Source organism: Acanthochromis polyacanthus, chromosome 5, assembly GCF_021347895.1.
Source record: "Acanthochromis polyacanthus isolate Apoly-LR-REF ecotype Palm Island chromosome 5, KAUST_Apoly_ChrSc, whole genome shotgun sequence".
Taxonomy (NCBI): domain Eukaryota; kingdom Metazoa; phylum Chordata; class Actinopteri; family Pomacentridae; genus Acanthochromis; species Acanthochromis polyacanthus.
Window position 1 is genome coordinate 19,909,670 of NC_067117.1, and position 143,607 is coordinate 20,053,276.

The following is a 143,607-nucleotide window of genomic DNA, read 5'->3' on the forward strand; positions in this document are numbered from 1 at the left end:
TTCACCCTATTGTCGATGGCAAAGTGGCTGTAACTTTTATTTCATTGTAACTTTAACATTGCTTATAGAGTGCTCATGGAACTTTTTACTTAAATTAACCACATTTTTGAACAATAAGCAACACACTTAATGGACAAAGAGCCTGAGAATTAGCTGAAAAGCTGTATTCTTGTCTCCCAGCCTTATAAACTGTGACAAGATCATGTACCAGTCTGCATACATGTTTAAACTGTGATTCAATGTCCTATCTTAAAGAAACAGTGGAATAAATATAGCATTTTCAAGTTCGAGTTCTGTAGTTTCTGGGTTAATTGTTAAGTTACATTGTGGTATCTGCCAAATTCATATATATATATATATATATATATATATATATATCGAACCCGACCATCATGTAAACAAGCACTTTATAGCTGGTTTATATTTCTGTCTCCAATGTCTTTGAAATGGCATTGATTCATTACATGAAGCAGCTTGTCATCAAGGATAATACAAGAAATGTCATGTGCACGGTTGCCTAAATGATTGACATTAGATTGATGGTTTTTTTTAATCAGCAACACTGATTGGTGTAGTGTCAAAATATTTGTCATTTTTACTCATGTGAAGGAGATGGTACAAAAGAGAAATTTACAAAGTTACACCATCACAACCCAGCAGTCTTTACCATTGGGTGGTTGATTAGGATGTCACGTTTTTGTTATTACTCGTGATTTCTTAATTTCTCATTTGTTCTCTGGCAGACAGCGTTAGGCAGCCATGAAGGCTCTCCTTCTATCCCTCTGTGTCTGTGTGTTGGTCTTTGTCACTCCGCTCAACCTTGGACAGCATCCCGAGGCATCAGGGAGACTTGGCCCAGGTTAAAATTCCTTTTGCAGATTCCCACTGTCCCAGCAGCATATGGACACTGCTTACACTCCACCTCTGCTATCATCCCTCATCCCACCCCATCCTCAATCAAACCTCACACCCCTCCCAGCTCCCCCATCTGACTCTTGAGGAAAGCTTAAAGCATGACTGTAATTACAATCAAGCACACAGCCTTTCCTCCTTTGCCACACACCGCCCTGCAGCCTGAGCACCAAAGTCCCTGCACACCGGCATCTCCATTCAATCTCTGGCTGCACTAGATTGATCTCCTCCTGCAGCATATTAAAGACTCTATGACACGCTCACATCAACCCATGCTTGATTCAACTTTCATTTAGCGGGCCGCCAGGATGGAGCGGCAGTGTGCGGTGTAAGGCAGCTGGAGATGCCAGAGAGGGAGGTTGGTGACTCAGGATGGCTGAATGGGTTGTCCCAGTATTAATTAAACTGGAGCAGGTTCTGTAATCTGTGGACATTAGCTAACACTGATGCTGCTGCAAGCTGCTGCTGGCTATGGTTAGTGTACATGAGCAGCTGATGTCTGTAGGGTGCTGGCTGTGCAGGGCTGCAGGATGTGGATATAACTGGCAGTATGAAATACAGTACTGAATGTGGAGCTCTGGCAGTTATCCACAACACAAATGTGAATGAATGTGATTAGATTTATGCTGAAAATTTGAACAACTTGATAAATTGATGGTAAATTGATGGCAGGCTAATGCCTCACTCCCTAAGCTCAGGCATAAATCAGATGTCATTTGGATTTCTAATGCTGCCAGATGGTATGTATTTAAGTTACTGCGTTTTGCCATCTGATGAGTTACCAGCTTATTTTACTGCGCATGTGTAATGTAAGTCTGTGTGTGTGTTTATATGCGTGTGTGTGTGTCTTCTTTAAATTGGCTGCAAGAGAGAAAGTGACAAGTACAGTAAGTTTCACATTAACAGTCTCTACAATGTATCGTGCATCTGCATGCAGCTTGGAGAGCATGCTGCAAGAATTTTAACACATCTCCAAAGATCCAGTCATCTTAAAATTCTCAAAATATTCAGGCTTCGTATCTTAGTCTTTATCTTTTCTGTATATCTAAAGTAGAAACTACAGAAACTTGGCACAGTGTGGCTTTCTGATGTACAGCAGGCTATGAAAACACAAGGCAGCAGTATACACAGTACATAAATCCAATCTAGCACAGACTCCACTGCTCCATCCAGCAGTGGAGCCATTCAGTACTGTACACAGACCTCTGTTTTTGTACAAGGGGAAGAAAAACGCTTTGGTTTATGCTGACCCAGGTCTGATCAGAAATGATGTATAGCAGGCACAACTAGCAGAGAACTATAATCGCCTGCCCGGGGCTTTTAATACTGTTTCTCCCTTTCAATTCGGAGGTCAATTACCGGCAGGTTAAAGACATCATTAAACTGGTGTTTCCTGAAGTGCCTCTTGCTCCCTGTCAAAATAACTTATGATGCATTGACAGGATTGATTTTAAATGGAGACCAACAGCGTGCCCAGAATGCCTCGGCACGAGCATCTATTTTCATTATGCATCACATTGCGTCTCCAACAAATCTTTCTCTCTCCCTGGACCTAACATTGGTGATTTGTCATTGTGGCTTTTTTCCCTGTTTTCTTTCATACATTTTTCACAATCCCGAGGCTCATTGGTGGACTAGGCTGGAATTCAGCTGGCACACAATTTTTGATTTAGATGAAGGTTTCCTGCCCAATTATCTGTTGGTTGTACGTGCACTTGAAATTGTCTCTCCGTGTGTCTTTCTCTGTTTGTGTTTTTATCTGTGCCTGTGTGTAAAAATTAGCCAAGCCACTGTAGCCCCATCTATATGTGGACCCCACCGTGCAGCAGTGACAACAGATTACACTGACAGACTGACCTATGATCTGTCCATCCATGATGAGCTGGTTGTAAAAATCGTCTTTATAAAAGGTAGTTTGTGCGGGTGTCATATTCTCGTCTCTGCACCGCTATTTCAATTTTCTGTCTTCCGGATATAAACTCGACTGAGCTGCAACCCCTTCTGCCTCCACATATCCCTCTAATTAGCTGATTTTTAAGAGGCATAGGGTTGCATTTTAACTTCCTATTAGTTGGAGGTCTTTTTTTTTTTTCTTATGCTTGGTTAAGTCGTGATGTGCCAGACCCCCTCTAGCTCTTTCCAGACAAAGGTCTGTTTTGGCCTCCCTAACATGAAAAAAACATATCAGATACACCTTGAGCTATCTGATTCGAATTTAGGTTGGAATAAAGGTGCAACCACGGGCAAGAAAAACCAGGGAACCCAAAGCAGATATTTACTGATAATAAGTGCTTGTTTTTGGTATTTAATTGAATGTATCACACCTCTCCAAGCTGTTTTTAATGAAAATAGAGTTTTCTTTTTCTTTGTGTAGGAGAGATGGAATCAGGCTTGATTAAAAATGGCCATGCATGGAAGTGCATGCTCTGAGCTTTTCTGATGGCAACAATTGATCATTGACATTGGTGATATTAAATAAAGCTTAATGAATTTTGCAGCACAAAGTGCTTGAGATTAGAGACTAAAGAAGACACGCATAGGAACAGTAAGTGAGAGGAAAAAATTAGAGCTAGGAGAGATGGAACGAGTCAGGAAGGTTTAGGGGAGCACAGAGGTTGGGGCTATTCGAGTGAAGGATGACATGGTATTGTTCCTCTTTTCCTTCTGGGAGTTTTTGTGCCTTTGTGAAGCTACGCCAGATCGCTGAGCCCAAACCTTAGACGGTCTACAGCCCAAACAGTGTGATATATACACACACACCCACTCACCCCCATAGCACACTGTATATACACACACACACAAACTCACTGTGTGTATATGTATGTGGAATACTAGCAAGACACAAAATCTATGCTAAAATGTGAGATGCAGACATTTTTGAGGGAGAATAATTCCTCTTTGTGTGTGTGTCAGAGGACAACCTTAATTATAATTGCATAGCAGCTCAAAGCAGGGATTCGAGCCAAACCAAAGCCAAGTCATGCTGAACTAGACTAAACCAAGCTTGGACCTCCTCTGCTCAACATGCTTTGCGCTTTAAGCCCTGGCTAATTGGGCCAAAGGCAAGCAAAAGCCCCTTCCCAGCTGTGACGGGCACTGGACTGGGAAAAGAGAGGGATGGAGAAAAGAGGAAGAGAGCAAGAGGGAGACAGAGAGAAATTAGTTTTGTTCCTGCATCAATTTAAATGAGCCCCACTGGATCAATACCATTTCGTATTCTTCCCACTTTTTGAGATTCTCTCTATTCTGTATGCACAACCTTTTTTTTTTTTTTTAATTTATTGGCTCAACTGGTGGGGAACCCCAGATGTTGCATTTGCTCAGTTGCTCTCTCAGAGCTAAAAGTGATGTCAAGAGACTATCAACAACCAGGCAATCTGGCCAACTAAATGGGAGGGCCATGTGGAGAGGCCTTCACTGGTTATTGCAGCATGTATGTCTGCCAGTCTGTCAATTTAAAGATAGGGATTGGATGACTCAAGTCCACCTACCAGCTGTTTTTAGCAGCAGCCCCCCCGACCTCCCCTTAGCCTTGCCACAAGGATAGCAGAATATCGGATGCAAAATAATTGCATGTTTGCCCGGCAGTAACATGGATTTCATCATCCTGTTGGCTGCTCGTGGCTCTGCTTCTCATCTTCCTTTTTGACCCTGATTTGTGATCTTTGTGTTTCTGCTATAGAGAGACTCTCATATATTATGTAGTGATACCATATGCAATACTTACTGTCAAGTGAGGTCGGTGTCTATTGGGCAAAAATTTGTTGCATCATAGAGTGGTGTCTGTTGCGAACTCCAACATTTTGGAAATAAACCGGAGAAACGGTCCATGGAGGCTAGTGTTGTTGCAGCCGATTACACGAGCTATGTGCATATTTGTGAGCGTATATGCATGTATGTGTGGCTGCGGGGTAGGGGGTTGCGCCCTCCAGGCTAATCTTCAGCATGCAGACGGATAGCCCGACAAACACACACCAGACATACGCACACGCACATATGTATTCACCGCAGGCCCCCTGCTTCTCACTGGCTGAGTGACAGCATGACTACTGCATGCAGTCTCTCCATTATTCAACAGCATTAGAGGGAAAGAGGAGAGAACACAGATGAGAAGCAACAGAAAACGAGAGAGAGAGAGAGAAGAGGAAAAGAATAGGGTGTTTGTGCTCACACATGGCGTTCGATGCCAGAATCTGTTTTCTAATAAAGGAAGAATCTGTCTATGTGGGCTGAAGATGCCATTTGCTCTTCAAAAAAATGAGACAAATGAGAAAGGGAGCATTGCATTACAAGCGAGAGCAGACAAGGATAAAGAGGAAAACAGACAGAACAAAGCAATTTACAAAGAGGAGCACTATCAGTCACAAATTACAAAGCATACAGATATTAGGGTCAGGAAGGACTGGTATGAATTAAAAAGAAGCGGCATCGGTGGAACATGTGCGTCTAACTGAATTTGCAACAAAGCAACATTCTCCCGTTATTAATCTTCATGTGTCTCTGCAGAGTTGGAGTTATCTCTGACCTCAACTCAGGATATATTTCAGACAGGAAAAGAGACCTGGAGACATTGTGTATGACGAGAAAAGGCACTATATCAGCATCATCTGATATCCTGTCTTAAATGAAAGATAAGCTGCGGTGATATCCTCCTCTGTTGTTGATCTGGGTGATTAAAAGGTTGTCTTTAATGAGTTGCCTCCAGATAAACCTTTGCATTTCTACCTTGGGGGGCAACATTGTCTCTGTGTTTTTTCGAGCCATTGCCCTGATCTTGTTTTTTTTGCTTGGATCTCAGAAACAAGGAAAGATGGAAACATTTGGCACTTTAGAATGAAGTGTCATTCGAGCCATTGTTAGAGCTGCTGCTTGGAAACCTGTACCACTATATTTACCATCATGAACACATCCTCTGTCTGCTTGTTAAGTGTTGTGCTCTTTTGCTTCTCAAGTGCTGGAACTGATCGGCACATGGGTACAAAAACAGAGAATACTTGTAAGACTGATTATCCCTTTGAGTGTATGTTGAGTTTTATCTAACCGTGCAAGACCACAATGCTGGGCTCCCCTCCAGTGTTCAGGATGGGGAATGTTTTGGCAGGCTGGTTGGCGCTCTGTGCGTAACCTGGGACTCACCTGGGCTGCAGCTCACATAGAACCAGACACTACTTTGATGGTGTGGAAACTAGATAAGGACTTCAAACACACGTTATCAGCGCAATGCTGCATCTGTTGGTTGTCGATCAGAGGATTTGAAAACAGATTGGTGAGGTTACAGTGCGGAATGGAAGCATTAAAATGTCTTAAAGGATTACTGAATTGTTGTGCTTTTACTCTCAAGATTGTCAGACTCATAAATATGAGTTGCACACTGGTTAAAGTTTCACGCTTAGTATATGGAATAATGTGTGTAAAACTATGAGCGTGGTCCTTTCAGAACATTTGCAGTGTCATGCTTACTAATACCTTGATTGCTTGCAGGGATGTGCACTTTCTTAATAAGAATTCTTACTTTCTAAGAGTGCTAAAATGCAATGTTTACCAAACTTGTGATAAGTTTTCTTGTAACATGACTTTCTATTTTTTCCCTTGTTTATCTTTTCTCCCTCATCATTCACTGTATTCTTATCATTATTCCCCTATTTAGCTCTATAAAACAACCACAAACCATTTATGCTGAACACTGTTAGCCTGAAATAGGCTTTTGTGTCTCTGAAAGGCCAGTCTGTAATTGTGTATAATTGAGAACACTGTACACAATACATTTGTGTGATTTCATATTAGCCCCCTTGAATACACAAAGCTCCAAGTGTGAGTGGTTTAGATTGGATCGCAACAATAAGCCCTACTCTACAGTGCTGTAATTATGCAAATGCAATGCATGTTTCAATCAAATCGTGTACATAAAGCACACTCATGATGATTTGAATTAATCACAAGGCATTTAGAAAACTTACCACAAATGATTGAGTGCAGTGAAGAACGGTTTGGGTGTTGTTATGAGGAATAGTTTAGCTAGTATAATCAAAGAAGCAAAACAATGTAGCAAGATTAGTTAACAAGCAATAAATCTATCTCATCTGCCTGATTGCACTTTATCTTCTCATCTAATGAAAACTCCTGCATTAGAATATAAGTGGTCAAACTTTGTTACTGCTGTGACACACTGATAACTCCCTGCTTTGACTTCTGTTCATTAAAAGGAACACGAAATATCAAGCTTCAGATCCTCAAAGTATTTTAAGTCTTTGTTGATGGTAGCTTGCTTTTCATCAAAAGTCTTTAGCAAAGGTGGCAACATACACAATAAAACCTACATCTATGAAGTGTCGAAGACAGCCACGCACAAGCTGTTCTGCCAAGACTTGCAAGCTGTTGTCACATTTCATACAGAGAAGACCGTTTTCTCAGAGGGAAGTGTTATTCACCTGAAACTGCAAGGAGAAGTCGTGGTTCAGAGGCCCAGTGTGTGTGTTGCTCAAACTAATAGGGCTGCCCACTGGGACCTTAGCAACAAAACGAATGCTAATGGATATCTATTAATATTCATTTATGTTTATGCCGTTATTTATGTCTGTGTTAATGGTGGAGAATGCCAACTGTTCGGTTCAGCAGGACATGATGTGGATGGTGTAATTGGATAAAATACAGATGAGTGAACCTGCACCGGGTTTTCAAGGTTCAGCTTCATGGTCACTGAGTGTGTGTGTGTGTGTGTGTGTGCACTTCATTTGACAGCCAACATATAAAATATAAACATTAATGAGATAAATGAGCAATAACTAGATTGTTTTATCTGCCTAGTAAATATAAATCCAATGTACACAATCTTTCTGTTTTGCTTTTCACTTTCTCCTTAGGAAAATATCTGGCTCTTGACTTGCTCAGTGCTACATATGTTGACCAACTAGCCGCTAACTTTATAATAATAACGATAATAATAATACATTTTATTTGCATAGCACTTTTTAAAACCCTCAGACACTTCACATATGACCCTCGGTGTCATGCCATGTCTCCATACAGTCGTGGTGAGAGTGTGTGTGTGTGTGTGTGTGTGCATGCATGCGTGTGTCTGTTGATATATATATATATATATATATATATATATATATATATATACACACACACGTGGACAAAATTGTTGGTACCCCTCAGTTAAAGAAGGAAAAACCCACAATTCTCACTGAAATCACTTGAAACTCACAAAAGTAACAATAAATAAAAATTTATTGAAAATTAAATGATCAAAATCAGCCATTACTTTTGAATTGTTGATTAACATAATTATTAAAAAAAACAAACTAATGAAACAGGCCTGGACAAAAATGATGGTACCTCTATAAAAGATTGAAAACTATTTGACCAGAGTGACATGATTAACTCAGGTGTGTCATTTAATTGACATCACAGGTGTTTCCAAACTCATAATCAGTCAGTCTGCCTATTTAAAGGGAGACAAGTAGTCACCCTGCTGTTTGGTGAAAAGGTGTGTACCACACTGAACATGGACAACAGAAAGCGAAGGAGAGAATTGTCCCAGGACATCCGAAAAAAAATTATAGACAAACATCTTAAAGGTAAAGGCTATAAGACCATCTCTAAACAGCTTGAAGTTCCTGTGACAACAGTGGCTCATATTATTCAGAAGTTCAAGACCCACGGGACAGTAGCCAACCTCCCTGGACGTGGCCGCAAGAGGAAAATTGATGACAAATTGAAGAGACGGATCGTTGGAATTGTATCCAAAGAGCCCAGAGCAACCTCCAAAGAAATTAAAGGTGAACTCCAAGGCCAAGGTACATCAGTGTCAGATCGCACCATTCGTCGTTGTTTGAGCCAAAGTGGACTTCATGGGAGACGACCAAGGAGGACACCACTGCTGAAAAAAACTCATAAAAAAGTGAGACTGGAATTTGCAAAAATGCATGTTGACAAGCCACAAAGCTTCTGGGAGAATGTCCTTTGGACAGATGAGACCAAACTGGAGCTTTTTGGTAAGGCACATCAACTCTATGTTCATAGACTCAAAAACCAAGCATACGAAGAAAAGAACACTGTCCCTACGGTGAAACATGGAGGAGGCTCAGTAATGTTTTGGGGCTGCTTTGCTGCATCTGGCACAGGGTGTCTTGAAAGTGTGCAAGGTACGATGAAATCTGAAGACTATCAAGGCATTCTGGAGAGAAATGTGCCGCCTAGTGTCAGAAAGCTTGGTCTCAGTCGCAGGTCATGGGTCTTCCAACAGGACAACGATCCAAAACACACAGCCAAAAACACCCAAGAATGGCTGAGAGAAAAGCGTTGGACTATTCTAAAGTGGCCTTCTATGAGCCCAGATCTGAATCCCATTGAACATATGTGGAAGGAGCTGAAACATGCCATTTGGAGAAGACACCCATCAAACCTGAGACAACTGGAGCTGTTTGCTCATGAGGAGTGGGCCAAAATACCTGTTGACAGCTGCAGAACGCTCATTGACAAATACAGAAATCGTTTAATTGCAGTGATTGCCTCAAAAGGTTGTGCAACAAAATATTAAGTTATGGGTACCATCATTTTTGTCCAGCCCTATTTCATTAGTTTGTTTTTTTAAATAATTATGTTAATCAACAATTCAAAAGTGATGGCTGATTTTGATTATTTAATTTTCAATAAATTTTTATTTATTGTTACTTTTGTGAGTTTCAAGTGATTTCAGTGAGAATTGTGGGTTTTTCCTTCTTTAACTGAGGGGTACCAACAATTTTGTCCACGTGTGTATGTACATACCCAGGGTGGTAGGGTACGATTTACTTGTTTTTATTTCAATGTTTTAATGTTGTGAAGCACTTTGTGGTGTGATTTCATCGGATGAAAAGTGCTATACAAATAAAGATTGATTGATATGAAATCAACAAGCATTAAAGCTGCTGTCCGGAGTTTGAATCGCAGCGTCTCCCAAAACACTGGTGGTCCCACCCTCCCTCCCTCTGATTTCGCCCCTTTATTTGTGCATGCGCGCAGTACATGAGAGGAGTGGCCGGAGTGCTGCAGCATCTTGCCTGTTTTGCTGTTTTCCCCTCTTCTACATTTAGTAAATAATAAAGGAATTACGTTAGAATGCTGTAATTGAGTCTAACTTGTCCTAATACCAAAATAACATGAATCTGCTAGGACGAACGAGTAAAGTTTCAATATGTGATTACACTCGTGTATCCCTCTCGATGACGTTGTTTATCAAACTTTGTGCATTTACGCGTGTATATGTGTTACATTGTTTATTTATTTCTATCTAGAGTTCAGAATTGCATGACTCCTCTGACGAAGAGTATGTCCCAGACGCCCCAACATCTTCCTCCAGAGGTCGGGCATCTAAACGAAGCAGTCAGGCGGGCTATGGAGGCCGTGGTAGGGGAGCGACGCGAGCACCCTGAGCCAAAAAACGTCCTGCAGTCTCTTGGCCTGACAAGCCGTGGGATTGGTAACTTTTCTGGAAGTTGCTGAGCCCTGATGCTCTCTCCTCCACAAGCAAAACAAATGTGCGCCCGGTTGCGTAGTGCGTAGCTCGCCCACCTCTGCATGGGGTTGCTTGCTGTGCGCGTAACCGTTGATTGACAGCATGACAAAGCTGAAGCTCGAACTTGATTGGTCGGCAGCAACCGGCGCTTTTTGGAATAACATGGGGGTCTATGAGAGGAAGGCGGAGCTCAGGAATAAATTTTCATATCGCGTTATACTAACTTTATATTATAGTATCGAACTAGACTAACACATTTAAGCTTTGTTAAAAAATGATACATAAATTGAAAACAAACGGAAACTCCGGACAGCAGCTTTAAATTACAAGAGCATCATAAAAACTACTTTGTCATTTGGTGCTAGGCCTTACAGTAGATTTTTTTTTTTAGAACATTTCTCTCTGAAAATAACTGCTTACTTTATCTGGAAAGACACCGTTGCAACAGAACACTAAAATCCTGGGCCATAAAGTCAGAAAAGTGAGCTAAGAGACACAGTGGCAACACCTCTCACATACGGATTTGGTCCAGTGTTGGCATAGAAATACAGATTGTAGCTGCTTAACTAAAGTAAATTTCTAAAAACACAAAATGAATAATACTAGACAAAGGTAGTTGTTAAGTGTCTGTTGTGTTTCTGCTACTTAGCTTTGCATTGAGACTGCAGCTTCTCTTTTTGTCAGGGTTTGTCATATCTTCATGATTTTCTGAGAACCATCCATCACCAAATAATCTTACAGGAGGCTGGAGTCTATCCCAGCTGAAATTGTGCATGAGGAGGTATACACCCCGGACAGGCCGAGGTTAAAGGCATTATGGAGGATGTTTTTTTTTGTTTAATTTGTCTGATTCACATAAAATGAATATACTGACCTTTAGTGGACTTGTACGTATGGTTTCTAAAAAAATTAAAAATTAAATAAATAACTGTGGACATGGCAGGACCTGAAAAACATCAGCCAATCAATGCGCTCGGACCGAGGTGTTTGGTTTGCTCCCTTTCCTGTCAATCGAAAATGTTCCGGCTCAGGTCTAGTTACATAGATTACGTACGCCTTGGACTTATGTGTTTTCTGTATGTGTTGCTTTGGTATAGCTTCGTAGTTAGCTGGCGACTTGTTTTGCTCATCTTTTTTTGACATAATGGCAGATAAAGATCCAGGGGGACCCAGCCGTAAAAGACAACTTCACGAGTGCTACGCAAGTTTCTGGAGGGGGTCGTTTCTTCGTAAATGTTAAGAGGGGGCAGGTTAGAGGGGGGGTGAGGGAGAGGTTGTATGTGCGCATGCTACGTTCAAAGTCGTAGGAAATTAAATCTTCTCTAATGCCTTTAACACAGAAAGGCAGACAACCAGTCACCCCCCTCCCTACACTCATTTTAGAATCACACATTAACCTATCATGCATTTCGTTGGACTGTAGGAGCAAGCTGGTGTACCCCGAGAAAACCCACCCATGAGTTTTGAAGGAATATATTAAATAGTTTTGTTTTTTCAACCTGTGCATTGATCTACCAAAATCTATCAGAATTTAACCCATAAATTTGGTTTTTGCACAGGATTTAAATGTGGGAAAACCTCCTCTGAACAGTGAGTGGCTGAGAGTTGGTCTAATCAGAGAAGTTCAGGGAGTAGAAGATGATGACTTCACTCAACACTTCTCAAACCTCCTCAACCACCTGATCACTATTTATAGTAAATGTGCAGATTTAAAATTAAGCCCGATTCTGCCACTGTGCTGCAATTTCAAAATCACCAAATAAGTAATCCAATGACAGTTTGGATGGACAGCTTTAGGAGAGGGTTGACAAGCACTGTCAGTCATGTGTCGCACAGCCTGCTTGAAATGATGTCTTTCCCAAGCCAAATGCCCAATAGTGAGCTTTTGCAAGGCTGCCACACTTCTGCATCTAGGGAAGAGGTGATTTGAGTTCTGGATTTGTGTGAGCTGCTCCCTTATAAAAATCAAACTTATAACACGGCTGACAAAACGTGTGTGTTTTTAATTGTGACAAAGCCTCTTCGAAATTACAGCCGGGCTTTTTCTATGTTGGTTAGACGAGATCGACTGAGATTCCGGTGTCAAAATATCAGAGGAAGAGCAAACATTTCAACAACCTGAACCTCAGGGAGAACTTAAAGGTGTAAATCCCATATACCCTCCTCGCTTATCTCCCACGTTTGCACTCTAACTAGATCTGGTATCACCACAAATCCAATATTGTATATCATTGCAACAGATATCACATAAATGCTGATTTCTGATAGTGTAAAGGCAGCTTTGGTTCACTATAATCATTTTATCTAGTGCTGTGGCATAACATGATTTCTTCCGAGGGCACTGAAGTTCCATTTGTCAGCTTTTAAAAATGCTCCACTTTGTACAGTTATCATCAGATATCTATCTTTTAAATTCTCCCCCAGTTTTCATGATATTAAAAACACAAAGTGAAAAGTCAAATCTCATGGAGGTTTGTCTTGCCTAACCAGCTCCTGAAAGAATTACGTCATGAAAATATTTCCTAATGAAAACATGCCAACTCCTGCTTAGCGCCGAATGATGTAAGATTAAAAATGCAATAATGAGTTTTGTGATAACCAATCGCTCTGTCTTCACAGAATTCATGCCTGTGACACTTTTTCTAATGGAAAGTACAGCAAAGTCATTTCAAACAGGACCCGTCCTTAGCTGAAATCCTGGGGTGCTACGATTGGGTGACACACGAAGCTGGTGTCTAAACCCCTGATGTGTAATTTATGGAAAAAGCAGAAATCCTTTATGCACTCAGGTGTCTAGCTGTGTGTACTAATCAAAAGATGTGCGGTGACAGAATGGAGCAGGACGAGGTGCTTGATGTTTTGTCAGTTGGAGTGGCACTGGGAGACGCTGGAATGCTGTACGATTCATCATTTAGGTGCTTTTATCAAAGAGAAAATACTGGTGCTCCAGAGAGGGGAGCAACAGACACCCAGAAATACAGCAAGTGTGTCTGTGTGTGTGTTACGTAAGCACCATTTCTGAAACATCCAGAGGGAGTCAAAGTTAGGGAAGTTTTTTTCTTGCAGGGTAACGCAGCGATGGATAGGTTATTGGGTGATTTTTACCAGCACTTTATTGAATTCTGCTATCTGCGATGGCCAGACATAGTTGTGCTCATCATTGCCCTTATGAGTCAGTCACCACAACAAAAGGCAATGATGATTCATTGATTTTCTCCAGGACATCAATCCAGGATTTTCAACAGGGATGTATTGCTTTTAATTAAGACTCAGATAGTGTTTCCTGTCACAAAGGGAGAATATGGAAAATGAGATGAGCGAGTGATGTCTGCCTCAGACTACAGGATTTTTGAAATCCAAAAGGATTTTGAAATTGGGTTGTCACAAACATTAGGAGAAATGTTACAAATTTTCTTCTCTTTAATCTCAGATATGCTCATACTACAAGATTTGAAAAGAACAGTGCCTTACACTCTTTAGGTTATTACCATTGTGCCTGAGGGAACAGTCGGGGAGCAGTGCACATCCTCTTGTGAGCTCACAAGGAAACGGATATCAGCAGAAAGAAGACTGGTGTACACAGTTTTTCTGTCATTCAGCAAGAACTAGAAGTAAGATTTTAACTGCCAGTTTTAAAATTGCTCTTGTCATTGATTTAACACCTAGAAAAATCCCTGTGTATCGAAGTTACATATTTACATACATTTTTTCATGTGGACATATTCCCTTCCTGCCTTCAAATAACTGAGACATAACTGATCAACATGGATATAGCCTATCTTTCCTCTTTACTCACAGCAGCTGGTTTCACTTTTACCTACAGCTCTGGTCGAACGTTGTACAACTTGTCTGCTCTACACAATGGCGAGCTGTAATATTGGATTAATTCCACTGTACATGTTCAAGCCAGAATCTGAAAAAGAATGATAGAAATTTAACTCTGCAAGTTAAAAATGTGTGCAGTGGCCAAAAACTGATAAGAAGCATTGCCCATTTTCCCACAACAGAAGTCAAAAGTAGGCACAGTTCGAAACAACCAGTCAGCATTTCAGTGGCAGTAGTCTGACACCGAAGGAGCACAGCAACAAGCTTGAACTTTAATGGAACATTTGTTGAACTTAAAGCAACATTCATTGATTTTTAGCCACTAGGGGGCAGCATAAATCAAAGATTAGCGTCTGATAAAGTTGTGTGTAGTATCTAGTAGATGTGAAGCAACATCATCACTAATTTGGAGTCATGTTTGTCTGAACCTGACAAATCAAGGTTCAGTATTCAGGTAACATCAATAAAAATAGTTTTTAATTGCAAGTCATAAAACCAAGGCAATTAATTGAGGTGCTCCACAAAGCCAGAGGAGATGGCAGACAAATTTTATAAATTAATTTCTGTCTTCTGGTTTGTCATTTGACCCACAGTTGTAATTTGCAGGTTTAACTGGGATGCAATTTAATATTAATACAGCACATTCATTCACATGTATCAAGCTATGAGAGTGTGGGGAAGATGTCTTTAAGTTTTGGACAGCATCAGCTCCATTGAATTGGAGTCAAGACCCTCACCTCAATTTGATAGCATCTGCCTCACTTCATCAAAGGCACCAGACTCATGGGATGAAGTGAATAAGTTCTGGACAACAAAGCTCAGCTCCTCTACTTTCCTCATGGTACCACAATTTTGAAATTTCCCAAAAGAGCTTCTAAATGACAACTGCATTACTTCACCGTCCCGGTTTAAATGATTGCACTGTTATTAGAGACATACCTGGGGGACAGTATTGACTGGAGTTTGACTTAAACCTACTAAAGGATACAATATTTACCCTTGCAGACACAAATAGATGAACTCATACTAAGTATTTCATTAGAAACGTGGATGTGAATCTGTCAGTTTGACCAAGTATTTGCAATACCAGCTGCTCTGGAATCAATGTGCTTAATAAATAGCAGCTTACAGAGCCTGACCTCAAGATCCAAGCTGATGAGTGCATTTGTCTGAGTGAGGAAGCACACAACAGAAAAAGCTAATCTCCCTATCATCATCGGCGCATTGAATCAGATAGAGAAAACGAGAGAGACAGAGGAAATGAAGAAAGAAGACCATGGGTATTTAGGTCATTATTTACACCAACTCCAAATAGAGCGATGAATGCTGACATGGTAGAGTGACCATGGAGAATACATTTTCTTTGCACGCTCTGTCATGTCAGACGCAATACATTCCAAAGACATTGGTTTTCATTGTGAACATAATGAAATCAACACAGTATATCCTTAGTAAATGTTCAAATGAAAATTGGCTGTATCTCCAGTCTCTCTTTAAGGCTCTCTGAGGTAACATCAGCGTAATTTGTTTGAAGATGGGCCAAAAATCTGATTCAGCCAAAAGCAGCAGAGTGTCTCTAATGTAAGTGAATCATTTCCCTGAAGGAGCATTCTAACGTCATAAAGTTTGGAGTTGAACACTCTCCTTCTGCTCATTTGTCACTCTTTAGTACGATTTGTGTTAACTAACTTTACACATACCAAACTCCAAATGAGTGGTTTTCTCCAGATGTTTTTTCATATTCAAAGTGTTGTTTTGAGAATTCTTGACAACTTGGAAGAAGCACATAAAAATACAGCCAGATTTCAGTCTAAATTTCTGTAGAGACAATGATTTCAAGTCTGGTGGGAGATGACAGAGTCATTTCTATTTTGTGGAGAGGGGTGAAAACAAGACAAGTCTCATCTAACTCATCAAGTTGAGATTACACAGCCTGGGTAACAAGCCTCACTTTGTTCACTTGATAGCTCTTATTGAGAGAACTGTAATATCCTTTGTCGCCTCTCATTCCCTGGTCTATTATGAAACAGAAAAAGCTTGCCCAATTAGGTTTTGGAAGAAAAGGGTATGTAGAAAAAGCAAAATGTAATGCAAATGTTGTAAATGAAAAAAATCCATCTGTTAATAGCTTTCTTTCAGTTGTATCTCCATTTATGTGAACCAAATGGCACATAGGATATTTTACCATGATGTTAGTGGTTCCAGAGTGCTATGTCCTTCTCTATAAACGATTTTTTTCCTTTCAGATTTGGTAGTAAGGACTTCATTAAAACAATTTTCTCTTAATTAATCCTTTGCTGGAGAAATAAAGTAAGCATTTGTCAGAATGTGGCTTTTGATTCTGACATTACCACGTTCAGCAGTTTTAATGGTTGGATCCGACTCCAAAGACTGCAAAGGGCAGGTTCCTGATGGTGGTTGAAAGACAAATAAGCAGTCTCGCACCGAATTTTGTCAATAGCTATATTGAGCCACATGATTAGGATTTTTTGGGGGGGCATTTCTGTTCTATTGACCTTCTAATAACACCTACAAAGTGTAAGCATTTCTCCTTTTTAGAGCCTTTTTTTGTGAAGATATTGCATTTAACACTGAAGAACAGTGTAGCTATTGCATTTTTTGGGGTGAGACTGGGCCATATGAACTGTTACACACTGGTGACGGACATGTTTCTGAAATTTCAAACAGTAATCTATCAGTTGGGAACATTCATACAAAACCATTCTATTAGATTCAACTGTTTGTTGTCTTTATTACAAATTCCTCTGGCAGAAGTTTGCAGCACTGTCTGACATTTGGTTTAAGATGTGGCTTAGAGCATAGCAGGCAGCTTAGAAATGATGTCTGTTTAAGAATTAGTACAATAAAAAATAAAAATGAACACATATTGCTCCTAGTGTTAAATATTTCGCAAAAATCCAAGGGATCTGTTTTAATAACTAACTGGCACATAAATTATTGATTTGTGCATCAGAATCATTTGCACAGCTGCAGGGAAGAAAGTAGGCGATATGAAGAGGGGGAAACTATTGAGCTACTCTGTTACGTGCAAACACTGATTTATTTCAGAACAAGAAGCTAATTTCTCTCATCTAGATTTAGGGTTGTGTCCATTTTATTCTGGTGCCAGCGATGCAACTGAAAGCGTGCATTAGGTTATGGAGACAGCGCACGTCCCAGTTACGTTATTAATTTTTGCCAACAGTTTGGCAGAACTCCAAAAGACAAAACTACATTCAGCAGAGCATTTTTCAATATTTATGGCTCATCATGTTAAGTCTTCTCAGCTTCTCTTCTCTTCCAGTTCTCAAATCAGTATTCAGGCTTTCAAGTGTCAAGTAAGTCAGGTCTTTTCGTTAAGGACTTGCAAGTCCTGTGTCAAGTCGCAAGTGCTCATTTTACAGCTCTTGTTCAACGTTAAGGGCAAGTCTCACCTAAACAGTTCTGGTAAGAAGTCAACTTACTTGCCACTTAATGGTGCATTAAATGAATAATAAAAAAAACAAAACAGCGTCATTGTCCTTGAATGGAAAGTTTATGGCAGCCCTTACATATTTTTATTGTGACATGAAAAGAATTAAATACTGGCATCAGACACTAACAAACAGATCCTTAAAAATGAGCCTTTTCTTAAATGGTAATGTTTATATAATGAACTTGAGAAGATAGAGGAAAAGGTCTGAAGTGACTCGTCGTAAGAGCCGTCCAGATTTGTGATTAGGAGTCATTAGGTGATGACAATTCAGCCCCTGACAAATTGTCTGACTCTTCAAACCTTGTGGAAACACTAAGCAACCCTCAGCTTCTCTAAGCAACCGAGTGAGGGTCTAAAAATTAAACTGATTGATGTTGTAAAGCAAAGGAAGGCCATACAAATCAAAGCATTTCCAGTTTGCAGTTTCCTCTGTCCAAAAGGTCATCAGGCTGTTTAAAAAAAACCATATGACTGCAAAGGAGCTGCACGAAGAGTTCACTGAGACGGGTGTGGTGGAAACTGTTCCACTGTGTAGTGCTTCAGCACAAATATCCTGTCTCTACACTCAATGCATGTTCCCTTTCCAATCATTGAATATTTTCTCCAACACCTGTCAGCTTACATCCCCAGCCACCAGTGCAGCCTTCTTCTTATTATATCAGCCTTTAGAAATGCCCTACATCTGCCCTCAGGTACTTCTTACACTCAGCCACCCTTCTAGCTCCTCTGAGGCTCATTCATCTGTGTGAGTAATCAAGTGTTTGCACAGGAATGAATTTTGTGATTGGGATGAATTCTGAAAGATAAATCAATTTTCAAAGTTTAATATTTAAGAGAAGAGAGGGCACGGTGCATTGTTGAATAATGCATTTGGTTATTTAGAGTCGGAGACATGGGGAGCGTCTGGACTGGCTGTAAGCCAGAGGATATGAGAGCTCCAAAATAGTCTGCTAATGAAAAGGAGACATATTCCTCTGCCCTCTCGTTTAAATTTCATAACACATAAACACAGCTTGTTCCTCTTAGCACGAGCATTCTCTCCCTTCTTCTTCGCAAATACACACACACATGCATTTGCCTATAAGCCAAATTCCTATTTTCATCACAGCTGACTCTTTCTCATTGTAAGTTTTGCTTCTCTTGGGAAAGAAATTTCAGTAAATAAATTATGTTCCAATTAGACTTTATAGTGTCATTTATAGCTCAGTTTCAAACCAGCTCTCATCTGTGATGTAAATTGCTTCTTTTAATACTGTGTACTACAAAAAATATGAGTTACCATGAAGGAAACCAGACTTTTGTTGGAACTTTCTATGATTCTTCCTTTCTTTATATTGGAAATTCTGAGCTCCTGATTGTCATTTAATGCTTTATTACAAAATGCAGAGATTAGACTCTATAGACTGGAATTTGCATTCAGATTTCAATGTATTTTTTTAGGTCAAGGCAACAAATGGGTTTATATAATTGCCAATAACATGAAGGTGCTGAAGTCACTTTAGACTTCATTCATATTTACCAGTGAACACAATCTTTTTCTAAGTTGAACCAAGCTGAATTGCCTAAACATAACCATAAACTATTGTGTTGTAAGAGTGGATGTTGTAGGAAAACTGCTAAAATGTGTTGTCACCAAACATTTGTGAGGCCATAACATGTTGCGAATTGTTTCCTTATTTTTTGCTCAAACCTATGATTCATGTGTCCTTTAAAATGCATATCTTGTAATTTGACCATCCATCCATCATCTATATACTGCATAATCCTCATTAGGGTCGTGGAGGGACTGGAGCCTATCCCAGCTGGCTCAGGACGAAGGCCAGTCTATCACAGTGCTACACATAAAGACAAACAAGCACTCTCACATTCACACCTACAGGCAATTTAAAATGACCAATTAACCTGAGCGTGTTTTTGAACTGTGGGAGGAAGCCAGAGTAGCCGAAGAAAACCCACGTATGCAAACTTCATGCAGAAAGATCCCAGGCTGGCACACGAACCGGAGATCTTCTAGTTGACCCACTGTGCAGCCCTGTAATGTAACCAAATCACTTGTATTTAATTGTGACTTCTATGAGACTGTGTTGGCTTCTTACTGATCATCTAGTCTCAACCTCACCATCCAGTCCGCCCTAGCTTACCTCTGTTCAGCTATATCCTTTAGTGATTTCTCTATCAAAATTACAACCTAAATTGGTTCCAGTCACCAAGTAAGTCACTTGATCTTGTAACTGCTCCTATAATCAGTAAGTATTAATTACTTGTCAAACGACAATTGAGCTGTAAATGGAATACAACTGAATAATAAAAAAACTGTACAAAATACGTGCGCTCACAATATCTCGCAGCAGGCTGTATGGTGCACCAAATGGAACAGAGAATATCATGGTGTAATTGTCGCATCTGCAAAGCTCCCCATTTCTCTGTAGAGGATGTTGTCATGTGAATAGAGCTCAGTTTTGTTTCTCAGCATGTATCTCCCCTCTAATTTCTGTCCTTTCACTTTATCTCTCACTGCTGATCCCACTGTGCAATCAGATATGCAATTGTTACTGTTTCTTTAGACAAAAACATGTTTTCAGTGGAGGCGGCGGCGGCTGCTGAAGAGGAGTCCCCTGAAAATTAAGCAATTGTGTTTTAATTGCTTCTCTTCTGCTCCAGCACCTACGGTATGCTGCTCCTCTCCTTTTAATTCACCTACCACTCCCGGTTAATACAGAGGAAGAATAGAGGCAAAGAAAAATTGAAAGTGCTGTCCTTTGACCCTCTTTCCTCTGTCCTTTCCGCACTGCAACTAATGCAGTTTAATAGGTTTGATTCACCGTGACATTATAGGCTCAGTCTGCATGTGTATGTGCTCGTGGCTATGGTGCAATTTGTATAGCCAAGATAAATCCACGGTGTCTTGTTAGCTCCGTTTCTGTGGGATCATCCATTTTGAACTTTATGTCCTGTTGGGCTCTTTGTATTGTCCAGTGGGCCTGGTTAAGCTATAGCCTGTGGAAAATCAATACACGCCTTCGGAACCCTGCAGGGAAAATGTTGCAGTCTTGGGATAGAAAGAGTGAAGAATTGGGTAGAAATAGTAGAAATCATTTGACAGGAAGGTGTTTCTGCACAAAACTTATTGTATTGCATCTAAACTACCTGACTAGAAATCTGAAAAGATTATAGTCTAGATTAAAATGGACCCTTTCACATCTGCAACAAGCTTGTCCTCCATTTACTAGGTTATCAGGGTGATGAGTCCTGTCCAGTCCAAAAGGAGCGAAAAACTGTGGTGGTACCTTCAAGTGTCACATAATGTAGTGAAGAAGAACATGCTGTACCTGCCTCTAAAATGTGGTAAAGTAGCTTAAGAATAAAACACTCCAGTAAGCCTCAAGTGCCTCGGAGATAGAGCTCAACTGCTAGCGGATCTGTTTTTAAGGCTGATGCCTCGATTTTTCTATTTTTATATGCCATAATGTATGCTAGTTAAAATGAAAAGGCAAAAGTAATTCATTTTCCAGTAACTTTAAGTAAAGACGCCACTTGACTCCACAGCACCTGTTGCTCAGCTGTGATGTGTGCTCTGCAAACAGGGCTGACAGAGTGGTAAACAATGGAGTTGGAGCCTCTAGCTACATGTTGGATAACACATACACTGATACCAATAGATAACTGGTTGATGCTACTGCTACTCCATAAATTGTTGCTTTCAGCCACTGTTTTCTGGTTTAATTCAGCCTATAAACCAGGGATCGACCAAATACAGGGTTTCCGAGGCTAATGATGATCAGGTGAGGCTGATAACTGATATTTGGTATTAAAGGCATTAGAGGAGATTTAATTTCCTACGACTTTGAACGTAGCATGTGCATGCGCACATACAACCTCTCCCTCACCTCCCTCTAACCTCCCCCCTCTTAACATTTACGAAGAAACGCCCCCCTCCAGAAACTTGCGTAGCACTCATGAAGTTGTCTTTTACGGCTGGGTCCCCCTGGATCTTTATCTGCCATTATGTAAATAAAGATGAGCAAAACAAGTCGCCAGCTAACTACGAAGCTATACCAAAGCAACACATACAGAAAACACGTAAGTTCAAGGCGTACGTAATCTACGTAACTTGGCCTGAGCTGGAAGATTTTTGATTGACAGGAAAGGGAGCAAACCAAACGCCTCGGTCCGAGCACTTTGATTGGCTGTTTTTCAGGTCCTCCAATGTCCACAGTTATTTTTTTATTATTATTATTCTTTTAGAGACCATACATACAAGTCCACTAAAGGTCAGTATATTCATTTTATGTGAATCAGACAAATTAAACAAAAAAAACATCCTCCATAATGCCTTTAATTTACATTAAATGTAATGTTTTAACAGCGTGTTAGAGCACAAAACCTTTCATTCACAACTAGGCTTCTTCATTAATAAGGGTAACCATAACTGCATATGTAAATTGTTGTGAGATAAACTGAGATTGATCAATTTGTCTCTTGCAGTTCTGTCTGCTGTTATCTTCTGTTTTCTTAATCTTTCAGTGTTCGGTCTCTTTTATTGCCCACATAAGTCCGTGTTATTAAATACTGTTTTCCAGACTCTGTTTCTGGGTATTTTGTCGCTGTCTTCTAACTTGGCAAATAGCCGTTACCATCGCCTTAGCCACTTTGAGAGCAGCTAATTTCCTCATTTGTGGCAGCAGCTTGTGTTTCTTGTTTGCTTTTTGTAGTTTCTACTTGAGAGACATTTCTGAGAAAACAGAGTGACATAGACGGAGAGAGGTTGCATCAGTGAAGTTGCTCATTTAATTTATCAATAGTCGCTCAATAGAAATACAGACACTGATAATTGGAAAAATGTCAGCCGTGACAATTAGTCAGTCCGATAATCGGTCTCTCCCAACTGTAAACTTTCGTATCTCCTCACCATCTCACCCAGCTGTAAAATATGTGTGTTGTTTTATCCTCCCTGGTCATCAGCATGTTCATCTGGTACCAAATACACATCACCCACTTGTGAAAAATATCTGACAGACAGGCATCCATCTTGTGACATTGTCTTCCTCTGTGCTTGTGCGTCTCACATGTCTCTCTGTGTAGCAGGTGACTGAAGATCGCAGACAGTGAAAGCACATAGAGATTGCTCTGCTCACAGCTCGACTGATCAGAAAGTCCCTGGTGGGTGCCGCTAGATAAAGTGAAGAGGAGGATATAAAGGAGTGGGAGTGAGGCTGGCTGCAGATGGATTAGCAGCCGTGTTTACATAGTGGCTGATTTAGTCTGCTGGAGCTGCCCAAGAATGTTCTATTGATACTGAGCAAAAAAGATCTGATGAAATTAGAAAGTGTGACGTAGAGGATATAAAGAGCGGGAAGGGAGAGTCAGGTGTATTAATCCGCGAGAGGCATAAGGAGAGATATATAAATACTTCTCGTTGTGCATAAATACCCAAGAAGACCATTTGTTGATCCTCTGCAGCAGGAGACATAGCAGCCCTAGAGGAGGTGAGTAGGAGAAGACAACCCAGATCTGTCATAAATACACACCATTACCCATCATTCAGTGCGCCTTTCAGGGTGAACGGAGCAAGAGAGGGATGATGGGGGAGGATGAATGGAGCTAAAGAAAGTTCATATACGTCTCAGGGCCTCATCCTGCCATTCTGACGACTGACCTTATTGTGTGGAGCTGGGGACAGGCTTTTAAAGCATGTCAGAGAACCTGAGACAAGTGGTTGGTGCGACACAGGCTACAATTGAAGAAATGTGGAGCGCAACAAAAGTCTGTGTTGTGGACCCATAAGTGCAAACATCACAAAAGTGTATTCACGTTCACCTCTTGCACTAACATGACGCACCAAAATTAAAACGGCTGTAGCTTCTTCACCACTCTGACTGTAGGTCTTGCCAGAAGGAAAACTCCCTGAAGTTCCTCGGAAAAGTGTCAGCAGACCTGGAGGAAATCAATGAAAGGGTTCTGTTCACTGAAAATCAAATATTGTATATGTCACTTGCAATGCTGTACCTTTTGCCATGAAAATAGACCAAAAAGAAAATCAGTACTATCTGTGCAAAGACTTTCTGAATCTTGCAATACCAAACAGATCCATCTTAATTGGTCTCCTGTTTATGTCATGGGCAAATCCTAAGATAGGACTGAACCGCTGAATATAGGTGTCTTAGGGAGGTTTGTGGGGTTAGAAATGGCTTGAAAATTATAATATGCTATCATTCTGGCTTTTTATGTCATGAAAGTATGAACCCCTCTAACAGTAGAACCAGTAGCTATGGGGCCACTAAACAGACTCTGTAAGTTGAACTGCAGTCTCTAAGTTCCTAACATCAGCTACCAAATGGAACTTACCAATGTATTGTTGCTGGAGTGGGAAAGCAGCTCATGCAATTCAGAATATCTTATTTTGTACTTAAATATGTTTCACCAAAGAATAAATATTCGCTGTTTTTCTAATAGATTCAGAATTTTAATAAGTCCCCATTCAGTATTTTAAAGAGACAAGATTCTCTTAATAGAAAACAGGACTGCACATTTATAATCAAATTTTAGACTGCCTTCGAATTTTCCAACAGGTGCTTTTTTTTCCTTCATTAATGTTACAATGCCAATCAGCCCCTTCATTTAAGAAAACAACAGCATTAAGGTGGTTGTGCGGCACAAAAAGTGAGTAATAAATGATAGGGGGAAAGAATGACAGATAATCAGACGGGGATCATGTAATTATGTAGCTGGTATTTATTTCTCTTAAGATGACACAAAGTTGTTTTTTTGTCGCCTACTGATGCAGCTTCATTTCAGCTCTATGGAGCCAAACACAGACAGCACCTGCTTTTATTAGCTTCACCCTCAAAAGACCTTTTTGCACGGGGCTAATATTACCTGGGCACCTTGTGTATTATGCAAAATTGGAGAGGTTGTTTGTGATCTTAAGCCTGCGCAAGTCAGCAATGTCTGTATTTTGCAGTGTAAAAATTCCCCTGTAAATTACGCACCAAATCTCGCCACACAAAGATATCCAGTGAAAGTATTGGTCCTCTGCAAATCAGCATATTTGTGAATTAGGGTCATTTTGAATGTCTTTGCCAGATTTTTTTGTATTCTCCACACCTTTCTTCTACCCATTTCCTGCTTGACAATTATGGAGGCTGCACTGACAATTGCAAGGAAAGTTTGAACCATTTTTGTGCGCAGATTTAAGAAGCTCACGTAGCTACAGTACGGAGACCCGTTCACAGTAAGCTCAAATCCATCAGAGCAAAATCTCAAAGGATGATTGGATGGATGACCTGTAAGGCAGCGTGCAGGAAGGAACATTTTGCTGTCTTTCAATGGGCTCAACAGTTAATATATGGCAGCTTAATAATATCAAATCTGCAGATATTGTCAGTAAAGTCAGGTGAAATACAGACCTTATCCTGCGCAAATGTGCCACATGAAACACGCACATGAAATGGTAATAGCTGCATCACATGAAGCCCTCAGGTAATTCTAGTTCCGTACGGTCAAGAGTTTCCTCCTTTGAGGTTTGTAGTTTCTGTTTTTTCTATCTAACACTATTTTCCCCACTCTCTCTCTCTCTCTCTCTCTCTCTCTCTCTCTCTCTCTCCTATTTGTGGCCATCCTCTGGACAGATGATGGTGTGTACAAGGAAAGGCTGATTAAGGATGGTTTTAAGCCGGAGCTTTTCTGCATTAACACCACCTGATTTAAAATAAATGCAGGCTCGAGGTACACACACACACACACACACACACACACACACACACACACACACACACACACACACACACACACACACACACACACACACACACACACACACACACACACACACACCATTCTCAGTGGGGATCTCTTTATTATTAAAATGTCTGCCGGTGCCCTCTAGGCACTTCTCCATCACATCACCTGGCAGCCGGCACTCTCATATCCCTGATGCTATGACTAGTGCTCATTAGTTGGACTAATATCTCTCTCTCTCTCTCTCTCGCTCGCACATGATTAGCCTATTTTTGTGTAATTATTTTTTACAGCTGCAAGGTTTCCTTCACAATAAGCCCTTCTCGTTATGACGCATTTAAATGTTGAAATTACTATAAACTTCCTTACGGATTGAAATTTATGTAATACACAGTGGAGGTTTGAGGTTTGACATATTAGAAATCAGAAATCGACTGAGGAACAGTCAGAGGTTCTGTATGTTTAATTTTCTTTTTAGGATTTAATGGTAAAGTTGGGTTCCACTCAGCGACGCTGGACTGAAGAATGTAAAAGACTTCACTGTCACATCCCTGTTGGTAAATATCAACTTTTTTGTGTTAGAGATTTTGTCAAATCAAACTACCACAAATTCTAGTCGTAGTTCCTTATATTTTGCACAGATGTTACATCTGTGTGTTTGTTGGGGGTGTGTTAGCACACCTTAGCGCAGAGCCTGAAACAAGAAGGAAACACCTAGTTTGAACACTAGCAACCTTGTTACAAAAAAGAGACTTCTGACAGCTTCATGAATCCTAAATATTTACTATATCGCATGTAAAAACTGCAGTTTCAGAAGCATTTCGATTGAAACTTTGTGCCACTGTTGAGTGCACACCCTAGTGAAACTCACTGACCTCGAACACAAACACTGTTTGAACTGTCTGCTGCTGGTTTTGTGTGCAATGATAAAAGCATCTCTTTCAGTCTTATAATAGAGTTTACAGGAAATAAATCATTCCTATAAAACACAAATGCACATGTCATGTTCACTGTAACAGCTCATTTCAAAAACACACAGCTTTACTCCCATTTATCATCTTCAGCAGCACCTGGGGCATTTAGATGTTGTTGAGCATTTCAGCTGGCTGCAGTGCAAGCCTCCGTCTCACACCCCTTTTAGCAAATTAGACCGTTTAATTAGGAAAAGCTCATTTGTATCAAATCATTTACATGGTGCAGCCAGCCTTTGCCAGGATATTCTAATTGATTATTGTTGCCTGAGGTGCTCTTGCCGTGTGCGGATGAGCCTGTGTGTATTTTTGTAAATGAGGAAATGACTTTGTGTTAATGATGTAAAGAAAGAAACTTTATCACTGTGGTGATTGCTGTGATCATATAACCATGTGCCTACAGGTGGGTTAAACCAGTATTTTCAATCGTGGCAAATGTTTGAACTTGTAAAATAATTTTTTGCTGTTTTTTTTTTTTTTTTTTTTTTTTTTTTGCTTTTGTTTGCACAGATCTGTTTTCGTTCCTCTTAGCGCACTCTTGTGGTAACTTAAGATATTTATTCACTTCTGCAGGAACCCTTCACCAATAGGAAACAAAGTTCCTTGATTCCATAGCTCTGTCTCTTAAAGGTTCATTTAGAAATAAAACCCTTTCCATAGTCCCTCCAAAATGCTTCTGTTGAACCGAGCCCCATTAAGGAAAAGAGCAAGCCCACTTCCCCATTGAGACTCACAAATGACCCTTTGATGAGGCTGCTCTTTGACCCTTTTTACAAAGCTTTGTGAACAAGGGAGAGCCGAGTGCATGGGGCTTTGAAGGATACAGGATAAAGAACAGAGAAAAAGAGACAGCAGATTATTAGAATTCATCCAGCGGCGCAATGAGCAGCCTTTCAGCGGCGAGTTCCTATTTCTATTCAGCAGCTACACAACAAAGAGACATTAAATTATAACTAAATTGTTACCATGGTACCCAGCGTGAGTAAATGCTTCAAATCTCTCTTTGCATCGCGGTTGCTTTTTATGGACATTCTAATAACTGCAGCAAGAGAAAACTAGAAAAGTTTCCATTGATAGGAAAGGCATAGCAGGCAGTAGTAACTTAAATATATCACAAGCAGGTATTTGGACATTTTAAACAAAACTGGGCATTATACGCTAATGTTTCAGTATTATGCAATTATTTAAATTCGAGTGATTAGCCCAGTTTTGTAGAAATAGAAACAGCAACAAGCAGCTAGCCTGACTCTCTACAAAGCTAAAAAAAATGCCTAGCAGCACTTCTGAAGCTCCCTAATTACCCAGTTGTGGCTCATTTGTTATCCACAAACAGACATGTAGAAATAACAAGCTGCCATTTGCGGAGTTCCAGTAGATACAGAAATCATTAAGACCACTTAGTAACCTATAATGACTCAAATGAAAACAAGGTTTCGAAATTTTTGCTAATTTTCATGTTGTCACTGTGAGGAATTGATTGAGTGTAGATTAATGGACAAACATAGTTTTACCTTTAAGGCAAAATTTACAACACAAATGCGAAGTTCAAAATTCTGAAAATTTGACTCCAATGTGGATCCTTACAATATCTATAGTATGATGCTGTATTTCAATTATTAGAAATACAGCAGGATTTATTATGTCCTAATATGTAGTATGCCAGAAAATACCAGGATGTCCTGTTACATTCAGTCAGATTTTGCAGGTTGCAATTCTGCACTCCTTTCCCGCCATTCTGGCCCACAATAGCATGAAAGGAGTTGTCATTTCGCACTACAGACTATCGCTGTCAAAGTGATCAAAGTTTAAGGTACAATTTCATGATGAATTGGTATGTACCAATTGTATGCATAGTGCCTGAAATAGCAAGGCAATATATAGTAAGGTACTGCTGTACTACAGCTGTAGTACAAACTCAAAGGTGAAAAGAAAAAGTATGCGATTTGGATTGCAGTTAATGTTTTGTAAAACTGCAGCTTGTCATTTACTGTTCTATTTGCATATGAAATATACAAATATGGTGTAAAATGGTAGTCGCAAAGTTTTAAGTTGTCATTTGGAACCTTTTTTTCTGGACTCTTTGCGCTCATTTTACAACAACTTAAACCATACTGGCCAGAAATATAACAAAATCCCAAGTTGTGAAATATCTGAATTCCCCTGTAATGTGTGCCTCAGTACTGTGAAACACAGTAGACAGATATGAAGGCATTCTGCTTTACATTTGGCTGTTGTGTGTTTAGGCCACGTGATTGGAGCCTGTGCCAGGGGACAAGGAATAATTCTACAACTCTCCCAGCAAATCAGGGAAATGACAACATAACCAATTTCACTCTGCCTCTGGACACTCGGATTTACATGCTGCAACAAACAGAAAATACTTGAAAATATGTGAATATTATTGGCTGGAAAATGCACAGTTTAGAGAACTGTGGTGTTACATGAGGCCAAAATGGGATTCAAGAGAACAGAGAGACGGTGAAAGAGAAAGACGGTATTTGTTCTGCTCTCGCTCCTTTTTACACCTGAAAACTGCCTCCAACAAATGTGTGTGTGTTGGTGATACCAGAGACCTAAAAGAGATGCCTTATCACATCACATGGATATGCTATGATTTACTAGGGTTGGGAAAAAAATCCATCACCAAACAGCCGGGTGGTGTTTTCAGAGAAAGAATGGTAAAAGACAGAGAGCAAGGGTTAGGGTTAGGGCTATAATTTAAAAAAAAAAATCAACAGACAGAAATGATTTGAGGAAGTGCACAAATTGAGAGTTTAAAATTAAACATGAAAGAAAATGGGACTGAAAAAAATAAGTGTGACTTCTAGGGCTTTGAATACACTTTTTCGTTTGTGACTGCATTTTTGGGGGGGCAGATTTTTCGTATGCACACTCGTAGCCCAAAAGCTCTTTGCTTCCAGAAACCCTGCTGTGAATCAAATTTAGCTCATCTATGACAGAACCAACAGGCTCCTTCTCTGTTGTGCACTTTTGATCAGATTATTCGGACCAGAGACAAATGGAACAAAGCACTTCTTCCTGTCTCTGATGTATCTTTGTCTCTTGTTGTCTCAAAATGCCAGAGCCAGTGTGTCAACAAATCCAGTTTTTTTCCCCTGTGTGATCCAACCCAGATACATCTGTAGTCTGATCAGTGGGAGGGGGGCCGCGGGTAGAGCGAAGGGGTGCTTGAGGTTCCTCTCCCTTCTGGTAATGGATTGGGTGAAGATGAAGGGAATGTGGACAGAGATAACAGCACTGTTGTTAAGGTTTTATGAAGACAGATGTGAGAAAATGCTGGGTTCAAATAGTCAAACATCAGTCATGAAAGCATGTTGACTCATGGTGTAAATACATAGTTTATTAGACTCTGTATCAAAGGCAAGGCAAGCTTCCAGATTAATACTTCCTCACTAATTGAATTCTGATGCAGTGTGGTAAGCTTGCAAAATAATGAGAACATAACCCAGAGACAAAATAGATAAATTAAATACATCATCACTCTTTGCAATTTTGCATTTTTGGGGGGTATAAATATGGATAAACTGCTGTATATACGTATCTATTGTGTATCATAGAGCGATAATAATCTGAAAGTGAATTAATAATGGTTGGTGAAATGCTGATATTGACCTGAGGTTGACAAATTTTGACGATCAACTGAAAGACAATATCAGTCACAAAATATTTATATTGTATTTATCATGGCCAACAGCAAACCTATTAAACCTGCAAGAAATCAGTGAAAGTCAATCCAATCTGATAAACTTATTTAAATTCAGTGAACTGGTAAAACCTGTCTGTGTGCCCACTGGCAACTGACGGGTTGAGGAAGTGCCCCGCACACTGGCAGTCCTCTGTTACCATGGATACGGCCCCAAAACCGTTGCTCTAAACCCTTTCAACATAACACTACAAAAGTAACAAAGCAACACTTCTGTGTCTAAAAATAAATTCGAAACTGTGAATGCAAAACAGTTATCACCTAGCTTGTTAATTAGCACCTTGGTTTTGGTGACAGTAAAATACCATAATAACAGTAATAAACTCTATTTAAAACAAAGATACGAAGGACTCTACTATACAAACATAGAGCCTTAAATCTGTTTTAGCATTTTTCTTTTGGCCAAATGGGGCAATGCAACAAACTGTACATTATAACACTGACGTACGATCATCTTATAGAACTGTGGTGGCAGACATGGGCAAGCACCGACTTTTTATTTACACTTTCAGGAGGTATGGTGCAGCCCCAGACTGTACAAAAGATGCCCCAGCCGCTGGGTCTGAAAAGTAAAGCAAATGCTGAAGTGCCTTAAACCTGCATTCTTTCTGATGGCTAGCAGGAGGCAGATAGAAGTCAGATTGGACAGAAGTCTATGAGGAAATGACCCAACTTTTCACTTTCAGTGAACATTGTCCTTCTGAATTTCATGGTCTCATTTCCTAATTGAAAGACTTTTTGAATGTTAACTTTGTGAATTGTGGTCTCATTTAGAGTAAACAGCTGATAAAGTGGGTATTTTTTAGGCGGGTGTCCTTGTGACTGACAACTACTACTACTACATGAGAATGCATGGCAATGGGCAAATTCCAAACTTGAGGCTTCAAAACAATAGTCCATAATCAAGTGGTTGATGACATGGTTGCTACAACTATCTTTTATATACAGTCTATGGGTGCAACATTGGCATTTATTTGATCGGTTTGTGTCCTCCTGTGGTTTACTAGTGTTAGCTGCGTTTTGTTCTCTGCTACCTTTGCTGAATGCTCTACTATATTCACCAGCTAGCTGATAGCTTTGTGTGTATGAGTGTTTTTTCCCTAAACATCTCTATGCTATGACTTGTCGGTAATTCTCTGCAGGTTTGTCACAACAGCAGGTGTGTCCTTTTTTATGTAGTTTTATATATACTAAAAGAAATAACCAGTTTTAACACAATGCTAATAAAGCCAGCTCTGCAAGTTGCATGGCTATCATCTGTGGCCTGTGGTCATTCTGAAGTTCATAAATAACTGGCAGTGACTTAGAAACATTAAAAAATAAGCTTGCAGTCTTTAAGGCCGTGTGCGCAGGCAGAAATGCACTAAACTGAAGCATTAGTTTAGTGCAGATAGAGCAAAGCAGGTTTCACCCATCTGCATCTCATTCCTATACACTTAAACAGGAAACTCTTATTTTTCTGGGAGGTTGGAGAACAGTTTAATGTGTGTCATGTAAGGACAATCTAGAAAAATCTGAGAATACCAAGCAGCTAGTAACTGCTGTAGCTTTAGTCATCAAATTTCCTGCAACTTTGACGATCAATTTTTTTGCCATTGTGAAGGCCACAGTAGTACAGCAGCGCACAGTTAGGAAACTATTCTTCCAAAACAACCTGCTGCCATCTAAACACATAGCAGAGGAAGTTCCAATAGTAGCTGTTAGAAGATCTTGTGCTGTCAGTGGTGAGTGGAGAGATGAGAGGAGCTAACTGACCAGATAATGAGGACTAAGTTTTGCGTATTTTCCCTCGATCACTGATGGTCTTTGGAGCTCAGTGGAGCAGACAGTGTGAGCTCACAGGTGGAAAGGAGAAGGTAAAGTCAATACCTCTGACTGGCCTGAGCTCCTCAAAGAAGAGACCAGGAAACAAAACAAAAACAGAGGCAGGGATATTAAGAAATCTACAGATGAATACACAGATCTGCACTGAAAAATATAACTAATCGATCAGTCACTCGCTAGAATTTTTATCATTTAACTATTCATACTTGTCAAAAACATCAATTACACATCCAATGTCTCCTTAAACTGCTTTCAGACAGTCTTAGATCCTGTGTGGTTTGAAGAAAAACTAAATAGCACTCAACCGTTTCTGTTCTGTCCTTGTGTCTCGCCACTGTTGCTTTATCTTTCTTTACCGTGTATTCCAGGTACTGTCTTTGATTCCTTTTTGAGAAACTGACAATGGCCGATGCACAGAGAGGCATAAAGAAAAATCCATAAGCCTCCTCTTTGTCTCTGATCCTCATTCTCAACAAGGCATTATTTTCAAGAAGCGCCGGCATCAAGCGCCTCCTGAGCCTCAGTGGTTTCAAACGTGCAACAGGTGTGCTTCCTCCTCCACTCCCTCCCTGACTTTCTCCTGCACTGACAGCGGTACAGGTGATTCTCTCCTCATTGTCATTCGCCAGTCAGCCGAGTATGAAGGTCAACACTTTGAAGGAGGGCATGAGAGGAGCAAGCCAATCAGAGGAGAGAGATGAGACGAAAGTGTGATTGACTGGCTTTGGGGGTGGGTTGGGGTGGGTGAGGGGTTGGGGTGTGTGTGTGTGTGTGTGTTGGGGGATACCAAACAGAATATGCATACCCAATGAGGAATCAGGAGATGAAAGGTCCTTGTTGCTATGGAAACACACCTGCTGTGGTGGAATATCGGTGTGGCTTCATTGATATGAGGGCTACGGGGTTTAAGGCCATGGGGGTTTGAGTTGGGGGGGATTGTTTTTGGGGGGGAGAGCTCAAGTGTGTGTGTGTGTGTGTGTGTGTGTGTGTGTGTGTGTGTGTGTGTGTGTGTGTGTTGATTTGCGTACTGGCACATGTGTGCAAACAACCTGCCATGTACTGACTTGAAATGCACCTGTGAAAATACCTGCATCTATTAGTTTTGCTCCTGATAATATGAACCAAACTGCAGAGCCTCACAAGACATTTAGAAACGGTTTACCTTTAATGCTTGTATCTAACAGTAACACACACACACACACACACACACACACACACAGACACACAGACAACATATTTATTGGTACAGTGTCATGAATGTCATGATAAGATCTACAGTTTACAAAAACATCATAAGACGTGACAGATGATCATCATTTTCAGAAGTCTGCTTTATCAGACCATCTCCAGATACTGGCCCGAGGGCTGAACAGATCGTCTTCTCACTGTCTTGAGTCTGCTAAATAATTGGTCAGATTATTTGAATTGAGTTGTCATTTCCTTGTTGCTTTAAGGGTTGTAGACATTTAGCAGATTTACAAACACAGACGCCACCAATCAAGGACATATAATGCGACTTATTTTACTGTAAATGTAGCGTTGTTTACTGCTGATAAGGACATGATATATGTGTCTGGCTTTTTAACATGTTCATTTTTCAATTTGCTGGTACAACAGTAACGTGTGTACTGTACGAAAGATAAAATCACCCATAATGGAAATGTATTATACTGAATGTATAGTATGAGATGACCTTGTTCCGCATATGATGCAGAAAACAGATGTTTGATGCAGACAGATTTCCATTTCTTGAGCCATTTTCAGGTTTCAGCATCTAATCTTGTCAAAAGTGTCAATAGAAAGACAACTGATAGCCTGGTCACCTCCGATACAGATGGATGAATGACTGGTAAGAGGAGGGGAAGACTTTTGACTGCCATGTGACAGAAATGCAGAGATATTAGAAAAATACACGTTATCCTCCCCGTGAGGCCGTATGGAGAAAAGGCCTCATCGTTGTCGTCCTCCTCCTCCACGTCTCTTCTACTCTCTCCCTCTCTCATTTATTTCAATTTGTCATGCTTTACTTTTCCCTTAAGAGAGCACGCTTGCTGGTGAGCGGCCCCATATAGGCCGCGAAATTGTGTCTGCGCCTTGGCTGTAATGAAACATTTAGATGCAGGGAGAGTGATGGTTGTGCATTAATACAAGTGGTGGTGTTGCCAGAGCAAGCCTTGGCTCTGAACAGGCCGCCGGCTCAGCTCGGCACTCCAAGCAGCGTGGTGGTGAGAGATGTCTCATCACTTAAGTTCATGTAGGTTTTTTTGTTATTTATATTTTTCTTATCTATGGAATGATTAAGGGATTTGAAATGGTGCACATGGGTGAAGAGCACCAGTGAAGTGATAATGGTGTGAACTGACATGAAGCACATGTCAAAGATGCTGATATGAGGTGATAGAGATGATTGATTTCATTGAACTGTTTTGTGCAAACTGGATATGTGTGTGAAAGTCTATTTTTATAGGTAGCTTTGTATAGTGTAAGAGCATGTCTCTCTGTGGTAGTTATAGTTATGTTCTCATGTAAGTACTGAATTCCACTTACAGTGACTCTTATAGATTCTGCCATTTGTGTTCATGTCCACAACCTGTTTTTATCTTATAGAAGCATCCGCTTATGAAGATAGTCAGAAGTAGCAATGCTGCCATAGAAAAATCTTCCACTGAAGGTAAAAGTACAGCATTGAGAATGATAAACTTACAAAGTACATAGATAATGCTATTAACATACACTCTAGTTATAATTTTTTTTAAATACCTGTGATTTTTTTCTTAAACAAGATTATTAATGATGTCTTAAGCAAGACTAGGTCTCTAACTAGCAATGAAAAGCTTAGTGAAACTAGTAACTGTAGTCAGATATATGTAGTGGTGGTGCTTCAGCAAATCATAAGCGTTCCTCTATACATTTTTATTAATCCGTCAGGTAGCATTCTTGTTCATGCAGTCATTATGGCAGCTGCAGATGAAATACAAAACGCACTATCAGAAACAGATGTGTCGCTCTTCTATTTTTAACCGCTGTGAGGAAGATGAAAATAAATGTGTCACAAAGTGAATGGTGCTCACTGGAGCTTAATTAACCTCTGCTAGCCCCAGCTGTGTAAAATCCATCCTCCAACCACGGAGCTCCACAGTCGACATTCCAGCACATGTTGCTGCGTACCGTATGTTGTTAGCTTTGTAGGTGTTAAAATTTTAAAGTAATGCATAATTTCACTTCAAACGCATTAGCATTCATCTGCATGCCTAAGCCTACTAAGGGGCTAACCCTTGCCTTAGGTTGCAAACTAAAAGAAAAGCAACAGACACAGCTTTCACTTACTTATGTATGAGTGCTGTACACAGATTTTGCCTTATGCAAATAGCTCCTCTCATCTCTCCACGCAGATCAACTGGAACGGCACTGTTGATAAGTGAATATGAAAATGTTTAACATGTATATCGTATTATGACGTATCTATTATTTATAACACTTTTGTTGACATAATGCGGCTTAATTTTTCTGTTCTTTGTGAACAATTTCAAAGCAAGCAAATACATATCCCTTAATGCACCTTTTATTTATTTCTTTATGGTGCACAAGGCATGCAGCTGCAAACATAACCATCAAAATTTACCTTCTTCACATTCTGATGCATTTGTCCATGCATGCAACATTTCCTTTGATATAAAGCCAGAGTTTTCACATTGCTGGTCTTCATTCAACATTTCTGAAATACATAAAACCAACAGAATACCCAGTGAAGTTGACAGTTTCTTTTTTTAATTCAGTGTTGGCTGTGGCTTCAGGCACACTCTCTCTTCATTACATGCATAGCTCCAATGAGACCCTGTGCATTTTCAGAAGACAGATCTTTTGTGTGTGTGTGTGTGTGTGTGTGTGTGTGTGTGTGTGTGTGTGTGTGTGTGTGTGTGTGTGTGTGTGTTTCAGAACCTGGTTAAGGGCCTGACATTGTAAGACGGGGAGAATACACTTCTGTTATTGAGAGATCAAAGGGAGGCAAGTCATTGTGAATTCTTACATCTCTTTGCTGTTGGACTCAAGCTATGGTCTCTTGAGCACCACTTTGAGCTTTGCAAGAAACTGTGTGAGGAAAACACGCTCAAAGATGGAGGAATCACCAGCAGCATCCTCCAAAGAGCAGGGTTATATTCGTTGCCAAGTTCTATATGGTCACCGTCTGGTTCACAAAAATGACTCTTGCCAAAACAGTACTAGCTAGGTTATTTAAACCAAACTGTAAATCACTGTCAGGTTTAAATGGGGGAAAAATGCTGGACATGAAATGCAAGTGTTGGTTGCTACCCAGACATTACAAACAGTAGTGAATGGCTGATCCAAACTGACTTGACAAATAAATCAAAGCCTATTAACTTTATTTAGCTTTAAACAAGGACCAAAGGCCCAGTGCTACCTACACAAACGCAAAGAAGTAGGTCTTGGATACACAGACCGTGTGGGCCAATTTAACATAAATGCTGTTTTGATTTGTGTGTTACGGTATACGAGGTAGAGCTCAGGTGCAGGGAATGAACAGACTTCACGTGAATGCAACACCAACTTTATTCACAAACCAAATTAAAGAACGTACAGATCGGGCTATGAATAAAAACGGAAAGTAAAGCGAAAACCAACGGCTTGAAAAACTATAGCGTTATAAAATAACAAAACTTGGAACCTCTGTAATTCTCCGCGGCACGGTTGCCGCACTTAGCAGACAAATTAGACACAGCTGTTCCCTACTGAGCAATACTACTAGTCACTTTGATTCTACGGCGGTCTCTAGTAGACCAAACTAACAAACGGCTGCTCTTACGTGAGCAATGCTACGGTTCTCTACGGTTGCGGTCTCAACCAACAATACTACGATTCGACAATACTAGTCTTTGCAGGGGATGCTCGGGAGGGGTCACAGCTGAACTGGAAACCGGTGGGAACGGCGTGCCGGGTGGAAGATGGCGCAATGACTGCCAGGTGGGTGGTCGCCCGACCAGATAGTCCAATCGAGCACTGATTACGATCCAGCAAAGGAGGGTGGGTGGTGTCTCCCTTTATGCAGCCACGGTTGCAGGTGCGCCACCTGTCACGGATCCCGCTGATGAAAGAGATGGTGATCACCTGTCACCCAGCCACAGGAAACACCTAAAAAGGGCATGAGGGAAGGGCACTATCTAGACCTGGCAACAGCCACCCTGACATTGTGCCCCACAAAGTGGTCAAGATTTAGCTGAAGTTTGAGTTTGTTTCGATGAAGAATTTCACTCTTAGCCAGTCGCTTCTTTGTCTGATTACTCCAAAAACAGCCCTGCCAATCACAGTGATGCATGACAATAGACTGTAAATGGAAGGAAGCTTCCTCGGGAAATGTATCAACCCGGTCTCACAAGGATTCGTGAAACTGTCACGTAAATTAATCTATGGTTTCGTGCCCACCAACATGATTTTCTCTTGTTTTTCGTGGTGCACACAACGAAATTCAAACCAATGTATTTCAAGCGGAGGATATTTCGTGCCACTCAGAACGTATTTAAAACTACTGCAACTACGGGTTTGATTTTATTTTCATATCTGAATCTTAATCACACCTGAATAGAACTTTTAATTAATCAAATATTCCTCGTGTGTCATATTTCTCCTCTGTCAGATTTAAGCGAGTTAGGGCATTTTGAATGGGCATATTGTATTTTTAATATAAAAGCGTTGCGAATCCAACGCTATATTTTGCATTACATTGTCCCAAATTTATAATGTAATGCAGGGGTCGGCAATTAGATGTGGCTTCGGGCCAAAATTTGTGTAAACAATCCAGGGGCAGATTGAACATTATGTCATTCAGTCGTTTGACCAAAGGGCTGGTCCACATGTGGGCCGGTGCGCTGGTATTTATTAAATAATTTTGTTTACTGGGTACCTGATGCCCGTATAGCTCAGTGGGTTAAGCAGGTGAGTCCTGTACAGGAGCTGGTCCCCGACGCAGCGGCCCAGGTTTGATTCCGGTCTGCGGCCCTTTGCTGCATGTCTTCCCTCTATTTTTCTCCCCTTTTCCTGTCACTCTTCACTGCGACTATCACAATAAAAAGGCAAAAAATAAATAAATTTTTGTTTATTTGTCCATATGCAGCCGAATGGGATGAGCGTCCAACCATTCATCAGTCCTGTACAGGTACGCAGGCCCAGATGCATGCCTGCGTTTCAAGATGCATTTCAAATGTCAACACATAGTCCACCACATAGTGGGTGGAAAGAAGCATATGAATGACATAATGTTCAATCCGCCCCTGGATTGTTTACACAAATTTTGGCCCGAAGCCACATCTAATTGCCGACCCCTGCATTACATTATAAATATGGGACAATGTAATGCAAAATATAGCGTTGGATTCGCAACGCTTTTACATTAAAAATATAATATACCCATTCAAAATGCCCTAACTTGCTTAAATCTGACAGAGGAGAAACATGACACACGAGGAATATTTGATTAATTAAGCGTTCTATTCAGGTGTGATTAAGATTCAGATATGAAAATAAAATCAAACCCATAGTTGCAGTAGTTTTAAATACGTTCTGAATGGCACGAAATATCCTCCGCTTGAAATACATTGGTTTGAATTTCGTTGTGTGCACCACGAAAAACATGAGAAAATCGTGTTGGTGCGCACGAAACCATAGATTAATTTACGTGACAGTTTCACGAATTCTTGTGAGACCGGGTTGAATATATACTTATCTGGTGCAAAGCACAACCTGAACACCTACCACCTAAAAATCTGCAGCCAGTGGTAGGTGTTGCAGATTTTAATTTAACTTGTCTCACATACTACATGGCAACATTATACTTTCAAAAGTGACACGAAAAAGGAGACAGTAATGCACACGTTTCATATACCTCATAAACAACAGAATCCCGAGTCATAACGAGTTAGTCTGATATGTGTAGTATTGACTGGAGTGACTTTATAGCAGCCTGATGTCATTTACATGTGAATTTAATAAATGTAAACAAATTCAAATCTCAGACCCAGTAGATTTATCAAAGTCCAGTATTTGTGCTGCTGCTGTTTTCTAAGGGCTGCAAGGATTTAATTACGAGAAGGAGAATCTTTTCTTGCTGTTTAAAACAGCTGTTGAGAACTGATATGCTCAGAATCACTTCTACTAATTTATAGATTAATACAGACTTTACCAACAACCTGCTTCAAACGCATCACATCATGAAAATTTTTCTTGTGGAGGACTTGAGCCCTATATCTAAATTCATTGTGATCCATGCCATAATAAGAGAGACATTTCACTAAAAAACAGAAACGCCAACATCATTTTAGCTTGGAAGAAAAGTCATGGAATCGCAGATTCAGGAAGATTCATCTAGAGATCATGACTGTACAAAGTTTCATTCATAGTTGGTCAACATTGCCATTCTTACAGTCATGTTGCTAGTGCTAAACTAAAAGCACATATGAAATGAAACGAGAGAAAATAGTGTGCAATGTGTTTGGGGTCTGCATTCTTAGATGCAGAACACATTTCACTCCTAGAAATGGAGGCTATAGCAACTGAGGACAAGGCCAAGCTCACAAAAGAGAATATTTTAATGTAAGTATGGCAAAAATGAGGGAGAGACAGAGGGTGAATTAGAATTTGATAAAATACACCAGAAATGAGCTTGCGAGACATTAATTTGCTCACATAACTAATGCCCTCATAGTGGGTCCAGTCTGTATGATCATCACTTGTGTCTGAGCCGTAACCTCGAGTCATAGCATAAGTTATGCTCTTGAGGCTTATACATTTGCCTTATAGGTTCCCAGAACCAATTTAAAAATGGCTCAGATCTTCCCGACTGAATCCATTCATTTGCACTATGCAAGCAGCACGACAGACTTATGGCATAACCATCATGGCTAATGTAATTAGTCTATAGTTATAAAAAGAATGGTGGTAATGAATTGCTTAATTCTGGAGCGAGAGTAATCCGTTTTCCTGCTAAGTTCTAATATCTCACTGTAACACATCCTCTGTGAGAGGAGATGTTCGACTTACTTGTTGAGCATTGTAAGTGTTTGTAGCACACATTGTGACGGACAAATCCTGCATTAACACATGAAAGCACAGTGGTAATAACAGTCACAGAATAATGCACACACACACATACACTAGCCGCATCATAACTCTCACATCCTGTTTGCCCTGTCAGTCTGATCTTCCCCTCAGTTGAGGAGGGGGGCAGAGGTGGAAGGACTCTGGGCAGGAGTGCCTCAGGTCTTTTACCGAGGGGCCCATATAGACTCTCCTGTCCGCTGGAGGGTGAAATGAGCCCAGGTAGAGCATACTGAGCAGTGGCTGGTGTAGCGAGACTAGATAGGAGGTTCTTCCACCTTTAGCCCTCCTGCATGTTTTCCAGCTGATAAATTGCATATCTGGTCTGGGTGTGTGCAGCGGGGATGGTCCGTCAGTTTTTTGAGTTGAGAGGCACTCAGCTGGTGTGTAGGATGATGGTGATGCTGTTGGTGGAGGTTGAGGAAGTGTCAGCTGAAAATTCACAGATTCACTTGCAATGGATGTTTGCTTGGCCGGCCTCGAGTGGCACAGAACCAATCAATCAATAAACCTCAGTACAATATGATTAATAAAACACAAATAGCTTTTATATGACTATTGGTGAACAGATATTGTATATATATATACTGTATGTTGTTGCTACACACCATGGCTAATCATTGAATTGGGCATTTTGCTTGTAAATATAATGTGAAGGTAAATATAGCTCTTATAGAAATGTGGCGTATTCATTTTAAGGCTACTTTAAACAGCACAATAAACTGTAAAACCTCACACTGTTTAACAACCCAGTGCATCACCTCTCCCCGAGAGCAAAAACCAACAACTTTCATCAGATTGATTTAGATGCAAATGGTGTACTCACACATGGTAGAAAATGACACTTGTTTCCTATTTTCTTATTTTCTCCCCCCTGTGCGCTGCTTTGCAAATTAAGTGGAGTGTTTGTGACAGCTTGATGCTGGCGGAAGCAACAGCAAGCAGAGCTTTGGATTGCAAATGTTCCCTGAGGGGGCCGGCCCTGGTTTGATATACTTAATAAACTTCAAATCCGACAGGCTGGCAGAGGCAGCATGCTGCTGCTTATTTCTCTCCCTTCCCACAGTGAGATATGGGGCCCTGTGGAAATGGGAATGGGGAAAGTTTAGACACTTTCTGAGAAAGGATCAGCAAAGAAAGGTAGGTGTGTGTGTGTGTGTGACCTGTATGTGCTTATTATGGAAAACTGAACGATGCACTGTAGAAGTATGGGAGTGAGTATATGTACATCACTTGCATTGTCTGCCTTTCACAAGGGGGTGGACATAATAATGTGAAAGTCTTTATAATATATTTCAGCCCAGTACAATGCCTTGTAAAAAGCTTTCCCTCAAAAAGCTTATATTGCGATATTTAATACTTGTTGAGTTTTGAGCTTCGAGAGATGCTGATTCAACTTTTTTTTTAGATATATTGTATGTGATGCTGTTTCTGCATTAAACCACTTGTTTGTTTGTGCAAGTGTTTATGCAGTCTGTCTGTCTGTCATAAATTGAGAGTGTATTTTCACATTTGATAGCTGTACAAATGGTGATACCAATTATTTGAAACTTACTTGACTTATTATTTGACTAAGACTCTGCATCCACGATGGTGGCTCTGTGAGGCTGTGTTCTATCACAGTTGCGTCTTTAGCTAAACGCTTGTCAGCATGTTAACATGCTATGGCAAGTCGTTTTAGGATTTAATAGTTAGACTGAAAATTTACTGTTTTTTTTCAAAGAGCACATTTTAGATATCCACGGTGATATTCTTATGTGGACAAATGAGATCACATTTCTCCATGTTTATTGGGTTTCTTGGGGTTACAGCTGAGGTTTGAACATTTTTCAGGTATTTGACATTTATTTATTTATGACATTATTATATGTTCATAGTTTCACTTTCAAAATTAAAGCCAGAGATGCCACCATTATGGTAATGTCAGAGGTAAAGTCTAAAAATCACCAAGGTGGTGTTGGGCACCATCGGGACCTGTATCAAATTTAATGGTGATCCATGTGATAAGATCTTTCTGCAGTGGATCACCAGCATCAGTAAGATTTATTCTCAGGGAAACACAAAATTTCATGGGCAGACACACAACCGATAGATCATTATTGTTATAATACAGCCATGCAGCTAGCATGTCTAAAAAGGAAATTGCATGCACAGATAGCAGTTTTGTGTGGCATTTAGCAACAAAACATTGTGCATTATCCATTTGCTATGGCATGATTTTACTTATGTGTTCAATTTTACATTCATCTTTTGTAGAACCATTTTGGTCCAAAACAAGACATATCTAATGGTCACAATATTTGGAGTTTTCTTGGTCTTGAGGTGATAAATCACAGTTTTAGTGACCTTCTCTGATGTCCTCTTGCATTATACTTCAGCAAAAATGACAATTTTTAAATGAGAAATACCTAAATCTAAATAAATTTCAAGAAAATTGTCATGCACTACAAAGGAAGGAGTCTTGTCACGTTCTAGCCTCTATCAGCCTTTATCTTGCAAACTACTGGGTCACAATGAAACACTGCATAGTATGATAGTATGTAGAGACTAAATGACCAGCTGGTCTTTTCTGCCGCGTGTTTCATGTTTCCCTGTACTCTTGGCATTAGAAATGGAATTGATCCATTACAACACTGTCAGCACTGTCAGCAGCACATGTAGCAGAGTGTGTATCAGAGCTGAGCGTACAGTGGTGTGGAGTCAAGAAGTGTCTTTACAATAAATTGCTGAAAGTATTTAAATTTTGTCATTACCTAAAATCAGCACTGTCATCTGTCCCAAAAATCCAGTATCAGTTAGTGTCAAATAATATGATTGTAACATGTTACAAAGCAACTTTACTTTGACAATGCATGAATATGAAATTATCTTTGGAATATAACATGCAGATTTTCAATAAAACTTTAATAAAACTCTGTTTTTAAAAGCAAATTTACTTTCTCTAGGTCCATGTCAAGCTTGATAGCTGTACACAAACAGTTACTGCATTTTCTGTATCGCACCATCCTTCCCAAGTCTCCTCTACACCTTCCTCCAGCTGAAAGCGCTATCTGCATGCCCCATTCCAGAGTAAAAACTTACCAGCAGGAAAGTGCCATAACATAATCCTGCAACATCTCTCAGGAGTTCCTTTTAATCCCCCCCTAGTAAATTAAAGTGAGAAATTGAATTAGAAGCTTTTCTTGTCCAATAATACAGATTTAGAACAAAGTATCTGATAGAGAGCAAATACGTAGTCTCCTCTATTCTGACATATCCTCAGAAGTCTAATCTCTCACGTACATGCAGTGTTTGATGTCCAATTAACCAGAATGCACACAACCGAATATCCCATTTAAACCCCATTATCTAGACAGGGGAAATGCTCACAGCTACCTCAGAGTTTCCTGTCAGAATGCCCATGATCTGCATTTCCAATGATGCCAGCTATTTCCCGACTTAAAGAAGAGATAAGGGAGGAAATAATGCTGGCAGTTATAGATTTACATGAAGAATACCAATCAAGGCAGACTGAATTTAGGCTTTACAGGTCTTATTCCATATTCTGAAAAGGCAATGACCATCAGCAATGGAGATGACAGTGATTTTTTGTTTTGATTTTGCATAGGGAGAAGGGAAAGTTGAAGCACGTGAGGAGTATTTGTCATGTAGTTTATGTGCATAAAGGTTAATTGTTCCATAGGCTGTACATGAAGAGGATGCAGAGCAGTGACTGAACTGATGGATGAGATGTGCAGCAGAACTTCTGATGAGGTTAGTGAAAAAAATCTATGGACGCTGTCTTCTGATAACAATTGAAAAGTGGGCATGTGGTGGATTGGACAGTTACCCCTGTCACAGCTCTTTCCTGTTCACTGTAGTAGTTTGTGCACTATGAAATTATACACTGTAGTTGGTAGTGTTGAGTTTGATGCCAAATTGGCAGAGAGAGTAATCAGACCTAAGTCAGATTTAGCCAGATATCATGATCATGTGTTGGTTCAAATCCCTTACTTATATAGTACATCATAAATAAGACTTTGCACTTGAGAGAGGCCAGATTATGAGTAAATGTCATTTTTCTTAAAGCTTGTTGAGCTATGGTACACGCTATAATCTTGACACTAGATTTCATACAGTGCCATACCAGAGCTTTAGAACAAAGTTTGTGACCACCTATGTATAATTAATTCTACAATTTCATTTAGCAGACGCTTTTGTCCAAAGCGATGTACAACACAAGCAAGAATTCCGACATAAGAAAAAACCTTTAGTAAGTGCAAAAAGTGCTTCAAGTGCGATTGGTCAAAGGTGTTGCCATCAAGTTGCAGAAGAAGTGCCAACCCCCCTTTTTTTTCAGCTTTGTCAGTGCTAAATAAGTGCTGGGTTTTGGACCACCTGACTTATTCTACCCCTAAGGTGGAGTCGGATTAAGTGCCTAATCCTAAATTAAGGAACAGTTTGGATCCAATTTTTGTTTTTGTCTTAATGCATCACAGAGCAAACACTAAATTGATTTTAATCGGATCTCTGAGAAAAAAAGAACTTGATCAGGACATCCTTAGTTTTAATATGTTGAAGTATTAACCCACTGCAGTTTGTCGTTACTTTTATGCACCCTTATGGGCTTTTTTATGGGATCTTTGTTGCATGTTATCCCACTAGTCTGCCCTCACTCATGTCAGTCCCTTCCTGTCAATCTTTACTGTTAAAAAATGACAAATACTCTCTCACAATCAGTTCCATAACTCATTTCCTTTGTCAGTCATGACAGACATCTACGGATTTTGCCATCAGTTTGACTCCAGGCTAACAAGACTCTGACAAATTGCTCTCTTTTCATAGGCCCTTATATAGTCATGTGGCAGTCACAAATGTGGATTACACTATGTTCTTTAGGATTAGAATCTTTGAAAACAGAATTTCAAACATGCCAGTGACCTTTTTGCTCAATGCAGCAGAGCCACTGCAGTGAGATTGTGTCTGAAGTCTGGGTGATGTGAGCTTGGTAATTGTGAACCTATCTGCCGTTTCTCCGCTGGCTGTTGTTAGGGGAAGCAGCGAGCGTGTGCTGAGGTTGTGAGAAGCCCTACCATTCCCTCTAATAAGCCCCTGTGGGACCTACACAAGCACAGCTGCAAGTACATGCAAGCCGTCTGCAAAGCGAGAACACTAGCTACTTTTAGGGGGACTCTTAGCGAGGCAAGTGTGAACATTCACTGTTATAGAATAATGACCTAATATCGCTCTCCGCTCTGTGACAGGTTATTGCCAAACGCAGTGGGGTTACAATAAGATGTCAGATTCAATGATACTTCAGCACTCAGTGCAGCATAAAATGGTTCCTTACACGAGAGGTGGACTGGTGAGATTCTGATGCATGTGATGGAGTGATATTGGTCAAAATGCTGGTCCAGTACACAACTTCCTTCAGTTGCTGATGTTTCTAGGGAAGTGTCATTTTATTTCCAGTGAGCTTGACAGAGCGAAGCAGTCCACTTTCTCAGAGTTTTCATCAATGCCTGACTCACCTTAGTTTGCTCTGGAACAGCAGAGTGGTACATACTGTATGTATGCCCTGTGTATTGGTGAGGGTACCATAAACATAATAAATATATTATCAGTTAAAAAATATTTTTTAAAAAAGAGTTTGTTTGTGTCAAGCTCACATAGAAAGATGGAATAAGGTGATGCCACGAACCTGGACACCCTCCAGAGATCTGAAGGAGGCAAACTCCAAATCCAAAGTTTTCTCTAAGTGTTGATTTAATCCCTTAAACTCGTCCTTGTCTACAAGTTACATATTTAGAAGTGAAAACATTCTCTTCCTACTTTAAAATGGCACCATGTCTGTACCTAGCAGTCCTTTCCCCTGTCTTTCCCAACCCTTCCTAACTCACCGCAGCTCAAACACACCAGCTCACTTACAACTCTACTCACACATCATAAAAATACTCAACACAATGACAAATGATAATATTAGAGTAAATCAGACATATGTTTTTAAGCGGGAAACCATTTCCAACAAACAAAAATATACAAAGCCTCACTTTGCAAGTTGATTGGTTCATTAGATTTGTGACATATGAATTTCTTGAAATCTGAATCCACATTTTTGAGACGTACACTGCAGATACATGGTAGAACTCTTCAGAAATGGAGTTGACTAATTTCACTCATTATGTGTCTGCCAGCATTAAAAAAACACCAGAGAGCTCTTTAAACTCACTTTCTATGATTTGGCTTTGTCTTAGCTGATGGTAATTGTTACAACTATTTTATATTGTTGCATCTTAAGGTCTTTTTATATACTTAAATGTTTTTAGTTTAAAGCACATTGTAACTTTGTTTTTGAACGGTGCTTAATAAAGAAAGTTAATTATTGTTACTGTAAGAGACCCTCAGGTAGATGCAACTTACTTGCATGTTCACATGAATTCCTGACAGCTTGCTTGCACCACAGGGACATTTCTAGCCAACCCTGCCTGTTGACACACAAACCTCTCCAACCAAGGCACTTGATGAGGGTGAGCAGAATGCCACCAGGTGCAGAGTATGGCTGCATGGGGGCACTGGTATAATTAATTTTCTGGGAGCTTTCGCCCCAGAGCTTCAGAGCCTCTTCCTTTCATTTTCTATCAGGTCCAAGGATCTCCCCTCTCGCTGCTCGTGGTTCTGCTGCAGGGGTCTCCAGCCTTATCGGTAGCCCTGTCTTATCTCCAGCTTGTCCCTGCAACCTGACTGTGGGAAGATTAGCTCTGCACCTCTTGTCAGCTCCTGATTTTTCCTTCAGTGAAGACAGAAAAGAGCCCAACATAAGCCAAGATTAAGCTGATACTGTGGGTGCGCTAACTGTGTTTTTCTGCGGGTCTTCTCGAGCTGTGGTGGCTATTGTAAAGGGCAAACCTGTTTAGTTTGAGCCCTCGCCTTTTCAGAGTAATTACATGGAGAAGAATAGCAAGAAAGATACGGTTCTTCCTTAGAGGCCATGAATATCTATTTATAACTGCTTTGTCTACGGTTGAAGCTTACACCGTCCTTAATGTATATTTCGCTGGGATTTCTCATGTCAGGCTGTAATAAAAATACTAGACAAGGAAATGTGTTCTGTTTAAAGCTCAGCTGTGACCAGTGCTACAGTGCTGTAGATGTGGGTCAGTTGCTGGCTCTGAGCTGTCACAAGGAGAGGGCTAAAAGCAGGAAGTTGAAGGCTCTTATGACGAGACCTTGTGGGAGAGATCTCAAGCTCAGCCAATTAGCAGCTGAAAGGCCGGAGTTGAACTGTGACCCCGACTGCTGTAATTTTTTCCTACAGAGACATCTCATTTTGTTCATTAAGCCCGGTGTGGTATATTCTCTGCCGTCTACAGCTTACAATTACACACGCATCAGAGGCAGGGCAGAGCCATGAATGGTCCAATTAGAATCTGACTTTCAGCTTTTTGACATAAAAGAAGAGAGGTTTTACAAAAGAAAAATATGATTGTATGTTCTGTTAGAGATTTAAAAAAAAGAGCCCAGTCCAATCTCTCAGACCCTCTTCTAAACTTTTACCTCTGTGCTCATCTTCATTTCATTTCTATTATTATATTCAATGTAGTGGATTGTGCTATAGATGTTTATATAGAATATAAAGTTTTTTTAGTATCTGATTTGGAAATAATTCGTCAAGGCTTTAACAAAACTTTTACTCCAAAGACACAAACACTCTGCCCCCATTTATAATTAAGCCTTGACAGAATTCAGCTGTTCCTGTTCCCTGCGCCTGCTTTCTTTTACATTTTCGGGATATAATTGTGCGTATGTGTCAATTAAGTGAAACTGAAAACCCAAAGCTGTCTGCCTCCTCATCTCCTACCAAGAAAGCATTACATCCCATCATAAATAACTGCTGGAGTTTAGTCAATAAACATACGAAGGCAAATTCTACTACATTATACTGCCGTTTGGATTTTTTATTATCACCATCGCCCATAATGCAGCTTGAGAATCTCAATTCTCTCACTATTGAGTTCTGTCTGTGGAAAACAGCCTGTTACACAAGCTTTTGTATGAAATCCCTTTCCCGTATTCGCCTGAGATGTAGTTTAAATGTAGAGATGTATTAACTGTGGACATGTGTAACCTGTGTTTATTATGTGAGAGGTTATTCGTAGTATTGTTTTATTATAGAATAGATTTCTTTAGGAACACATTCATGTGACATTTAAAGCAATATTTTTTGCCATTTTTCTGTTGGTCAGAAATCAATCTGCCTTTAATCGGAACATTTGTGCTGCTTCCTGCACAAATATGCAAAATGCTGTCGAACCAGAATAGCATTTCATAAAATGTTATGCTGTGACTGTGGGAGTTCCAGGTGAATTTTCAGAGGCAGCAGGTGTGTGGTCATACCAGAGCTGTCAGAGCGGTTACCAGGTCAGGAGGAGGGACATTCTCTACTTAGTAGGCAGATTTTATGGAACTCATGCTCCTTATGCCACTTCCCCCCGTACCAGTGTTCACCACACCACAACAGTGTCGAGGAATTAAAACTAAAATAAACATTGTGAAAAGAATCTGTTGACTGAAAATAATATTTGACTGAAAAAGACTGGCGGTAGAAATGAAAGAAAGACTACTGAAGAAAAGGGAACAAATGTGGCATTAATCGGTATTTACTGAAAATGCTTAGCTTTGCCTTTTTTGTAAATTGTCAGCAACTCAATTTTCAATACCTATACAAGCTTTTCAGTTGTTTTCAATGGCAAATTCTGTCATCAGTGCCAAAATCTAGGTCTAAGTCACTGTCATGATCTCCTTAGTCACTGTTTTCAACTTCAGGTCTCAAACAGGGTCAGATTTATCACTTGGCAGTATTACTTTCCTTCAATTTCTTGCAGACTTCTCATTTCTAGCCAACTACTCTGGATTTTGTCATCAAGAATCAAAAGCGAAGACAATTTGTAGCTTTTTTGTAGATATTTTTGTAGGATGATCTCAGTATGGTGCTAAAACTTAATGAGTTGGTTGAGAAGTCTCCATTAAGTAATAGGCTTTAATTAACCATCAAAGCCAGCAGTACAATATCAGCTTTAGAATTACATATAGTTTTTGTACTTACTTAGCCTAGCCACGCTATACCCATGTTTCTGACGGCACAAGGGTCTCGGGAAGCTCGACAGGGAGGGAGGCGGGCTAAAAGGTTGTCTATCAAATCCCTCTGCAGCAATTGGGTAGGTATGCAACCAATCAACGCAACGAATAGGCTGACGTAGTTCCGAGAGCACCAGCGGATTGTGGCTAAGTCCCATTAGCTTCCCAACCAGCGGAGCCGTGGAGCCAACTGGTATATTAAGGATTTGCCATATCCCGTCGGCATAAGTCCAAATACGTCTTTCTTCTCAATGAAACACTTAAGTGCCATCTTTTGTTTATCTTTCAAGTTGAATTTTAGCTTCAAATCTTTAAAGGCTGTGGCCAAAGCCGAGTCGAAAGATAACTGTTTATTGTGCGCCGGTTGTTTCTGTCAGAATCGTCACGCCTCTGTCGTCACTTAGTTACACCCGCCTTCTGACTCTACACTTCATGGTGATTGGTCCGGCCAGTTTTAGGAGAATCCAGCCTCGAGCCTTATGAAGGGTAACTAGACCCACCCTGGCAGAGAATTAAATTCGTTGCCGTGGGTTGTCTAGCGCGGCTAGGCTAGTACTTACTCTGATTTTGTCTGAACATAGCTATCTTGTTTGAATAAACTTCACTGGAATTGTCATTGTACAAACCAAGACGGTGTTGCTGCTTCGTTTCAGTGTGAGTGTTTGATTGACCTGACAAGTCATTGATCTGGTTGATTGGGCGGATTGAAGCTAGACTGGATTAGAGATGCTCTGGAGGGACACTGTGCTGTGATTGGTTGTTACATTTTAGGCAACTGCTGATGCTTCAGAAGGAACAACAAATTAGCAACACAAACTAAATTAGCACCTTAGCTGTTGTGGTTCAGGCAGTAGTTTGGATCGTCCACTATTTTCAAGGTTGACACTGACCATTTAGAGTTGAGTTCTTAAAACCTATCAAGCCAGCAGAGCACACAAAGAGTCAGTTAAGGTTTGAGGCAGGCCTTAAATTGGGCCAGAAGCCACCAGAATTGACCTCTACCTCCTGATATCCAAATTGCAGCCTGCCAGAGCTCCATCCCCTTCAGTGGGCTGTCACAGTATCGCCAACATGCATGCAAATCATGAAATGCGCCATCTGAACATAGAATGTCACCTTCCTTTCTTTGACTTCATCAAACAGCTTTAGTATCACACAGCACCAGAATCCACAAACAGAGAGGGCCTGTGTTCAATGTGACACATCAGTTGGGGCAATTTTTTAAATTTTCAACAAAACTTCAAATGTAAAGTCACAATATTTTTTTGGGCATGTCCAGTATTTATTACACAACTATTCAGTTTTTCTACTTGAATGCAAAATATATATGCAGTGGTGACATTACTGCACATATGGACCTGATCTAACCATTTAGGTATGTAGAAAGGGGGGAAAAGCACCAGGTAGTCGACTTAATAATGAAAAAAGACTTTATTATACTCAGTTTATAAGGTACAGGAGATGTTTTAGTTGGATCTTAATGCAAATAATGATGTCTTAAAAATATATATGCAGTATACTACTGCAATGCATTTGGATTTAGGCCTGTTTATTGGTTATTTAATTTATTTATTGGACTTTGTAGAGCTTCAGTGAGATCATGTTTTGTTTTTGTTTATTTACAATGTTGCCTTACCCAAATTACGAGAAATTTACAAGAAATTACAGAAAGCAAAATATTACAATATTAGAAAATGAGTATCTTAGACGTAAAATTGAAATTCTACCAGCACAATGAATGTGACCAGAATTTAGTTTTTCTTTTTTTTAAGTTTCAAAAAATGTCACTTCCAAATTTCAGATGCAGCATCTCTTTGCAGAAACTCTCTCATTCATTCACACTCTGGACAAGCCACATCCACAGAAAACAGCATGTACAGATTTCCAGAAACTACTTTCTACTGAAGAAATACTTTCTATGTCTACTTTCTGCAGTCTGATCTGAACCTCGACCTCAGTGGACAAGGGCTTCACCTCATCACAAATTCCAATTTAACCCCTGGTGAGGGGTCATAGTTCAGGTTAGTAATATTTAGGGAAGCAGCTTGCTTTTGCCTGTTGGCTGTTCTTCACATGACCCAAAGCTACTGACCAAAAAAAATGTATCAATTCGAATCTTTTTACAGTTTGTCGGAGAAAAAAATGTGTTTTCAAATCTCAGTTGGTCAGATGTGGCTGGAGCATCAGCAGAGTCCCTCACACTGATCCACTAAGTTATAGATTCTGGTCATGCCGGAAGGGTGATTCAAATATGCAGCGTGGACATGCTATGTTCATCAACATTAATTAAAAATCACTCGTCTGCCCAGCTTTCAAAACTGAGGCTTTACACAATAAATTGCAAATGTGCAGGCAGATGTAGCCTGACTTTAACTGTTGGGATCATACTGAACTAAGGAACATCCCAAACCAGACGTCATGTACCAAATAGTTCTGAATGAACACATGTACTGTCACATCCCTACACATGATATGATGCTAAAAGACTGACACTAAATCTCTACATCACAGGCAAAAAAAGCAGTAGATTGTCCATCAAAGCATAGAAATAAGTGTGTCTCCTCATTTTAATATTGAAGAACAGACCTTGTATTATCCTATTGCAGTCAAGTTATTGGTTTAATTGTAATTAAAATGTTATTGGTTGTGAAAGGCTTGAATTGAAAGTTGTTATTTTGTTTTTTACAATAAGCTTGTAGTTGTACTCTTTGACTGCAGAATGTCCCTCTGATTTAAGCCCCCAAAACACCATTTTGCAGATGGAGAAATCCAAAGCTTAACATATCGGCTGATCCATGTATGTTTGTTACTCTATGATGGACAATCGCTCTTTGAGGGCAGGGTTCAGCTAACAGTAAATTACATCCGTGTCAGTCAGTTATGACATTATGCTATCATGTAAAGATAACTGACATGGAAGTGTTATCATCAGGCATCCTTTACTTTTTCATTAGCTAGTCTGTAATGATAACTGCGTTTCCCCTTCTGCACCTTATCTTCACCACATATAGCTGCACTGTGTGTTTGATTTGGCATTTTACATCTCAGATATGCAGCACAGCCTCACTTGTTTGTACAGCACATGTGTGGCTCTGTGTTTGCATGTGCTGAGCACACAAGGATATTCACAATCCTGTCATCAGTATGTAAATTAGGAATATCTTGCATCATTTCAAAATACTTGACCATCTGCGGGCGTTTCTCCGCCCTCAGAGGGACTTGAACAACATGGTGGTGGCTATGAGTTGGCCCGCTCTGTTTACACAGGGAAACAGTCTGAAATCTGTTGGGGTCTTTGTGTATACCAAGGAACTGTGGTCGCATCTCAACCTACTTATGAGTGTGGGTCTGCTACTTCCATGTGGAGGCCTCATTAAACTATAATTAATGTTTATGTAGCATCACAGTCCTTCAACAAGTGAAATCACTTGAGATTATAAGAAAGCCACCAGGCCAAAATAATGATCAAAATAATGGACTATCATCTGTCCAACTCTGCTTCTTTACTGTAAAACTACATGTTGAGTAACTTGGGAAGGATTTTCTCGCAGCCACATTAGTGAAGGTGAATCAGGTGTTTACTGGACCAGAACAACTGCTGTGTGAACAGGTGGTACAGCTACCGAACCTCACACCACACTGTGCCCAGTTTTGCCCTCACTTCAAATCTAGGAAGCAAACAGAAACAGTTCAAGCACGAAAGAAGCTCTCAAAAGTAATGAATCATTTTAAATTCTACAGTGCATATAGAAAATTATTAACAGCCTTATAGAAAGTGACTTCTTTGGTAGGTGACATTTGCAAAATCACATACACCCCCTGCCAAAAGTTTAAGGACACTGTCTCATCCAAATAAAATAGAACCTGTCCTACAACTTTTGACAGGGGGTGTATTTCATCATATGGATGTGATCAGGGCAGGACTCTGATCATACATGTAAAGTTTCAGGCAGATTGGAGCATGTTCAGGGCATTTACACAGCATTTGAAATTTCATGGCGAAGGATCAAAATTCCAGAGGACGCCACGGACACGCCCTTTGACTTTGGAAAATGATTTTAATAACTTTGGATCATTAAGGCCTCCTGTATGTACTGGCCGAATTTGAGGTGAATTGGAGTTTCCCCCTAGGAGGAGTTTGCTCTAGAAAAAAATGAAAAATGGGCAAAATCTGACATTCAACGCAAAATAGCTCACTGCTGGGTTTGGAATGTGGCTGTCACTGACTTTTTTGTTCAGCCTGATGTGCTGCATATGTGTACCAAATTTGGTAGATACACCCCCTGTCAAAAGTTGTAGGACAGGTTTTACTTTATTTGAATGAGAAAGTGTCCTAAAACTTTTGACAGAGGGTGTATGTATGTTTTAGTGTTGTTGTTTTTTTAAAAAGCATGCATGTGATAGTTGATACAGTGAATTACACTGTTTTTTATCAAGTAGACAAATTCTTGGTATGCATTTAAAAATCTGTTAGATATCTCAATTTTATAATATAGTTTAGGTGATGGGGACAAAAGCTGACACATGACCAGCTAATTTGTTGTTTGACTTAATGAAGTGTAAGCTTTCCCAATACACCAACTTCACAAAAGCCCATAAACCCAACTTGTCATTGCTTCCATGGAAATTCCCTCTGCACTTTCTGTGCCAGATCTAAGACAGACAATTTGAATATTTTTTGATACTAATGATTAATTGAATGTTTTGATTATTGTATAATTGAATTGCAGATTTCCATAGGTAGTCAAAAAAAGAAGAAAACCGCTGCAAGTGCAAAAGGAAATTAAGCATACAGTATATCCTTCACTACCACTTAACGCCACCAAATAGCCCATATAGCAGTTTCACACGTGGTTCTGTTTTGAGAGACAGAGACAAGAGATAACTTTGGGATGACTGACAAGCAACAGCTGGGAAGGAGGATAACACGAGCCTCGCATACAGTGTCACAGGAACTCTGGTGTCTGTCACAACGGCTAATTAAAACAAAGCCAGCCGTGTTAATGAGAAATGATTAGTAAATGAGCTGCAGCTCTCATTTCTGTCAGTTTACCTTTTGACAAACTTATCACTAAAAAAAGGCCGAGTGATCTCAAGAAAGTTTGTAGACGAAAGAGAATTAATTGACTCATAAAAGCAGCGTCCTCCTTCTTATGCAGAGTGATGTTGGATTAGTATGAAGTAAAACCACATTTCACGGCTATACACTGTCCAATTTGCAACATGAATTCCTGTTTTTGCTTTTCATGCTCATTTATATGCATGTACAACGCAACAAAGAAAATGCTGAATGACTCTTAGAAGAATTCTGTTTTGGCATGAAAGCTTCTCTGCACTCCACTCACTGAGTGCCATCTCCCATGCGATGCAGGTTGCCTTTGATATACGAAGAGAGCCCCAAAACCTCATTTTAGAATTCAAATTAAGCAATTAAAGTTAGCTCAATAACAACCTTTGTGGCTTTTGTGAATGTGGGTGCTCTTATGGGAAGTGTATGGTCTATACAGATTATCATGGGTCACACCCCCTCGTTTAATTTACCGCATTGAGAGGGATCAGAGGAGGCAAATCACATGCAGAACTTAATGAGATTTTTTTACTTGCATTGTACTTTTTTGATCATAACACTGTCTCTGTTGTGGGACTTACACGGTGAAACTGATCAGACAACAGCTGACCAGTAACTCATAAGAGGATGTGAGTAAACCAAAATACCAAATAACATGCCTTAGCCAACTTCTTTCACTTCTCTTAGCTGCAGCAAAGAATGATGCGTCAAGACATCTGTCCAGCCAAGTTACACAACCCTTTTAGGCTGAATTGAAAGTACGAAATTCTGGATAATCTTTAGTAGATAAAAACATCCTGTTAGGAAAAGGATTATCTTTTATTTTGGCAAGTCATACAGAAATAAAAATACTGAACAGCATTTTAAATATTTTCATAAAGAGATTTAAATATATGTAATTTTGAGGTTTGCTGCATTATTACACTTCATACTGATATGTTCACCTGCATTCATTGTTTTTAGTTTTTTAAAGATAAGATAAACTTTATTGATCCCACAGTGGGGAAAGTTCAAATTACAAGAGCTCAAAAGACAAGGGTGTAATGGCAGTTTAAGATTACATTATATACACTTTTTTTTTAAATTACAAAAGATGAGATTGCAACACATTAGTACATGTAAGTTACAGTAGCAGTACAGTACAAACAAAAAATACAATTTGGTAATTGTGGTTGGAATCTGTTGCTTCTTTTTGGTTGCCTTGAATGTAAAATATAGGAATTTATATGTTTGTGTCCACCTGATGAATGCAAATCCAATATTCTCTGTCCTTTTTAGCTCAGGTATTGTCTCTGCCAATTCCTTAGGGAAATATGTGGCCTTCTAGTTGCACCGCTTTGTTCACCATTTACTACCCAGTTTGTTTTTTCCCTCATACTTTGCTGATAGATTCAGATTTTCGCTTGCCTGCCTCACTGTGGCCAAAAACTTCACTGATGTGAGTCAGTGAGGATATTTTAATATCCAGTACCAACATTTTAATATACAGTATTTAAATGTGTTTTTACAGACTGAAGTTCACACAAACTGTACAATAAATATATGAATGTAAATAAATGTAGCGGAAATAGCCTCACACGTAGAAATATAGTCATATGTAGCAAAAATGTGTAGCCTAATGTGGCCACACCACATAATTGTAGAAACTGCTCTTTATGATTAAAATTGCACTCATTTGTCAGGGACACATCTTAGGTTTTGTTGATCAAGGCCACCTAAGAGACCTTTATCAAGAATATGTCAGGTTCAACAATCATTAATTAATCATATCTACTTATATTGATCAGTCTCATAAACAAATGTCGGAAACTCTGCTTCCATTGACTTCTAGTTCCCCAATCAAAGACATACAGAACTGACAATAATTATACACAAACATTTATTAACTAATGAACACATGATAAACAAAAATTATGTAATAACAGACAATGAATAAATGAATGAATAAACAAACTAATTAGCGGTGATTGTCTCTGGAAGTAGTGGGTAACAAATGTGATGACTTTAGAATTACTCTGGAATTGGAAAACCATTTGTAATTTGTCATTTTAACTGATCGCTGTTGTTCTCCTATGTATGAAAACCAAAAATATAGCATCTCATCTAAATAGAGAGTCTATTGGTCTCCTGAGGTTCCACAGTGTGAAAACAGCCCACAAGATGATGGCACTTGGCAAATAAGGTCACTGATAGCATACTGTCCTCTTTAAGCTGGCCACATGATAAACAGATGAACCCAGCAGTGGATAATTTGCTGCTGAATGCTTGAAGCTGAATACTGTTGTTTCCATGCATCCATGTGGCTTGCACTGTTGTTCAACTGTAGTTATCCTCTAGGAAACCAGAACCAGATCCAGAGCCTTGGAAATCGGCACCCTCAATAGTTGTTTTGCTCAGTTCACTGAGGTTGTCCAGTAAAAAGTCTCTTTCTGTTTTGAGGTTCTGATATTCCCTCAGTAGCTTTCTCAGCAGGTCGTTGCAGCAACAACATAACTCGGTTGAATTCTGTTGAGACTGCTCCATCTGACATAAGTCTGCTATCACAGAGACGTTGAAAGAGAACTGATCAACGTCCTCTTTTGAATAAACTGGAAGAAAACAGAAACTTTTATTAGAACATTTTTCATTGAGGAAACAGATAACAGTATTGATTGCCAATGTGGTATCTGACATTTTGCACGGAGAAGTAATTTTGTACACAACTTACAGGCAGCTCGTAGGGAGATATTAAGAGTGGCTTGTATGATACACAACACTCCTAAAGTTAAAATCCCTATTCTGAGGAGTCTTCTTTCTGTAAACACAAACACAGTATAGTCAGTCCCTCTGGAATTCATGATTATGACACTATCTCATCAAAAAAAAATCAAAATCACATTTCTATACGTAATGTTTCTTGTTAAATATTTATGATTTGAACTTCTTGTTGTGTGACAATCTCAGCAGTGAATGTGATCATTGTCGTGTTGCCTAATCATGCTGATACTGATTAATGAAGCCTCATTCAGAAGTGCAATAAATCTGTTAGTATCTGAATGTGTCAGCTTCATGTTTGAATGGAAACTTTGGTCACTTTCCTATAGAAATTGTCAAGGCAATGTTACAAGGTAGTAGGTCACTATTAGTATTTATGTGTCACATCCAACATAGCTCGAACATGAGCAGCATGCAGTAGTATGATGTTATGGTTTTTAGAAGAACGATAAGAAAAATAGCCCAGGTGACTTTCTGTGGCAGCGTTACTGACTCTATTAAAATGAACACTGTAGAGTGCTCACTGAGTAGTAAACTTGTTGCTAATTTTAAACTATTAGCAGTTATTTGGCCAGTTTGATAAGCTTGCTTTTAGCTTAGGTTAAGTGTTTTGTTTATTAAGTGTGCCTTGAACCTTGACTGTAATATCTAGCACGTACATGCCATGACTCTCCATCATTGCCATGTCTGAGTGAGACTGTGACTAACATTAACATAGAAATGACCCATGTCTGAGTGACAGACAAAGATTGATGAAGCCAGCAATTATGCATATTCCCTGTCTGAGAAAGGCTTTGAGATGCAGGAAAAAATCATAGATGTAATACTCAAAATTCAAAAATATCTTGCACTAAGACATCTATTAATATACTTTCTCTTCAGTCAGCATTAACTCGTGCTGTTACCTGATTGTTCAGTTTTCCTGCTGGTGGTTTTTTGTGCCGTGTTGAACCCCCCAAGCTCATGTATGGTGGCGTAGTCCGAAAGGCCCAACTCTTCTGCCATGGTGGTCAACTTACTGTGAAAAAGTTGAGGCTGAAATTCTACACTGACTGATGTGTTGCTCCTCTGAGGGTTTTCTTCATGTGTCAAAGTAAGGAAGTTGGTAATAGATTTGAGGAAATACCCAGACTAGAATTAGATCTTGAGTCGGCTTCTGAGAAGACTGCATTTAGATATCAAAAATTTTCCATTTCATCATTCATCTTCTATAGTATGTAAAGCTTAATTATTGGGTCTATTTGATTTATATCTCATTCGAAGAAATATCAAGAGGCTTATCAAACCCACCTTTTAAGGGCTTAAAGTCTTTATGTGGTTCAGAATTATTACAAACTGAACAGAGAACCAATTTATTAAGGTCTTGAACCAGGTTGGTCAAATTTGTCGTAAATTGATCTGCAACACCGAGCATTTAAGTTTTTTCTGCGGCTTCTGTCAATGTTGTGATCCGACAGTCCTCAGAGTATGGTTAAACAACTTAAATTGTTGTGTAATTCTATGTTCATAGTATTATATTGGCATGCAGGTCATATCACTTACATGGAGTCAGTGCTGACATTTCAGACTCCTTTTTTAACACCATTGGCAGGTTAAAATGCAGCATAGTTAGCAGCCATTTGGTTAGCATGTCTGTCTGGAGTTGTCCTAAATCAAGATTGTGTTTAAAAAAAGAAGCATAGGCTGGCATGGTTATCTATGGTCCACAGAGGATGGTTCTTTGACTTCTCATCAAATGCCTATAAATGGTATTCACGCTCTCCTGGAAATTTTCTGTTCTTTTGGCTTTTCAACATTGATACATGATCAATTTAATTTACCTTTTTTGACATGAAAAGTAATTTGTGTTAAAGTGAAAACATGTTTCTACAAAATGTCAGGTAATCTGTAAGTTAATTTCTTACACACGTGGACAAAATTGTTGGTACCCCTCAGTTAAAGAAGGAAAAACCCACAATTCTCACTGAAATCACTTGAAACTCACAAAAGTAACAATAAATAAAAATTTATTGAAAATTAAATAATCAAAAACAGCCATTACTTTTGAATTGTTGATTAACATAATTATTTAAAAAAACAAACTAATGAAACAGGCCTGGACAAAAATGATGGTACCTCTATAAAAGATTGAAAACTATTTGACCAGAGTGACATGATTAACTCAGGTGTGTCATTTAATTGACATCACAGGTGTTTCCAAACTCATAATCAGTCAGTCTGCCTATTTAAAGGGAGACAAGTAGTCACCCTGCTGTTTGGTGAAAAGGTGTGTACCACACTGAACATGGACAACAGAAAGCGAAGGAGAGAATTGTCCCAGGACATCCGAAAAAAAATTATAGACAAACATCTTAAAGGTAAAGGCTATAAGACCATCTCTAAACAGCTTGAAGTTCCTGTGACAACAGTGGCTCATATTATTCAGAAGTTCAAGACCCACGGGACAGTAGCCAACCTCCCTGGACGTGGCCGCAAGAGGAAAATTGATGACAAATTGAAGAGACGGATCGTTGGAATTGTATCCAAAGAGCCCAGAGCAACCTCCAAAGAAATTAAAGGTGAACTCCAAGGCCAAGGTACATCAGTGTCAGATCGCACCATTCGTCGTTGTTTGAGCCAAAGTGGACTTCATGGGAGACGACCAAGGACGACACCACTGCTGAAAAAAACTCATAAAAAAGCCAGACTGGAATTTGCAAAAATGCATGTTGACAAGCCACAAAGCTTCTGGGAGAATGTCCTTTGGACAGATGAGACCAAACTGGAGCTTTTTGGTAAGGCACATCAACTCTATGTTCATAGACTCAAAAACCAAGCATACGAAGAAAAGAACACTGTCCCTACGGTGAAACATGGAGGAGGCTCAGTAATGTTTTGGGGCTGCTTTGCTGCATCTGGCACAGGGTGTCTTGAAAGTGTGCAAGGTACGATGAAATCTGAAGACTATCAAGGCATTCTGGAGAGAAATGTGCTGCCTAGTGTCAGAAAGCTTGGTCTCAGTCGCAGGTCATGGGTCTTCCAACAGGACAACGATCCAAAACACACAGCCAAAAACACCCAAGAATGGCTGAGAGAAAAGCGTTGGACTATTCTAAAGTGGCCTTCTATGAGCCCAGATCTGAATCCCATTGAACATATGTGGAAGGAGCTGAAACATGCCATTTGGAGAAGACACCCATCAAACCTGAGACAACTGGAGCTGTTTGCTCATGAGGAGTGGGCCAAAATACCTGTTGACAGCTGCAGAACGCTCATTGACAAATACAGAAATCGTTTAATTGCAGTGATTGCCTCAAAAGGTTGTGCAACAAAATATTAAGTTATGGGTACCATCATTTTTGTCCAGGCCTGTTTCATTAGTTTGTTTTTTTAAATAATTATGTTAATCAACAATTCAAAAGTGATGGCTGTTTTTGATTATTTAATTTTCAATAAATTTTTATTTATTGTTACTTTTGTGAGTTTCAAGTGATTTCAGTGAGAATTGTGGGTTTTTCCTTCTTTAACTGAGGGGTACCAACAATTTTGTCCACGTGTGTAAGTGTTAACCTTCTTTAAGTCAGTATTTAGTATAATTCATCTTTACCTGTAATTTCAGCATTAATGCTGTGTGGACAGATTTCAGTTGGCTTTGCACATCTGGATACTGTAATTTTAGCCCTTTTTTTTTTTTGCACAACTGCTGTCAGGTCGCACAGGGAACATGAGTGAACAGAGCCTTTTCAAGTCCAATGACAAATTCCACAAAAGGAATTGAGATCTGGGTTCTTACTTTGCCACTCCAAGGCGAGAAGCATGCCCAGACCATTACAGTAATGATTCCAGTAATGATGCTGCCACCACCATGCTTCCCCATGGAGATGTGTTTGTGATGATGTGCCGTGTTTGGTGTCCTGAAAACATAGTTTCTAGTCTGATAGCCAAGAGCTCAATTTTAGTTGCATCAGAGCATAGAACTTTCTTCCAGTTGACTTAAAGTCTCTCACATGCCTTCAGCTGAATTTAATATTAACTTTTCTTTACAACTTCTGAATGTTGTGAATACCTTTCATTGGCACTGTAATGCCACACTCAGCAAAACATGGGCACATTAACAAAATAATTATGTAACAATTAAATAACAGACTAGTTTCCTGAGCACATTCTTGCGTCCCAGAGCATGAACCCTTTCTTTGAGTATTCCAATTGTTCCATCCAGTTCCACCTTCAAGCCAGTTTTCATTTTCAGTACTACGGACAGAGCAGTCTTAAGATATGTTCTAGGATATATATTTTTGTTTGTTCCAACGTTTTTGTCCATAATATCGGATGCAGTTAAAATTGGAGCTTTAAGAGAGATTTGTACTTTTGGTCATAATACAGTTTTAATCAATTGCTTACATACATTTTTCAAAAGTAAGGTTCCTTTTCTCCGTATTAATACTTAAATCGAGACGAACTTCAGACCCTTCATTCAAAATAAGCAATGGATTTTCATTTAAAGATAGAATATAGTAACCAGAACAGCAGTACAACAAATGTAAAGAGACAAGAACTAAGATTTGCTTCTTCAATAATGTAATATGTTAAAGGTATGTAATAAAAAAGATAATACAGCAGGTCTATGCACTGTACAAAAAACAGAGAGAAAGAGAGAAACAAGGCTCTAGTTTACATGCTCTTTTTGTCTATCCAGAGGGCCTCACAACGTCGTTTTTGACCAGACAGCAGGAAAAGTATTGCCTGGCACGATGAGTCCAGCCTTGATAGCTTTCATCAGCTGTATCACTACGTGCTTTCTCTGTGGCATGTATAAACGTGGTCCAGGCGACAACAAAAACTTAACCGACTATTTAATTCCTGAAGCCTTGATTGCTAATTGAAAAGCAACATGTAAGAAATCAATCTATTGCCGAAACCAAGCATCTGAAGGGGAGCAATAACCTTTTGTACTGTTTTTGTTTTTGTTTTGTTTTTTTGCATAATTTCTTGTGATCATTCGGCATCATTGGAACCAGTAGAGTCAATATAATTGTCTTTGGGGCCAAGTGTAGATGTTTGAGTGTTATATGTACAGTATTTTGAGAACTTAAGAGTTCTAGTGACCTTTCAACGAGAGTGTAATATGGTGAAAAAATATGGGTCATTATCCACCCAAAATATTTGGTTGTCGGCTCCATAAAGCTGATATCTTATAGAAATCTTGTGTTTTTATTTAAATTCAGGAAATTAATTTACAGAAAATAATCAAAAATCTACCAATGTCTATGCATGATACATCTTGACAGTAATAGAAATTAGGCCAAACATGTTAAAGCAGAGTTTTTCTTGCATTGTCGGCATTCCTTTAAGATGTTTTGGCCAACAAAGAAAAATTCTTGAAATTGAGAATAAAAAATAGCCATTGTGTTTTTTTTAACCTGTTTTCTTGTTGGGGATTTAATTTGCTCAAGCATAATAGAATTTTTTGTTTACCAATGAACCAGAAACTAAACAGATTTCTGGCAAATGAGGTAATACATACTCAATGTCTTCTACCTACAACCCTTAGTAATCCATAGTCAACCCCAACGTCCCATTGTGAGCCTGGAAAAGCCTTGAAGTGGTAAATAAATCAAGATACAAAACAATTATTAGCACCAAAAGTTTTGTAAGTTAATCGAGCAGCAGCAAGGCGTCTCTCCAAAGTCCGCAGGCAGCAAGAATCAGGAGTACGGTAATATCCACAGGCTGATGAGCTAACAGGCTAACATACACTGAGTCCACTGTCCGTCTCTGGTACATGAAGCCCTGAAGCTCCAAAGCAGTTTGTTTGGTATTCTACAGCATTCGGGCTCCAGTTCGATGTCTACAAGTGTTGAGTGCACAGCTTATGTTACAAGAACTAGAATCAGCACCAGTGGAGTTGAGGTGAATGTACAGTTTTGCATGGGTTTGTAGTACTGAACCATCTCAGCAGCAAGCAAATGCAGCCTCAGTAAGCCTGAGGGGAAAACATGTGTACAGCTGTCATCTCCTGTGCTGCTTAAAGCAAAGTAAACACAGCATTCAAAGGAGATTGTAACACCATTGAAGACTATAATGCCTACATGTACATGGCTAGCAGTCAGTTTGGTAACATACAAAATGTAATTTGGTGATAGATGGTACTCGGCTAGTATACCAGAAGGAAAGTTGTGTTTGGTCCTTTTTGGCCACACAGCAGTCGACGACAAGCCAGCTGCTGCTAACCAAAAACTTCACAAGTAGAATCTGCCAACATCAACATCTAACTAGAAGTAAAGCTGGACATTGTTGAGCTTAAATTGGCAACCATGTTACAATTGCTCACTGTTGCCCTATTAGCCCTAACATAAGACTTTCCGGTTTTAGCTTTAGTGGGTTGAGAAACTCCCAGCTGATCTTTGTCACTGTTATAATTTTCTTTAATGCGTTCTGTGCTACACCACTGTGATGAGGTTTATTGTTAAGCTTTATGTTAGCTCCCATGAATTTGGACCAACATACAGTCGCATTCCATTACCTCACAATCAAAACCAAATAAACATACTTTGATCCACTGTTTCTTGGCCAAGCTGCAATTTCTTTCATGATGTTGATCACGTTGTTGATTTGTGCCATTTTCAGCAGATCTTTGCAGGGTTAACCAGACACTAGATGCATCCATATTGTCCATCTAAAACAACCTGCAATAAAATAGCTTCTACAAATGTCCTTTCTTTGTGTTGTTGTTCAAAATGTTAAAAGTCACTGAGAGTTGTTCTCGGCATGTAAAAGCAACAACACTGCTACTGACACACAAATCTTCTTTCAAGCACAGCATTTTGAATGATGTAATGTTCCCTCCAACGTTAAGTGACAGATTAACTATCACATGCAGACTGACTGTCAACCTGAGGGTTAACATGAAACCATGAATATGTGAATTACACAAGGCTCCTACATACACCGCTGTCTCTTCAGCGTACATTTATGTATGAACTCTGATCCACCCAATTTAATATTTTCCCCAGAGGTGGAATCCAGGGGAGGGAGATGTTAATATCTGTCACCTGAGCAAACTGCCACAGTCAAAGCAATACTTTATCAGCTCAAATTAAAGCTTCAATGGTGCAAATGATACAAATACTGACAATACTGTACCACTCCCATATCCTAACAACCACAGGGGAGTCCTGCAGGATAGAGATGTGGAGATGGGCGAAATTAATGGGTGTGTTCGGCTGGAGAAGCACAGCTTCATGACTTCATGAGGCGGATTACAGTATGCAACAGTGCATTCTAGTGGCCAATGTGAAGCATTAGAAAATGTGCCCTGGTTATCGGTAGTTTGAATGATGGAAAGTGTTTTCCAAAATCAAAAAATTATATGATCTTGATGTGTAGCAACATGGTGACCTGAAGTGTTTGTATTTATGCCTCTGCATGTTTAGAGAAAGCTTGTTCAAGGATGAATGATGCTCTTCTGATGAGAGAAACCAGCATGAGACAAGGCCCAGCTCAATAACAACAGACTGCTCAGTGATGCTGCTGAGGTTCAACTTTAGCTAAACTGAGAAGACTGATTGGTAATGACAGTTATGCAGTGGGACGCCCAAGCTCATGAAAAGAAACAGAGATTTGGGACGTATGGCTCTGAAAGATATGAGTATATCGTATACTGTACAGTGTTTATAGCTGCGTCCATCCATGTGGAAAAAGCAATCCCAAAATCAGAGGGAGAGGCACACACATACCTCTACACATGGTCACTGCACCCATTCAGCAGAAAACACTCAGCCATTCATCCACGCAGCCCCTCTCTCACTATTTCATATCATGCACCCCTGCACACACATTCAATTACATGAATTCAGATGCACTCATGCAGGAAGGCACATACAAACACTCAACTGCATGCATACAGGTAGTTTAGTGTGTGTCTGTGAATGTCAGAGCTGGATTTCTAAAAATAAAACCTAAGTCATGGAAACAATGGCAACAGCAGTCAGCGGTGTGCATGTATGTGTGGAAGGAGCAGGAGTGCCTTCAGTGTTTGCAGCCAAACAATCAGTGTCACTCAAATGGCGGGAAAGTTATCACTGAACATTGTCAATCTTTGATGGCCTTTAGCTCTCAGACTATTAAATGGATTTCAACACATTTTTCTGCTCTAAGATTTTCTTGTCCACATATTCAGTCATAATTTCTTTAGTACCACATCATATTATTCAAAGTCCTATTAAAGGGTTTCTCCATGAGTTAGTTTGTGATTCTTGACAGCCAAACAACACGGCCAGTGTGAAATGCTGATTTTACATATATTATACAGAGCCTTCAGATGTGCAGCTTTGTCTGCGATGAACTTGTGCAGGATGACCGAAGATTCATCTTCCGAGAAGGAAAATGAGCCAGATGCGGCGTGTTGTTTCTCATTAGTGGCATGCGGCTCACTTTTTTCCCCTCTTAAAACAAATACCCTGCCTCGAATGTGTGCGTGACAGCTGGAGATGAGTACTCAGTTAAGTGGAAGAAAATAAATCAAAGCATTTGCCATCTTTTTGTGATGATTTGTCTAATTCTTGTCTGGTATATCCACAAGAGGGAGGGGAGGAGGAGAGGAGATGGAGAGGTAGCAGGGGAATGAGGATGAGGAGACGTGGTGTGTGTGTGTGTTGAAGGGAGATGTGTGAGGATGTGCGGTGGAAAAGATGGGAACAGAGCAAGTCAGAGAGAGAGACGGAGAAAAAGTGTGTGTTTGGACCAGCTGCACAGCAAATCTGTTTATTCTGCACAATTTGGCATCAAACACAACAGACTGCTGAGTGCCTGCTACTGCTTGTGGTGCCCCATTAAAATGGAATTTATTGCTGCCTTAAGAGCAAGCCCGAATTACACATTTTTCCCTCACTGCTGCTCCATTCTCCTTCTCCCTCTCCCTCTCATTTGCAGTTTTTCTTCTTCTTCTTCTTCGGCTATGGTGATGCTAGTGGTGTGCTTTTTCCCTCCCAGTTCCAGCAGCTGTCAGACAAGTCGTGAGATTGGCTCATTACGGCCCCAAACAGGCAGGTATGGTAGGCATGCTCACCTGCAAGGAGACCATCACTGCTGTCTCCACTGTCAACTGAGTGAGTGGTGTTCAGATGTCAAATTGAAAGGAGTCTGCTTTGTGCATGAATGTGCTGGCATCTCTTACAGCTCTCACTAGCTACACCTTGCAGAAATAATTCTTGGGTTTTGTTGTTTGCATTTCTCATTTAGTTGAAAGGTGCCGTCTAAACATGTAAGAGGACAGCCTAAGGTTGCGTACCCGAAACAGTCAGACTCCTGGTTGAGCTTCAGAACACACAACGTCATCGGTTTGACAAACGGTTGCCCGTTTAGTTTACACTTGTAACCAGAACTTACGCTGTAAAGAGAGCGTGAACTGTGGGCCCACATCTCGCTCCATAAATCTCGTCAGCCAATGATAAATTCATATTTAATGACCATGGCCATCGTCTGCGAAGGAGGAGCATTCTTTCATTATTGCCTCTTTCCCCTGCTGCTTGGTCGAGATAATTGATTTCTCTGTGGTAACAAGGTATCGACCATGCACGGCAGCCAGCTAAGACGGCGGTTTGATTCAAAGGAGCTGTGGAGAGGGAGGGAAGAAAAAAAAGAAGGGGAACGAGGGATGAAGCTGCAGAAGAGAGAGAGAAAGAGCAGTGGAAGCCAACAAGCCATACAATCATTTGCAGTTTAAAAAAAACCTCGCTGGCTTTAGGTGGGTGTAGATTGGACAATGACTCTTGTCTTGTTTTTCAGGGCTTTTAAAGGCAGAGCATAGTTTGGTGTTTCAGCTGTTCACCAGTGTTGTGTGTTTAATTCACCAAATGGAAAGCATATTGATCACACAATCTGTCACACGATTCATTGAAAACAGTGTCGGAAACAAATCTGGAGGACCACTTTTCTGGCACATGCTTAGCCTGCTAAGAAAGCACTATATCAGTCCTGTTTATATGTACTGTTGCTTCTCGTTTATATGTAATTTCAAGTAAATCTGTACGATGCGTCGCCTAAGCCACCAGTAAATCTTCCACACTAGCGAGCAGATTTTTCAGCAACGCAGCATTAGCATAGAAATACCCTCCAGCTAGTGAGGAAAATATGGAAAAGTGTGTTTTTGGGGAGCAAATGTACACAAACAAGCAGTCAAAAAACAAGGCATGCAAAGACCATTTGTCTGGTGGTTAACGTGGCTTTTTGCTTGAACAAATGTGTTGATTAGACACATGATCAGATGACTGGCAGCTATTGAATTGACATCTCGGAGGTGCTGACGTTTTTTGGCCTGACCTCGAGCAGGCAATGCTGCAAACACCTACTACATGCTGCACAGCTACAGCTTGACATATAGACTGTATTTTCAATCGCTCAATACCAGCAATATCTAAACCTTATGAATTGAGTAATGTATTGATTTTATTCAGCTTCCTGACATGGTGGTACAGTTGTTTCCTCTGGCGTCACTGCCTGCAGTTCACTGTATAAATAGAGGAATTAAATAGTGCTGTTGTTGTTGTGTTTACCAGCTTACATTGTAATTTATTTAAGAGCTCTTAATTGGACTAGTTACTCATTTGGTCCTCAATGGTCCCACAGCAGAACAGAGCTCTATCACTGCACACTGGGGTTTGCTGGGATATGGAGCCACAGAGACACACTGTACACAGCCAGCTGTTTGATGTCTGCCGCCGCCGAGCGTATGCTGCACTGCACAGCACAAATAAACACACAATCCCCCAATGAGGGGACAGATCGACACACAGGAGACCTTATTTCAGGCTAATGAACTATTAATGTTGATTTGAAATTCAAACATTTTCGGAGGGTCTTCTCTGCAGTCATTCGCAGAGCTGTTTGTGTTTGAGAAAGAAAGGAAGCGAGAACAAAGTAATTTGGGTGAACTCTACTTACCATATATTCTCTCTCTCTCACACACACACACACACCCTCCAAAAACAGCTGGGCTTAGATCTCCGAGGGCCCGACGAGTTTCTGCAGCTCTGTATTAAATGAGGCCATATAAAATGTATGTCAATGGGTTCAGGCTGGCTTAGCGCTCTCCACAGTAACTGTTAATGGAATAACTATAAGATGTATAAATGATCCCTGCTTTAATTCATAATAATGTTGGACCTCATCGCCTGCCCATTCAGCCCAATAGATTATGGAAATAGCTGTAATGACTATTGGAACAATGAGCCAAATTGCATTATCATTCAGTGCCACGTCGGCTTTGGAATAACTGGCGCTGTGCTTTTGCTCTTTCACTGAAGATCTTGAATAACAATGGCCAACATTCAATTTACATCGGGAAAAATGAAGAGCGTTAAACATGAATGAAGGCTTTAGGCTGTGAGAATACGGCATTAATAACACACTCAGTTAATAGGGTAACACTAATCCATGTCCAGGTGTAATAGGGTTTTGTTACTAAACAAAAAAACACCCACATCCTACGCGTATGCCTCACATGCTCCAGAGCCTCATTTCAGCAGGGTTCCTCACCCCATGTGTCCATCTCATGCATGAACAACACCCACCAAGACAAAGGAAAGTCTTTTATTTTTAGCTCCGCAGTGGACTTTTGTGTACATTCAGTCCTCAAGATCTTTGGCAGAAGATGATCAAAATACTTCATTAAAGAAACAGAATCACATGAAAGGAATAAATGTACAATAAGCATCATATGTATAATACAATGCAGGAGTCTTACAGCTTCAAACTAAGCTGGATTTTGTTTCAGTGAGTCAATACTGAGTCAGTTTTCATCAACATCATTATCTCACTCAGAATAACTTATCATACCTGAAGCAGTAGCATCAATATCTGCCAAAGGTGGTGATGAGCCACAGAGGGACAGTTTTTAAGGAACACTAAGTTCTGTTGCACACTGATAGTTTAACAGTACAATAGAGCTACTGTGGTAACAAATACTGAAGTAGGTGTGCATGCAAATCAGTTTTCACATCAATAAATTTATGCAGCTCCAGATTTTATTTTGTGATGCCCATATTAATGATTGTCTTTGACTGCACTGTACTATGTTAGCAGAATAAATTTTAAATGATCTACTAATATATCAATGTAAGGAGTGTCGGTGATTCTGACTGGTTATGTGCATAATTTACAGTATATGTTCTGTTAGTAAAGGCTTGCATATCAAAAGTAATGCAATGGCAGCCTCTAGTGGTTTAGATTACAAAGTAGAAAACACTGGATTTTACAGAAGGTGCACAATGCAACAACATTCCACTTTAGTTTCAGTGTTTGCATAGTAGTACTGTTAAAGTGTTCACAAGTTAAAACAGTCATGATTGGTTTACATCGTAGCACATCAACATAAATAGAAAATAAAATGTTAAATCATTCAAGAAAATGTTTTAGGACGACAACCAAAGCCAAAAAAGACACTGGACAATACCAGCTCCTTTCCTCCCTGTTCATTCCAGTTGTGTGTTTTGTGTGTGCTGCTGCATCTCTGTCACTGTGGTTACAACCACAGGTTCAAAAACACCAGTGAATGCACAGCTTATGAACATTACACACAAGGTCAAACATATTGACCTTCAGATTAGTTTAGATTGGTTGCTTGGTCATTAAAACATCCTACAGTCAAAGATGTTACCACAGCTTTGGTTGGCAGTAAAACACTAGTAATCACAGATATATATATTAAAAAAACAATGCACATCTTATGTTTTCATAGAAAAAAAATCGTGTTAAAAAGTTTTCTTGAAACAATTCAAAGGAAAAAAAACTGCAGTAACACTGAAAAAAAATTGCACAGTAAATCTCCCACATGATTATGTAGATATATATTCTAGTATTTCAGTATGCAACTCACGAGTATAATTAGAGTGAGAATTCTTTTTCCTTTTCCTTTATTTCAGCTGTGGAGAAGCGAAGAAGTTGCCCTGGCGGTGTGAGGCAGATGTCGCTTTGCTCTTGCTCCCAAACCTAAAAGGTAAGAAGGTTGGGGATTGAAGGAACACACTATTAAAATAAACCAAGTAATTTTGCCCAACACTAAAATTGTGAAGATAAATGTATGGACAACTGAGTCAAATTCATTAGATTGTTGATAATTTGTCATGTGTCATTTAACAGCCTGTCAACACAGTAGGAGAAATATTTAAAAGTTGTCTGAAGTAAGCATTTGTAAAACATAAACAAAGGCAACTGAACACCTGTTCAGTTCCTGTTAGATTTTGTCTTGTCTAAACTTCAATTTTAGGTATTTTTATTTTTTACCATAAATGTGTAACTGTTTCAAATATTGGTTATCAGATTTCTTGATTACAGTAATTTCAGCCAACCGCCAGCCTATATCGCCAGGATCATAAATATCTGATCATGATGCAACCTTAAGCTTCAGTGTACCGCCGGCGGTACACCTACTAATTTGCATAGGAATTTCAAGAATGTCCGACGGCTGCAAACACGATTATACAAACACTATACGCCGATGGAAAGCTTAGATTCTCATGAATCCGCCGGTATAAACCACTTGCAGATGTGATTACCACAGCGGGTGAGAAAAACACATTTGTCCGACAAAAGCGAATATTCATCCATCCGTTCTCTATACACGGCTTCAACGCACACAGCGCGACTCACATTTCCGGGTTCATTATTACACACACAAAAAAAAAGATTCCACAAAAAACGGCCATAATCCAACCTTTTACATCCAGATAACACAAGCCAGTAAACTATTTTGTCCAAAACATGTCCTGAAGTCGGTATAAAATCCCCGAATCGGTCATTTTCAAGGAAATGCACCTCCCGATGCGCGTCCAATATTCCCCGTATTTTTCGTAATTTTTTTATTTAAAAATAGAATATTAGCGATTTTTTGTACTGAAAACGGCTGGAATTGACTGCAGCTTAAAGGGTTAAGTAGATGATTATGACAAAGTGCCACATAGCAGCCTCACACAGCCATCTCCTTCTGCACGTTGATATGGACTGCATATTGCTAAAAAAAACTGAGACCAGTGGTACTGAGCAAATTCTAGCTAATAAGACAGAAATAACTTTTAAAGACTTAATATTTTCACCATCAATATTTGTTTACACTACCTCCTCAGTCCTGTCACCTCCATTTCAAGAGACTAAATAAATTAAATTCTGTCAAGAACAGATTATAAATTTAATTATGTATGTGATGAAGTAGAAAATTCCATTGTCAACTTGCTGTCAAACAAGGCAAGATGGATAAGAATAAACAAGTTAATTTGATTTGGCTTCCCGGATAAGGAAATGCAATATGAATAAAGCTCTCCTTGCTTTACTTCTATTTGTGTGAATAGAACTGTGAGTGGGCTTACAGGGTGGTACTGGACAGGGTCTGCATCATGCGCTGAGACAATGAGCTGGAAGAAGGTGTTTTCACCATCATCTGGTGCTCTGGAGTCGTCACAGGTCCCAATATGCTCACTGCAGATAAATTGGAGATTGATAGATGCTCAGTTTAACAAAAATGGTTTTCTTACTAGTCAGACAAAAGTGTTTAGTGTAAATTCTAAAAAAATAAAATAAAATAAAAAATTGAAAATCTCTTATCAAATCATGCTCACCAGTCAAAACAAGACTGATTGTGTGAACCGCATGCTTTTCATTTTAGACAAGATTTTATGCCTTGTCGATGAACCACTCTGTGATTTACCTTGTTGATTTGGAGTGCCAGCGTGCTGAGCATTACCCAGCCCTAAGTTATCTGGGTAGGCAAACTGGCTCCAGTAGCTTCCTGGAATACTAAGCAAGCGCTCTATAATCTATGAAGACAGAAAATAAATCCAGCATTCATAATCAAAAGCACTGGCCATAAAGTAAACATGTGCACAAACAGCCATGTATCTGAACTATGCACTGCTTCACCAATACCAGGATTCTGAATGTAATGCATGGTCTAAGTAGTTCTGTCTCATTTTATTACCCTTGGCTGTCTACTGGTGTCATGCAGGATGGTCATAGGGTCTGGTTCAGGGACAGCATGACCCACAAGGGTGGGGCCAAACACTCTAGCGAGGTTGTTTACGTCCATCTTGGTATCCACACTTTGAGACACTCTGTGAAAAGAAGAGTCGAAAATTTCAGTCTTCACATTGTAATCTGATTTGTACTGCAGAGGTGCGGGAGGTTTCAACATGCTTAAAGTCCCAAATTTTACACCATTTGGACAAGTAGTTGTTTACATCACTCCTGCCGTGTGTATAGAAGGTAACAGCAGAGGGGACTAAAGCGCAGGATCAGTCAAAAGGGCTTTTAGCACTGCTAAAATGTGATTAATGAAAATTACCTCTGCAGATGGATCATCAGGCAGGCCAGCGTGTCTCGGTTGGGTTGAGGCAGCTCACTGACTGTCTGATACAACATGGCTAGACTGTTGCCATCATCCTGGATTTCTGCAAAACAAAACAAAAATGAAGATCAGACATTTGATATTTATCTACATAGCTGCTCCCTCTATCATATGTAAATCACTGTCCTGAACAGTGTTAACGTTCAGTTGGACACACAACGTTGTGTATGTGATAAAAACTCACCAGCTGCTTCCATGAAAGCTTTGTTGAGGTGGAAGGTGAGCAGTGGCTCTGGAAGGTTTCTGAGGAAGTCTTTGAGGACACCGGTAATGACATTGATGTCTTCCACTTTGTTCAGGGGAGGCAGAGTCTTTCCTCTAATGAGCTTCTCCTTCAGCTCTTTCACCATCCGCTCCTGGCCAGAAACTCTGTACAGGCCAACCTGGGGCAAGGAAAAGATAAAGAAAGTAGCTCTCATTGTCCAGCAGCCTGTGATATTCTATTATTACTAAATTAAATAACTAATTAGAGAGAACTTATCCATTGTTATCACTCAAGGGAAAGGATTAACAGGAAGGAAGGTAACAAGTAAACAGTAGCTTTATTAAATCCTGTGTCACCTCATGTAGGCCCCTGTGTTCAATCTCCTTAATGCAGTAGATAACCAAAGCGGGGATCTGTGGGGAGGTGGCTGGAGCAAAGTCAGCCAGGGTGGCCTAAACAAAAACATGCAGAAATCCATTAATATGTACTGTAGGCGACATGGAAATCATAAAAAAATATTCTTAAAAAGCCTTGAAATGACAGAATGTGTATAGCAAGAGGAGAAATGTACCTCTGTGTTCTTGATGGGAGTATTAACAGCTGTGGGATTACAGGGCAGGGGACAGTGGTCACGACACTCTGGATGGGTCACAATCCTACAATCCTGGCAGCGGAGATAAAGCTTGCCAAACTTTGTTCTTTTTCCACATGGCATACAGAACTCAGACTTGATAACCTTAGTGAGAGAGCAGATACAATTTAATTAACTTTAACAAGCTGGTCGGGCCTAAGAAGAAACAATCAAAATTTTACACATTTAGCCATGAAGACGGTATCCCTACTGTTTTAGGGATGAAATGGTGCTTCTTTCCTCCTTTATTAGCTCTGGGGGTTTGGACTTGGGCTGGATAATCTGGGACTGGTGTGCTGGGAGCCTCACTCACTGTCTCAGATTGGTCAGTTGTAGTTGTATCGCCCCACTGTGGAGCCACTGCACATACAATGACGTGTTAATCAAAACCATAGAGGCAAAATAGTGTATGTCAACTACATATTGCATTACAATATGATCAGATGCCTAAAATTCTCACCACTCTTCTTTCTGCTGCGTGTCCAGTAGGGCACAGTTTCAATGGTGGAGACGGCCTCAACAGCGCCGCCATTTACAGGCACCGTGATGGTTGTTTTGGCCACAATAGACTCATTCATCTGAATCATAGGGAAGGAGATGCTTCATGTTATTTTTATAACCCATCAGTAAAATCATCCAAACTTCAGACAGTTTTTACATGTTATTGAACACAGTCAGCTGCAGAGGTCAGTGTTACCCTGTCTGACGGACATCCAGTGGATCGTGGTTTCTTCACAGTCTGTGAGTTCAGTTCAGAACGTCTTCTGGAGGAACGCTGCGGAATTAATTTTAATTTTCAAAAGAAAATAGTAAACATAAAGGAAAAATTGAGCTGCTGTATTGAGTCACTACCCCTCCCTAAAATAAAATATCGAATTTATTTTATTGTCAACGCAAGTAGAGACGCATGTATTGAAAATGTGGCTTTAGATATGACTCACTCGTTTCTGCCGTTTGCGCAGCCTCACATTCTTCATCACAGAGGAATCCCAGTCCTACAGGAAAAGTGGACAGACAGAGCACAATACTAAACAAGCCATTTTATTTTTGGTGTCTCTTATAGAACTATGCCCCTCAGACTATTACAGCAGCAGTTTCCTAAAATCATCAGTGACACTTTCAAGGAAATATGTTCATTTACCAGAGAGTCATCCGTTTGGTCATAGCTGATGTCTGAAAGCAAAGAAGCTGATTCATCAATAGTAGTTAATCTGCAAGATAGATGAAAGTCAGTTAGTGTCCATGGCTGGTTGGAGAATGATGCGATTATTTGGTAAATTATACAAGTTTTGCATGATACACACATTAAATCCTGCTGCTACAGTCAGTATGCAAGACAAATTTCTACAGTTAACAATGAAATAGCAGACTGTCATCCCAGTACTCTCTGTCCTCAGAGTTCAGCCTTCCTTCTAATCTTTTTTTAGGAACAGAAATGACAATACAGCAAAGCTTTATCAGGACCAAATTAGGCGTGTCTGACCTTCGGCTGGAGTTGAGGTTGGTATTAGCAGCTTGTGCTGCCTGAGAGTGGGCACTAAGGAAGGCCAGGGCTGAGCGTTGTTCCTCACTTAGGTGAATACTGCTGCCGTTGTTCTCTGAAATCAGCAGCTCTTTGATCAGCTGCAGCTGTCGCTCCTTTTATTCCCGTAGAGCAGCAGGTTGACAAAAACCACAGAGACCATTGCAGGAAAATGCATCATTAAGTGATAAATAACAGACTACTGCCAGGATCAAAAAAATAAATAATTTACAGTAAGTGATCTATAATGTGCAGTGACCAATGACATTATCTGAATATTAACCTCAAGCTTTTTCTAATGTCCTATGAACTGTCATGCAGTTAGATTTGTAGAAAGCATGGCACTCACTAGCTTCTCATGGACTGCCTCAGCCTTCTGCCGCCGCCGGATCTCCACGTCCACCTGGTTCCGAGCGTGTTTTAGTTTGACCTCCAAGGCTCCCCTCTCAGTCTCTGCTTTAGTCAGCATCTCTTTACAGGAAACCAGCTCCTCACCTGCCCGCAACCACTTCTTACGGCAATCCTCAAAATTCACTGCCATCTGGAGAAACTCTGAAAACCAAAACAACAGGGGAGAAAGATCATGAAATCATTGTGTTGCTGCTGTACACAATATTCTTCTGTGGTACTTATGTCTAGTCACTGCAACCCCAAATTTAATTTGGTTTCATCAAGAGTGGCAGTTCAAATGCAATGCACATTATATAGGAGAAAAAGACAGAATGCTCTGTTGTAAAGTGAACAAATGATTAACAGTGCTTTTCTGTGAGTTTTACTACACTCCACGATCTCATTAGTCATTTCAACCCCTATTTGTGTCACTCGGTGCAACATCAATTTCCACAGCTTGTCTGTAATCCTGGCGCCAGATTTAATTTGCTAAAGCAGATGCCCTATACTCAGTAAAGCTTACGTCTCCTCGTCTGTGACTTGTATACTTCATTGCAACCACCAACACATTTTGAGACAAAAACAGCATAAATTGTACTCAGGTTATTGACTGCTACTAACTCCTGAACACTGCACAGATATGTAAACTCCATTGTGTTTTACTGATAGGCTTCTAAAGAGGTGGCAAATACCAACACCAAGTGTGGAAATAACTTACGTGGTTCAATGCCCTCATTCAGACCGTCCACCTGGGCTCTGAGACTCTGAAACTGGTTGTACAGGTTCACCACAGTCGGCTCCATCGTGTCTGTGTGAGCTGAAGACACAAACTTAGATTAGATTGGAGACTTGGGTTAGTGAGATAATAAAGTCACTTTCATTTTTAAGGTTAAATGAGCTACAGAATGAGCAGTAACGTTAATAACATTTGATGTCAAGTAGGCCAACGTTGCAGATATGAAATAAAACTAGTAACTACAGCAATACTACATTATAGCGCTGAAGAAAAGCTTGTTTTCAAGCTGCTTGTGTTTAAGTGTCAGCTTTATCGGCGGTGTATTGAAACCTATTTTCAAGCTGCTTAGCTAAATTTAAGCTAGGTTTTAATGTTTCTGTGCATGTGACGAAGCCATCGACATGCTAAGTTTAGCGTTAGCCTGTTTTTGCTGCAGCCCATTGTTTCGTTAGTCAAAACAAACACACAGAAAAATACAGTTACCTTCGCAATATAGTTCCTGTAAGAGAGCGGCGGACCAGTAATCTAACGCTGTCCGATGTGAAGAAAAAAAGGAAGAGATTTGGTAGGTTTATTCCTACAGCAGCAGCAGCAGAACCACACCTGTCTGATAAAGTTTGCAAATACTTCTGAAAAGTTCAAAATCAGCGCCGGTTTTCTTCTTCGTCGGCTGGTGGTGGAAGTTTGAGCGCTCTGTCGCCCCCACACAGTCAGAGCTGGAACTCCATGTATGCTGTGGAAACGAGTGGACCAATAACTTATCCAACAATTCAAAGAGCGACTAAAAGGGGATTCAGCATAACATAGTAGAAGGTAGACCTGTGTCTTTTAAATATATTTCTACCACCTGTATCAGAAATCTTAGAAGTTCTTACAGCAAGAAAAAATACATGAAAATTGCATTAAATTAAAATATTACACAATCATTCAGTAGGCTACATCTTTTTTTATTGCAAAGTTTATGACATAATGCATTCATGCATTAGTGTATAATACATCAATAATGGAGGACCTTCATAATTCTGAAATAAGTGCATTATAATTTGCATTATATTGTTTGTAGTGACAAAGTGTATCTCCTCATCTACTGTCCAGGAGGTTTGACATCAAGTCTGCACCAGAAGTCCCTTTCTTTTACATTTCTGCTTCTATCCAGCTAGCTGTAGGTTAAACCAGGATGATTTCCACCTTAACCACTACATATAACACAATTTCATTTCAGCTCTTTTCTTGGATTATAGTGCTGGTATCTTGCTAATCTTCATACTTGCGTGCTACAATCTTTCTACTGGTCTTCTGTTTTTTTTAGGTTTTTTTTGTTAGTACTGTATACACAAATACAAACAGTATTTTGCTAGTAATATGAGAGTTATATGGAGGGTTCTCCATTACTTAGTACAAAATTGACAAATATTTTATCTTGTGAAAGTGTCAAAGGAGGATTCTGAGAGAATTCCTTGTTACTGTAGGTTAAGCACTACTTGTACTATGACAATACTTTTATGACAGTAACCTAAATATAACTGTTGTTTTTCCTACAAGTGTATCAATTCAAAATTAACAATAATCAAACTATTGCAAAATAAATGAATAAATATAAGTCAAAATCAAGCCTTCACATGTCATCCAAGATTAATGTTGCAGTTAAGGCATCGTAAGAGGGGCATCTGCTTGAATTGTTGGGGAAGATGCATTTACAACATTTTACATTTAGTTTTATAATAACAAAATTGTAATAGTTTACAATTAAATTTTCCTCTAAATGTGTTTAGTGAAGCATATGTCAGATCATATTTATTTTCAGAGATAAATTTTTTAAAAAAGATAGGCATTGTTTCTGAGAAGGATGTCTTACCCTGGTTGTTCTATGTAATTACCCTGTTAGTAATATCAGTAAATTTATAGATACATAATTTTTCACAATAAATAAAATAGGCAATTTTGCTTGGGATGAGTCAGCCCAGTAAATATATTTCTTGCTCTCCTTATGTGTGTCAATGGATGCAGTATAGTGGGGTTAAATTATGTGTGAAATCATAAAATCCTTTGAAACAGTCAGTAATTGTGTTCTGTTGTTTTGTGTTGGCACATGGGATGTGCACAGCAGCATCATTAATCAGCTGCGGATGGCATATCTGGGTGCAGCAGCAGCTCTGCTGTGCAACATTGAATGACGATAACGCTGTCACTAAATCAACTGCAGACTTTACATGTGTGTGTCCATAACACATTATAAAATTTTAAACAACTCGAAAACAGACTATGACTGATTTGTGGGTGACTGTGTGATTTTATTACACTCACTGGCTGTCTGATTTTAATGTTACATTTCACCCCAGAAGTTTGTGTGTGTGTGTCTTCTGAGTGCTGCAAGTCCATTAGAGTTGATTTAAGATAATAGGATCTGTCAGTCATTATGTCTTCTCTGTCGTTATCAATTATTTATCTCTATGTACATTTCCTCCATTCACGGATCATTTAACTGTCAGAATTTTCTTTTTACACCAGTCACCGTGCGCCCTTTAGTAAACTGAGCAGACTAGTTCCAGAATCTCCACGTAAAAGCACACACTCGAGCAAGAGAGAAATGGAAAATAATTAAATTTGCATAGCAGTTCCTTTCAGGAGACATTTTTTTCATTCACCGTAAAGGTTAAACATTGCATTCAGATCTTCGTTTATTATTCATCATATCCAACAAAATACTGTAAGAGGCACATAACCCCTTTATCAAGTTTATTCAGACAGGCAGCATTAGTCAGCGTACACCCCCACAGTCATATACAGTGTTGCACACCAGTAACATGTACTGTAATATCTCACATGTATTTTGATTTTATATTTGCAAGAGAGTGTTTACCCAATTAATGAGATTATTAGTTTTCATTTGTATTAAAAGTGCAATAATATTACAGCAACATTCAAATTTTTATGTGCATCTGAGGAGTGAGAAAAGTATGAGGATGCTCTAATGTACAGAAGTTTCAAAAGAAGCACCTGCGGATTTTGCTGACTCCAGAGTCCGGCTTCCACAGTGGCACCATTGGAAAGGTAATGGATCCACAAACAGCCTCATGGGAAACACTTGGCAAATATGCAGTACATCTACTTAGGAGTACACACAGAAGCAGAACACACCCTCTGTACATCCTGTGCATGTTTGTGCACACAAAGCAAAGAGAAGTTTTAAAGGTATGACGAGCTCTCTGATAGCGCTCATGTGCATTGTTTCTGTGCACTTCGGTGTAAACACCATTAACAGATTAAAGTGCTTATCTGTTCTTTACTTTAAAAAATTGCATTGTGGCTTTATTGATAGTGGCAGAGGAGACACAGTAAAATGTGGGCCAAGAGGGAGGTGCAATACACAGCGAGGTTCTAACTGGACTGGAACCCTTTAAAGTTATGTGGTAAAGTATGTGATTTAACCCTTTAACTCCAGTTTACCTGTTGTTGTACAAACAAAATAATCTATATCAGAGGAAGTGGACACAGTAATACGAACATGTAGAAAATGCATTTCAATCCAATTAACCCTGCACTACATAAGAGTATTGTGGAACTTAAAATGTTACATTTTTGCGGAGGTGGTTTTAGGTGTTTAATTTGATTATTCTGTCATTTTGAGGCTGTGGTAACTGATGGGTTTGTATTAGATTACAATGTACTGGAAGTGTGCCTCGTGCTTTGACCACATTATATACACACCTTACATTACAGCCTTACATTACAGTTCAATCAGCACCACTCTGACTTCAAAAACTGACCTATACAAGCTTTACAACGATAGTGTTTTTTTGGTTGTATTCCGTTATATTTGACAGGTGTACATATTTTGTGTAACCCCCCATGGATTTAGTAGTCTGGCACCAAAAGGTGACATCTTGAGTTGATAAGATGTTTTTACAAAATGGAATGTCACTTCATTGACAAGTGAAAGGATGCCAGATACGTCTGTTGGTGCTGAGTGAGTCTGCAAATATGTGGAAAAGCTCTGGCAAAGTGAGTACTGTCAAAGGATAATGTGCCATGGTGCACTCCAAACATCCCATCAATTGAATTACAAGTGGAATCTCTCACTCGGAGAGTGTTTACTGGAAGACGTCTCGCTCTTTCCTTTACTGCTTCAGGGCCAAAGTATCATCAACAACAATAATCTTTCATTTCTTGAAACCTGACACTTGGTAAACACGCTGCCCCTCAAATCAGACACATTCACAAGTGGATTACCCAGTTCATGTTTTCCAGTTTGAAAAATGGGAGAGAACTCTATAAAAATATTATTTTTATTGATTGAAGCTTGTTTGAGCAGTGTATCTTGTTGCTTAAAGGAAGTACAAGAACCTTTCAACTAAAGGAAAATAAAAAGATTCTTGTCCACACAGTCCAGTACTAATTATAAAGTATAGATGTAAAACTCTCATGTAGTCATGAAACTATTATCTGACATAGAAGTTAAATAAGCCCTGTATTGTTCTCAAGAGTCAGGCAGTGCTCAATGCTTGAAGCTAATTCACAATGTATTTGTAACAGTGCTATTTCTCAGGAAAGTGCAGAGAAAATGAGAAAGTAAATTTAAAAAGTAGATGTTTTGCATTGGCTCAGTATTACTAGTTTCAACATATGTTTTTTCGAGTTATTTTAGGATTGCTTAAAAACTTTCAGAGCTACTACATTGTTTTTTAAACACATTGACTAATTAAAAAAAACATAAATCATAAAATAAGTCAAAGCAAATAGGAGAAAAAGGCTTGGCTTTGGAGATGGCTTACAGTTTGTTGTACTTGTATGAAAGAATGACTCAGGTGTAATTTCAAAGTTCAAGTCCTCCTGCTTTTCTCAAGTAATAGATAACAGTGCTACATGCAGAGAAGTGTAAGGTGGTTCTGAGTGGTACCGAGTCCTTGTGTCACAGTCCCTCTTCTACTGATCTCCTTTAGCGTGGCGTTTAAGTTCCTGGGTTCAACACATAGCTGCTGAAAATGAGCAAGTACATTAAATGAATGTAGGCAATGTGGGCCTTCTGTGATGGTCCTCATTAGCTCATGGTGCAAATGGGAATGACGATGATGAGAATGATGGCCACCACAGTGGCAATGAGTGCCAGCAGCTTGCAGATCTTGGCACGGCGGAGGTCTGCTTCCTTACGCCTGAGTAGAGCATCATAGCCTGGAGTGTAGATGTCGTCCATCCAGAACTCCATGTTGTTGGGGTTGAGAGAGTCCTGAGTCTGAGGAACATAGTGCCATTTAGTTGTAAAGCAGATATATGAATCTCTGGAAAGAATTGACATAATCATCTAATCTCCTGAAATATTAATGCTTTCCTGCTCATCATCAATTTGTAACACCAACTTATATTTTACTACCCCCACTTATTGTCTGCATTATGTATTTATGCTAGCCCAATTATCCCCAGAAATAAAGCTTAAAATCTTCCAAAACAAACATGGACTAAAATCACTGACTTCATATATGTCTACCTGTAAATCCAAAGGTGAGATTCGGGCCTCTCTGTCATCTACAGTCCATATGGGCCTTCCCCTCCCCTCAGCCAATCTGGGGTCCATGACCTTCCCAGAGGTTAGTCCCCCTGTCAGGCTGCTGTCTTTATGGCGGAATAGGGACGAGTTAAACACTTGTTCCACAAGGGTGGTGGGCTTTTGGGACAGTAGGTTAGTGGTGCTGCTTGATTGATCACCCTAAAATAAAATGGACCAAACACAGATTTTACATATACTGCATATATACAGCAACATCTATTTTAACTTTGAAAATATGAGTTTCAGCTGAAATATTCGTCAAATGAAACACCAGCATGTACATAGTTTTGAAAAGATGAGCTGTATTTCTACGCAGCCCTAATTAAACATTGGTCACTTTAAAGCTTTAAATCAGTACCCCTCACGGTGGCCTGATTAGTTTGTCAAACAACCACATAATCACATCATTCTACACCGCAGAAAACAGAGCTAATGACAGGCCTGTCAGATTTTGTGGCTTCACATAATGAATAAACACATTGTACATCTACTGAATGACTGCTTACAGCAATGTACAGTCTGTTTAAGGACTGATGCCCATATGCTGAGACACTAATCTCTCATCCAGTACTCACTTCTTTTTGTATCACATGTGCATTATGTGTATTATGTAAAATCACTTTACCTGTCCAATTTTCCTTTGTGAAGATTTGCCATCTTTACTTTTTGAGAATGACACTGTCCAGTCCCTTGCAGAGTCAGGGACGTTCAGCTGTTTGGAGTCAGATACACCTTTCTCTTCAGGCTGGGTTTTGGAGGCACGACGAGATGCTGCATCTTTCTTCCCTTCTTTTGTCGCCTTAGAATCTCCCTGGCCTTTGCTGCTTTCTGTTTGATCCGCAGGTGTGTTCCACCGGCTCCAGTCCAAACTACTTGTACTGGTTCCTGGAAACAGATGCCCAGATGCAGACAGAGGTTGAGGGTCTGACGACTCAGAAGGAGTTAAAGGGTGACTCATAAAAGAGGAGACACCGCTGAGAGGTTCAAGCCATCTCCCTCCGGTCCCTTGTCCAGCGCTGCTGATAGGCTGCTGGATCTTTTCATCCAGTCGCTGCAAAGCAGAGAGCACCTGGGAAATCTCAGACTTTACGTCGTTCAGTGACTCCAGCTGTCTTTCTATTTGGCTCATACGGAGCAGCAGTTTACACACACTGGCCTTAAGCCCATCATCACTGCTTTCCAGGGAGTGAAAGAGCCTTTGGAGTTGACCTAGACGGCCACGTCTGGCCTCAGGTGTGTCCTGGTTAATGGAGCCATCATTGGGATGCAGGACTCCAGTGGAACCACACATGCTTATGTCATCCAAGAAACGAAAGATTGCACTGATGTCATCCTCACCAAACTCAGGGTCATCTAATGAGGTCATGAAGGAGAGGCGATCAGCATGAACCAGGCTACGGAGTCGCCGCGGGTCTGGTGGGTCTGTCTGTGTTCCCTGAGCCTTGAGTCCATCACCTCCACCTGGTAGTCCACTATCCCCACTCTCACCTCCTGAAGACCCCCCCAGTTGGTTGATTGCAGGGGTCGATCGTCTTGGAAGTTGTCCTCCTTGTGATTCCATCCCCATCCCAATGCTTCCCAGGCCTATCCGGTCCTCTAGACTGTGACTCTTACTGCTCCAGATCTGCCTTTTTGACCTGGGCGGTTGAAGATGCCGGGGGGATGACTCTGGTACTGCCCCAGGTCCGAAATAAGTTGAGTCCTGTAGGTCATCAATGCTCTCATGTTTAGCCCGCTGCTCTGGCGATTGGTGAACTGTTGTGGGTGACGGGTAAGGATTTGGGATCATTTCAAAGCTGTGATTGTCGAAGCCTTTTGCTTTGTTGGGGCTGGGAGACTCACTGCTAACAGTCACCTGCGGTATTAGAGGCGGCTGGTTGTGGAAGTCCCTCTTAAAGATGTTTCTCCTCTGGTCGACTGATGATCCCGGTTCATCTTCAAACACCTCCATGGGAGCAGAATCTCCACTAGACTCACTGTCTGTGTCCAAAGGCAGGTAGATATTCTTCATAACCTCGTTGGGGATTTGCCCAGTAGGGTACAAGAGTGTGGTGTGAGGCAGGTCGAAAGACACAGCCCTCGCCCTGATAGGAGGGGAAGACAGGAGTGAAATGGGATCCGGGGGAAGACTTGCTCGCTTGCGGGCAGAGTAATTTGATTTTGGAAGCAGCAAGTGCTGGTCGATGGATGCGCCACTGGAGTCGGAGTGGGCGCGAGGTCTTTCTCGACCAGGAATGATCAGCTGGTGGATTCCAGGCAGACTGGGGCCTGGGGACTGGTCGACAGGGAGGACTGTCTGCGCTCTCATTGGTTGGCTGTCTTCAGAGACCCCACCCGTCATCTGAATAAGATTGAAGATAGTTACTATGTCAGCAGCGACGCCTATGGGTGATTGCCCCTGGCCTCTGGTGGAAACCCGGTCTCTGAACAGAGTGGCCGGAAAACAGGGGTCCCTGCTGGCAGCAGCAAACAGCAAACTCCTGAGCTCGACAAGGTGCTCCAGGTCAAAACGGGTGCTGACCATCCGACAAAGGTCCTGGAAAGATAGCCACTGACGCATATTGGCCAGTTCCTCCAAGATCCCCAGAAGGACTCCGGGGTATTCCTGCTGCAGGTTAGCCATGGCTGCTCACCTGACAGAGAGACAATGCAAGGTAATTATATTCATAGAGCACCTTTCAGCAATGGGGCAAATCTATACTCGGGACATAAAAAGATATTAAGACAAGACATAAAAAAAATACTATCAATATTAATAGCCACATAAACTGAATTGCAGGTGGAAGTGATGTCCCTGTTTGTAGATTAAAATAAAACTTTTGTTTTAGTGGACTAAGAAAATAGGCATTTGTTCAATAAAAATAGAAGTTTTATAATAATGAAACATACTCTGTATTTCGAAAATAAGAGCTGTAGTTAAATATTCTAGATCCGTCGATATCCTCTAGTACCAAATGTATTTTATTATCAAATATAATTCAATATTCCCGATTGAATTCATTACAGAATACATGTTATTATGTAATATTAGTAACACCAAAGTATTATTCTTTCTTTTCCTAAATTACAAGTTACTTCTGGTTACAATATCAGCAGGAGTTAGATTTTAGATTTCATTTCTTCTCAGCATGTAACTGTGTTTGACAAACAATTACAATCAAAGTAGACTTTTCCAGTTGGACTGAAAAAAAGCGCTTTGATTGAGTGGGATTCAGGAAAGCGACCTTATTTTGGGGTCCGAAAATAACCGATCATCTGATCTGATGACGCCGTCACACTGCGCACATCTTTACCTCACTGGACATTTTTAATCCACTCATTTTTATTATTAACAGCTTCGGGACAAACTCTCCACTTTACTCAGCAAATACAATGAATATATTAACGTGCATTTGGTAACTTTATCCCCAAGTATGTGTTGCACGTAAAAACGACTCAGATTAAAGGAGGACGGGACGTTATCCTTGTAAAAAGGGCGCACCAATCTGCACTGCCAGACGCATTTGGGGTTTGGGTATCAGCTGAGACAATATCAATGACAGGAGGACAGTGCTGCAAATGCAACCTGGGATGTACAGCTTTCACTAGCGGAGTGGATTTAGCGAAGGTGGTGTATTTCCACTTACCTGAATCTATTGGCGGAGAATCGCAGCCACACCTGTATCCATCAACACAAATCCGGATTTTACGCAAAAAGCGAGGCCATATTCCAAATAGGTCCGACTCGGATCATAACTATCACACTCGTTTCATGGGCTTCTCTGTTCGTAGCAGCGACAAACCCACAGCCCAGGCAGGAGAGGAGAAAATTAGAAATCAGGTCATCTTCCCACAAGTCCCTGCAGTCCCCTAAGGGACCTCAAAATACATCCAAACGGTTTCCCCTAACCTCATATCAGCTCAGACACTTGCAAAGTCAACAGCACAGCCACGTTTCTAATTGATACATTGGAGCAGAGACACAGTCTTGGCAGGACGCTTCTGATGTGTATGAGTGGCTCAGAATCACAAGCATATTTTCTCAGGGTGCCATAGATATAATTGGTTAGTGTGCAAGTTGAGCATACAAATAAAGGGCGGATTAAAAATTGATGTTTGCTAATTGATGCTCTGAAAAGTCCAAACTGACAGTAAACCATGAGGTCTGGCCTAAATTGCCTGCTAGATTGCTGCACACACACTGAACTGTCTGCCAGACTTCAGCCCTTCCAGACTTTGCACCATTATTCTGCATTATCATCCATAAAGGCTTGTACTTAAAACCCCATTAGAGCAAGAAGAAGGGCAAGGCTTTCATCGCTGAGTAGTAGCACTCTGCTACAATCAGAGTGGACATCTCTAATTCATCTGACAACTCGGTGAGGAGGGCATCCATCATCCCGTGTACTCAGGAATCAATGCAGTGAACTAGCCGTGGTATGAAAAGCAGTGAGTGTAGGTATGGGCAATAATGCATTACTGTCAGGCCTGTTGCGTGGAAATCAAAATAACCAAGAGAACAGACAAAACAAAAGTTGGAATTATAACCAGCTTAGTCGTTTTGTAGAGTTGTATTATTTAATGGTGTGTTAAAAACATATAGAAAAGTTTCAGTCATCTGTTTTTAAATGCAAAACACTTCTAGTTTATATATAAATACACACACGTTTTGCCGTACCTTCCTAATAACAACAGTGGTATTAACAGAAAAATAGATGTTCGCAACTATGATAATACGTGTCAACTTTTTTTTTCCAGGGTGCTACTAAATTAAAAAAATGTAAACATTTTAGCATAGTGCAGACTTACAGCATGGCTTTTAAGGCTGCTCCCTTTTTCTTCCCATTGTTGAGTTTAGAAACAACAGATGCAACTCTTAAAAAACACTTGATTTACCTTTATTCTATTACTGTTCCTCCTCAGTTGCGACTGACACAGCAACACTGATTGTAAGGTGTGTTTGTCTGTTCTGTTTTATGCCAGTTGATATCAAGAAAGTACTTTCCCCCCCCCCCGTTCTTTGAGCGTAGTTCTTATGCTTGTGTTTGTGATTATTCAACTTCATGCATGAATCATTTATTAGCTTTAGCCTAATTGTATGCATGATCCACAATTATGAAGATGAGGATAAATAGGAATACATGGCAGAAACAGCATACTGGTAATATTTAGTTCATATTTTCAGGAGAGCTCATGTTTTATTAAAAGGGACCGAGCTCCCCGTGGCTCCCCTGTAATTTGCACCCTGCATTAGGGTGTTAGCTGAGATGAGACTCTCGCTCTCTTTGCTTCTTTGGCTTTGATTTCACCACTGGAGTAACAAAAGTTGGAGTCAGTGAAGGATTCAGAGCTGGATCCAATGCTGGGTTCAGGGTGAGAAGGTCCAGTATTGGGGTGCTCTGGTCACCTGTTGGAACACAACACAGTTAAAAAGGAAACAGCAAACAATGGAATGGTATACTCATTTTTTTTTTTTTTTAATTTCTCCAGTGTAAATTTGCTTACCAATGTTGTCCTCTTCACCACTAAGTTCTGGATCTGGACTGTGGACAGAAATCCGGGCCAAAGCTGCCAGCTCAGTTATGAAGCTTTCTTCTGCCTCCTAATGGACAAGACAATGCAGTGCTTACAGAAAATACATGTGCAGGATTATAAATATATGCATGTACATATCATTAAGCCAAGAATTACAGCAGACACGAAGCACACTAACCAGTAACTGCCCTTTGATTGTTTCCATAGTTTGATCCTGGGCTGTTTTCTTCCGCTTCAGCTCCTCATATATCGTCTCCTGATCCAACTCGCACTGCTCCAGCACCTTCCTTTTATGAAGTTCAACCCTGATACATGAGACAATACAGGCAAAATTTCAATTATGATCTTTTATTGTACAAATTAAAAGAACTGTGCCCTTAAAATTACCAGCACTCCCAGTGTTAATGTACCTCTGTTGAAACTCAGCAGAGGCAGGTTTCTTGCCCCAGTTCACCAGCTCCCTCAGCAAGGCTTTGTTCAGCTGACTGCTGCTGTCTTGCTTCTCATTTACCTCTGAAGAAAAAAAATGACAGCAGTAAAATTAACTTAGATATTCTATGTAACTTGCTACACTCTGTCTACTCAAAATAATGTATTTTTTTACTCGTAAATTACCATGTACAATTTATAGTGTAAATGTTGCCATTCAGTGTGTTGTACCAAAGCTAGACCAAAGCTATTTTGATCCACACTCCCACGGCAGGTCACAATTACAGCAACTTAAATAACAAACTACACAAAATAGGACACATTAGAAAAATTGAAGCCACACAGAATTGGGAAATTACCTAATACATACAGCAGTTGTGTAAATGGTAAATTGTGTTGTGGTTGTCGTCTCACCATTGTTTGGGTTTGACTGATCCTGCTGCAGTTTTTTGGTAATGTCCTGAAGATGAGAAAAGTAGCTTTCCACCAGTGAAGTAAGAGAGTCTTTGGTCACATAGACGCTCTCTGCAACAGCCTCTGTCAGGTGACGCTAATGAAAAATAAAGTTATGGTCTGCAATATGCCTGGGAAAAGGATGACAGAAAGTTGAGTCTAGCTTTATGATAGATGAATAAAATCAACAATAACTTCAACTCAAAGGCTACCTTCAAGCCATCGTCCTGTTTGGAGGTCTGTGTCTCTGTGGGTGGAGCCTCCATCATCTGCTGGATGGCGTGGCTCAGGGCATTGCCTAACACCAGCTGTGCATGGCTCTGAAGAAGCTCCGTTCCAGTTTCCAGTTCAGACAAGAACTCCTGCTGGAAGCTGTTCCCCAGAAGCTGACTCTCTGGGCCCAGATGTCTCGCTGCGAGGCTGGTGCTACTGTTCTGTGATTGTTAGGAGAAAATGACAGTGTTCAGTGTATTGCTGTGTCCCTATCTCCTGACAGGAAATTAGTCCAAATCAAAAGTTAATTACTAGTATAATACAAAATGGCCCTAAAATGGGTATTCATAGTCAGTATTCAGCCAAAATACGAGATTTACATGTGTATACTTTTCCCACCTTGAGAGCTGAATTAGGACTGGCCTGGTTTCTACTGGGATCTTCCATGAGCAGAGCTCTGAAATCAGTCTGAGAGAGCGTCTTCAGCTTGGACAGTCTCATCTCCTTCAGGATGTGCAGACAGACGTGTCTGACCACAAAGTACCTCTGCATCACCACCAACAGGTGCTCGTGTTTCTTCTCTATCAGCTGCCCCATTTGACTAAAAGAAAGAGATCACGTTCCATTATTTTTATTAACTCATAAAAATTGATGTAGAGACTGTGTAAGTAGTTCTGGCCACAAAGAAGACAGTTGTGTTGTTAAATCTGATGTTAGTGTAAATGTGGTTGTATTTATACCCTCAATATGCCATAAATATTTTTGTCAAGTCTTCTCGTTTCACCTGTTGAGTGTGTAGCTCTGTCTGGACACGGTGGCTCGCAGGATCTTCATCTGTTGCTCACTCAGATGTTTCAGGCAGGCCTGCACCAGAGCAATACCTTCACTCCATACCTAGAGAAACATACATTAACATAATTAAGCTCTTGCAAATATCTGATGGAACTAGACAGAGTTATCATTAAACAATGTTTTAAAACAAAAGTTAAATACTGAAGGAATCCAGCTGCCAAGCACCAAAAAAAGAAGTTGACCAAATGTATTTGATCAACCATATGTTGTCCACCTGTCCATCTTTATCCAGCTCTGCCTTAATGTCCTCCAGTTGCTGCTTGGTGGTGCACTCGGCCTGCTGCAGCTGAGCAGCCAGCTCCTGCTCCAGATCCAACCACAGCTTCTCACAGTGTTCAGCAGAGAGCTTTGTTTGGGCTGCAACTGATGTGAGGAAGACATCCTTGGCTAGCTCTCCAAGCCTCTTTGACCAGGAGTTGCGAAGCTTCTAAGAATACAAGATTTTCCATAAGTGTAGCAGATATACAAGCTCAAAAGTATGTACATGAATGCACAATTTAGCATTAAATCTTTTACCCTCCAAAGGTCACAGAGGGCGTCAGCAACCCTGTTATCCTGCTGCAGCTCCAAGTCAGAAAGCTGTTGCCTGTGTTTCATCAGCAGCTCCTGGTACACCTGGAGGGAATATTAGCTCAGATTTAGATACCAGTAGATTTACATGTGCCTTTTTGCCTACATGTATGACCAGTATTAGCACAGCAAAGATTAAGAGAAGAGACTCATATTTCTGTCTTAATTAACTCCAGGGATCTACAGCCAGTGGCTTGGCCTATTTATTAGGTAACAGTAATCCCTGCTCACATATTGATTGATGGGAGTAAAATAGTTTGACCTTGGTGAGCTCCTGCAGGTCGCTGTGAGTCTCTCTCAGTTCCAGTGTTTGGCTCCTCTCTTTCATCTGGCTCCTCTGAAGCTTTTTTCTTTTGGACTCCTTTTTGCTGCACTTCTCGTTCACCAGCTCATTTGTCTTTCTTGTGCACTCTGAAACACAGAGTTTACCTTTCACATAAGCTTGCCTAGTTAAGGATTACCCAAATATTTGCAGTTTGTAATGTGGAACATGGTATAAATGTTAATTAATACATCTTATTTCTGGTGATAGATAAGCAGTATTGATGATATAGCTTTCAACACAAAAGTGTCTTGTGACTTTACAGCTCTTTAGCTTAATGAGGCTCCTAACGGTGAACAATCTCTTCTGTCATGGATGTTTCTTGTAAGGTTCTTAAATGTGGATGAAAAAGAAAATTAACGTCAAAAAAGCCCCGAAAGGCAAAGTGGTAGTTAATTAACTCCAGCAAACACTGTTTACATTTAAACAATGTTATCGTGTCTTTGATTGCTGTTTTGCTGAAAGATGCTGCATAAAAGTCTGGGGTCTGCTAATAAGCATGATATTCTGTGCTGTCCTGAAAGAACCTGACCTTATTTAAGGAGCTAAAGAGGATTCACAGAAAATGGTCTATTTTCAGAGCACACCAGCTAAGTTTGAAAAGTAGGCTACATATTATACATTACAAACTAGTTGAATATAGTCAAAGACTCTTTGTCCAGTGTTTGAGTAGGTCTGTGCCAGTTACTTTCCTCCAGGAACAGAAGACTTATATAAAATGCCATCTTTTGTTTTGAGTGTACCTTGTAGTGAAATTTATTAAACTGAAACCATTTTCAGGCACGCATCTTACCCTCGGTACACTGCTGAAGGCCTTCTGTCAGAGTGGCCTGAATCTCTGAAAGTATCTTTTCCATGTGGCTGAAATTCAAGACATCATCACTTGTCAGCTGTTCGAGTGTTGTGGCGATCAAACCCTGTCTCAGAGTTACTTCTCGCCTCAGCAAGGCAGGCTGGGATTGAAGAAGCCCTGTGAGCTCCTCCCACCACAACAGCTTGTGTTGTATCCTCTAAGAAATGGAAATGAACAGACATGTTTAGAGCCACATGCTCACATTCAGGTCCTCGACTGATGGGAACCAAAATGAGTAGTGAGCACAGCCACTGAGTGTTGCTTTACCTTTAGATCAGCCTCTTGTACCTTCATCAGGTGGTTCTCTACTACCAGAAGTGTCTGAATTAGAGAGAGAATAACACTCTGTGCTTCATCTGGAGAGAAAATGCCGGTCTTCTTCAGCACATGCTGGCACAAGTCTTCTACCTGTTTGCTGAAGCTCTTTGACTATGAGGAAGCAAGAACATCAGATATCCCATTCAGGATTAGAAGATTAACACAGGCTAGAGTCTAATAGATTTAGAATAAATTGTTAAATCATTTGCTTTGTCTTTACTGTTTGAAGGCCATATTCAAGGAGATCTTTCTGAGCTCTCTCAATCTCTTCCAGCGTGCAGGGAGCATTATGACTCTTCTCAGTGACAGTTTGGCCTGTTGGCAGCTCTTTCTTCAAGTCATTCAGCTCCTTAAGTAAAAAAAAAAGGCAATATTGGATTTAAAATTTTGAGGTCAGTGTTTCTTTGTACAACAAATTGAGAACTGCAGTAACATTTCTTTTTATAGAATTATGTATGTGCATGTGCATACAAGATGCCATCTGTGAGTAGTTGACATGTGGCTCTACCTTTTCTTGAATTTGAAGAATATTTTTGGCAAACTCGGCATCATTTTTGTCTTTTGGAAACCGACAGTTGAATATGACTTTCACCATTTGTAGAAAAATCTGAATTTTGAGGGTAAAATAAAACTGTTTAAACATTGGCATTCTTTAAAAAATATAGTAATTATCTACAAGCAGCTATACAGTCCATGATATGAGAAATGCTCACCAGGTATTTTTCTTCTTGAAGCTGAGAGCAGTGATTTTGTATATCCTGCAGGGCCAAACAATAAAGGCTGATCCTGCCTTCAAAGCTGCAGACATAACAAACAAGTATTATCACTTTCAGAAAACTCACATTTGTGCATACTTGTGACAGTTTGTGATGTGTAGATAAGACTTAGCCTTTCAAGAGCACAGGCTCCTACCCTGTTTGTGTGAGTGTGTGAGGGTAGTGAGAGACCCTGTTGAAACTCTGGTTCTGTAGGCTCTTGGGGACCAGCGAGGATGAGATAAACTGACTGCTGTCATCGTTGTCTTGCTCTTGACTCAGAGACTCTCTGTCCATGGAGGACGAAGACTCTTCGTTCGGCATCGCTGGCAACTTTGAGTGCTCATGTAGTGATGGATTGGATGCTCCATCTGCTAAAGGCTTACAGGTGTGGTGAAAAAACAGACAAATGTGTTATCAGTAGAAAGCTAGGGCTTTGTTTCTGTCTTATCACTGAAATACACAATTAAGAAATACCCCCTTTAACTAGCAGACTGCAACCTAATATTGTCTATTAATACATGTTACTTGAAGCCAAGGAAGAGTTTGCATTAAGTTATTGTTTTCTATTCTTTGATAACTTGCAGTTATCAGCATTAGGGGTGAATTTTGCTGAACTTTTTGACATACAAAAATATGTAAAACTAGCAGGAGTACATTTTTCTGATATTAATACTTTACAGAAAATAAAAATAACACTCAAATCGGTGGTCTTAATCAAAATCCATACAACTTGAATATATTTGGACTAAGCTGCTATTATGCTGTGTACATGTGATTTGCACATTTCAGCCATATGCTACAAGCATAGTAGACTTACTCTGTATTTTTGGTTGATGGGATAAACCACCTTTGCTCTGGATGCAAATGCAGCCACATCACTGTTCATGGGTGGCTGCTTCTTCTCCTGGTCAATCAGTAAACAGAGCAAAAGGCTAGTGAGAAGTTAATTAGTAAAGAAAACTGTTGTGTGACCCTGAATGCAAGAGCATGTCCATGTTAATCTTGCAAAAACCTGAAGCATTCAGTCTGTCTTTATGCTGCATGAAGCATGTTTATAATACAGACCAGGTTATTCACCAGTGCAAAGCTACAACAGCTTTCAGACACTGTCGGAGTGTTACAGTTTGTATTACTTTGTCATTAGTGGTGCCACTTGTAGCCTCCTTTCTGCTGTTGCTGACACAGTCACTTTGGTTGTTGTCTAATTCCCCATCATCTGGTTCCAGCAGCCTCCTTGCATTGTAGCCCTAATAATAGGATAAAAGAAAATGCAAAAATGGAATACAAAGAGTTCAAGATGATCAAGAAAGTGACTTAGTGAGATATGATGATGATGTGTGGTATATGCTTACTTGTCTCGTCAGCAACAACGGCTTCAGGCAGAAGACATATAAAAGAGCAGCTGCTAATATTCCCGACAGTCCTCCACAAACTGTAGCCACAGTCAGAAGCCCAGTGTAGACATGCAGCGACTCGGCGAAACTGACCAAAACATCGGTATCACATTCCGCCATTTCTTACCAGCTTCAATCTATAGCAAACGTTTCTGTCATTTCTTACCAACTTCAAACTGTAGCATAACTATGGACGTTAGCATCTTAGGACAGCTGTTCTGTAAACTGTAACATCTACAGCTAGCTAAAAACTCATCTCGCCGAACTTCTCGCTTTTCGCGGTAAAGTTTTTGACTCGCATGCATGTGAGTTAGAAAGCTACATTTTGGGAGAACTTATCTGAGAAAAATCAACTTTTTTCCTCCAAAGCGACAAACTCAATGGGTGGACGGAGATTTAAGGAGGCATCTCCAGACTGTAAAGCTGGCTAGCTACCACCGGAAAAAAATATATTTTTCAGTATTAAAGCACAAGTAATGGTTCAGATTTTTTTAAATGGGAGAAATCTGCCTGTAATGACATTTACGTAGTGCATACTAATCCAACTTGTGATTTTTAGCATATGTGTATTATTTTGATATCCACCGCATTCAAGCTACCTCACAGGATCCTTTAAATTAAAAGGCACAACCGGAAATTAAACTCTTATGACGCTCCTTGAGGAGTTGCCCGTTCCACTCCTCCCAAGTTTTGGAGATGTTTTCCAAAGTTAGTCAGCGACGGCAATTATGGCTCATGTGTTTGTGTATAAATCATTAAAACGGAGTGTGTTTCTCCTGAAACGTTAATATACAAGGAAGATGCTCCTTTGTGTCGGAGACGCTGTAGGAGTTGATGTTTCTGAAGAACAGCTGCGGGAATGTTTTCGGTTTTTAAGGGACACCGTGGAGAAACAATGCAGTCAGTAAGCTAGTGGCTCTCCTAGGTGGCAGGGCACCAAGTTACGAATGCTTCGGGTACACTTTGTCGTGGAGAGGGTCATAATATGGTCACTTTTGTTGAATATTCACGTTTTGTGTACATTTCCGTCTTACTTGTGCGTCCTTCGCTGTCACGATGTAACGCGACGTACCGGTGTAGCGGAGGACGGAGCTGGACGTCAGCCGTGTTCTAACGGTTCCTCTGTGGACACATCATGGCACACAACTCCGCCTCCCCTCCCACTGGACCATGGGGTGAGCACAGAGGTTGAAAAAGCTTACTAGAGATGAAGGTGTAGTCTCTAACATGATGGCTGGTAGATAAACAACAGTTAGTCTTGATGTCTTCCCATGCTCAGCTGTATACTGATAATTAAAGCAGGGTTATTTATGATGTATCCGTGAAAGCAACCAATATTTTTGATTTACCTGCCATTTGAAAGCAATCTAGCACATCTGGCTTTCTCTTTGAGATATTCTTTTCTTCATGCATGCCTACAAGCTGTCATGAAGCCATTGCACATCTGCAAGTTAACTGTCCACATGTTAAAAGTTTAATACTGAATTATTTTTTTTCCATTCTCAGAGCCCGGCAATGCAAAATGATCCAGGTTGGAAATCAGCAGACCTGACTCTGCTCAGGATGGATGGTTTGTACTTTTTTCGTCATTCTGTACAACAATAATACAGAGATTAACACATCTCCTTTCTATGCAAGCATCGGTTGAATCATTGCTTCTTGTGTTATGTTTGTGTAGTTTTTGCACACCTGAATGGTAACTTGAAAGTTGTACATTGATTTATGAACCGTTATTATGAAAATCTTTAGATGATCTTTCCATAATATGAGTAATTATTTGGTTATTATGTTACAGTTGCAGATTCAATAGAATTATTGTGACATGGACAGAAAACGACACAGTTACTCTGTATGATTGAATTTTTACTTTGCAGACCCTCCTTAAATAAATGTACACAGTGTAGAAAAAATAAAGCATTTCTAAGTAAATAAGCATACCTAAACTGGCTGCGACAGTGGTCATAAAGTTCACTTTGCATTTGTAAACTTTGGTTTGAATAAACTGATTACAGTAGTGATTAGGAAGTGCATACTGCATCAAAGTAAACAGGTATGCTTGGGTGTGGAGCTCAGTGAAATAGTCCAGTTTAGTGTGAGATTCCTCAAGTGCTTTTCAAACACTTTGTATTTCCCTGACAGGTACGATGGAAATCAATGGGCCCTGGGGGTTTTATGGATGGAGGCCACTCTCTTCTTCAGCTCCTGCTGGTCCGTGGGGACACTCTTTTTACTCTTCATTTACCTACATGTCAAGCGTCTTGCACCTCAGGAATAGAAGGAGGAGCACTCTCACCAGATACAGCCCGGGTCTGTCTCTTCCTCAGGTGTGTTTCAGCATTAACCATAACCATTCCTACATTTACATTTTATCAACAGTTAACTGAAGGATTGTCATGTTGTCATGTGCAATTCAGTGATTGTACAATGTTTTGAATTCCTCTGCAGGTTCAGAGTGCTGCACCGCCGTCTGCATTTCAGGTTAAATTTCAGAAGTGTGCAAAGGTACATCAACAGCATGGACACAATTGTAACCCATTTTATTGATGCACATTTGTTTCCAGTGGATTTAGTTTAACCTCTAAATCTGTAAATGAACATGCTGGTGAGCATTCATACCTTTCTTTGTCAGGTGAAGCTGGACACTGATCCCCCTCAGCTGACATTCTTCCTGGAGATTCGCAACATGGGGCCTGTGGGCGGCACCAACCTGTCTCAGGTGGCTATCAGGGACTCCATTTCTGGAATAGTACCTGTAAAAACTGAAGGCAGGGTAGTGGAGAGCGGCTATCAGACGTTTGCCATCGATTCATTGCAGGGTATGTCAGAGAATCAGAATGTTTTAGAAGATTTTTTTAACCCAGATATGTAAACAGCTGTTCTGTCTACAGGCCTGCACACTGGTTAGTGGTTAGCACTGTTGCCTTGCAGCTAGAAGATCCCAGCCTGGGATCTTTCTGCATGGACTTTGCATGTTCTCCCTGTGCATGCGTGGGTTTTCTCCGGCATATAGAGATAGCCTACCCTAATGAGGATTAAGCGGTGTATAGCCACTGGATAGATGAATGTTTTATCTACATGTATTCTCTTCAGCATGTTGTTTTTCTTTTTTTGTTAACTTCTTCAGCTGGATCCCGGGTTGGTTTCAATTATACTGCTCATGTAAGGAGTCATAAGAATGAAGTTCTTGACCTTCCAGCTTTTCTCACCTTCTCAAATGCCTCACAGGTATTTTTTCTGTTTATTTTCACTCAAACATTAATCCTCTTACAAAGAAACTTTGTTAAACTGAAATGGTTAAGAATGGTAATGTTTTCTGTATCATTAAACCACTTCCTGCCTTCTTACCCCGAGTATTGTTTTCTTCTCCACAGAATGATGTCAGTATGTTTGGACCATTAACAGCTAATCTAACGCTGAGGGTGAATTCCACTGACAGGGTAAGCTGAAAACAGATTCTTAATTGGAAACACATCTGCACCTTCAGGCAGCACATGTTTGTTACTCTGATGTTTTCAAGTTTTGCTGTATCATGCCCATAAAATTAGTTTAATGGTAAAACTGATGTGTCTACCCATCATTTTAGATTTATCCTAATCATGGTGTCCATTTCGCTGGATTTGTTGCTGGGTTCTTTGTCACTTTGGTGCTGCTGTCGCTGGGGTTTCTGGCCATGAATTTGATCGGTCTCAGAACCAGACTCAGCCTTCTTCAGCAAAGGGTATCACAAATTCAAACATCTATGTGTTAATCCAGTTAATCCTATTGATAAAATGTTATTATAAGCAGTACATTTAAACGCGTTTGTATTTTTGGTATTGTTCATAATTTTAATAATATTTAAAATCTCATTTTGTTTATTGTTTTTATTTTTGGGGGCGTATTGATGTCTGTACATTTTGTTTATTATTTAAGCTTTTCAGGGGTTTTTTCTGGTGTACGTTTTTTTTTCTTCAGAGAAACAGAGGAGATTCAGACCCTGAGTATGCAGATTGCAACCTGAGTGAAGCAGTTAAAGATGAGGCAACATTTGAAGACAAGATGGTGGACATCATGGTGCTGGAGGATCCACAGAACATGTACCAGGCCTTGGAAAAGTGAGTTGACCAGCCCAATAAGGTGTTTGTTTCCTTTTTTGGAACAAGAACTGACAAAGTTACTGCTAATCAGAACCAAATGAAAGAAACTGACAAATGTGAAAGTCAATGTAATTGCATTAAAGAAAATTGTCAGTTTTTGCTACCATGTTGTCTGATTTCTTCGTTACACACCACTTAATCCTGCTTACTCTGTATTTCGTCCCTTAAGCCTTGAAATGTCTACACTGCTGCATGCCACCAACAACCTGGAGGCCACAAGGATTCAGATTTACAAAGACGTGATGTCCTCCCTGCTTGGCGGCCTGCGATCGCGAGGCCAGGCCAGCGCCCAGGCCCAGCAGAGGCTGCTCAGCGTGCTTCACGGACAGCTGCTGGGCATGGAGGGCCGACTGAAGGAAGAGCGAGGGGCCCGCATGGCCGCCCTGGCTGGTCAGTGTAACTTAGAAACTCGGGAAGAAATGGAAGCAGAGCACCGCAGAGAGGCTGCTGAGAAGGCCCAGGCCGAGCTACTGTGTCAACATGCAGACCAACAGGTAGCATTAGTAAATAGTGTTTTTTCAAAAATATATTTCTACCTTTAGTTTTCTATTTGATTACTGAAAAGCACAACAAAAATATCCTTTTAAAATGCCAACAAAAGCAGATGTTTTTACATGTACAATCACTGAACTGTAAACCTAATTTTGTAATGCTACCAGGAGCTCCTGCAGTGCAGCGTCCTCCTGGAAAAGCTGCACAAGCTGAGCCAGAGTCGGCTTCAGCGCATCCTGTTGGTTCGACACGAAGAATCTTCAGCAAAGGTCCAGAGGCAGATCATCGAGTGGCGCCGGGTGGAGCTGCACAAGATCTTCTCTGAGGAACTGGAGGAGGCAACTAGGATGGGCGAGTTGGAGAAGAGCACAGCCAAGAGTCTTCAACATGATTATTTTATTTGTCAGGTGAACAATCAAAGCTGGTTTTCAGATTAGCAGTTATGGTTATAATGGACCATTTGAATATGATACTCCATTGAAGTGGAAAAGAAAGTAGACTAAATTTGAATGTGTTAAGTATTTGTGGGATTGCATTTTATTAACAAATCATTTTAAGTTGCTTGCAGTTATGGTTAAACATTAACATGTAAATGTTAAAAATGAAAGTAGCGGATAAATGATGATGAGATTATGTGACTGTATTTCACCAGGATCAGCTGGAGGAGGTTCTGGATGTTGTCCTTGCCAATCAGCGTTATGTGCTATCTGAGCGCAGTGCACAGAGGAAGTTCCTGGTGCACAGCCTCCACAGTCTCAACGGCCTGATTTCTGACACATTCTCCAGCACCTCCAGCAACCTGGACAGCTGGTTCGCTCATATCAGGAGGTCAGTGCTTATTTATATAATTGTCAACTCAGAAATTTGAATCCCAAGCTTTCCAAATTCAGGTTTTTACGTTTGCGTAAGGAATACAACACAATATTTTTAGTTATTTTCTGACATGTCATTCACATCTCAATTTTGTTAATCATTCAATTCAAACTCACTGTTTACTATTTGCACAAGTATCCTGAGACGTTTTCGTGTAGCACTTTGTTGTTTTCTCCACCAGAGGGAGCACTGTGCCTGCAGAGCAAATAGATCAGCTGCAGGAGAAGTCCCAGAAAGAGCTGGTGATGGTGAGGCAGAGGCTGGACGAGGCTCTGAACCAGGAGAGGAGGGCCATGCGCTGTGGACTGATTAAGAAGAGGAGGGAGCTCATCTCTGACATGGTGAGGAGACCATGTATATTCAAGCATGAAGTATTCATTGCAGATTTAAACCATAAAAGCTGTTTATTCCATAGTGCATACATACCATCATTGTTACATCCTACTTTGTACATTTCCCAGGTGAGAATGCACAAACAGAGACAGAGAGATTTGTCAGGCATGTCCAAGGGTCTGGAGGAAAGAATAGAGATAGCACAGCACCTACACTGTTGGCAGAACTTACTGACAGCTCACAGCTTGGAGCTAGCCGAGCTTATCAACACCCTGGATGAGGAGGCTGCTGCAGACATCCGCAAGGTGCCACTCTAACACTACGCATCAGATACTTTCATGAGCAAATGACTGCGCAAGACACATAAAATCCATACTCAAATACAAAATCAAGCTTGACTGTGTTAGATTAATCAACTGATCCTCCATCTGTTCTTTAGGTGACCATGCGTGTGATCCAGGGAGCCATAGCAGACGTCAAAGCCATCCAGCCTTCTGCATCACAGGCTGTGTTGACACTTCTGCCTCCAGGAGAGCAAAGCTCCCTGCTGCAGGTGGAACCGGACCCCGCAGCAGGAGGACAGGCGTCGGGACAAGGAGCGAGCGGTCTCCTGCAGGGTCAGGAACGGCTTCACCAGGAAGGCAAAGCAGCATTACGCACACTCAGCTGCACCAGAGAGGCTCTGCAGGAAGCCATGGAGAAAGAGCTGCAGGAGCAGAAGGAGCTCAGGGCCGACTGCAGAGATTTCTTCCGGTCAGTGATACAATAACACCTATAATAACACCACTCATCTCATTTCAGTGCATTCAAACATGGGGAAGTCTTTGTGTTCCCATCAGTCATTAATTTTCTGGAAATGGAAGTTTTTTTCTTCCCACAAAGTGCTTGCTCATAGGGAAACATTGGATATGTTGCGTGTCTTTCTATAATTTAATACAGTTTGTAAGGTCCTGACCTTAGTATGTGTAGTGTCCTGAAATGACTTCTGTTGTGAATTAGTGCTATAGAAATACAACAAAATTAAATTAATTAGAAAATAAAATAAATTGGGATTTTTTTTTTAAATTGAGCACTTTCTGGGTGATGCCAGACATCTTTTTACTGGTTCCACAGGTTTAACCCATTAGCTGGTGGGAATTCTTCCAGCATTATCAAAGGTAGCAGATACCAGACTGTTCCCCCTGTAAAACTTTTGTGGATTAAAAACTAACTCCAATAAACAATAATTACAGAGTAATGTTATTCAGCTTTTTTTAGGGCAAAAGTTGAAAGCATTCCCAGCACAGCCTTGTGAAGTCTCTTGGTGGAATCCAGATGTATTTATCTGTTTTGCTCCTCTCTGTTGCAGGCGTTTGTGTTTGTCCCAGCTGACTCTGTCTGAAGACGACAGGCTGAGGATGAAACTGGAGTTTCAGAAGTGTCTGTCTGTGATTGATCGCTGTCTGATGCTGCCCCATGCTGTCTCCAGAAGTAAACTCCACGCTGCCCTGACAGCTTGGAGGAAGGAGGCTGAGAAACATATGGTAAACGTTTATTCAGAATTCACTTTATATGCTCCTCATGAAAATTTGCATATGATCTGAGTCTAGTGAGTGCTACCAGGATAAGAAAGAGGAGGAAACTGATTGAAATCAACCCTCTGGACCCCAAAACCTAGTGGTAGGTTTAAAAGGCACGTTGTTTTTATAAAATGTACACTATTTATTAGCTAGAAACTGTAAAAACGGAGTATTTTCAGATTTTTAACTTTTCAACAGCTATTGAGCCAATCGTGTGTGACTTACGGTTTTGTCAGGAAAAATTAACCACATCTAAGCTTAAAATTGGGATATTTAATCAAAATTGCATAATTTTTCATGTTTCATTTAAAAATGTGCAAAAATACTCAGTTTACTGTAACCAGTTTCTGTAAAAAAAACAAAAAACAAAAAACGAAACACTGAATTCTGGGCTCCTCAGTGCGGACGGAGAAGCCAGCAATAATCATGTGACAACAATTCAGAGATTACAGTCTGTGTTTACTTAAAGCAAATAGGAGAAAAGTATGGACGCAAGGTGCAGGACTTTATATTGCAGTGACAAATGAAGCCACAGTGGATAAAAATGTGACAAGAGCAGAAAATTCCCAGAAACCGCTTAGAGGGTTAATACCTTCACCATTAATTTTAGAATTTAATCAACACGGCCTCATAAATTTCAGCTGAGTTGTGGAAGACATTAGCCAAATCAAATTTTTTTAGCTTTCTTGGACTGCAGTTGTTGAATTGCACATAATGTTAAGGTTTAAATGTCTTTGGGAGACATTGATCAAAGCGCACTTTATTTCATGAGAGTTCTTAAAATTATTATGGGAAAATGTAAAACTCCCATTTTCAAAATCCCCAGACGTTCTGCTTTTTTCTATAATTAATGATTGGACTGTTCATTGGAATCATTTGAAAAGATTTCTTTTTTTCTTTTTCCTTTCATAAATTTCTCATAAAAATGTTTGTCTTTGCAAAAAAAAAAAAAAAGCAACCTCCAAACCCACTTTCTTTGGCTGTTTGTGGTAACTTTGATTATATAAATCTGTTTTTGGTTCAGATCCCCTCTAGATACAGTTCTGAGAGAAACCTATGAGCATTTAACTACAGCAGGAGGTAATAGTCCTTTTAATATCGTCTCAAATGAATAAGAAATGGAGACTGGGGATTGCCAGTGCAAACCACACTGCTATCAACTTCAATTGTGTGGCTGCTGGATGAGAGCACATTGTTATTCAGAAATAACGAAGGGCTCCACAGAGCGGTTTCATTACTAATCACATTGTACCAGTGTGCTTGGAGTCCTTTCCCAACCACCTTGAGGTTATTGTGGTGTTTCTGCAGACGCATACGCAATCCAAGGGGAAAACCAGTGAAGCCAGACTGAAAACAGACACATCTGACCTGCGGCTTTTCCAGAAAAGACTCGAGGACGGCATTCAAATGTTTGAGAAGGAGAAGGAGATGGAGACTGGTGTGATGGACAAAGTAAAGCTGTTTTCTTATTGATTGCTTTCCAGCCCCTCTATTAAGATCATGAACTAGTCGAACCCATAATCCCTGAATCTGTGTTCGGGTTCAATGTCAAGATTGTGCATGAGGTGGTTTTGAATTCATACAAGAGGACTGAAGCTCATCCATTCTGACTTTTGGCAGGTGTTGGAGGAAATGCAGAGAGAGAGAGAAAATGATCTGCGCCGTCAGGCAGACGGCCTGGCGATGCAGATGGCCACCATCCACTACCAGAAGGCTGAGCGGCGGAGCAAAGTTTTAGAGACCTCCAGAGCCATGGTGACCCTGCACGGCCTGCTCATCCAACAGCTCAGAGAGAGAAAAAACCTGGAGAGACAAGACATGGCTCAGAGCATACAGAGCCACTGCCTGGTTGGTAGACTCATGTTTAACCCCCGTGTTGTAACACTGCCTGTTTGGCAGCTGCTCAGATAATAGCGTTTACTCTACAATATCATTCAGACAGCTTCATTTTAAACATTATGTTTTTCGTGTGTCCTCTGAGAGTTTTCCTTTCCTAGTAGATGTAGTGACAAAGTTCATAGTACACTTTTATTTGATGGTTAATTTGACTTAAACAGGGCCTAGAGGAAGCAGAGCAACAGCTTCAGAAGGAGAGGTCAGAATTGGACGGTCTGCAAGCTACTCAGCCAAGAGTAGAGTCAGGTAAAGGACACCAGGAGGATTCTGATGCTGCAGAGGAGGACAGTGAGGAAGGAAATGTGTTTCAGCTGCAGCTGGATTGCAGGATGACGTTCATCCTCCAGGAGGCTTTCTGCAAGTGTGAGCAGGTCATCGCACTGATGGCTGAAAGGTGAGCTGTCACGTCAGTGTTGTCTAAGGAGTAATGAGGAATTTTTGGGGTTGACACCGGCTATTAAATTTTACAACGTGGAAACTCTGTGGTGTTTTCAGGTTCCAAGCAATGACTGCCAACAATCAAGCCTTAGAGGAAATCAAAGAACAAATGGAGCTCAAGAGACTTTATGCAAACTGTGATCAGGTCTGACTTCATTCAGAAGCTAATATCCAGTTCATATCTGTAATACAAACTGTAGAAACTTTGCTTCTGTGTGCTTTCCAGGTAACAGAGGAAATCTGTGCTTACGGTTCTTCTGTGCTGCTCTTTATTTCAGGATCTGGAGTTTGCATCTCGGCTGGTGAAGCAGAGCCAGGTGTCTGCTGAGGTTCTACTGGAGGCACTACGTCTCTTTTTACCAACACTACCTGAAAGTGAACTTCTTTCAATCACTGACGCCCTCTGCCCCAAACAGCACCATGTGGCAGCGTCTGCAGAGCAGGAGCACTCAGGGTAAGAACCTGGTTCAGGTTGGATTGTTTTGGCAGACGTTCTTGTAAAAGTCTAGATTTCTATCTTTAATATGTTTGTGGTGGGCCTGCAGAGGGAACGTCACGGTCATGCACATGCAACATGTGCAAGCAGTAACTTTCAGCAGTGAGAAGCCCACGTGACGCTGTGCTATTAACAGTGGGACCTGTGTTACACATGTTTTTGTGACCACTGGTATGTGCTCACTTGAGATTTCTCAGTGGACTGCAAACTGGGGCAGAGAAGAAAAAATAAAATTCTGTAGTCGGTCAAAGGCAGGATGATCAAGCCTTCATGTGATGAAAGGTGGGTCTTCAAGTGAAGAAATAGCGTCAGTGGAGAAGGCCACAGTTTTTAAGACTGAACAAGGCTTGTCAGGTCAGGAGTGCAATAGGAACATGCTGGTTATTTTCTTGAATATTCAGATCATTGTGCCCCTGTAATTAGATCCCCAGAGTCAACTGTTTAGTCAGAGTTCTGCTGTAGCGTCCTGAGGTGTCATAATAGATGGCATGCAGGTGGAGATTTTGCTCCCAATGACTTCTTCTTCTTCCCTAAAATTAAATTTAGGTTGAAGGGTCACTTCTTGACATGTCTACATAACAAACTTCCAGGCTTTATTACAAGAACTTCATTGAATGTGATGGTGGCCAAATTTATGTTACATGCAGTTTTGGGATTTTTATAAGCACAGCGTCAGAATGTTTTGATCATACCTTGTGATCATACAGTGTTGGGTCACGTTAGGTGAATAACATAGATAGATAGCTATTAATCCGTAGGTGAGTATTATTCTAGTGTAATGACAATAAATACACATCTTTTTTTAATATCTGTTATTGCACAAGCTGGTGTTTACCTGAAAAGTTGAAAGAGAATATCTGCACAGATATAGCCTCACTTTGGACAAATGTTTCCAAAAACCTTAGAGCTAACTAACTGTAGCATGGGCTGTTGACGGAGGACTCTACTCTGATGTACATGCCAAGTCCCAGCTCTAACCGTCCAATACTTTGCACCCCATTACCTGTGGTAATGGTGGCAGAGCCATTATTAAAAAGTCCTGGATGTTGGTATAATTTTGTCAGGAAACTCGTTTCCGGCAAAAAATGTGGTCTTACCACATCTTTTGAATCCCAGTGCAGTGCAGATGGTCTATTCCTTGTTTAATGAAGTTTATTTCATCATATTACTTCTTCAGTTTCAACACATGCTCTTATAATGCACTAGTGTTCTTTGATGTTTGTGTTACTGTCATTTCGGGAACCAAAAGAACAAAAAACTTGAATCTTGGGAAAACCTTTTTGGCCCAAGTACACAGTCTGAGTCTCAGCAGTTCAAGTTCTGTGGTTTGGGGAAGTATTTTTCTGAGTGAAGTCACTAATTAAATAAAAGCCGCATTTCCATTGCAGCTGGTTGAAACGGCCTTTTCCAAGCATTGTCTTTAATTTAAACAACAAATGCTGTTTGAGTACGACTCCACAAGGGTCCCTTTCCCAAAGCCAAGATAGGGAGATAGATTATTTTACTCATCATGTAATTTCCCTCTTTTCCTGATACACTGGAACTCTCAGTCTGGCCCCTGCTGAGTTTGGATTAGTTTACTGATGAATAATGTCTCATGCATGCGGTCGCTTTGGACCTGAGCTGTCTGGCTACAGGACAAGGGAATGAAAATTCTCAGTTCTCATAAACAGTATGCAAGACTTTTCTTCTTCAGCTCTTTTATTTCTACTTTTTGTTTGCAGAATGGAGCTGACCTATTTTAAATCGGATTCAGGAGTAGTCAGATAAATACGTCGGCCATTTAATAGTACAGTAGTGAAATCAAAGTCAGATTCTCATAGACAGGGCTGTTAATGTGAGATCTTTGATCACATCACTTAATTTAAAATGATGCAGAAATGCAGTGTTTTGTGTAAACGGCTGTACTGAAAGACAAAATATATCATCTCAAAATGCTGAAGCACTCAGAAAACTGGCTTTTTAAGTGTTTATGTTGCATTAAGCGTATGATTTCTACTAGATTCATCAAAAAGAGTCAAACAGGCTTATTCGATATTTTTCAGCATTTACTCGTAAAATTAGACGTGTAGTTTACAGAGCAACCTCAGTGTGTTGTTGTTGTCATACAGAAGGGTGATTGAACTCTCGTTTCAAGGTCTTACAGGCTTTCTGTCTTTCTACTTACAAACTTCACCCTGGTCCTTTTAGATTATTTTGTTAATTTTCACGTAAATGTGAAACTTCAAGTTTGTGTTATCTCAAAATGGCCAATGTTCAGAATTAGACTCCTTCCTCCCAGTACTGATGTTTATCGATGTCCTGAGCAACTACCTCAAATTTGTTCTGGTTTATTCCATATCGGTTTAATCAGTCACTCTACTCTGTTTAAAGTCGGTCTACAATCTAACAGCGGTTGTGTCCGATCACATGACACTTATTCCCAAGACCTGTTGATGATCTTTGCAGTCTTTAAGGGTTCCTTTCAGTTGCTGTAGACATTCTAGTTATATGACAGATATTGTACTTCATGTGCTTTAAGACGCTTCATAAGTACAGAAATGTGACATAAACCAAATCATGCTCATACTTTTGTTTCAAAATCAAGACTGTCTGTTGTGGTTTTGAAAGAATCACAGTTCTGTGTTTTAGAGTTAATCTGAAACACTAAATCTCTTAAAGAAGAAAAGCCTTGTGAGATTTTAACTTGATTTTATCTGGATTTATTTATTAACATGCTGTACCCTGCTAAGAACAAGATCAAATATTTAATCACCTTTAATGAAAAAGATCACTAAACTCTCCTCCTATGCTCCACAGGTTATTGCAGCGTGTCAATAGCTCGGCATGCCTGAACATTTTTTCATCAAAGCCAATCATTGTCTGCAGAGATTGTGTTGCAGTTAACGGTTTCATAATATGTTGGGGACTTTCTGACCAGGTGTGCCGGGGAGTCGAATAGAGTTCTTCCTGTCAAACTGAGGGAAGATGTGGTGCAGAAAAGTATGCTAAATATGTCAAGCTGCGCTGTTGAAAGAGGAAGGTGAGTTCAGCACATTACTGTTTTTCTACCAGCTGCTGTGCAAAGATTTGATGTTTCACTTCTACCAAGACTAATTTGTAGTTCAGCGGTCAACAGCATCATTGACAAATCGCTAATTGCAGTGAAATATGCCTTTCATCAGAGGAGTTTCAGGGCCTGGCTGCAGTGACTGCACGCATGAGGTAAGCACTTTAACGCTCCAATCCCACTAACAACAGCTCTTTGTCCTCTATAAACCTCACAGACTCCAGGAAAAGAGGCAAAGTCTGATGGAAAAACTGCTCCCCAGATCCCGTCTTCTGCTTCCAAGAGACGCTGCGCCACTGCTGGTCGAAGAGAAAAGAAAGCAGGACGGTTTCACCAAAGCACAGCTGCCTGTTTATAAATCAACTGTCTCTGTTAAACAGCAGCAGAGTGACGGTGCAAAAGACAGAGTGGTGGAGGCAGTGAAGGAAGCGTTACACGGCACAGCAGAGGAGGTCATGGCTTCGGCCTGCAGCACTCTGGGCAGTACTGCTGCTGGGGAACGGCTGTTTGTGTTTCGGGATCCACCTGAATCGTGTGACACTGTGGACATCCCTAAAAGAAACAGGAAGAGGAATTTCCTCAGTCTCAAGAAAGCATCAGTGGCTCCAACAAACCTCCCTTGAGGATGCAAATATTGTTCCTTTTCTAGTGTTTTTTTTTTATTACAGTGATGCTGATGGTATATTATGCTGACGTATGATGACACTAAAATCCAAAATAAACCTGTAGTTTTGCTGTGTAGCAAAGGTAGCAGATTTTCATAACTTCTCAAAGTGTATGTAGCGTCTGGCTTTGTTATCAAGTAAAGGCAGCTGATTTAAACTGTTAGCAGGTGTTTCTTCATCTTCTTTGCTTCAGATTATTATTAAGCAGGTCCTAAATAAGTGGTGGATTCACAGTTGTCATGCTTTTATCTGAAGCTGGCATCTCCTGAATGCTTCAGATCTTCGCACAAGACCAATCGTCATCAATCAGTTTTCAGGGGGTGGAAACAAGCCAAAATACACTTGTAGTCATGCAGTATAAAACAACTGATACTCTATAGCATCTGTAGTGAAGAAGATACTAGTACAGTGTTTGGTTTTTGATCTGAGGCTCTTTGAGACGCCTCTGATGCACAAGTTTAAATGGTATCTGAGAGAAAGTTCTGTAGATAACCTGTGAAATATCACTTTAAAGTCAAATGAGTCAAAATTCTATCACATCTCATGAATTATGTCATTTCTAGTTTGAATAGTGGACTATTTGCTCTTATGTATAATTAAAAATTAGCACTTTACATTTACTCAATTGAAAATACAGGTCCCTGAGCAGGACCTCAATGCAACAAAAGTTAGTACACCTTTACTGAGAGTCAAGTACTTTCTTTTCAGCGCATCTTTATTTTTCCCTTATCCTCCTCGGAATTGGATGATCCTGAATTACTGCCAGTCTTTAGTTGCTCTCTGTCAGAACTGTTGTCTTGTTCGGTCTTCCTCTTTAAATCCCTCAGAGGCGTTCTGTTGGATACAAGTCCTGGTTTTCACTTATTCTTCTGTAGAAACTCGAGTGATTTTGGCAGTATGCTTTAGATGCTTATCATGCTGGAATATTTGTCTTCTGCCAAACTTGCTGAATGGAAGTCATCGTTTAGTGATCATTATACATCTGTAAATATTGTCTCTCCGTCACCTTTTGCCCTCGAGCAGCCTCGTATCTTCACACTCCACATTCACTGAGGAAGTCCTGGCCAAACATGCTGCACTCTCATCAGAGCTGAACAAATTTATCTTGGTCTCATCTGACCCAAGAATGAGCTCACTTTATGGATTTTAGCAGCGATTAATCTTGCAGCTCTGTGATGAACAATCACAGGTTTATTTTCTCAGTTTCCATCTATAGAGGTTCACCCTGTCTTAGTTGTCAAAAAACTCCAATTTCCATTGATCTCCACTGTGACAAATCTGAAGCAGGTGTCCATTTGTTTTTCAGAGCTACATTGTGCACGTAGCACAGCGTACGTGGTGTAATTTTTTGGCTACTATGGTTTGTTCTGTACCTCCTGATTACTGGTGCAAACATGTTTCCACTGATTTTAGTTGGTCACTGATCTTCCTGTGCCTTTTTCTGTCACTGTGGAATTTGAAAGCCAGATTATTGGCAGTTTCTCTGGCAATTCTTTTTCACATGGATCCATGATGCAGACATGAAAGTCAGCATATTGGACAAAAATTAAGAAAGTTCTGGTGGTACCCCCTCCTCTTGTCCTGTGTGCCAAATTGACCCATTTAAAGGTTTGAAAATGTGGCGAAAAAATATATGTTCACAGTGAAAACTTGCACATTTTCGGGAAATTTTTGAACAATTTTTGGTGGAAAAATAATTAAAAAAAAATTTCTTTTTGAACATTCAGGGAAAAAAAATAACTGAAATCCAGCGGGAAAAAAATGGAATATTAGAAGTTGTACTTATTAGATATTTTTAGGAATTTTTTGGAAGTTTTTTATTCATTTTTTAAAAATATTTACGATTTTTATTTTTTAAATTATTATTTCTTGCCATTTTTTTTAAATAAAACTTTTAAGGGAAACTTTTAGGGAATTTTCTTCCTGAAGATTTTGCAAATTTTTTTAATAAATTTGGGGAATTTTTTGCTGAATTTTTGGATTTTTTTTTTCAAGGAAACAATATTTTTGGTGTCTGTAAATAAAGACAACAGGAGGATTAATGGGTCACTTTATAGCAACAGGAATGCAATTAGACTGATTGGAAATCTGTTTTTTTGTTACAGCGATGACAGGTTTTCTTAGTGTTCTTACTTTTGCTTCAACTTTGAGGGCTGTATTTGCTATATAGTCTTTCTAATGTATTACTTTTTGATTGTACATAAGATGAAATATTCTATTAGTCAACTTAGTAGTAATGCAATTATTGAGAGATGATGCAATTTGAAATCATTTGACTATTAAAGTGATTTTGCTCAAATCTATTGCATACTGTAGCACGTATCTAAGGTTTTTCTTGTGCAACAGTTTGAGTTCATGTGGTTACAGTTGATACATCAGCAGGAACACCTTGGATTTCCCCTCTGACTGCAGATCAAACTCCCCCTGACATCTGCTTGTCATGTTTTGGCACCGGCACTGCTTGATCCCATCTATGATTTATAGCTGACATTAATATCCTGCTTTTCTCTATCGGCAAACCACAAAATTAGCCGGGAAAATGCTGCAAAACTGCAGTCAGCGGGGCTCCATCAGTCATCGCTGCTGGTGTGGAATTTGCCTGAACACAACACTGATGGCTCCAAGAAACTGCAGACCCCAAATGTTTTCCCGAGCCTCGCTGCGCCTCCACGTCATCCTCCGTCTCTCTCTCTTTTTTATTTTTTTCTACCGCTCCATCCTTAAAACTGCAGCCGGTCCTCCTCTGAACTCCCAGAAAAGCCTTTGTAGGAGCAGCTGGAGGCAGAGCTGAGCTGAGATCCATCATGAGGCTAGGAACTCTGGTTTGCTTTTGCATCTTCGTGGTGCTGTCGGACTGCGCGCCTCCGACCTGCTACTCCAGAGCGCTGAGCCTGAGCAAAGAGATCATGACGCTGCTGGATAAAATACACACTTACCACCGCACGGTGAGCCAGTCTACCTTTGCTTTTCAAACTGGGACACGTAATGCATTCTAAAGATCTTGTTTTCTGGGTTGCAGAAAACGTGTGCTGAGGTTCTACCTACGATCTTCCTGGACGTGCATGTAAGTTTGGGACACGGAGGTCATACATGTGATGAGGGGAAACAGGAAATCAGCATGTGTGTTTACTATTTCTATGTAATAATCAGAGTTATTAGGATAAAAGCTTTAATTTAGTTCAAAATAAGATCATTGCACTGGTGTCTGGATGTTTTAGCGCCGATTCTACCCTTGAATAAGACAAACACCCTCCTGGGTTGTCCATAAATGTATTATTGTTTACAATATGAAGACTGATCTATCTTTGTAATGGGAAAGACTTTACCCATTGCAATCCTCACTCTTCCAAGGAATAAGTACCACCTTTTATAGACACACAGGCTTTATTCCTGTTTTTCATTATACGTAGGTTCTAAGTTTGAGCTTTTTATCCGTAATTCATCTGCCCAAAGACAAAAACTTTCTTCTTTGGTTGACCTCAAATCTTTTTGATGCCTTGTTTGAGGTAACACTATCATAATCAAGCTACATGAAAGTTACTCTAACAGCAGAAAGGCCTTCCCTAACAACAAAGATACAAACTAACAGCTCATGAATGATTTTACTTCAACATCAGACCTGTATCTTTTATTCTCGGGGTGAGAATCAAACTGCCACAAGCAGTGATCTGATGTTTCACAAATTCTCATCATTCATGCACAGAAAAAAGTCACATCAGAGTCTTTTACTGCACCCTCGGGTCATGTAAAATCAAAACAATTCACTAGTCGAGTTCACACACGCCGTTTAAAAGAGTCGTTCTGTTTCCCCAGAACTCCTGCGTCACCACCAAGCTGCGTGACTTTCTGTACGTGGTGTTAAATCATCCCAACCAGTACTGCAGAGAGCGACCCAGAATGGTGCTGCTGAAACGTAAAATCCAGAACCTCTACACCATCATCACCAAGCTGTGTTATCGGGTGAGTCATGCTTCCTCCTCAAGTACTCATGTTTTCGAGCTGGAGCGTCTCGACCACATGTCCTTTGTGTTCTGTTGGCAGGACTTGGTGTTTTTCACAGATGACTGCGAGGCTATTGACACCGGCCACAGCAGCCCTCACTATGCAGAAGACAGACTTCAGCTGCTGCAGGAGGAGAGATGAGCGGCACGCAAACAAGATGACAGATACACTCTATTTTAAAAAAAAACAACAACATAGTAGCTGTATGTAGAATGGTAAAGCGTGTACAATAACCTGACGAGGCTTTCGAAGGACACACAGTGCTGTTACCTTAGTTGGCTGTACATGTTGGTGGACATGTGTGGTTACATTCCAGCAAAGAGGGCAGAACTTTCCACAGGAAATTTGCTGAATGCCAACCATGCCGAGGAAAACCTTGAAATAATAAACCAATAAGAGATGCTTGTGAGTCGGACTTAGCCGCTGCTTACTTACCAGAGCTGATCAAAGCTTTGTGTGTCATGAAGAGAAATATGTTGTGTTGCTTTAACCTTTAGTCCCACTCACACCTTAAAGGAGCACTATGCTGCCTGTTGTAAACATCTGAGCAGTTTAACATGGTGGTTAAAAGGGTTACGCAAGAAATAGATGTGTTCAGCTTTGCTTCCTCACATGTACAGTATGTTCCTTGTGAATTTTCTAGTGTAGACAGTTTTATACCAGAAGAGTTATGACAGTGCTGCTGCTGCTGCTTCGACTGAAGCTGAATGAAATTAGTGTTTTACGGCCTGAAGGAGACTGAAAATGAAAGAATAGATCCGTCACTGTCATAGACATAGAAGAAGCTTGTTCTCTTTCATTTACACGTATGACGAAGATACAGTATCTCTTTTATGCAATAAAGCTCATGTTTATGTACCAGTTTTCATGACCCTGTTGCTTTATTCTCTGAAGAAAATTTGGAAATGTCTGGCAGATGTTTTTGGGAATCACTGCTAAGATAGAAAAAGTAATTTTCATGCTTTTTACACAAATTTGATTATTTTTACTTAAACAGTTAAATGTGAATTTATTTTGTTTATAACCAATTTCATGGTTTTTAGATCAGTGTACTAAAATGCTTTTTGTGTTTAGTGAACATTTTGTGTTTGTTAGAGTTCTAAATCCTCTTCAAACCAAATTAAACTGATAGTGGTGTCTCAGACTGTGACTAAGTCAAGAAATGTGGCTTTTACACAAACCACAGTCCCCATCCTTGGCAAAAATTACAGTTATTTGCTTTGTTTTTGCAATCATTATTTTGTTTCTACTATCAAGCGCTATATGGATAAATAATGGTTCCGTTGCCATTACTGTGATAATAATTATTCAGAAGCAAGTTTGCCTCTCTGATTTAAATCCTGGTCTTTGCTGCCCTCTGTTGTCCAAACTGTTTTCACAAAGTTTGCCTCTATTTCTTGTATACCAATTACAGAATTCTAGGATTTGGAGAACATTGAAACCTAAAATATGAAAGACAATCTTTTCCATATGTTTTGCAAATGAGAAGTATTGTCTCATCACAGGCTGAGATGCTTCATCGTTTTACTCATCACCAGAATGTGCCTGGGTTCTATTAAATCCATTTTAACCCTCCCTATTATCCCATAGAGAGCTGAAATTTGGCCAGGATGTAATCGAGTCATGGGTGATCAAAAGCTCCGCAAAAGTCTTAGAGTGTGGCCATGGCAACCCACGGAATGTGGCCATTTTGAATGCCTTGCCACAAACAGGAAATGCTGTCTAACAAGCCTGTACATGCTCCAAACTGCGGTTGGAATGCGGTTGCAACCAGTGGAATGCAACCGCATTCCACTGGTTGCCATGGCCACACCGTCAGACTGTTGCGGACCATTTTGATAACTTTTGATCACCCATGACTGGTTTACATCCGGACCAAATTTCAGCTCTCTATGGGTTACACTGTTTGAGTTAATAATTTTTGAAAATGTCCAAAAATGACAAAATATGAATCATATTTCAAAATGGCCGCATTCCGTGGATCACCATTTCCACGCCCTCAAACTTTTGCAGAGCATTTTGATAACTTTTGATCACCCGTGACTGGAGTACATCCTGGCCAAATTTCAGCCCTCTCGGGGTTAGGCTGTTTGAGTTTATAGATTTTGAAAAGTGTCCAAAAATGACACAAAACTGTCCAAAATATGAGTCATAATTCAAAATGGCCGACTTCCTGTTGGATTATGGGTAATGGTCCAAGAGGCTTTTTTGTGCGCCTTGAAGAGTTAGATACACGTACCAAATTTCGTGGCTCTAAGTGAAACCCTGTCCAGGGCTGAATTTTCTTAATTTTCTAGGGGGCGCTGTTGAGCCATTTTGGCACGCACCTGTGCCATTCCCCTAAAATATCAAATTTTTCGCTGGCCCTGATGTGTGTGGCGAAGATAAAGACACAACTCAGCTGCACCAAATCCACTAATCACTGCACACATTAGCACCATGGGCTAACTGTGGCTAAGAAACCACATGTACCAAGACAACTATCCAGTACAAAGCCCTGGGGAGCTCCAGGACCAATGGCTACGGTGGGAATCGAACTCACGTGTCAGCTTTGTATCTTACAGCATTCAGTGGTTGGTTCCACTGCACTACCGTGGCCCCTTTGCAATTGAACTCTTTGTCTTTGTGCTTTTGACATTCACTTTGGCTGTTGTATGTCAGTTGAAAGCGTCTTAATGGAGTATGTTAGTAGAAAGTGTCTTCATAGAGTAAGTTAGTAGTAGGTGTCTTCATAGAGTAAGTTGGTAGAAAATGTCTTCATAGAGTAAATTAGTGTTTTAATGGAGTATGTTAGTAGGAAGTGTCCTAAAGTATTCAAATCCCAGGGTGGGCCTGGGATCTTTCTGCATGGAGTTTGCATGTTCTCCCTGTGCATGCGTGGGTTTTCTCCGGGTACTCCGGCTTCCTCCCACAGTCCAAAAATATGCTGAGGTTAATTGGTCACTCTAAATTGCCCGTGTGTGTGATTGTTCGTCTGTATATATAGCCCTGCGATAGACTGGCGACCTGTCCAGGGTGTCCCCTGCCTTCGCCCGAGTCAGCTGAGATAGGCTCCAGCACCCCCCGCGACCCTAGTGAGGATAAAGCAGTGTGTAGAGAATGGATGGATGGATGTCTAGGGTCGCCAAAGAGTGACACAAAAACAGGACAAACGCTGGTTTCCAGGGGGTTAGGCGACAATTTATTTGAAAGAGTAAGTTTACAACAGCACAACATGTGAGCAGAAATGGATTGTTTTGACATTTAATAATCAAGTCCTGAAATAAAATTACAGTTGTGGATTTTTGTCATTTAGTCTGGACTGAACAAATAGCAGCATAAATCTCAAATGTCATTATGAGGAGTCTGGATTGAGGTTTCTCACTTGATAATGATCAAAACATGAAATTTAGATTGGTTTAAAGGAATATTCCACCTTAAATCTTTGAATGTTGACCTAAAAGGTTGGTTTCAGGAAGTATTCCACCTACAAGGTCCTCACACATCCACCTTAAAGGAACATTCCACCAAAAATCCCTGGACATGCACCTAAAATGTTGGTTTAACCGAGTATTCCATCCAAAATCCACAAAGAGACCCGAGGGGCTGGTTAAAAGGAATATTCCACCTAAAACCTCAACTTAGACAGTATGTGTAGCAGCAACAGCAGAAAGAGGTCCTCTCTGGGTGGAAGAATCACGTTCAAGTGGCAGCTCCCTTTCTGCTCTTACCTTACTCACTAAACTCAAGCGTCATGGAGGACTGCAGTAGTTGACGTTTCCTGCTGCAACCTTCTCTTTTTCAGCTTTCCACCCTTTTTCCGAGCTTTGACCAATCCCAGAACATGAAGTACATCATCGACATCAGCGACGTAACCAATGGAGAGAAAACCATCCTCACCAACCACCTGATCAAGAACCTGTCCAACTGCTGCGTGGTCCATCAGGATCATCAGGATGACTTCTTCAAGCCCCAAAATCAGATTGAAGTTGGTGAAGATGGCTTTAAGCAGTACGATATCATCATTGCTCTGGACATGGATGCCATGATGAGTACGATCTACGTGTGGCTGGAGAACCCGGTGAAGTTTGAGAAGTCTCATGGCGTTAATAACACCCTGGACACAGAGCTCGTCCCGAAGTCCGACCATGAGGAGGAGACTCACATCCTCATTGTGGAGGGCTTCCTGCTTTACACCTACAGGCCTTTGATCGACGTGCTAAACCAGCGTTACTTTATTTCCATCCCATATGAAGAATGAAAAAAGAGGAGGTGCTCTAGGAAGTACACGGTGCCAGACCCCCCCGGCCTGTTCGATGACCACGTCTGGACCATGGACTTGCAACACAAGAACATCTGCTCACTGTGAAAGATTATTGAGAGCAGCTTTTTGTGACTTCTATGCAGAACACTATGATGTTTGCTGAGCTGTGCACTATTAAATGACTTAAGAATATGGAATATTGTTACTGTTTATTATTGTTCTCAGGTTTATTGTTAAATGTATTAAATGTTGCTTATTGTATTTTATTCAAGAATATGGAGTATTGTTTCTGTTTATTATCGTTCTCAGGTTTACTATTAAATGTATTAGTACTTACTGTATTTTAAAATTTACATTACTGCACAGAACATTTCAGATTTTTTTTTTTTACCACAGATCAAAGGTACAGATTGTTGTTGTTCACTGTGTATTGGGTAGTACTCATTCTGATTTAGACTGATTAGTATGCAGAACCCTATGATGTTTCTGGTTTACAGCTGAGAACTAGTTGTTAAAAGTACAGAATATTATTTCTTATTTTAGGTGTGATAATTGTTAGTAAACATTCTAAGAAGTGGAAATTGACAGGGTTGTATATAGTGCTGTTCTTGCACGATATTTGTCACTTAATTGCCCTCAGGATACTGTCGTTGAGTTTACTAGTTTTACATAACAGGCAGATGCTGCAGCTAATGATGTTTTAATTCACATAAACAAGTCCATCATAATTTGAATGTTAACAGTCCAAAATGAAAAGGTCATATACAGCTTTCCTATTGGGTTAAAGAGCCAGAAAAAACCCATGAAAAAATACTTTGTAAAAGCGAGAGGTCAGTAGCAGCTTTCATTTTTTCTTACAACTTTTCGGTGGCCCCTCAAAAATATCTGTTGTACCCCCCTGTGCCGCCCCACTAAAATTAATCTGAATCCGCCCCTGACTGTTAGAAACAGAAAGCTTACTAAACAAATCGCATAGTTTACTTCTTTTTAAATGAACTGAACATTTCATCAAACACAAAATACTCCTGTAAAAGTAAAGTGGCTGCCTTAAAATGATAAGTTCTGTAATATTCTTAACTGAGCCACATTTTATTATCACGTTTGCACCATTAGATATTATAAATCAACAGCATATTTAATTTAAACTTTTTTACTCCACCAAGGAACGGCAGTTATATGACAATCGGCGTATGTTTGTCTGTGAATCTGTCTGTCTGTGTGAAACATTACTCAAAACAGATAAATGGATTTGGATGAAATTTTCAGAAGAAGTCAGAAATGACACAAGGACCACCTTGTTAATTTTTCACAGTGATGCGGCATATAATCTGGATCCATGGCTTTGTAAAGGATTTCCCATTGGGAGAAATAGATGCCGGAACAGCATTGCTGTAACCATGACAACAAGTGAACACTGTGTCAGTTACCTGCTGACAATCACATCCTACTACAAATTGACTGTAATATATCAGTTGGAAATCACACAAAGAAAAAATGATTAAGCTGTGGGGTGTTTCTGTGTCCCATCAATTCCCACCGCCCGCTATATATTTAGGTCACACAAGATAACAAACGGGGCTGCACAGTGGTGTACTGGTTAGCACTTTCGCCTTACAGCAAGAAGATTCCTGGTTCGAGTCCCGGCCCGATCCTGGGATCTTTCTGCATGGATTTTGCATGTTCTCCCTGTGCATGCGTGAGTTTTCTCTGGGCACTCCGACTTCCTCCAACAGTCCAAAAATATGCTGAGGTTAATTGGTCACTCTAAATTGCCCGTAGGTGTGAATGTGAGTGTGCTTGTTTGTCTGTATATGTAGCCCTGCGACAGACTGGCGACCTGTCCAGGGTGTCCCCTGCCTTCGCCCGAGTCAGCTGAGATAGGCTTCAGAACCCCCTGCGACCCTAGTGAGGATAAAGCGGCGTATAAAGAAAGGATGGATGGAAGATAACAAATGTCATAGTTTAGTATGTTGTCCAAAAAGTCACTAAAACGGCATAGTTTAGTATGCCATCCAAGATGTGTAGGAAATGTCACAATTTAGTATGTCGTCCAAAATGTGTCAAAAAAAAGCCCGTCAGAGTTTAGGACGCCGTCCAAAATGTCACTAAAACGTCATAGTATAGTATGTCGTCCAAAATGTGACAAGAAGGTCATAGGTTTCGATGTGGTCCAAAATATCAGTAAAATGTCATAGCTTAGTATGTCGTCCAAAACGTGACAACAACGTCATTGTGTCGTATATCGAACAAAATGTCACTAAAACATCATAGTTTAGAATGTCGTCCAAAATGTCACTAAAACGTCATAGTGTAGTATGTCGTACAAAATGTAGACAAAAACTTCATTAAAACGTCATAGTGTAGGATGTCATCCAAAATGTGACAAAAACGTCATAGTATAGTATGTCGTCCAAAATGCCGCTAAAATGTCATAGTTTAGTATGTCGTCCAAAATATCATTAAAACGTCATAGTTCAGTATGTCATCCAAAATGTTACAAAAACATCATAGTTCATCATTTCGGACAAGCTATCATGAAAACGTCATAGTTTAGTATGTCATCCAAAATGTGAAAAAAAAATGTCATAATGTTGTATGTCGTCCAGAATGTGGACAAAAACGTTTAGTATGTCGAACAAGATGTCATTAAAACGTCATATTTAGTATGTCGTTCAAAATTACTTTTAAAAAGTCATAGTTTAGTATGTCATCCAAAATGTGGAAAAAACGTCATTGTTTAGTATGACGAACAAAATGTCACAAAAACTTCATAGTTTAGTATATCGTCAAAAATATCACAATAACTTCATAGTTTAGTGTGTCATCCAAAATATCACAACGTCATAGTTTAGTATGTCGTCCAAACTTTCACAAAAACGACATAGTATACTGTGCCGTCCAAAATGTAAAAAAAAAGTCATAGTTTAGTATGTGGTCCAAAATGTGACAACAACATCATAGTTTTAGCCTAGCCATGCTAGATCCCATGTTTCTGACGGCACAAGGGTCTCGGGAAGCTCGACAGGGAGGGAGGTGGGCTAAAAGGTTGTCTATCAAATCCCTCTGCAGCAATTGGGTAGGTGTACAACCAATCAACGCAACGAATAGGCTGACGTAGTTCCGAGAGCACCGGCGGATTGTGGCTAAGTCCCATTAGCTTCCCAACCAGCGGAGCCCCGGAGCCAACTGGTATATTAAGGATTTGCCATATCCCGTCGGCATAAGTCCAAATACGTCTTTCTTCTCAATGAAACACTTCAGTGCCATCCTTTGTTTATCTTTCAAGTTGAATTTTAGCTTCAAATCTTTAAGGGCTGTGGCCAAAACCGAGTCGAAAGATAACTGTTTATTGTGCGCCGGTTGTTTCTGTCAGAATCGTCACGCCTCTGTCGTCACTTCGTTACGCCCGCCTTCTGACTCTACACTTCATGGTGATTGGTCCGGCCAGTTTTAGGAGAATCCAGCCTCGAGCCTTATGGAGGGTAACTAGACCCTCCCTGGCAGAGAATTAAATTCGTTGCCGTGGGTTGTCTAGCGCGGCTAGGCTATCATAGTTTAGTTTGTGGTCCAAAATATGACAACAACGTCATAGTTTAGTTTGTGGTCCAAAATGTGACCAAAAACGTCATAGTTTAGTATGTCATCCAATGAATGGAAAAATGATGTCCAGGTAGCTCAACTGGTTGAGAGGGTGACTGACTCATAAACAGGACTGTGTCAGAGACGCAGGTTCGATTTCAGGTCGTGGCCCTTTACTGCAGGGCTTTCCTGTCTTCCTCTCTACTTACCTATTGAATAAAATCAACAAAAGGCCCCAAAAACCAACTTTGAAAAAACCCTGTAGTTTAGCATGTCGTCCTAAATGTGTAAAAAATGTCATCGTTCAGGACTTATCCGTTGTAAATGATACAAGGAACAACTGATTAAATAGTGGGGGTGTTTTTGAGTCCCATCTATTCCTCTGACCCGCTTCATATTTAGGTCATGCGATTTGGTGTCCGTACATAATGTACACAGGCATAACAGACGCCTGTGCTCAGCGCAACATCATTTTGTTTGTGGATACATCTATATTAAATGACCACATTCTATGTTGCCATGATTTTTGATCATCAATAACTAATAAAAAATGCTGCATTTCTACAACAATATGCTGCATTTTTGACAATGATATATGGGGGAATGAACAGCCTCTGAGTGCTTTTCTAGTTTAAATTTACTTTCATGTTATTAGAACTCAAGTCAAGTTTGCTGGTTTCACATTTTAAGTTGAATAATTTAGTTAGGTACAAATTAAAATTTCTTGTTTATACCGCTAAAAGATGTATTTGGTGATTAAGTTGATTGAACTTAAAATATAAAGTTGACTTTGGTTTTTGTCAGCTTAACCTTTGTCACCCAGCTGTTCATTCTCAGATTCAGATTTATGTTTTTGCGACTGAAATTTTCTCACTAATCCAACTCAAGATTTTTAAGCAGCCAGGTTAGAATTTTTTTTGTAAATTTAACTTGCTTGTTCATTTTTACAGAATCACAATGAGGGACTTCTGGAGGCTGATTAAGATGCCACTGATCAATGATTATTGAGAGAACTGCATGTTCAGGGTTTATCCTCAGAGGGAGTCTGACGGTGTTTTCATCCATCACAAGGTGGCGCTGTCTGCCCTGGTTTCTTCGTGCTACATCAGAGTGCATGAAGACACTAACTGGGTGATTTTAAAGGCCCTCCCAACCTCGGTGTTTGCACGTCACTGACAGTATTTGTTGCATTGAATCAATCCTCCTGTGCGGTCTATCTGTATCACCTTACAGGACCACAACATTGTGGCACCCTTGGGTGTTCAGTGACTTCAAAACTTGCAAACAGGCCTGATTTTGAAGGGAGATGAAAATAAAATGTTGTACGTGGATTCACAAACTTCTGATAGTCTGACATTTTCAGGACAAGTTGAGCACCAAAAAAAGAAACCAACTCTTCAAAAGTCCTTTGCAGAAGGTTTATTTTTCAATGTTACAACACAGACTAATCATTTTACAGGCTGCTGTTTCATTTCAGTTGCAACCACCATGTTTTCCTTTGAGTCCAACAATCTACCTCTTGCACTTGTGAACCATCAGCTCTGAAGGCCTCACAGCTAATGAACTAACCCTGCAAACATGAAAACGTTAGTCAGCAGCATGCGGCGTTTAGAAATCAGCCTCATAAAGAGTAACTGCTGTTCTTATTAATCATTGTTACAGGGCCGCAGGATCCACGCTCATTTAAAGCAGAACCAGAACAGAACATTGCAAACCACAGGCGGTCTGATAATTTCACCATTTTTATGTTCTGCACCAAAAAATGCAGCACAATAAAAAACAAAAAGAAACGCACAACGTTGCCGGAGGGTGACAGGAATCATTCTCTGCTTTGTTGAAATAAATTCCCTTGTAAAGAACAGATCACAAACCTATTTCACATTAAAGGACGCGGTGATGCAGTTTGTGATTCCGCCTTGTTTATGGGGGTTTTCAGGCAATTTTCCATCACATTTAGGCGCTTTTATTGCGTCTTAAAAGAAATGTTGCCTCATTAGTGCGCATAAGAAAATGTTTCCCCCTTGATTTCTAATAGATGACTGGCACACTGTGAGCACTAGTTGTTATAATTACGCTCCTGAGTGAATCTGGCTGCGTTAGATAGAAAACTCACTTATTAGAACCCATGTTTCCCCCAGAACAGTAAACGCACCTTATAAATGCGCCGTTGTTCCATAGATTTTCCATGTTGGAGACTCTGGAGGGTCACCTGAGGACTTGTGATGCGCTTCAAGAAATGTAATTGTGATGATTCTTGATTAAATTAGTTGTGACTTTAATTATTCACATCATGATTACAGTGTAAAATGGCCAAAGTCAATTCAGGAGCACGCAAACTCTCCAAAGGTCAAAGCACTGCTGCCCTCTAGTGGACTGTAGAGGCCATGAAAGAAAGACATTCACACCTATTTCTCATTAATGGTGAAGTTTCCATCATAGATCTGCTTCTGCCCAACCAGCAGCTCATAAACAATCTGGAAATCACTGTGTAACATTTAATTTCATCATATTCATCCCCTTCACCAACTAGTGCGCCCAACCACTAAAATCTACTCCATAATGTATTTATACCTTCCTTTAATATTGACTTTTACTGTATTATTGTCTCCAAACTGCCTGTTGAGCTTTTTGAATTTCTTTTCTCTCTCTCCCCCACCATGCTGTGATATTTCTGTAAATTATGAGAACATCTGTTTTGTGCAGAAGCCTGCTTTTATTGCTCTTTTTCGGTGCAGACATTCGCAAGAAATTGGTGATGATGGATATTTGTGATTTATGGCCTTCATGCTGCATTATTAATAGTTTCTAAACCACGTGGCTCCCACAGGGCTGTACAGGCCTGCAGGTACAGAGCAGAGTTAGAAGGAGCATGGCATTTCAGGGTTCAATCAGGACATTATTTCAATTTGAACCAAAAATTAAATATCATAATCTACCCACCCATGGAAACCTTCTTTTAATTATTTATCCGGGACTCATTGGTAACATAAACAATCTGGAAAATTGTCTTTTAATTATTCTAGCTTCCCCCCCCCCTTTCTTTTTTAAAAGTTTGACATGAGACATTTTAAACTAGATTCGTGTTTTTAAATTTTAACTCATGGGCGCTTCAGAGAAACAGTTAAATGGCATTTTTCTCTATAAAATATTCATTTTATAAAAGCTGTTTATTCACTCATTGTGCTATAAGATAAAAAAGGCCAGAAAGGAGATGATACTGATTGGACTGCAGATTAATTTGATGCATAAGCAACCATTTAAAATGACTTTTTTCAATGTAGGTTAGACTTTATACCCTTTTTATTGAAAAGGATTTGCCTGTGTTCTGTTACTCCGGATCTGAACAGAAGGTGGTGGTGTCGTTTCTGAGAGAAAACTCAACTTCTCGGATTATATTTTATTTTATTTTATTTTAGAAAAAAGTGCGTTTCTCTGTATTTGAATGACACCATTTAGTGTTTTTCTTTAGCTATGATCTACTAACTTTTTATGATATTGAGCTAATGCTGAAAATATATATTTTTAAATATTGTTTGTAAAATAAGATATTTAATAAAATTCACCTGATTGACCTTAGTAACTTAGACAAACCATGGATATTAAAATAAATGCCATTAAAGTCAAACAACAGGTGAAGACGTGCTTTATGACTACTGCAGAGTTACAACAGATTTTTTTTCCTCCTCATTTGGGAACAACCAAATAACATTAAAACATTTGAAAACTTGCTTGAATTAACTGTCTACTTATTGCTTTTCTTTTAAATTGCCACTTGAGCTTTTCTCCAAGCTTCCAGAATCCATCCATTCTCTAATAATCAGAGTAAAAATGAAATGTGTGCTGATGAAAACAAAGGTGGAAGTCATGGTTAAGAAAATAAAAATGTGGGCTCATATCTGTAATGCAGTTTTTGTTTTTTTTTTGTAAATAGCTGCAGTGAAAGCGTTTTTATTGTTGGTGCTTCACCTCCAAACACACATTTATCATCAGCACTGATCTGGGTTGAGACAAAATGCGCAACAGAAATTTTGCAAGCATAAATTCTCCACAAAATGATTTTGCTGAAAACGTCCCATTGTGTATCATTTTAGAAAAAAAAGATGAAAGGCCTCCTCGTTAATAATCATTGGTTTGAGCTGTATAGAGGACTCCTAATAACCCGTTTTCCTTTTCTTGGGGATCAATGCTTTTCTTCTTCTTCTTTTTTTAATAGAAAGTCAAACAGCCTCCTGTGATCTTTTGGATGATATAAACAAGTGACTTTTGTTTTCCAGTTTGACTCCTGGCAAAGATAGAGAGCAGAGAGGGGACAAAAGAATGAAAGAGTTTTTAAAGAAAAGGACTGATCCCCTTTGGCTCTTTTGTGTCAAGTTTCTCTTCTTTTCAGATGGAGCGTTCATCCGTGTGATTTCAGTTTATTGTCAGGGATTATGTATTAATTCATGCCTCATGGATAGACTGGAGCAGAGATTATGAGGAAAAGAAATACGTAGAAGGTTTTGAATCCGATAGTGCTTTAAATGTGTCTGATGCGCAAAGACAGAATAAAAGCTGATGTGGTTCCTGAATAAATCCGGTCCTTGTTGAAGACAGCAGCTTCTGAGGAGGAAATCTGTGCGCACTGAGCAGAAGTGTTGCCCGTCCCAGTCCCCCGTTGACATTTTAGGAATGATAAAAGTTCCGCCTTGCCTGGAGCTACAGCCTCTCTGGAGCCGGCCTCTGTCTGCGGCAGATTGCCTTTGCTCATTACAGCAATTATTTTACTCGAGTTTAACCCCTGCCTGAATGGCAGGGAAGTCAAGAGAAAGCCTTTAAAAGTGCCGTGGAGTGGCCTGTAATTTCCCTCCATCTGATCCTCTCTGTTTTGTCATTTAAGTCCTCCTGATGGCAGAAAAACGACTCCGCAGTTCAAATTTAGATTTTCTTTCTTTCTTTTATGCGCTCCAGGAACGTAATATGTTTATATGTGGATTGGCACGCTGCTCCTAACACCCATAATGGGGTGTCACCTGGCTCGTTTTACACCCTAAACGCACATAATGACACTCGAGTGGATTGTTTACGAGCAGTTTAGCACCACAGAAGTGATCTCCAATATTTATCAGTGCGTTTTTGAAGCCAGCAGAACTGGTTGTCTCTCCCAGCAGCAGCAGCAGCAGCAGCAGAAGCCTCCCCCCTCCACCTCCACCTCCCCCTAAACTCTTCTGGCGCCAACAAAATCTAGGTTAGTTGTTTCAAAGCAATAGGCGACAGCTGTAGCAATACATTCCACCAAATAACATGTGACAAGTTGAGATTCTCGGTGCAAAGCAGCACTGCGAGGCTGAGCGCACAGAGGTGCACATTCCTCCTGACAAGCTGGGCCTTACATTGTCAAGTAATGGTGTTGGGGCACGAGTCTGCTTTATGACATTTTGTAAAACGTGTAAAATCTAAATAATCAAACACATCTGTATTTTACCTTTAAACAGGAGTTAGCGGGTCTGATCATAACGTTCCCCTTCTGTTTCCCCAAAACCGTCTAAGAAGTAGTTTAAACAGTACAAATTGGTCTAAATCTCATCCTAAAAGCGCAGAAAGAATACCAAGTTTCACCTGAAATTTTCATTTAAGATTAAAAAAAAATCCAAGCAGATTTTGTTAAAAAGAAAAGAAAATAAATTTAGCCCTCTAAAATAGGCAAGTCTGGTGCACCAGTCATCGTGCAAGTGTCATTCAAAACGGACAACCTCTTAATGAAAAAGAATAAACAATTTATTGTTAAGTTATGTCACAAATATATTCATAATATAAATGAGGATATTCTTCAAATATACATTATTTTACAGTACACATATCCCTTCCGAAGGGAAGCAATCCGACAACAGACAGTGCTGTTATAGAAAAAAACAAAAACAAATGCTGTGGTTCTCCAAATTCACAAAGAGCACTCATTGACACTGAATTCAGTAACCCACTGTTAGTTACGCATTGATATGAATGCAAAAAAAATGAAAAAAGTACGTAGTCTGCAGTGTGACAGCAGCACACTGAAGTTTGTCATCAAGCTGCGCAACAGTCTGATCAGCAGCCCTTTAACCTTTCACCTGGCTGTGTTTGGACAGAATACTGACTGTCCATTCATGACAAAACAAACGACTGCAAGTTGTTTTCCACCTCTGCACCGCAAAAAATGTCCATCTTAAAGTCATTTAGTCTCATCTCGTTTCTCTAAAAGGAGATTTTTCTTTTTTAATGTCTACCGAGAAAAAATAAATGGAAGACTTAAATGACCAACGAAGCTGGATTATTTTTGCAGTGTGTGAACTTACATGCGAGGTAAACAGAAGTGGATAAACCTCGAGGTCCTCAGAAGGGGTCTGTTAGGAGGCCTCGGCCCCCTTTGGCTAGATTGACACTGACTTTACCACCAGGATGCTTCTTTATTTAGTCCAGTGTCCTCAGCGGTCCAAAGGGCCTCTTCTCTCTCTCTGAGTTGTCTTAACCCCCTTTGCGTCCCACTGCGCGTCGTCCTCTGCCCCTGTCAAGCCAGGTGGTACATACTGTATCCGACGTGAGCCGCGTACAGTCCCACGGGAGAAACCGGCAGCGAGTGCCTCTGGAACGGGTGCGACCCAGCGTAGGACGCAGGGACGTGCGCACCGAGGGGAAAGGAAATCCCGAAAGCCGGAGGCAGCATGGGCTTAGCTGCCATTTTCAGTTTCTCAAGTTCTGCCTCCTGCAGCCGCTTGGCCTTGGCTCTCCTGTTCTGAAACCAGATTTTAACCTGAGTCTCCGTCAGGTTGAGAGAACTGGAGAACTCTGCGCGCTCGGCGATGGAAAGGTACTGCTTCTGGCGGAACTTTCTCTCCAGGGCGAGCAGCTGGGACGTGGTGAAGGGAGTCCGGGGCTTTCTGTTCGTCTTGTGTTTCCTCAGTGGACAGGCAGGAGGACTTAACCTTCCTGGAAGAAGACGAAATGCTTGAATCCAAAATATTTTGTAACAAAAGCAAAGCCAAATCCAAACACATTTAGAAGAACAGTGCGCAAATGGAAAACACACTGACAAGGACAGACAGTAAACAAATAAATAAATAAATCATCACATCTTGTTTCACTTCCTCGAAAGCACAACTTACTTGGAGGTGTTGGAGAAAAACGAGGACTCTGTATCCACGAACTCCTCTCTTTACTGTCCGGGCTCTCGGGTTTAATCAGCACGTCTTCTGGCATGTTCATGAGCTCGCCCACTGAATACGCGGAGCTCATGGGTAAAGCAGGAGCCGCTGCATCCAGGCTGCCGAACGAGCCCATCCGTGCGCCTTTTCCCAGCGCCTGGGACGTCCCGGCCACGGACTGGGCATCCGGAGATGGCACCTCTCTGCTGGGCTTCCTGTCAGCCATGAGCGCCTCGACGCTGAAGGGCAGAATCGCCACTTTTGGCTTCCCGGTCTCCTCCGCGGGGCTCAGGCTGGTCTGCATGTCGCCTCTGCCGACGAGAACCGAGCGAGGAGGGAGATCTTCACTTTTCAAAGCAGCGGTCAGAGCTGACATGGCGGTCGATGGGGCCATACAGGTTCGACTGGGCACCGGGAGTGTCGCGGGGAGGGAGGGAGGGGAGGGGGGACAAGCTGACTCTTGCGTGGGGGTGATCGTGGGAAGACTTGCCGTCGGAGTTGCTGCGCACTAATGTGACGGTATCCTCATGTTTATGTGGCCAAATTGGAGAGCTGGGCTTATAATAAGGCAGACGTGGAGAGGGAGGCGGCCAATCAGAGAGGAGATGGGCTGGACTCTTTAGCAGGAGGAAAGGGGAAAAAAAACAGAGTGGGAAAGTTAACAATAGTGACTTTTTATAAACTTCGGATAAACACAACAAACTCTTAATGGCGCACAGTTTCATGCAGACTTAATCCCCTCAAAATAATGCTCCAGCCCTGATTCCTTATAATCACCCCAACAAAACTTATTTTAGAATTGGCTCTATAAACGTGTGCATTTCTTGTATTATTACCCTCATTGTTTATCTCTGATAACATAACTTCTCCGTGTGGATTGACCCATATGACTTTGGTTTAAGCTGAGCCTTGAATGTTGCACAACGCTGCCGCTCTGATGAACCTCTTGCTGTTTATTGATGGCTGCGGGGCTCTAATCAGATTCAAGCACACAGGCCTTTTGCAGTCATTTAGGGGTAATTATTGGGCTTGGGGGAGGGATCACTGGGATTTTTTTCTTCCCCCCTTTTTTGACTACATCCATTAAAGTCAAAAATGATGTGGAGTCGAAGCAAAGTGAGGGGAGGAGGAGGAGGAGGAAGCGTGGAGCCAAGGAGAGACTTAACCAGGACTGTCACTAATTTACCTGGCCTGTTCTCGTTGTCTGCACTGCCCATGTCGAGACTTTTTAATTATCAGCACAGGAGAAATGCAACACAATCTATGCATGTTCAAAAGATGGGCCCAGTGTTTTCACGGACACACTGCAAATATAAGGGTGCTCCAGTATCTAAAAAAGACGCTCAAATCTTGCACTAAAGACGCAGAAATAGATGAGGCCTACCTTTTTTTCTGCGGTGTAGTCAGTTCTCAGGAAAAGCGTCTGCGTCGCTAATTGCCAAGCACAAACAATCTGTCACGATTTGTCAGTCTCCCTAATGGGCAGACAAGTTATGTTGTTTTTAGGCGCCAGCAGCGGCCGGATCAAAGCGCACCACTTTAGGGAGACTATAGAAGAAGTTGAACCCGCACCGAGGAGAGCAGCACCGCCTCCTCCTCTATCCGCCCTAGCCCAGGGACACTGAGCCATTCAGCCTGAAAAATTAGCTTTTTCTCAGCCGATCGCACGCTATTTCCATCTATTCAGATGAGGCTCATCAGAAGGAGGAAAAATATAAAAGGTCAGCTGCCCACCGGTTACTTTTCAGCGATTTTCTAAATGAAAAAAAGGGGTTTCCTGGGTGTGAGTGTTAAGACCAGACCTGCAGATCTGGTGAGATGTGACTCGGTACAGGAGTCAGTGAGATGCATACAGTGAGGGTGAGACCTCAAAGCGTGTTATCTGCATAATCTGTGCACTCCAAGAAGGGAAACCCGGGAAGTGAATCTCCAAGAGCAGAGGAGCGCCGTGCGCCTGTCTCAGAAAGTTTAGACTTGTTTTAGTGCAGTTAACATTCAAAGAGCAAGAGGCCAATTTTCTGCTCTTTGTGGAGAAACATTTTAGTGACTGTGCAAAAACAATGTCTGATTAAGTACAATTATAAACCAGTAAAGGTCACGTCAACAGGTCGGCCTGCAGTGTTTCCTGAGCCGCACTTTCATATTCAAATCACAGCCACAAGTGTCCCTTAATCGGTTTCTTGCCTTTTAGATCAGATAACCAGCCTCCACTCGGTTCATAAAAAAGCTAACACAGCTCTTCATATATCGTTTCCTCTACAGGACATCCTGTGTGTGTGAAGGTATAGCAGGCTCCGTGCGCAGCTGCAGTGTGTTTGGAAACACTTAAACCCTCCAACCTGGAACGAGTGGCACCGCTCCGAAAGGCTTTGAAGTCACCGGAGTCTCCGGGCTCCCACGTACGTCTGAAGTCCCCTCTGCTCGGGGCTCAAACACTTTAACCCGTCCTCCAACACCAACTCGTTAAACGGGTCTGCGTAAACACAAATAGGCACACATGAGACGCATTAACGTGCGCTGCGGCGAGGTGCGGCTTTTACGCACAGGCTGCTCATTTTCCCCGGTGATATGCGTCCCAGAAACTTGTAATTTTTTTATTTGATGGTCTCATGATAAATTTTAAGCGTGGTGATCTTTCGGTCAGTCAGTGGATTCTGCGTAAAAATCAGCCCATAATTAATGTCATCTATCGCTCTGTAATGCTGCTCTGATTGTAATCTCTCCGATCTTATTAAACCTACATTTATTACAGTGGCTGACTGTTTCTGTGCCATTGTCTGTAGTTTATTTGCCAGAGATGCTGGAAAACAATGTTGGAGGCAATTAGCATCCCAAACACAGGCCTTTAAGAAGACTGATATGCTATGGAGAAGACGATTACCATAACGTTTCATTTAAATCCCGAGGCAACAAATGAGCTACAAAAAAACTGTAAGGCGCATCGGGCCTTTGTTTAACTTTATAAACTACCTTTGATTCCCAGTCAGTAGGCAGGGACTGCAGACAAAGGCCCATTGTTGCCTCCTCTCAAAGTTGTCTTAACCCTTTTCATGCGAGGTCTGTCAATTTAGACTGTAAAGACATAAAAGGCCGAGTCCATGTCAAAAGGCATTTTCAGGCAAAATATTTGCACTTGGTGCGTAAATGACTTTCGTCTGGGGACAATGACATCGCACGTGTGAGTACAAAACTCCTCAATCTTGCTCATTTTTAAATTTAAGGTGGAATTTGCGCACGAATGCATGAGGCATTAAAACGCGCAGTGACAACGAAGTCAGCTAGTGAAATGTGTGACCTAAGGAATCTGGTGAAAGCGTCTGAGCAGCATTCGGTGGGTTGGAGTTAATCTGATAGTGGCTTCATGATGCACCTTTAGGGGGAGATGAAAGGAGCAGCCGGCAGTCCGGCCCAAGGTCTCCATAATTATACATAATGTATCCTATTTCAAAGCAATTAGCGCAATCAGGCGGATCGGGCCACTTTGCTGCCACTAAGCAACAATGCCTCACGGTCATTTAAAGCTTCTACGTGCCATTCACACTCTGAGAAGTGCTGCTCTCAGCCTGACAGGTGGAAGTGTCCAAAGTCCACAAGTCATCTCCTCGTTTTCTGAAGCCAGTTTATGGTCCCACCTCCTCCTAAACCAGAGCTGAGAAAATAGAAGTCTTCTGTGTACAGGAGCATATTTTAATTCATTTTAATATCATCTGTATTAATCATAAAATGCACAAATTAAAGAAAATGTTGTGTCTGTTTGAAAAAAAACAACAACCTGTCAGGCCAAATCTGGAGAGATAAATATGGGCTAAAATATATTGAATGATAATATTTAGAATAGTTTGTTTCTACTTTAACACAATTCATATTTTGTCATGTGGATTTATTCTAATTTAATTGAATTTGTCACATTAAACATTGCAACGGTTTGCATCAATCTTTTTGAGTTATGACAACTTCAAATTAAATGCTAAACCAACAAGCTACACTGAATTAGGTGACATTCCTCCCACCACAATGAAAGGTATATTTAATTACCACTCCTAATTAACTAAAATTGTCCAGGCATGCTAAAACAAAGGTGGAGACTTGAAGTTCTGACCTCAAAGTGAGGAAAAATTCAACTATCAAGCAAATTTAATTTAAAAGGTACCTCAGCCTGACTTTAGTTTTAAATCAACTAATGCAGACATTTGGGTTTAAATTACTCATAATATTACATTTATGCAATTAGCAGTATTATAATGTCAACTTCAAGTCTTCAAAAATAATATTGACAGGTTGAATTGTATTTCCAAAACATTAAATTAGACGTTTTAAGACAAATATTGCAACCGTGCATTTCATTAAGTGGTGGTCATTTAATTACTTGTAAGGGGACAGAATTTTATCGGCAGTGTAAAAGAATAGAATAGAAGTTTATTTGTCATTGCAACAAGTACAACGAAATTGCAAAAGCCTTTCAGTCAATGCAAAACTGTGAAGAAATACGATGAAATACAGAGTAAATAAGATAAGAAGGGGGGCTAAAAATAGACAATTATTGGCAAATTAAGAAACAGCAACACTCAAGTCATCTGAGCTCAGAGAGTCAGAGCTGAGTCTGGAGCAGCGCAGTGATCGAGGCTCGGCAGGAGAACAGCAGCTCGGAGAGAAATGGAGTCCAAATGTGGAGGAGGATCGCCGGCAGACGATGATGAATGCTCTGGAAGCTCCGCCGATGGAGCGACTACATGCGGCTTGGAGAGCAAAGGCAGAGATGCTTTTTGGAATTATTAACCCTCCGAGTCAATCAGACGCAGCGCTTACTGAACTTTATTCCCCATTCATCTCCCTGAGCCGTGCTCCGGCTGACAGGCGGGATGAATGCGTCCCCACAGTGATGATGAAAACCCTGCTGGGGCGCATGAAACACGGACAGACGCGGCTCGGATGTCGCCAGCACCGGCGGGGGGCAAATAACCGCAGAGGAGGCTCGAAAGGGAAATATTTGCGTGAAATCGGGATGTATGACGAGTCCAGATTTGCAAAGAAACACTGACACCTCCGCGGCTTTATTACCTCTAATGTCAAAAGTCTAAATTACTATCTAGTATCCCATCACCACTAAGCCACTGCATTTTCTTCTTGGTAAAAATGCCTGTTTGGGTCACAGCTTCACTTTTTAATTACATCATCCGCGTCTCTTTGCTCTGATTGGCTCAGTTGTGTTAAAGCCTCCTTAATGACCGCATCACCGCCTGTTTAAATATTAATGCGCTAATTAAAAGCCAACACGCTGTCACTGGGGTTTATTTAAGTGCTACATAGGCCCAAAAGTCCTGTTGAATGATGCCAATCAACGTGCTAATTCTAAAATAATAAACACGTTGCACTATAATGATATATTGTCAGCATTTAGCTAACCGTAAACTGCATGGTCTGACTTCTGCTTGGTGATTTTGAGCCAGAAATGTACAAAATAGTGCACAAAAGTCTCCTTTTACTGATTTTGTTCCGACATAGTGGAATGATAGTATTTCATTTTAGTGTCCTGTCCCTACAAGAAGATATACATTCAATTTTATTATTCAAATAATTCAGTATGCTTTTGTTACTTGCATGAATGTCATGTTGACAATTTTGCCAAAACATCAAGGATGTGTGATTAAAACAAAACAAGCAAACAATTAAAAGAATAAACAACAACAACAAATTAGGTGGGATAAAGAAATTGAATAATAAATTAATTTTGTTGTTTACATAACACATACACAACAACATTTTAATACATAGCCAAATATAGTGACTATTTCTATATCATTATTAATGTTTTTCTTTTCATCATCATCATAATCATTATTGCTTTGACGTCACCGTCTTGTGCTTTATTTTATAGGCTCAATATTGTGACAAAAATAAATTTAGAACACATACATAATCAAAGATGTATGTTTCAATAGTGGTTGTTTATAAATGATTAATATTGTTTTTGTTATTGCTGTGACGTCACCATCTTGTGTACCATTTTATTGGCTATAAAAATGAATAATATTTTAACAAAAATACATTTGCCTAACCAAAGATACACATTTCAACAGTGACTGTTTACATATTATTATTGTGACGTCAACGTCTTGCGTACCATTTTATAGGTTACAAAATAAACAATATTTAGAACAAATATTTATTTGCCTAATCAAAGATACATATTTAAATAGTGACTATTTTCACATTATTATTATTATTATTATTATTATTATTATCGTCATTGCCGTGTTGTGACGTCATCGTCTTTGTACGATTAAATAAGCTACAAAAATAAAGAATATTTTAACTAAAATAACTATAATGTTATTGTCATTCATGTACAAACCTTGCTTTCATGCTTCCATCCACTCCTGCCCTGCTGAGGGCTTTGTGTTGCGTTTCTATGAAAAGTTCCTTCCTCGGTGTTTCTCTCTCTGATAGGATCTCTGTTCCTCACACCGTGACCTCTGCGTGACTTTAACATCCAAATAATTCCACCATGTGAGCGGCCCTATCAGTTTCTGCGTCTGCCGCTCATTGCTCTGTGAAACTTAGATAAAACTGCGGCTTTTTACAATTTACAACATTTCACCGTTCAGTCAAAGACATCTCAATTACCCGAGGTATTGGTGTGAAATTGAATTATCGCCCCTTTATTTCTCTCACGCCATTAAACAGGCAGCACACTAAAATCATTTGCAAATCACTGGTCTGGGTAATATGATATCTAAATGGATTGATTAACTAATGGCAAATCAGGGGATTTATTTGGTCAAGTCCATCACTGGGGGCTTTTCAGACGCCGAGTGCTCTTGTTGATTAGGAACTAAATAGAGTCCTAAATGAAATGCTTAATAAGCGCATAACAAGCAATAGTTTCGGCAACAAATCATTTGTATAATCGGGACTTTAAAAGATGCTCGATGATGGAGTAAATGATGTGGAGCATCTAAACGCTGTCAGCCGTATTTCCCTGCTCTGCAAACAAATTGCAGGAATAATGAAAACATGTTCAGGCTTATTTTAGGATAGAAATACTGCTTCAAACACCACCATGGTCAAACTATTGTGTATAATAATAATAATAATAATAACAGTTAGATTTTATGTTTATCATCATCATAGAATAGTTGTATAATAGCAAGAGTTTTTTATTATATATGATTTATAAAAATGACTTAGCACTTTTGCTGCATGCACACATTTTTTTGCAGGTTTTTTGCACCATACTCTTATAATAAATTGTCTCACTCTCCAAATACTGTTTCTTCACTAATATTTGCTTGCATTTAATGCAATTACAAATTAATGCACAACAATTAGCTTTTTTAACTATTTTTAAACAGATATTTCACCAGCAGTATTTTCCATCTCCAACATATCAATTTTCCTTCTTCAAAACTACAATAATTTTCCGTTTTCATCACGATAAGCAAGAATAACAGTTGCAGGTTTTGGAAATTAATTCTGTGGGAACTGACATCAGATACAAATGGGTCTTTGAAATGCAATCATAAGGATTTATACAGCGGTGTGTGGTTCCGCCATTTTAAAATATCACTGCAAAATCTCTGCCTTTGCCCTTCCAGTGACACCATGTACATAAACCATCCCTCACAAAAACCTTAAGCCCGTCATTTCAGACCGATCCCCTCCCGCTTTATAGATCTGGCCAAGGAAAAGCAAACCAAAACACAAAAGAGGGGCAGAACCAGAGGGAAGCTCGTCTGGGAAGTTGCAGCGTGGATGGCGAGCCGCTGCGTGCTCTGTCCTTCAGATCACAGCACAGCAGACTTGGCTCCATCCTAATCTCACAAGTCTCAACAGTCTGCAACTCAAGTTTATCCAGAGGGGGTTGAGCCTCTCACACTGCCCCCCGATCGCCGTCCCATCTAACCCACCCCACGTCTTCCGCCTGCCTCCACCCCGAGGAACACACTGTCAGTGACCCTTTGCTGACTCGGCCTGCCTAATCCTTTAAATGTGGGCAAAGCCTAAAATGATGAGGAGCTGGGCTTTTCTTATACAGGTGATGTCCTTTGCTGCTCCGTGTTTCCCCGTGGCCAGCAGGATCAGCCCAAAGACACAAGAGATCCTGTGGTTGTAATGGGCAGCAAACTCCACCTTGAGCAACTGGAATGCAGGAGGATTTGAGTCAAATTCAGCTATGCAGGACTCTACTGAAGGGCACATCCCTTTTATATGCTAAAAGACTGGACAAATCAGTTTTTAAAGACGGACTTGCAGACACTGAGCAGCCAATAGAGTCACCGGCGAGAAAACACTCCAAGAAAGAACTGGACGGATAGACAGGCAGGTTACAAAGTGAAGAAACAAAGACTGCCTGTGGAAGGCTTTTCCTGATCAGCATTACAATCTACTTTCTGTATTTGCTATTTGAGATGTAGCCAAGCAGAGATATAATGGGGAATATTGTGTGTAGTGGTAGCTTGTGTTTGAATTGTTAAAGCCAGTAAGACCACACTAACGGTGCCCAGTAAATGTCAGTATGATGGAGTTCATCAACAACACAGTAAACCTCTGAAAAAAACCCAAATGCATGCATGCCGAATGAGAAAGAAACCTCAAGTTGAAACTGTTGCATTATTGGAGATATTATAGCATGATTATGGCAATTTGCAACACTCCAGAAAAGTACTAATTTTGCATACAGAGCTGCAGAAATAAAGATGTCTTCACCTTTTGCCACTGACTATTCAATGATGTCAAAGCCTGTTAGTTTGCCATTTAAGAGTGCTGTCAGATACCCACAATGCACACACACTCTCCAAAGATGCCCCTGCAGCCACAGTTCCTCTGACAGTGAGCTCACTCAGGCAGCAGCAATTGCACTCACCTCCCTCCCTCCCTCTCTCCCTCCCTCCCTTAGCCCCACCTCTCCCCTATGGGAGACATATTTAATTTAATTAAGCCCTGTCAACGCTATTGATTTTGGCACTTTCAATTACGGCCCAGCCGTTTATGGGCTCCATGGGCTGTGGATCTACTGATCTGTGATGAGGGGGCCCATATCAGTGCGGGACCACATGGACGAGGAGCCTCTTTGTCTTCCTTATGGCCCTGCGCTGTCTGCAGGAGACACTGACACATGGCTGCTGCCTCGGTCCCACTCCCCTCCTGCTACCCATAATTAATCCCTCATTAGACAGGTCTTTATTGTTTAATTTGTGCCGTTCGTAATCAAATTGGGCAGATTAATTGCTACAGAATTTAGAAACGGGGGTGAAAAATAACCACTTTTAATTGCCTTCAGGTTTTATGACGCCCCGGGCCTCTTTAGTGAGCCATCACTGGACACGGGTGAAATATCTCACATCCTAAAGAATTTTCTCTACATCAGTTTTTGAGTGATGAACCATTACTGGGGTGATCTTTTTAGAAAGCGCAGCTACTTAGCTGAAGCTCATTAAAATGTTTCTCAGAGATATATTTTCCCTTGCAGGCCTAATTGCAAAAGTCAACCTTACAAATTCTTGTGTTTATTTATGGTCTTGGCCTTTTGCTTGTGTTCTGTTTGTGTGCTTCATGGTCAGCAATGTGTGTGAAAGATTAAGGAAAGTGCTTCAAAGAGGCGTTTAAGTGTGCACGAGAGAGACAAAGTGTATGCGTTAGAAAATCCTTTTAACAGAACTGTGCAATATCAGTAAAAATGAGATCTTTCTGTTTAGTGTGCAGGAGGCCTGTAGGTTTATTATACAAAACTGAAGTGGAGAAAAGTGATTTGGATGAATAGCGTTAGGTGTGACAATAAAAGTGTAACAACCTATTTGCTTGACACATTTTACAGCATACATTTAAGTGGTGACTAAAACACCAGTAGCTTCTAACACTTAATAAAGCAATACTTCTGTACGCTTTGCACAGGCACCTTGTAAATGCCCTTCTAAGCCTTATTTAAGTGAAAGCAGAAATGAATATTACAGTCACTTTGTGTGGGTTAAGGTTCACAGAGCTGGACGAAGAATTAAAGCTAGGCCTTTGTTTTATGTGCCAAAAGCAGAAACTGTGTAAATGATGCTGAAAATGATTTCTGACACAAAATAAAACACTAAAATTAATTGTGGGCATACTGTTAAGGTACTTTTTCCTCCATTAATACTGACCTTATTACATTAAAATCTAAATATTACTGTTGACAATGACTTTATCCCAGTGTGATGAGTATAAAAAAATGGTAAAGATAATATTGTGAGGTCTGTAGAAAATTTTGGAAGGAAAAAAAAAATCATACTGCCATCATTTAAACTAATCTCTAACTTAATTTATTGTGTATTTTGTTTTCTTTGTTGTTTATTTGGTAAATTAATTAGACTCAAAATAATAACAGTTAATGGTTGGATTATTTACGATATTGTCAATATCTATTTTTAAAATGTCACTTATCTATAATACATCATGTTATTTATAAGCTCTTTTTTATTGCTCTTTTGAATGGATGAGCGCTGCACCTTTAATTTTATTGTATATAAACTACCATTCCAAAGTTTGGAGTCACAGACAATTTCATGTTTTCCATGAAAACTCACACTTTTATTCATGTGCTAACATAATTGCACAAGGGTTTTCTAATAATCAATTAGCCTTCCATCATGAATAGCTAACACAATGCAGCATAAGAACACAGGAGTGATGGTTGCTGGAAATGTTCTCTGTATCTCTATGTAGATATTCCATTAAAAATCAGCCATTTATAGCTAGAATAGTCATTTACCACATTAGCAATGTCTGGACTGTATTTCTGATTCATTTAATCTTACCTTCATTGGGGGGGGGGGGGAGCTTTTCTTTCAAAAAAATAAGGGCATTTCTAAGTGACCCCAAACTTATGAACAGTGGTGTACATACAATGATAGCAACAACATATACTATGCTATGACACACCAGTTAAAAAAACATGCAAAGCTCTTTAACACAGCATTTGTCACACAAGATTAATGACTTATTGTATTCCTACAAATGCAGTTTTTTTAAGTGCATTCGTACAAAAATACCTGCAAACCCTCCCGTAGGCTGTGTGATTCACGTATGTGAGTGCACATGTGTGAACACTGCAAACCTGGCTGGGGTGTGTGTGTGTATGCACAGCGTCATGTTTCAATGACATCATTTAATGAGAGCATTGATGTCAAAAGTAGGGTAATTGCGTCGGCTGTCGTGTCACCATACACCTTGGCAATTATGGTGTCACTCAACGATTATGGTTCATTATCTCTCTGAGAGGCCGGCAGTCCAAACAACGGACTCGCACAAACCCTAAACACTAATTGCTAGCAGACACAAGTAGACATGTGGAGCCAGCTGAAGAGGTATATATTTAGCTTCCGTGGAGTGTATGGGAATTATGAGGGCGAGTTACACAAATATGATTATTAGATTTCACTTGATGGACACATGAGCATAGCGAGAAGTACAAGTGTGCCATTTAGCGATAGATGTAGCTGTTAACTACAGTGTAGAGGGACAGGACTGGAGGGTTTAGTGGAAAAACCTAAGAGCCACTTGAACGGTGGAATTAAGGGTAATTCAGGAAAAGGACATCGACCCTTTTTAACTTGAAAAGTTGGAAAAGTTGAGGAAAACTTGGCTCTACTTTGACTCATTAAATCCAGACAACGGAACACGAGTGATCTGCGCTCAATGGAATCTCTGCTGGATGTGATATTATTTATTAAACTTAGTTCCACATTTGTAGATAAAGATTTTTCCCATGGTTGCGTTGGTATACTGTCCACCATTTTGTGCCCTCGCTAACCCCGTTGCCCTCTGTGCACCAGTTAAGACCTTATAAGGCAGCATGGATTCCTCTGGCTTGTATGCTTCATATTATCTTCACATCCCCCTTATTCAATATCGCTGATGATTATCTTTGTTGAAGTTGAAGCCCATGACCAGAAGCCTCGGTCCTTTTATGCACAACTGGATCTCGGTTCATGTTTTTCGTGTCATAGTGTAAGAGTTGTGTAATTGGTTTTGTTTCCAACAGATGGTTGTCCGCTGTTGCTGCGAACTATTACAAACGCTGCAGTGATTGTTTGGAGACGAGCAGATTTAGTTACAATTTATTGTGCTTTCTTCAACAGGTACAGATGTTTTACAGGAAGGCCTACTTTCAGAGTGAGAGCTGCACCACCCAGGTGATGACAATCAAACTCAGCCGGCATTGTTGAATAACTTTTATATAACCACACTTCATTTAGTCTCACGTCATGCTATTGATCTCACTTGGCCTGAAATTCTTGTTAGCAGGTGAAAACAGTTTAGTAAATACAACTGCAATGACGCAGAAAATTTCAGGCTTGTTTTCATTTTTGCATGACTGGCTAATCAAGTCGTATTTCAACAGTATTTTTCCTCGATGAGTCACGGTGAAATGTCTCCACTTAGACCCTGGTTAAAATTATAATTCCTCAAATTTCACTCTCAATTGAATTGTAGATACTCTACTGTATCATCAAGGGAGGTTTGGTACTAAATAAGACACTAATTAGGCAGCTATTTGTCAGAAGGACAATAAATTAGTGACCGATGCATCTTTATACACAGCAAGAAACAAACTTAAGTAGCGTCAAAGCAGAAGTTAGTCTGTAGTTTGCCTTCTTTCATTCAAATTTTAATCTGATCCTAAAACATGCAGAAGAATGACCGTTACCTAATCCTTTTACGTTTGCCTGTTTGTGAGCAATAGCTGTTTATACTGTCCTCAGTGAGAAATGGTAAATGGTCAGTATTTATATAGCGCTTTACTATACCTGCAAGGTACCCAAAGCGCTTTACATGATACGTCACATTCACCCAGTCACACACTGATGGCGGAAGCTGCCATGCAAGGTGCTAACCACGACCCATCAGGAGCAATTAGGGGTTTGGTGTCTTGCTCAGGGACACCTCGACATGAGCACGACGGGCCGAGGATCAAACCAGCCCTTCGGTTGCTAGACGGCCACTCTACCCACTGAGCCATGCCGTCCCATAAACACAAAAGTGACCCCATGTTTTACCAGTTGAACACTTTAAATATGTTGTAGTGAGGCCATCCTCAGCTGTATGTGCAGTTTATTTCCCCCTTCCAGTTGACAATGCTTTCCCCCCCCCCCAAAACATGACTGCAATCACTCTCAAACCTATATGTCTTATTATTGCCACTATAATTACAAAGACCCTCAGGCCTTAACAGAAAACAGATTCAACACAAACCTTAATGTTTCTTGAACTCTAACCCTCCACCAAGTGTAAACAAGTAGTTTTTGTGTCCACAAAATTTTCATAGTAGCTCAGTCAGAGTTATCGCTCAGTCATTTGAAATGAGGCATAAAAATCAGAAAACAGTGCATGTCCATCGAATGGCCCCTCCACTCACTATGAATTCATGAATGTAACTGCACTAAATGGCAGTCTTTAACCCTCTCTACACAAAATTACATTCCTTGTACAACTAAAATGCATTCTCATTTACATTTCGTAGTAGTAGAGGTCTCCGGATTCACAGAGCCACATAGCAACAAGGAGAAGGAGGGAGGATGGAGGCATAAGTCAGCAACAGGACTTTCACCCAGGAGGAGACCAGAGTTTATGTCCTGTGTGAGACCATTATTCTTACACATAGGTTTGTCTTTGACATGTTGCTTTCTTTTGGTTCTCACTCAAGGTTTAGCTACTAAAACTATGTGATTAGATTTAGATTTAGGACAAAATCATGCTTTGATTGATGCCTTCATAATTAACTGCATGTTAGAAGTCTCGTTAAGTTTAGGCACCAAAGCTACATGGTTAGGTTTAGGAATTTAGGTGAAAATACGACCTTTCACTACATGTTTGAAGCTTCTCTACCAATTTTCTAGGTTACCAGGGTTACGATTCCTGTCCCATCTAATATCTGACTCGTTGACTGAAAAGAAGCCCCAATAAAGAGATAAAATAAATGACAACAATATGCTGACTAGAAATGTATTTGTGATACATGACAAACATAATCAACAAAAATACATTTTCCCATCAAAACATAATTGAGAATGCACTTTAGTTGTTTAGGCATATAATTTTGAGGAGACAGGGCTGGCAAACCTAATCAAAAATGAGGTTTTATTTCCTGTAAATCTCAGGAGTTGTAACACGGAGAGACACAGCTGAGTAAATGTCTACATGGAGACTCATTATGAGCTGGGGTTGCATAGCTAATTATGGTTGTGTCGGGCCGTGATGGCGAGGCGCTCCTTGCTGTGTGGTGGAGCCACAGAGGCTGCACAAACATCTCCTCAGAGGCCCCGGCTCCTTGTTTAATGAAACATCGCAGGGGCCCAGCGAATGCACACAGAGAGGCACAGCGCAATCTGATGGACAGTGTCACCGGGGCCATGCCAATTATGTTTTCAGCAAAGAGCCCGCTCCCCCCTTCATCTGTACCTCCCCCCTCCCCGCTCAGACATAGAATAACAGGGCAGAGATATGATTACTAATCTGACCCCCCAAACGCCAAACACTAAAAATGTCAGGATTTGTTTGTTCAGTCATCAAGAAGTGTTTCAAACTGAAGTGGGGGTCTGGAGGGATGATGGTATAATGAGCGTTTGCAGCTTCAGATGTTTGTTTTTGTTCTGATTGGGTTGCGTGAGGCTTGATGTGTCTCTGAGTGCTCACTGGACTCATTATGGTTGTAGCAATCTACTTTTAATAGCTGCAATTTGTTGGGTCTACCAGAGCTGGTGCCCTGGACTCCACAGGATCACAAAGACATGCTTAGCTCTGGACAAAGTAATGTAATACAGTAAACATGATCTCTGACTGCGGGGCTTGGTGGTGTACTGTATGTCAAGTCTTCTGTCTGAGCCTCTCAAGATCAATCAATGTTCTCAGCTACAACTTCTTCCTCTCTCCTATTCAGAGCATCTCTGCGGAGGTGCCTCTGCTGCTCTTTTCACATTTATGAGGGCGTGATTAAACGTTCTTCTTATTTCATTCATTCAGATTCGCTGGCAAAGGTATTTCATCCGCCTGACAAGGAAGGATGGAAGTTTCATTTGTCACTTTCTGTACTTGTGTCGGCGCTAGACATCACATATGTAACGGAACAGAGAACAAGAGGCAGGGGAATAGAAGAGAAATCGGGCACATGGAGCATTACTTGAAGGTGATTTAGCGTCTGGTTTGGATGTGAATGTGATCCGAAGAATAGGTACCAGTGGTTATTGTCTGCGAGAATAAGATCCGTCTCCTTGTCAGCCACTCTTTCTGAAATCATTAGCCCTACATTTAAACGCTATTTGCACTCGCACTAAAAGGACTGGAAAGCTTAACTCTGTATTATATTCATTTTTTGTATTGATACAGTCCAGATTGTAAGTATTTTACCACCTAAACATTTATTTTCAGGCTCATACCTCAGCACATTCAATCTGAAATACAACAATGGACGCTATGCTAAAGTGCTAAGCCTGAGGTTAAATTTAAATAGGTTTATGTGAATATTTCAAGTCTTTTATGTAAAATATAGCCCTTTTAACATTCAGTGTCCAAATTTAAAAAGTAATTGAACACTTGGCTGCTAAATGTTTCTTAGGCCGCTGTGTTTTTTCAATGTTTGCTCATGCACAAAACAGCTCAGAGTTGAGAGTTGCCATTTAGACTGAGTTGAGGTCAATTAAAGAGGTATCCATGTAGATGAACAAGAAAATAATGAGGCTCACAAGGATGAACACAGACGTACGCAAGAGTCTTCTGTATGCACAGACTCATATTCAGCCACATACATAAATCGCATCGTCAGCTGGAACGTATACACATAATATCCTGATCTCAATCAAATTGAGCTGCAGTCAACTTTCAGAAGACTAGACTGAAGGCAGGCACACAACAACATCCTAAAACTGAAGGTGGCTGCAGGGAAGGCCTGGTTGTGCATTGTCGTTTGAGATACAAAATCTTGTAGTCATTGACCACTAAGGATTTTCACCAAATCTTAAAGAAGACAACTGTGTTTGACTTTATAAAGTATTTTGCTCAGTTATTTTTTTGTGCTGAAAGGACATTTATCTGCCACATTGTTATATCTATTTTGACTTTGACCTTCTGAAATTAAACGCAGTGATTCAATGTTGTAGTCATTGTTTTATTTAAGTAAAATGTGTAACTGTCCTGATATTTGTGGTCTGAACTACACAATTATTAAACACTTAAAATAGAAACAAATGGGCCACTTACAAAAATACTGTGCTACTTTCTGCAAGAAAATGTACCATTTAAAATGGATGTGAACTTCTTCCTGTCTTTATTCTCATGTAAAGCAGCAGGGGAGCCGCTCAGCCAACAATAGCAGATAAACCTAAACACATCCAAAGGCAAAAAATGGCCTGTAAATGAACAGCGGCAGGGCTTGGAGTGAAAGATGTGGTCATGTCTTTATTTTTGTTTAACAGGATTAGCAAGCCCATGAAAGGCCCACAAAGTGACACGATTAGGGGCAGCGTCAGTTTCACTTTACAGTTTCAAGAGTTCCCACTTCTCCCTTCCGGGCGAGGAAGCTCAGCGGAGCTCTACCTCAGAGCCAAGATCACCTCAGCGAACCCTGAAGGCGTGGCTCAGTGTGACACGAGGGCCTCTTCCACTCCTTCACCCCCTGCAGCGCTCAGTTCATTGGGCGTCCAAAACACAATTAAATTCAGCTAAAGCGGGACCACTGGCTGCTTGGCTGATGTCTAATAGGCTTAAGAGGGGGAAATAAATCTAATTGCGTGTTATTGGTCTCAAGTTAATCCCCCATGCCATGACACTGAAGTGAGTTTTGGTGGGTTCATGCTCCGTGGTTCTGCAGCAGCTCCCTATGAGAGGAGTTTTTGTGGTGACAAAGCCAAAGGACTGCACTTGACTCCTGACAGGGGCTGAAAACCACTGAGAAGCTTTTTAAGTGGCCGTAAGTCTTATCAAGTGCACACTCTTGTATGTAAAGAGCACCACGAGTGAGTCCACACACAAGTGAAATGACGATGTCAGGACTGCAGCAGCGAGTGATCTAAGGTTACAGTTTCTTGTGCGTTTGCGGTGAAAGGATTATGAAACCTTGGCAAGTTTCCACTGACTGCAGATGTGGGAGGTAAGACACAGTGCTGCGAATTAATTGTTTCATTACACAGTTTTGAGACATATTAGATGGGATTAATATGCAATTACCCTGTCTGCCAGCGACACCTGATCTGATTTCTAAGAGCTACGCTAAACAATCCAAAGCAATATAAAACATTTAACTCGCTGTTTGGTTTCTGAAATGGCTTCCAGTCCTGTAGCAGTCGTGTGAGTAGATTGCATTTTTCTCCAGTCTCACCATAATTGGAGCCTCACTTTTGCCCTTTTGTACATATTATTAAGTTGTTAAAACTATCAAGCCAGTGGTTGAGCATTTTTACCGGATAGCCACACGCATTGTTAATCCTTTCTCTGTTATTCCAACTAGACAAGATTTGGCCTCTCAAGGTTTTTCTCTTTGTCTAAAATACCTTTCATCTGTGCATATGGTCATGAACGTGTTGGTGCAAGATGGCCAAATAGCTCATGGTGTAAATAGGACCCAGACGACGGAGCTCCAACATGG

The 143,607-nt window shown here is 40.4% G+C and overlaps 7 protein-coding genes and 1 long non-coding RNA gene across 11 annotated transcripts; 3 read left to right on the forward strand and 5 right to left on the reverse strand.

The window, feature by feature from the left end:
- The first annotated feature begins 41,102 nt into the window (after positions 1–41,102).
- On the forward strand, positions 41,103–107,184 carry LOC110955324 (limbin). Of its 3 annotated transcripts, XM_051948794.1 has the most exons (25): positions 41,103–41,213; positions 43,756–43,826; positions 69,909–69,982; positions 94,591–94,654; positions 95,224–95,408; positions 95,530–95,586; positions 95,714–95,900; positions 96,209–96,309; positions 96,456–96,521; positions 96,668–96,802; positions 97,039–97,178; positions 97,390–97,714; positions 97,880–98,119; positions 98,365–98,540; positions 98,767–98,926; positions 99,047–99,223; positions 99,358–99,671; positions 100,267–100,441; positions 101,786–101,929; positions 102,098–102,325; positions 102,535–102,767; positions 102,869–102,956; positions 103,090–103,265; positions 106,228–106,329; positions 106,574–107,184. In XM_051948794.1, exons 4-25 carry the CDS (start codon positions 94,600–94,602, stop codon positions 106,977–106,979), a joined length of 3,870 nt encoding a protein of 1,289 aa, XP_051804754.1. In that variant the 5' UTR covers positions 41,103–41,213; positions 43,756–43,826; positions 69,909–69,982; positions 94,591–94,599; the 3' UTR covers positions 106,980–107,184. The 3 variants fall into 3 exon arrangements, with proteins under 3 accessions (XP_051804754.1, XP_022055953.2, XP_051804755.1); XM_022200261.2 differs by lacking the exons at positions 41,103–41,213; positions 43,756–43,826; positions 69,909–69,982 and adding an exon at positions 93,719–94,259; XM_051948795.1 differs by lacking the exons at positions 41,103–41,213; positions 43,756–43,826; positions 69,909–69,982; ... (1 more) ...; positions 95,224–95,408; positions 95,530–95,586 and having other exon boundaries at positions 95,714–95,800.
- LOC127534211 (uncharacterized) lies at positions 55,088–58,084 on the reverse strand. The gene is made up of 3 exons (XR_007942243.1): positions 57,915–58,084; positions 56,963–57,049; positions 55,088–56,843 (listed from the first exon to the last, which is right to left on the reverse strand). It is a non-coding gene; the product is annotated as an uncharacterized LOC127534211 (long non-coding RNA).
- LOC110955221 (rac GTPase-activating protein 1-like) lies at positions 68,562–76,736 on the reverse strand. The gene is made up of 17 exons (XM_022200126.2): positions 76,350–76,736; positions 75,849–75,947; positions 75,090–75,292; positions 74,702–74,856; positions 74,360–74,429; positions 74,160–74,213; positions 73,916–73,993; positions 73,679–73,796; positions 73,430–73,578; positions 73,159–73,323; positions 72,944–73,039; positions 72,567–72,765; positions 72,320–72,425; positions 71,957–72,089; positions 71,687–71,795; positions 71,349–71,457; positions 68,562–69,975 (listed from the first exon to the last, which is right to left on the reverse strand). Exons 2-17 carry the CDS (start codon positions 75,931–75,933, stop codon positions 69,900–69,902), a joined length of 1,905 nt encoding a protein of 634 aa, XP_022055818.1. The 5' UTR covers positions 75,934–75,947; positions 76,350–76,736; the 3' UTR covers positions 68,562–69,899.
- Positions 78,570–85,838, reverse strand: LOC110955314 (major intrinsically disordered Notch2-binding receptor 1-like). The gene is made up of 4 exons (XM_022200251.2): positions 85,035–85,838; positions 82,034–84,041; positions 81,349–81,567; positions 78,570–81,096 (listed from the first exon to the last, which is right to left on the reverse strand). Exons 2-4 carry the CDS (start codon positions 84,029–84,031, stop codon positions 80,905–80,907), a joined length of 2,409 nt encoding a protein of 802 aa, XP_022055943.1. The 5' UTR covers positions 84,032–84,041; positions 85,035–85,838; the 3' UTR covers positions 78,570–80,904.
- LOC110955333 (evC complex member EVC) lies at positions 85,944–93,598 on the reverse strand. 2 transcript variants are annotated; one of them, XM_022200273.2, is made up of 20 exons: positions 93,043–93,598; positions 92,824–92,937; positions 92,508–92,594; positions 91,845–92,068; positions 91,646–91,730; positions 91,441–91,539; positions 91,153–91,281; positions 90,882–91,043; positions 90,555–90,771; positions 89,702–89,850; positions 89,386–89,484; positions 89,084–89,296; positions 88,802–88,911; positions 88,417–88,618; positions 88,017–88,238; positions 87,766–87,901; positions 87,333–87,435; positions 87,101–87,227; positions 86,893–86,989; positions 85,944–86,794 (listed from the first exon to the last, which is right to left on the reverse strand). In XM_022200273.2, exons 1-20 carry the CDS (start codon positions 93,202–93,204, stop codon positions 86,646–86,648), a joined length of 2,886 nt encoding a protein of 961 aa, XP_022055965.1. In that variant the 5' UTR covers positions 93,205–93,598; the 3' UTR covers positions 85,944–86,645. The 2 variants fall into 2 exon arrangements, with proteins under 2 accessions (XP_022055965.1, XP_051804756.1); XM_051948796.1 differs by lacking the exon at positions 91,441–91,539 and having other exon boundaries at positions 93,043–93,590.
- A 2,448-nt stretch (positions 107,185–109,632) lies between the features above and the next one.
- LOC110955232 (cytokine-like protein 1) lies at positions 109,633–111,884 on the forward strand. The gene is made up of 4 exons (XM_022200139.2): positions 109,633–109,966; positions 110,041–110,085; positions 110,835–110,981; positions 111,063–111,884. Exons 1-4 carry the CDS (start codon positions 109,826–109,828, stop codon positions 111,162–111,164), a joined length of 435 nt encoding a protein of 144 aa, XP_022055831.1. The 5' UTR covers positions 109,633–109,825; the 3' UTR covers positions 111,165–111,884.
- A 2,962-nt stretch (positions 111,885–114,846) lies between these two features.
- On the forward strand, positions 114,847–115,474 carry LOC127534210 (nicotinamide riboside kinase 2-like). Its single transcript, XM_051948798.1, has one exon. The coding sequence runs from the start codon at positions 114,847–114,849 to the stop codon at positions 115,261–115,263; it is 417 nt and encodes a 138-aa protein (XP_051804758.1). The 3' UTR covers positions 115,264–115,474.
- Positions 115,475–124,577: 9,103 nt separating this feature from the next.
- On the reverse strand, positions 124,578–126,545 carry msx1a (muscle segment homeobox 1a). The gene is made up of 2 exons (XM_022200153.2): positions 125,964–126,545; positions 124,578–125,787 (listed from the first exon to the last, which is right to left on the reverse strand). Exons 1-2 carry the CDS (start codon positions 126,394–126,396, stop codon positions 125,369–125,371), a joined length of 852 nt encoding a protein of 283 aa, XP_022055845.1. The 5' UTR covers positions 126,397–126,545; the 3' UTR covers positions 124,578–125,368.
- Positions 126,546–143,607: the final 17,062 nt, after the last annotated feature.

Bases quoted from the DNA above. Each gene is read 5' to 3' on its own strand.
- LOC110955232 (XM_022200139.2), top strand. From the start codon at position 109,826: ATGAGGCTAGGAACTCTGGTTTGCTTTTGCATCTTCGTGGTGCTGTCG. The intron at 109,967-110,040 runs GTGAGCCAGTCT...TCTGGGTTGCAG, and splicing joins TACACACTTACCACCGCACG to AAAACGTGTGCTGAGGTTCT. The intron at 110,086-110,834 runs GTAAGTTTGGGA...CTGTTTCCCCAG, and splicing joins CGATCTTCCTGGACGTGCAT to AACTCCTGCGTCACCACCAA.
- LOC127534210 (XM_051948798.1), top strand. From the start codon at position 114,847: ATGAAGTACATCATCGACATCAGCGACGTAACCAATGGAGAGAAAACC.
- LOC110955314 (XM_022200251.2), bottom strand. From the start codon at position 84,031: ATGGCTAACCTGCAGCAGGAATACCCCGGAGTCCTTCTGGGGATCTTG. The intron at 81,568-82,033 runs GTAAAGTGATTT...ATTTTATTTTAG, and splicing joins CACAAAGGAAAATTGGACAG to GGTGATCAATCAAGCAGCAC. The intron at 81,097-81,348 runs GTAGACATATAT...TATGTTCCTCAG, and splicing joins TCTCACCTTTGGATTTACAG to ACTCAGGACTCTCTCAACCC.
- LOC110955324 (XM_022200261.2), top strand. From the start codon at position 94,032: ATGCTTCGGGTACACTTTGTCGTGGAGAGGGTCATAATATGGTCACTT. The intron at 95,409-95,529 runs GTGTGTTTCAGC...ATTCCTCTGCAG, and splicing joins CGGGTCTGTCTCTTCCTCAG to GTTCAGAGTGCTGCACCGCC. The intron at 96,522-96,667 runs GTAAGCTGAAAA...CCATCATTTTAG, and splicing joins GGGTGAATTCCACTGACAGG to ATTTATCCTAATCATGGTGT.
- LOC110955221 (XM_022200126.2), bottom strand. From the start codon at position 75,933: ATGGAGCCGACTGTGGTGAACCTGTACAACCAGTTTCAGAGTCTCAGA. The intron at 74,857-75,089 runs GTGAGTGCCATG...CGGGAATAAAAG, and splicing joins AGGCAGTCCATGAGAAGCTA to GAGCGACAGCTGCAGCTGAT. The intron at 73,797-73,915 runs GTAACACTGACC...CCTATGATTCAG, and splicing joins CTGGATGTCCGTCAGACAGG to ATGAATGAGTCTATTGTGGC.
- LOC110955333 (XM_022200273.2), bottom strand. From the start codon at position 93,204: ATGGCGGAATGTGATACCGATGTTTTGGTCAGTTTCGCCGAGTCGCTG. The intron at 91,540-91,645 runs GTGAGCATTTCT...CTCAAAATTCAG, and splicing joins TTCAAGAAGAAAAATACCTG to ATTTTTCTACAAATGGTGAA. The intron at 91,044-91,152 runs GTAAAGACAAAG...GCTTCCTCATAG, and splicing joins TTGAATATGGCCTTCAAACA to TCAAAGAGCTTCAGCAAACA.
- msx1a (XM_022200153.2), bottom strand. From the start codon at position 126,396: ATGGCCCCATCGACCGCCATGTCAGCTCTGACCGCTGCTTTGAAAAGT. The intron at 125,788-125,963 runs GTAAGTTGTGCT...GTCTTCTTCCAG, and splicing joins TTTTTCTCCAACACCTCCAA to GAAGGTTAAGTCCTCCTGCC.